This window comes from Sminthopsis crassicaudata, chromosome 3 (genome assembly GCF_048593235.1).
Source record: "Sminthopsis crassicaudata isolate SCR6 chromosome 3, ASM4859323v1, whole genome shotgun sequence".
In the NCBI taxonomy this organism is placed as follows: domain Eukaryota; kingdom Metazoa; phylum Chordata; class Mammalia; order Dasyuromorphia; family Dasyuridae; genus Sminthopsis; species Sminthopsis crassicaudata.
Genome location: NC_133619.1, coordinates 525648371 through 525792549, shown reverse-complemented (window position 1 = coordinate 525792549; position 144179 = coordinate 525648371). Strand labels below are relative to the sequence as shown.

The window sequence follows — 144179 nt, the reverse complement described above, 5'->3', positions numbered from 1 at the left end:
AGATCGAAGTGATTAAAGCAGTTGGACCAAAGCAAGCTATAAAATATCCATTAGTTCAAGGATGCAATGATTATCACAGTTTTATCCATGAGCTCAGAAGCAACCAAGTTCTTCAAAAGAAGAACTTATAGAATCATGCTTTTATAGAGCCCTAGAAGTGTCCTTAGAAATTATCCAGTCCAACAATCTCACTTTACAGACAAAAAAAATTGAGGCACAGAAAGGGAAGTAATTTACTCAAGATCCTTGGTAAAGAAATGTGAAAGCCAAGACTCAAACCCAGGTCTTTTGATTCAGCACTCTGTCTACTTCACTACAGGTGCTGAGATGTCTAACAAATCCTGCAAAATATATGTATGCATGTATGCATATGCACATGTGTATTACATATGTATGTACATATATGCACATATGTATATATGGAAACATAATGCAACAGAGATAGAAATAGAGAATAAGAAAGAAAGAGAGCTTTATTTATATAGTGGAATTCTTTCTTGGGAACATCATAGAGAAATAGAAAAATTGTACTACTTAATACCAATGTAACTTTGGGGGGAAAATTTAACTTCTCTGAGTCTCAGTTTCCGTATTTATGAAATTATGGAATTAAAGCCCATTCTAACTCAAATTATATGGCCTTGTTATCCCATGGGCTTCTTCTTTTCAAAAGAACATAAAATCATTCCAATACTTTTTATCATGCAGTCACAAACTACTGCTATTCTCTTAACCTATGATTGAATATATGATTATGGAGAGGGATTAGGGCCACCTAAGGTTTGTGGCTTCAGGCCACATGGCTTCCAGAAAGGACAGAGCCCAGATGGCAGCTTAGGACAATAGAGGAATAAGATAAGCTTCAGTTACCAGGCAGAAGCAGCTGCTATATTTGCTAAATGAATTTGCTCCAGAACACAGCCTGGTCAAGTACTAGGCTTCCTTTTCAAGGTCAGAGTCTAAAGATACTAATATTATAATCTTTCAGCAATATAAGGAACCAGGGCAAATGAGGAGACCCTAATATGTTATGGTATTGCAGGCAATTTTGTCATGTAAAAATAATGAAAGAGAAAAATGTGCAGCTGGATTGGGAGAAAGAAAAGAGTAAAGAGAAATATAAATGGGAAGAAGAGTAGTATCATTTGAGGGCCACCTTAAAAAGTAACAATTTAGGATTGTGGTTGGAGTTTTTGTCATTACAAAAAGAAATAGAAAATGTGTGTTTCTTTGCTTTTTAAATTAAGAATGAGGAAAATCATGGGGTAGATTTAGAGTGTAAAAGCTCTATCAATATGCAATTACAGCAAGCAAAGTTCCTATTCTTTTTTCTACCCTGGTTTTTCCCAACAAGACTAAAAAATAAAATAAAATAAATAAAATTTTAAAAATTCTGCCCTCTCCAGCCTCAGCTTATTTTGAGTTTTAGTATTCCTTACACTGTTTTTGCGATATGTTGTGAGACAAATGTGATAGGAAAAAAAAACAGTAGATTTTATTAAAATAAACATTTTAATAATAAAAAGAATATCCTTTTAGAATTCATGCCCCAATTTTTTGGATAAAAAGTGTGATCCCTAAACAAAAAGAGAGGGATTCAGTAAGTAAATAGTTTTGAAAACAAACCTAAAATCTAAAATAGGATGCTGTAGCCAGGAAGATAGGCGTGAAAGTCCTAAGAAGCCAGAGTGCATGGAACTCCAGCCCAAGGAAGGTTTGGACTTAAAATTGTCACTGTGCTCTACAGCAAAGTTTCTTAAACTAAGGATTGTGATCTCCATATGGGATCACATAACTTAATGTGGGGGGGGTCACAAATGTAAGTACAGTAAAAGGTATCAAATTTTCTGCCAAGATTTAATTCTTTACGTAAAAAATAAACAAATATATCCATCTCATTAGCATGCAATTTTGTTTTTGTCTTTAAAAAAGGATAAAATGTATAGACCAAAATCAGGAAATGTTTGATTTATCTACCTACATACCTGGAATCACATAAAAATTTCTCAGTCAAAAAGGATTGCAAGTAGAAAGAGTTTAAGAATCCATGCTCTATAGGAACCAAAGTAAGCTATGAAGCTACTTCCTATACCCTATCAAAGACAGGATGTAAAATTGAAGGGGTGGATTAGGTCTCTCATACTTGGGGAGTAGGAATGTAAGTTTGAATATTTTTGATTATATATTTGAGTAAATATTCCCTGATATAAGTTTGAAAAAAAAGAAATAAGCTAAGAACTTCTAAGGTGTATTTAAGGAAGGAGTACATTCCAGGTATGGAGGACAACTCCAGGCAAAGGTGTGGAAATTGAAGATGGAATGGCATGTATGAACAAAAGCAAAGAGTCCATTTTGATTGGATCACAGAGTACACGAACAAGAGCACCATGTAAAAAAACTGAAAATATAGGTTGAAGTCAGAAAACTGAAAAGTTTTAAATGCCAAACATAGGAGTTTGGGTTAGAGCATGGACAGACCTGCAATTTAGAAATTTTTCTTTTCATACATGAAATAGAATGATATTGAATAGAGAATAATGTACAAAATTGGATCAAATCAAGTGTCAAAATTATGACTATATAGATAATTGCTATTGCAAAGAAGAATTACATGTGTAGGAAAAAACCACAATATTATCTGGCCAAAAATTATTAATTCCCCCTTCATTCAACTTTTATTCATCAATAAATCAAATAACTTAAGCAATATTAATGTTAATATAGGGTACTAATTTACTATAGATACAGCCACTAGAGGGAATCTAGCAGCAAATAATACAGGTTTGATTTGAACAATATATATCAAAATCATTATCTTTAGTTGAAATCTTAAACCAGATAAGATGAGACAAGGACCAATACATGTTTTAATCACGTTCAGCAAGATTTCTCAAAGTGATGCTATCTGGCTATATATCATGAAATAGCATGATCTTGGAAGAATGAAGGTTGCAAATAAACCAAAGGACAACATTAATATGCATGGCAAATGTATGAAGACTATAGTAACTGAACAGTAATAAGTGGACTACATATGGACATCCACCATGTATCTCTCCATTGCCATTTGAGGAATCCACAATTTTAATTCTTTAGAGGTTCTAACACTACATTCTTTGCTGCCAAATATTTTTCCCACAATAGCAGTTCTGGAACTTTTTGATCTCAGAAGTCTTTTGCACTCTTAAAAATTATTGAGGACCTCAAAAGAACTTTTGTTATGGATTATATCTATTAATAATTATCACATTAGAAATTAAAAGATCTTAATATTATAGTACTTCTCTCTTCTACAAACTCTAGTGGTTTCCTATCACTTCCAGGGCCAAATATAAATACCTATGTCTGGTATTCAAAGCTCATCATGTCCTGCCTTCCCCACCCAAAATTTTCTAGTCTTATACCTTCCTTCCTTTCATGTACCCTGTGATTCAGCAGCACTGACTTCTTTACTGTTCCTCAAACAAGACATTCCATCTTCTAAGTGAATTTCCTTCTGACTAATCTCTAAGCCTCAAACATACATCCTCCTCATCTCTTTCTCCCAGTTTTTCTGACATTCTTCAAGGAATTTTTCCCAGATCTACTTAATCATTAACACCTTTTCTCTAAAGTGACCTCCAATTTATCTTGCATATGTTGTTTGTATGTTGTCTCCTCCATTAGACCATGAGCTTCTTGAAAACACGTACTGTCTTTTGCTGTTCTTTGTATACCCAGTGCTTAGCAAGTTTAGTACTTTCAAAATGTTTTATGACTAAGTGATTGATTATGAAAATAGTTTTGACTTCATGGACAACTTTCTTGAGAAACCCAGGGATCCCTAGATCATGGTGTGAGAACTATTGTCTTAGAAGAATATTGGTATTAAAAAGATAATAGGGGTTTCTTTTTATCCTTTTTTGTTTCAGGGGCAAAAAATTAGTTTAAAAACTCACTACACAGTTTTCTGAGTACAGTATAATCTGTTTTTTTCCTATTTAATTCCGAGTCCAATTCATTGTTCATCCAACATCTGCCCAAGATTTATGTACAATTGGACCAACTTTATGGGCTGATCATCCAATTACATATGAGAAATGTTAACGTCTTGCCTCCTCATTTTATTTTTATTTTCTTTACTCATGTATGTGTGTGTATATTCTCTCTATATATAACTGCATGAATAATAGAAATTATTTATCCATTTGGCTTTTCCTGTATGCATAGTGAGACCAAACTTTCTTCAGTGATTCTAGTTGTCATTTAGAAAGCTTTGCAATTTGTGAGGGTTGATGCAATCAGAAAAATGTCACCCACCAACAGTAGTATTTGGAGGACCCATACCATGGATAAGATATCCATCTTCCTTTATAACTTAATCTTGAAAAAAATCTCAACCCCTTTTACCATAATTGGATGCTGTTCTTATCTTTGCACACCAAGCTGCATTTATGTCTAATTTATATTCAGAATTGATAACTTAATATTTAGAGATGTATTTATCTCCTTTTTAAATTTTTTTGCTTTATTCACTTCAGCTTTGACTTTTTCATAAATGGTCAATTCCCATAAAGCAGGAATATAGTTTTCTTAGTACAATCCATACTAGAGAGTCATGTTCAAAGGGTACCTTGATTCAATTCAATAAACCTTATGTACTTTCTACATGATTTTTTTGTGACAATGAACAAAATAAACACTGTAACTGACCACATTTGTACTTGTCTATTTTTTCTGTTACTGGAAGGATGCTAGATTGCTTGAGTCTGAGACTTCTGAGATGGTCAGATGCAGCATTAACTCCAGGACTGATGCAACAAGCTTTGAACGATGGCAGTGACCTTAGGAGAAGTCAAAAGGCCCAAGTTGATGACAGAACAGAGTAAAGCTTCCATACTGATAACAGTGATAAGCATAATCCCTAAGTAATCCCAGTACCTCCATCCTGGACAAGTTGGGGAAACACAGTCTCAAAAAAAAAAAAATCCACTTACATAATTGCTACCATGAAAAGGACTATGGATCTTGTGATCTTTGGAGAATGATAACCTATCCACGTGGATCAGAGATAGATCTCTCTATATATACACACTAACACACACACACACACACACACACACACACACACACACACACTTTAAGGAGATAATGACCATATTCACTTATTCACATGGAATAGAAAGATAAGTGTGGGGTTTTTTTCTGTCTCTTGCTTGGACCAAACCTAAAATGTGGATAATGATAAATAGGTTACTATTTATGTGAATTTTATTAATAGGTAAGCTGACTAACTAGGTTATGTTGAACATGTGTGTTTTTCTCAGAGCTGAGGATAATTTCATTAAATTTGCATATTTTAACTCCAATTGCATAATTCTATGAATATCTTTTGTTATGAGTTCCAAGTAATAATTCTAAGGAAAAAAACATCTAGCATCTAATACACATTACACATTACTGAACACAAATGAAGCATATAAAAATTTGTCCAAAGCTGTGTTTAGCAGGCTATTAATGAACTGTGGAGTCTTGTTTTTTTGACCTGTGTCTCAACCAATTAGCTCTAATATCAACAGAACAAAAGAAAGAATCTGAATTTGCTGTGGGTGTCAGACACTATAAATGCTGAAAGAACCATTAGTCTGCCATATATTTTTATTGGATACTATTAACATAATATAAAACCAAATCTATTTGAATAGATTAGGCACTAGTAGAGAAGACACTAGAAATAAATAGCTGGGTACAGAGCTTCATTGTTTGAAGTATACATTTATGTGTGTGTATATTTTAAGGTTTTCATGAAATTATTGTAGAGAATATTCTAGCTGAAAAGGTCTTAGAGATCATCTACTAGAGGCATCAAAGCCATGGCAGCAGCAACTAAACTACAAAAAATCCCTAATGTTAAGGGAACAGATTAAAATCTCATTGGAAAATGTTTAACAAAACAAATGCAATAAAACAGATAATGTTAACTTCTGGTTTTCTAAGTCAATATGCAGCCATTTCTATTTGATCTAGTCTAACTTCTTCATGAAGAAACTAGAAGCAGTAGATGGCAATTCACTGGTCTATGGTCTATCAGTTAACAAATGACAAAGCCAGGTTTAGAATCCAGGTTTCCTTTTTCTCACTCCCTTGAAGTGAGCCTGGAAGAATATCTAATGTTTGGAAATTCTTTCTTCACTATTATCAAGTAGGATTTCCTTTATGTTAACAAAATAGAATAAGAAGTTGTGTTAATTGAATAGCTAGGTTTTTTATGTTCTTTTGGGGGAATTGGTTTTGTTTTCAATAATAGCAGTGATAATTCTAAGTGTTGGGAAGGGTTCTTTAATCTGTTATGTATCATGGACCCCTTTTGCAGTCTGGTGAATTCATTAGATACCTTCTCAAAATAATAGTTTTAAGTAATTGAAGAAAATGCTAAATTTCAGTGAAAGATGAATGAGAATAAAGATGCTTTCCCCATTCAAGACTGAAGACCCATTGAAATCTTACACCCCTGAAAACCTACTTAACCCCTACTTAAGAGAAGTTATCAAGGGAGCTTCTAGATTCTTTTGATGAGCTTGTGGGAAGATGAGTCTTTTTTCTGGGACTTGGACTATGTCTTCCCATAAAAGGAAGAAAGGAAAACAAATATTTATCAAACCAAGCATTTTATAAATATAAACTCATTTGATTCTCACAACTTTGAAAGGTAAATGCTATTAAATTCCCTGTTTTACCATTTTGAAAAATAAGACAAATAGAAGTCAGTAAGTTACTAGTTATTTATTGTTAGTCACAATTAGTGATTATCTGAAGTCAGATTCCAAGTCAGTTCTTCCCGATTCCAGGTCCAACATGCTATCTATTATGCCACCTAGGGGTCATGAAAAGTATGGACACACCACTAGGCAACCTCCTGGAAGAAGGGTTTCTCTTATGGCAGCTGCTCACAAGACAAACTGATCCATTCTCTCTGTTGTGACACAGAATGTCTGAGGGTGAGCTACCCTTTTATATTGACCTGCAAAAGAGAGGTTACAGCATTTCTGAAAACATAATGAGTGCAATAAGGATTGAGGAGGGAGAAGGGAACATAATCCTTCCACCCAGGAAATACTAGTGATTGCCTTAGGTTTTAGGACAAATGTAAATTGTGCTACATATGCTCACACACATATCCCAAGAGAATTCCTAGATTCAGTCTTGAAAAAGCAGGGGCATGGCCTGTCAACAATATGTAAGACAGGCAGAAAAAAAGGGACTACATGGTTAAGAGATGAGAGTTCCCAAGAGTGACTGTTATGTTATGGTTCAATTGTGTCCAACTGTTCACGACCTTATTTGGAGTTTTCCTGGGCAGAGATATTTGATTGCTTTTCCATTTCCTTCTCCAGCTCATTTTATACATGAGGAAATGGAGGCAAACAGAGAGAAGTGACTTGCCCAGGGTCACATAGATAATGAGTGTCTGAGACCACATTTGAACTCAAATCGTCCTTACTCAGACTGATGCTATATTATATATCTGCTGTATTACTTAGCTTCATTAGGGGTTGTTATAGAAGCTCCTGGTTAAAGGGTTCCAGGATCTAGCCTTCCAGCTAGACTAATAACAATTCCTAGATGGCAAGATCCAGAACCTAACATCCCAAGGCAAAAGAGATATTTCTTAGGCAGTGTTAGCCTTAGGGCTTGTTTCAAGAGTAACTCCAAATTTGAAAATGAATGAGTCAGCATTTTTACAAGGACCAGCTTTCCCCTTCTCTTCTACTTTGCCTCTGAGAAATGGGACTGGCAGTGTTTGTTTCAGTTTTGTTTCATTTCTCCCTCTTAGTTTTAGAGGCCAGTATGGAATTCAAGTGTTTGAGCAACCTACTTCCGAGCCAGGATTATAGATAAAGAAAAATTATGAGAAAAAAGTACAAAGAAAAAAAAACAGAGTTTAGTAGGATGAACAAGTCTGAAGGAAGACAAAAATACTAATGTTCACAAGGCATTTATGACTGTCTCATCAGTCACTGAAAGAGCATGCTCTCCATGTCCTTATTCACTTGGCCACATCCATGGTGAGAGAAGAGGAGGTAGGTTGTGCCAGTAAGAAGACCCAAGGACAAATCTGACCTCAAATACCAGCTGTATGACCCTAGGCAAATCATGTAACCTCTACCTGCCTTGGTTTCCTCATCTATAAAATGAGGATAATAATAGCACCTTCTTCCCAGAAGTTTTGTGAGGATCAAAGGAGAAAATATTTGTAAGATGCTCTGCATACCTTAAAGTACTATATAAATTCCAGCTACTCTTCTAATCTTACCATAATCTTCTTTATGGTAGCATAAACACCAAAAGGTATAGCCCCTACCTCATTTAGCTTACCAAGCATTCAGTTATTTTAAAAGAAAAGCAATCTGGAATAACAGAAAACACATTGGTTTTGAAGTCAGAGGATCTGGACTCAAAGCTATATTATTTACTACCTGGCTGACATTAAGCAGCATCACTTGATTTTTTTGGAGAATCAGCTTCTTCTGCAAAACGACAGTGTAGAATTATGTAACCTCTAAGGTCCCTTATAACTCTAAGTCTAAGGGCTGTATTATGGACAGATAAGAGAGAAAGAAATTTGGGAGAGGTGTGAGGAAGATCAAGGTGTGATCAAGATTCAAAAGTTCATGGTAAAAACAGAAATAGTATTATTGGTGTAGCTGTGAACTAATCCAACCATTCTAAAGGGCAATTTCAAACTTCATCCAAAGGGCTATAAAAGTGTGCATATTCTTTGACCCATCAATACTTTTTTTGTGGTGGCAAAGAATTGAAAATTTAAAGGCCCCTCAATTTGAGAATGGCTGAACAATCTGTGATATATGGTTGTGATGGAACATTATTGTGCTATAAGAAATGATAAGTATGATTCTTTCAGAAAAACCTAGAAAGACTTACATGAACTGATACAAAGTGAAATCAGCAGAAGCAGGAATACATTGTACACAGTAACAGCAATATTTCATGATGATCATGAAGGATTTAGCTATTTTCAATAATACAATGATCTAAATTAGTTGTGAAGGACTCATAATGAAAAATTCTTTCCACCTTCAAAGAAAGAACTCTAAATGTAGATCAAAGCATAGTATTTTTCACTTTCTTTATTTTTCTTGGGAGGTTTTTTTGGTCTGTGTTTTCTTTCACCACATGACTCATATGGAAATATGTTTTCCATGACAGCATATGTATAACCTATATCAAATTACTTGCCTTCTCATTGGAGGGGGAGGGGAGTCAGAGAGAAAAAGGAATTTGGAACTACTAAGCTTTTTAAAAATGTTTTTTTAAAAGAGCAAAGAAAAATGTTTAAAAATTTTACATGTAATTGGCAAAAGTAAAATATTTTAAAAAGAAATTATTAAATAATATTAAATATTTAAAAATTAAATATTAAAAAAAGAGAACTAGAAATAATAAAGTTTCGTTTTATTCGGTCATCAAATAAATATATGCTAAGCATCCACTGGGTAAATGAAAAATATAGATTCTAAGAAGTATTACTGAACAGATTTGTATTTCTTTGTATCCCTCACAACAATGACCACAATATTATAAATTTAAAGAGATTAATGTTTATTTGTTGAATGAATAAAATTAAAACTTTCATAATTGGAGCTTATAATCTTGAACTTAAACAAGTTAAATTATGATTATATTTAATTCAACAAAGAAATTTCACAAGGCCATATGATTACACACTAAATATCAAATATGGGGCTTACTTTATATATGACTAGATCACCTAACATGTAAATGTCCTACATTCTTGTATTCTTCTACCAAATGGCTGAAAGTAGCCTTCTTTGGGTACATCTTTACAATTTGCCAAACAGGAACAGTCTCTTCTTTAACTCCCTGTTTTGTTTTGTTTTGTTTTTCCTTCTGCATCCAAAGGGTGAAGATAGCAATTGATAGTGCAGAAACCATAACCTCAACTTGGATGGAATGGATACCTTTCCCTTTCTCTTCTACTTAGGCTCTGAGAAATGGATCTAGCAGTGTTTGTTTCTTTTTTGTTTCAAAATTGTACTTAGTTTTAGAGGCCAGTATGATTCTCATGGAATCCAAGAATTTCAGCCATTGGCAGTCTCAGAACTGGGATTACAAAACATAGAGAATTGTGAAAGAAATGGACAGAAAAAAAGCCAGAGTTTAACAGGAAGAACAAGTCTGAAGGAAGACAAATGTAATACAAGACATCATTCCACTGTCTCATTCAAGATATCAGCCTGACAGAAATTAAATATGGATCCACACTTAACACCATATACCAAGATAAGATTAAAATGGGTCCATGATTTAGGCATAAAGAATGAGATCATGAATAGATTAGAGGAACAGAGAATAGTCTACCTCTCAGACCTGTGGAGGAGGAAGGAATTTATGACCAGAGGAGAACTAGAGATCATTATCGATCACAAAATAGAAGATTTTGATTACATCAAACTAAAAAGTTTCTGTACAAACAATACTAATGCAAACAAGATTAAAAGGGAAGTAACAAATTGGGAAAATATTTTTAAAGTTAAAGGTTCTGATAAAGGTCTCATTTCCAAAATATATAGAGAACTGACCCTAACTTATAAGAAATCAAACCATTCTCCAATTGATAAATGGTCAAAGGATATGAACAGACAATTCTCAGATGATGAAATTGAAACTATTTCCACTCATATGAAAGTGTTCCAAATCACTACTGATCAGAGAAATGCAAATTAAGACAACTCTGAGATATCACTACACACCTGTCAGATTGGCTAAGATGACAGGAACAAATAATGATGAATGTTGGAGGGGATGTGGGAAAACTGGGACACTGATGCATTGTTGTTGGAGTTGTGAAAGAATCCAGCCATTCTGGAGAGCCATTTGGAACTATGCCCAAAAAGTTATCAAACTGTGCATACCCTTTGATCCAGCAGTGCTGCTATTGGGCTTATATCCCAAAGAAATACTGAGGAGGGGAAAGGGACCTGTATGTGTTAAAATGTTTGTGGCAGCTCTTTTTATAATGGCTAGAAACTGGAAGATGAATGGATGTCCATCAATTGGAGAATGATTGGGTAAATTATGGTATATGAAGGTTATGGAATATTATTCCTCTGTAAGAAATGACCAGCAGGATGAATACAGAGAGGCTTGGAGAGACTTACATCAACTGATGCTGAGTGAAATGAATAGAACCAGAAGATCGCTGTACACTTCAATGTTGTATGAAGATGTATTCTGATGGAAGTGGATATCTTCAACATAAAGAAGACCCAACTCACTTCCAGTTGATCAATGATGGACAGAAATAACTACACCCAGAGAAGGAACACTGGGAAGTGAATGTAAATTGTTAGCACTACTGTCTATCTACCCAGGTTACTTATACCTTCGGAATCTAATACTTAACGTGCAACAAGAAAATGGGATTTACACACATATATTGTATCTGGGTTATATTGTAACACATGTAAAATGTATGGGATTGCCTGTCATCAAGGGGAGGGAGTAGAAGGAGGGAGGGGATAATTTGGAAAAATGAATACAAGGGATAATGTTATAAAAAAATTACTCATGCATATATACTGTCAAAAAAATTTATAAATAAAATTTAAAAAAAAAAGATATCAGCCTGAAAGAGCATCCAAAGGGTGAAGATAGCAGGCATGCTGCTATCTTCCCTACTCACTTGGCCATGTCCATGCAGCTGTGGAACCAGGAACTAAAATTTCTTGAACACATGTTGGTGAATAGTTCTATGTTTAAATTAGAATCTCAACATCTCAATTTGGCTAGTTAAAAATTTATATTAACTTAGTTAACATTTAGAACAGTTATTTCCGGCAGTTAGCTTTGACTAAGGAAGGGAGGCTACCTGGTATTGGGGCATCACTTATAGTCAGGTGGGAAATAATGAGATGTCTTCCCTGTCCCCTGTCCCTCCTTAAATAAAGATGTAGGAGGGCCTTTTCAATGTTCATCCTTTATTCTCTCCCTTCAGATGGAGGGAGTGGTTCAAGGGGCAGAGGGCACTGAGGATGTGTGTTTCAGAGTTGATTTGATGTTGCAGGAAGATACATGTTTCTGGATATAATTGAGAAAACCAATGGAATAATTAGATGGAAAATGATTAATAATGAATGGCACAAGTGTATGACACAATCATAAGTATATACTTTATTAATTTGCACTACTTAGTTACTTTTTTGTGGGTGCTGGGGCACAAAGAGAAAAAAGGAAATCATCCCAGTTCTCAAGAAGCTTATATTCAAAAAAGAAAGGCAGTATGTATACATATAAATAACACCATAGCAATAGCATTTATATAGCACTTCAAGGTTTGCAAAGTACTTTAAAAATATTATTCCTTTTGCCTTTACCACAACTTCAGGAAATAGTTACTATTATTACCATCTTTTTATGAATGAGAAAACAGGCAGACAAAATCTAAGTGAATTGCCCAGGATTACATATCTAGTAAATATCTGAGGCCAGATTTGGATTCAGGTCTTCCTGACTCAGGACCAATTCTCTATCCACTGTGTCTTTTATACAAGATAATTTGCAGTGGAGGCCCTGAAATTTCAGTTCAATTAAACATTTATTGAGCACTTAGCATATGTTAAACACTGTGCTATGTGTTGAGAATAAAGGGCCCTAAACAACATGGTCCATTCTCTTATGGAGCTTGCATTCTGATAGGAGATATGATATGTGTATAGCTAAGTAAGGATGGATAAATTTCAGGAGTGAGAGACTGCTAACAGCAAGGGGATGTGGAGGCCCAGAAAGGATTCCCATACAAGAGAACTTGAACTTGAGCTGAATCTTGGAAGAAGCTAAGAATTCTTAACTGGAAGAGGTAGCAGAGCCTTGTTTAAAAGCTTGGAACTAAGAGATTTGATGTTGAGTTCTAGGAACAAAGTAAATGTCATATTCTTGAATTGAAGATAATTCTTGCTTCTATATCATAAGACAGCCTAGCTAGAGAAAGATTGGCTATAGCGAGGCTGGCAATGAGACTATTAGAATAATTCATGTATGAGTTGATCCTATTAAAAATCATATCCAGACTTGGAATAGACTAATGAATAATCCAACTCTTATTCATAGGTCTCTTAGCTAGCCCATGTTTTTGAGGCACTATTGGGGGTTGGGGAGACAAAGGATATGTTGCCACAGGGGTCTACTACTCCTGGAAATTTCTTTAAAGTGTTCAGGCAGGTTGGTAATCTGCTTGTTATAGAAATATCCAGTGATGATAATGTATAATTCTGTCCAACCCATTTTAAATTTGTAGCTCCAAAAAGTGATAAAATGGGATCTTTGAGAAGCAGTTTCTGACTCCTAATAAGCATATTTGAAAATAATTGAGTAAGTAATTAACTAGTTTCAAGCAGGTGCCAACCAAACATGTTGGTTTGACTTCTGTTTTATCTAGTAAGATTTATCTGGTAAAAGTTCTGTTTTATCCAATAATTTCACTAATCATCTCATACTAGTGATTTCAGAAACAAAATATTTGTTAAGTATAGTGAAAATCTTTTGTAATGCTTATGTTGAAAAGTAACTATTGTACTATGCTTTTACTTTATGTTGTATTTTATGAGCAATGATTTGACCCCCACCATCTAAAGCTGCTTTATAATAAGCATTATTATAATTATATTTTACAATATTTAGTTCGGTTTTAGATTATTTGTTATCATCATCATTATTATTAAATTCATTGATATCTCCTCCTTAGATTCAAAGTTCATATAAAACTGTTCTGGATGGTTGTTTAAGATTGTTAATTTAGCCTTCAAATAATTGGTTTTTTGAGATCTCTTTTCTACTTCCTATTATTTTGCTGCAAGCAAGGAAGGCCAACTTGAGCAATAACTTCTTATGAGTTGGCATAGACAGAGAGACTGACAGACAGAAAGAACAAATCATGTTCAAAGTGAGAAGTGTGAAGACAGAAGTGGCAAAGTCCAGAGAGTTAGGAGTAGAGCCAGAAGAAAAAAGACCATAGCTGTCCTAAGTTCGTGTAAAAATGGAGTTTCAGTCTAGAACTCACCAACTGGAGGAGTGGGTTGGAAACATCTCCAATATGAGAAGCCTTCTGGGTCAGAAGTATCTATTGCAAACAATTAAAAATATATATTAAGTGTCTGTTGTATACCCAGAATAGTCCTAAGTGCTGTGGTGTTTACCAAAGAAGTATAAGCCATGACTTCTACCTTCTATAAACTTAGTTTGGCTCAGGGAACAAACCAAATATATAAAAAAGAACATTTAGCACAATTAAGTAACAGATTATGAAGCAGAGAATTAGGCATAATTATCTAATAAACTATGGATGGACTATAAATGTCGTGGGAGCTTAATGGAGGGAAAGGTCAACATGGTTTGGAAAAGTTAATGAAAAAAGGAAGTTATACTTAAAGTCTATATGGACAGGTCAGTTATGAACTTATAATTCAAAAATAAAAAAAGAATCTGGCACTCGATGAGTCCCACAAACACCTTGGTGAAGTATTAAGATCTTTAATATTCTAAGATAACACAGATTCATTCCATTGGCCATCTTTGTGGTGGCTGGAGGCTGAAGCACAAACTTTTGGATTCGGGGAGATTCACAAAGCCAAACAAGACAAAAGGACAGAAAGCTGGAGGTTGAAGGTTGGAGCACAAGCCCTTGGACTCACAAAAATTCACCCCATCTCACACCACCTTGGTGGTAGGCTCTCCTCCTTCGCTTCTCCACTGAAACCAAGACTCTGGAAGGCCTCCAGAAAAGTAGCGGAGCCCCAAGGAGAGAGGACTTTGAAAGACTTAATAAAGGATTTGGACTTTAACACCTGACTGTGCTTGTGATGATTACTAAATTTAAATGAAGGCTGCTCCCAGAGACCCCAAGAAAACCAAACCAAAGAGAACATTACAGTCTGTTGAACTTTCAGTCTTTTTATCTCTTCCTTTTTGGAGTAGCCATTCCAGCATATCTGCGGGTGTAATTAAGGGAATTTATTCAAACAGACTCAATTCCAAAACATCATCCTTCTATAAAATCCTGCATCCTTCCTGAAACTACTATATTTTACTGAACTCTAGTCATATGATCTTAGTATAATAAAGTTGTTCCCACCTGAATAGATGAACATTATATGTCAAGTCAACTAGAATTTATTATGTGTCTATTATGCGGCAGATTCTTTGCTAAGTATATATTGCTTTACTTTTGGCATAGAATCAAAAAAATAAGAAGATAAATACCTTATCGTTTCTTCCAAACCCAAGAAATGTTCTCTACTCTGAACCCAGGATTTCTGAGAAATGCACAGTTCAATTTTCCCATAACTATTCCTTGTAGGCAAATATAGATGACACAACATAGTTTACAACTTATATTCAACTTGCACATCCACTAAAGTATCACCCTTTAGTTGAAGACCTAGAAACTATAGATTAAAGAATTTAGCACCCCAGAGGCCTGGAACATGGATCCAGGATATGGTACAAGCTCTTTTGTTCTTTATCCTCCATTTTCCCATCAGCATAGCTAATTCATTGCCTGTAGACCAGAAGGGGTGGCCCTAACAAGGAGAAGCCAGTATCATCATGTTGCTCTGTTCTCTCTGTTTTTTCAACCTTCAGATCATATTTCCATTAGCCAAGAGGGATGTCTCATTCCTTCTGTATGAGCTCCATTCACCTTGCCAGTGTTTCTTTCTTACTGCTATGTTCTATCACTTTCTGTTGCCCAGTTTTTTGGATAACTTTCTGCCTAGAATTGAGGATATTGCAAACAGTAGAAGACATTACTCTTGAGTTTTTAATATTTATTTTAAAGTTCCTTTGTTATTTGAAATTACCTTCAATATTTCAGAATTCTTTCCTATTTCCTCTGGCCTTGCTTGAGGTTCAGATGAGGTATGGGATCAGTGATACAATGACTGGTTAGAAAAGTCAGAGGGCAAGAGGCTGGGAGTTAGTTGTGTCATGTGAGATCAAAGAGCAGGTACAAGGTCATCAATCTCCGAGATTGAGAAAGGCTAAAGAGGCTTGTCCCTTGAGTGATAATGCAATTAACAATGATGAGTCAATGGGATATGAGGAAGCAAGCAGAATTAACCAGCTAAACCAAAGGAAGAGAATGTCATACTGCACAATAAGCTGGTCAAAAGAGGGCCAGAGCGCAAGCAATGAAGTTTCACAATTTGTCATGCTTAGTGAGCAAGGAGTGCCTGCAGCCTTTATATCTTGCAGTGAGAGGTCAATGTAGAGCCCCCTGATCTCCTCGATGAGTTGCAGCTGGGGATGATTTCTTCTCACCTCTTATGGCTCCTGAATGGGAGGCAGCTGTGTCTGGACCACAGCTGACAAATACCTCCTTTCACCATATCCACCCGGCTTTCCCTTTCAAACCATGTATGCATGGTTTTAGTGTAGTCCAGAAAATGGTTATCAATTAAGATTAAAATGTTAAATCATGACACTTGTAGCTATTCTTCCCTATCGAGGGCTATTCTCATCATTTGTCAAAGTAGGTGTTTAGTGGGTAACATCTGTAATTGCTGAAGTCTATTCTCATAACTAGACCTTTGGTCTGATATAGAAAAAGATACTTTACCCTTTTCTCATTCCCTTACAATTGCTGATGTAAACCATACTTCTATACAGCTGTAGTTTATGAATTTGATAACATTAAAAGTTTGTTTCACAAATTCTTTCCATTCAGAGAAGTAAAGTGTATATAAAAGCTGAACAAGCAGTGTGATGACTGATGAATAAGTCCTTTTATTCAAGTCAGAAAGCTTTAACCAGTGTGTCCACTGTTGGCAAGAAAAAATGGACTTCTCTCTAGGGACATTGCTAACATACTTAATACATGTTGTTGGATTCTTTTTCCAGACACACTACATATGATTTCACTTGGGAATAGTGAACTAGGGTCAATCCATCAGGATCAAGATTAGTTGGCAACAGACTTTTTCAATTGTAAAGATTGAATGTGAGGAATAAAATAAAATTATTGCATCACATAGTGCAAGCTATCACATTTGGTATTCTAAAAATTGTTCTTCCTTTGGAAGAAACTTGTCATAGTGTTCGTGGCAATAGAACTTTATATATTTATGTTTTAGAAAGAAGAAACATTGTCCACTACTGAGGAATGAACCAAATTAATGAATAAAAATCACTAAGCATCACTATCAATAATGATGATGATAATACTTCTTTAATATTTTTAAATGCTTTACATAAATCATATATATAGGTATGTATAAATGTATATGTAGATATATATATGTGTGTGTGTGCATCTATCTATCTGTTTAACTATAACAAATAAATTCTAGTGTTATCCCCATTTTACAGATGCAGAAACTGAGTTTGAGAAAGGTTGTAGATTACACAGCCACTAAGAATCAGAGCTGAGGGTTTGAACTCAAAGACTTTCTGATTTCAAATCCAGTGTTCTATCTACTATGTACTATATAACTCAATTAGATCCTCTTTAGATAACTATATTAAAAGAAAGAAAATTAAATGGATAATGGGTACATTAGGGATACAATAGGTGTTCACAAATGTAGAAAAGTTTTACAATTCTGCCATTGGCTTTTTTTTTCTTGTTTAGGCAACAATTTTAATTACCCTTTACTCTTCCTTGCTTATACCCATTATCCTAACTACAATTCTTTCTTTCATTTGGATGGAAGAGTTCACAAAACAACCTTTTTAATAACAGAGTCTAGATTTGAGAAAAATTAATTACAAATTTTCTCTGCAGAAGTATACAGATATACACAGCTTCAAAGGTGCTGGACTACATCCATTGAGGGTTGAATGAGGAAACATTGTATTGGTAGCACAAGTAGGTATGTGAAGATTGACTGGAAAACCTTAAGGCAATTGGAAGATTGAAACATGTGGAGTTGATTATACCTTAATGGAGATTATAAAAATAGAAGAAACATTATTGAAGATGACAATGGCTTAACATATCTTTGTTTTGACTTTTGTAAAATTCTGTGGTGGGGTAGATTTTTGAAAAATAGAAAACTTGATCTGAATGATCTTTCTCAATCTGGAGAAACTAACCTATGTTCTATTAGGAAGTATAGATTTATACTTAAAGCAAAAAAAAATTAACATTTTTTCCTTTTTTAAAAAAATTAATTTTTTAAAAGGACTAAATTTATCCCTCAATCTTCCATTTCCATAGATTGGTCTAAAAGGTTAAACACTCTCAGTTCCTTATATATCCAAATGTAATGATATGCCCAAAATTAAATGATTTTTCAACAACTACTCTGTTTTCCCTTTTATGTCATGAACTTAGTAGCTTAATGTATAGTTATCCCTTCTACATTGAAGCTTTCCTCATCACATATCACAAGTTGGCTTAAAAAATTAAATGGGAATTTTGGGGAAGATTTCCAGAAGCTGCAGATAACATGCAAACACCAGCAGATGACACAGATCTTATAATCAAATACTCAATCTAAATGTTTCAATAAGGTATTGTAAATACCTCATTAAAAAAAGAAAAAGTCAGGCTTCCCTATTATGAAAGGAGTTGCCAAAAATTTTATGCAGATTTTCCAGATTCTGTGAGCACCACACCCCTAACTCAAATGATATGGAAAGGATAATTGTATATGTACTCACAAGTAATAGCTATGTCTGAGGTTGTGAAGGCCAAGATGAACTGGTTAATCTTTTTTTGTTTGGGGGCGGGGGGAGGTTAAGTGACTTGCCCAGGGTCACACAGCTAGGAAATGTTAAGTTTCTGAGCCTGAGTTTGAACTCAGGTCTTCCTGACTTCATGGCTAGTGCTCTATCCACTGAGCCACCTAGCTGCCTCAATTCTGCTTTTCTTACAGAACATAACACTTTCTTTGATGGGGTATCCCAGTCTTCTATGTCATACAATCAATTCCAAAGCTTTTCCAAGAGACGTTGAGACTGTCTTTGTTTCATTTCTTCTGATCACCATGTGAGAACTTGACTTGTGTGAGTTCTCTGTAAGTCCTTTGGCATTCAAACAACATAGCTAGCCCATCAGAATTACACTCTCTGAAGTAGAATTTGAATGCTTGGCAGTTTAGTTCAAGAAAGGAACTGCCTAATACCTTATGCTGCTATGTGATCTTCAGAGTCTTCCCAAAGACATTTTAAGGCAAGTGATGCAGTTTCCTGTCACGACCTGATATATTGCCCAGATTTCACAAACATACAACAATGAGGTCGGCACAATGGCTCTGTAGACCTTCAGTTTGGAAGTCAATCTACTACCTCTCCTCTCCCACACTTTCCTTCAGAGACTCCCAAAGATTGAGCCAGCTCTGGCAATGTTTGTATCAATGTGGACATCCCTGGAGAGTATACTGCCAAGGTAAGTCCTGGTTTCTTGAGTTATAATAATAAAAAGCCAGCAGAGAGTAAGTTTTCAAGTTATTGGTATTCATTTTGTACTAAATTAAGGTAAAATAGCTTCTATCTATTGATGATAGAATAGGGTGACTGCAAGAGATTTCCTACTCATGGCCATACCTGTCCCCTAAACCTAAACTATTAGCTCACTTTTTGTTTTCCTGAAATAATTGAACAATAATCATATCATTTCATATTATTGGAGAAGCAGTGAGCACATAGAAAAAGCAGTGGGTTTGAAGTAAGATTTGGTTTTCGATACCAGCCCACCACTTATGACAACAGAACTTTAAATGAATCACTAAAATTATTTACATTTCAACTGCCTTATTTGTAAAATGTGAATATTAAAATCCATCCTACAAGCCTCACAGAATTATCATATGAATCAAACTCCAAAACATAATTTCTAGTGAACCAAACAACTTAATATTGGAATTTTCTTGGCAAAGATGCTGGAGTGGTTTTATTGTATTGTCCTAATATCTTGAGGGTACAAATATAATTAGTATGCAAATTTAGTTTAGTTTTTCCAGTAGTATCTATTCACTGGTTGTCAGAAAAAAAGTTGCATATAATCCCAACAGCAAATTTGTTTGCACAAAGAATTACACTGTTCTTTGCAGTATCTTCCTTTCTTCTTTGCCACTATTATTGTATGAACCAAAGAGGATCTTATGGTCCAAAGTCCATTTTGTAGTTTTGTCCTGTCTTACTCTACATGATCCCATTTGGTATTTTCTTGGCAAAGATAATGGAATGATTTACAATTTCTTTCTCTAGATAAGGAAATTGAGGCAAACAGGGTTAAATAACTCTCCCAAGATCATATAGTTAGTATCTGAGGCCACATTTGAACTCAAGCCTGGCCATCTATTCACTGTACAACGAATACAACCTAATGGCTAAGTTTTTAATGATGAACCCCTCACTATTTAGTCCCATTAACTCCCATACATTATACATGCAATCTGTCATAGTATCTGATCTTGGTGGCTTTTCATCGGAGTGGAACATACTAGAGTTTGTGTTGTATTAGTATCCACTTTGAGAGGACAGAGTCACCTTATAAAACCCAGTCACATAGTAAACCTTTTATTCATTTCTGTGAAAATTTGTGAAACAACATATATAATGCAACTATGGGAAAACTAAAAAGAAGAAATGAACATAAATGGAGTGAAGCTAGCTGTTTTTGAACAATTTTGTATTTTAGATCCAGAAGCAGAATGTCAAGTAGTAGAAAACAATTCTGGGACACTAAGAAACAAAAGTAAGATGTAGGGAACAAATGAGCGACTATCATCAGCAATGTGTCTCAATTGGGGTAAAAAGCATTAAGTAGACTTCAAAATAAGCTCAGGATGTAAGAATGAAGAAAGTTTCTAGTATTCCTGAACCTTTGAATGACAAAGTCCAATAAGTATTTCTTCCTATTCCTTTGAGTACAATTACCATCATAGACTATGTTGGACATGGTCTAGGTACACTCAGATGTGTTAGTAAATTCTGTGAAGAAACTTCAGTACATATGAAATGGCCCTCATGGTTTTCCAAGAAACTTTAAGCATTATTTTAACCTGAATAATTTGTTATTTTAGTACTTATAAAAACTGTGATCACTTTGCTGAGATGATATGACTATATATCTATATAACATATAATTATTCATAGAACTCCTAATAATAATGAAAATTTCCAAAGATGTTACTAACTTTTGTTGTAACTAAATGTTCTTAAAGTAAACACAAAGTGTGTCAAGCCAAACAATCTTGAGACTCCCTCAGAACTGATGTCTGAAGAAGATAAGAATCCAAATGAAAAGTCTGGTTTAAATAACAAAAATAAATTTCTGTATAGTTTTCTATGAAGGTCTAGTCAAAAATAAAAATTACTCATATTTAATATGACCAAGATTTGAAATATAAAAATATCTGTTTAATTAATTTTAATTCCAAATTCTGAGATTTAATATATGATTAAAAAAACATAGCTTTTAGTCAGCAACTTGTATTAGCAAACAGCAACATAAACTAGCAAATAAACAAAATGAATTTAATCAGAGAACCTGATTTTTTAATGAATTATTTAGACTATAGAGATACAACATTACTGAATCCAAGAACCACTTTCACTGATTCACCAAACTTCTCCTTCAGTTCAATCAGAGTTAAATGTGAACCCCATATTAAACAGAGCCTTGAGGCAAACCACTGAAAAGAAGCAAACAAAAATACTTCAATGAATTAGTTCGTTGTATTAAACATATAATATGTTTATTGTATTGTACTTTCAAAAAGAAAAAGTTTATAAATTTCACAAACTCTTCCTTTGATTTAGACACAACAAATTCCAATTCTACTTAACCATAGTAAACAGAAAGAATGATGAATTTGGAATCAGAGGATTTGCTTTCAATTTTACACTTATTACTTCTATAACTTTTTCTAAATCTTGGTTTCTTTAATCTGTAAAAATGAAAGAATTAGATAGGTACTTTTAAAGTCCTTTACAGCTTTGATTACTTCATATAGTACAGGTCCATATAATCATTATAGTCCATCCAATTAACAAATATTATAAAGGAATTTTGGAGTTCTTATTGAATGCAAAGGGGCAACTATGTGGCATAATGAATAGAGCAGCAAGCCTGGTATCAAGAAGACTGATCTTCCTAAGTTCAAATCTGGTCTCAGACACTTTAGTCACTTAACCTTGTTTGCTTCAGTTTGTAAAATGAGTTGAAAAAGAAAATGGAGAACTAATTCGGGATCTTTACCCCAAAATGAGAGGAGATGGAAAGTCAGAAATAGTCTGATGTGGCATAAACGACTGAACAACAAAAACTAAATGCAGAGCAATGATTCACTCCTACAAATATATGCATAGGCCAACATTAGAATAATGAAATTGTAACTGTTTTTATTGGAGGGAAAGTATTGGCAGAGCAGGGATTAGGTTGCTGGCAGGAATATAAGACAAAGTCAATTCTTCTCACTCCTTCTAGTCTTTGGTTATTAAAGTTCCTGGAATGATGATTTCTAGAGCCCTGGATTAATTGAGAAAGGAATTTTCTAACTCAAAAGCAAATAAGGGATTGAACTCAGAGAGTAACTACTCAAATAAAATCAAAGTGTCTAAAAGATAGAATTAAATTATCTAATTATTTCTCTAACCATCTGGTAAAGAATATTTGGCTGAGATCTATATTTTTTAAAAAGATAGAGAAAAGAAAAGAAAGAAATCATGAGGCTATATGCTAAAGAATTGGCTGACCCTTCGGTAGAGAAAAGTCACCTGAAGACCAGCAGATGACAGAACAAAAGAGTTGCAACCAAATGAAAAGCAGATAATGACTTTCAGAGAGCAACCCAAGGGAAAGCAATCCAATGCTATGCTATGATCAGAAGATAACAGTGATCACAATGTTGCAGGTATGAATTGTCCTAGTTGTGCCTATTTACTGGCAACACATATTTCCTATATCTTCCTTCTCCCCCCATCTGTATTTCCTGACCATACATATTCTCTAAAGATGTGCCCACCCATTTATCCTCCCTTTCCCTCCATCCCTATGTATGGAGCAGGGAAGAGGGAGAGAAGAGGGGACAATGTTTTTCATTTATTTTCCTATCTCATTTAAACATCTGTTCCTTTAAACATCTGCATCTTTTAGTTGTTTCACAAAAGAAAAATATCAGTCAGGGATCATGCTGACTCAGAGTTCTTCAAAACTGGAGTAATTTTCAGGTGCCCTAAGTTGGTCTGCCAGTAATGTATTATTTAAAGATAAAGAAGTAGCCTACAAATTATTTAAAAAATTTTTTTACTTATACTTTTTCTTTTGTACAAACATCCTATTCTAATTCATCTTTCTTGGGCTCTTTGAAAATGGACAAGTTTGAGGGGAGAAAAGATCTGTAAAAAGCTTAGTAATTGACTAGGACAGAGGAAGTGATCAGTAGTTTAATATTTGTGCCACATGGACAAAGGTCACAGCTGAGCCAGAAGTATTTAATAAATAGGTCAGGATAAAAGAAGGCATAATCTGTAGCAATATAGACATTTATAATTAAGTTAGCTTGAAATTATAGTTGTCAGTCTAATAATCAGCTACACTAAAGTTTTTTCGAAAGAAGAGACCACCATTTGAAAAGAGCCAAACATTCTAATCTTCCAATTCTAAATTCTAAATTCTAATTATAAACCTTCCATCTTCTTTCTAAAAAAATAAGGTTGACTTTTGATTCATTTGACATTTTACATTTTTGGTGTCATACTATTCTATACACTAGCTTCATGTTTAAGAGGAGTAAAGCAAACAATGCTTTTATTTGACATCATTTTTATGACATTATTATGACATTAAATTTACTTCCTGAGGAAAAAGCCTTTTACTGATATAATAAGACTTGTTTCTTCAAGCACAATATACTTTGTTCTTAGTGATACACCTGAAATTTTAAGGGAGAAGAAAAGAGAGAATTATCAAAATAAAATTTAAATAAGAGATTAAAGAGTTCTCCTTCTCTATCAGATTTGGTTTTAAATGTTTCAAGCATTATAAAAGAATTTATGAACCTGATAATTTTTTGAAGACTTGATTAGGCTCATAAAATGAAGTTTCAAAAATATGATTTCCTTTTGTTTTCTATAGAATCAATAAAATATAAATGAATATTAATTAACAGAGGTAGAAACAGTCTATTCAAATTACTTGCTATGGTAATTGATGATTTCTACCAAAGTAGAACCTATTACAACAGTGTCCAGGGATGCTGTTGATCTGAGAGTAATGCTGTTCTTTGCAAAGAAGGGAAATCACCTTCAGGAGTTTCCTTCACTTCAGGAAAAGATAGCAAGGACAACAATTAATTGTATGGCATTTCTCAAATTAAGACAACTCTGAGATACCACTAAACACCTATCAGATTAGCTAGAATGACAGGGAAAGATAATCAGAATGTGGGAGGGGATATAGGAAAACTAGGATACTGATACATTGTTAGTGGTATTGTGAATACATCCAGTCATTCTGGAGAATGATTTGGAACTATGCTCAAAAAGTTATCAAACTGTGCATACCCTTTGATCCAGCAGTGTTACTACTGAGCTTATATTCCAAAGAGATTTTTAAAAAGAGAAAGAGACCTGTATGTGCAAAAATGTTTATGGCAGCCCTCTTTATAGTGGCCAGAAATTGGAAACTGAATGGATGCCCCTCAATTGGAGAATGGCTGAATAAATTTTGGTATATGAATGTTATGGAATATTATTGTTCTGTAAGAAATGACCAGCAGGATGATTTCAGAAAGGCCTGGAGAGACTTACATGAACTGATGCTGAATGAAATGAGCAGGACCAGGAGATCGTTATATACTTCAACAACAATACTATATGATGACCAATTCTGATGGACGAGGCCCTCTCCAAGGAGATGAACCAAATCAGTTCCAATACAGCAATGAATTGAACCAGCCACACACAGTGAAAGAACTCTGGGAGATGACTATGAACCACTACATAGAATTCCCAATCCCTCTATTTTTGTCCGCCTGCATTTTTTATTTCCTTCACAGGCTAATTGTACACTATTTCAAAGTTTGATTCTTTTTGTACAGCAAAATAACTGTTTGGACATGTATACACATATTGTATTTAACTTATACTTTAACATATTTAACATGGATTGGTCAACCTGCCATCTGGGGGAAGGGGTGGAGGAATGGAGAGGAAAAGTTGGAACAAAAGGTTTTGCAACTGTCAATGCTGAAAAATTACCCATGCATGTATCTTGTAAATAAAAAGCTATAATAAAAAAATAAAAATAAATTGTGTGGCATTTCTGAAAGGGCACAGAGGGTGCCACAGAGTAGAAATCTATACAAGGATTAGAAGCAGAAATCAATTATTATGTTGTGTTAAGAATACTTATTCTTTGAAATGAAGAGTGCTTTTTTATTAGAATTAGCTGAAAGGAGTTGATTATTTTGGTGGAACATCAAAGATATTAGAAAGAAGTGAAGAGATCTGAAGGTATTAGATTGGATTTCATTCACTTATGTAATCTCTCTGGTGTGCGGTAGGTATTAAAGGTATAGATATTAATTTGAGTTGCATAGCTTGTCACCAATACTCATATTAGCTAGCACTAGTAAGGGGAAGCAAATAATAAGGTAGGAAAATAGATACTTTTAGTACTACCTAGTTATAGGTATCAGCTGAAACTGCTTCCATTTCCTCTATTTAGAAAAAGTTATTTGGCCTGGGTTAAGAAATCTTAGCAACAATGCATCCATCAAGGACATCTTGGTAAATCAAGAGAAGAAAAGAATTGAGTTTTTTAAAACTTTTGTATAATAGACCACATCTTTTCAGCCAGTTAATTTTTTGAAAGATATAGAACATTTTAAATCTCACAGCATTTCTGTTGAATTTTATAAGAAAACTCTGAATTCAGTAGAAGAAATATGAACTATGGAGAGCTCTCCTCTGAAAAGGTATCTCCCTTAGAGATATAAAATAGTATTTGAAATTATAACAATTATGACTACAGCAATAACATTGTTCAACATTCCTACCTAGATGGGTAGCTGCCATACATATGAATTACTGCTTTAATATTTCAAGGAACTCTGATTTCACTGATGAGAATTCATCTTCCATTAATACAGTCCCAACCCTTCTATGCCTTAGTAGACACACTGTGAATTGCTATAATGGAAAAATTCATGAACAGAAAGATCGACTTAATGAGTCTTTACAAATTTTGTATTGGTCCAGGGACAACAGAAATGTGCTTCATTTCTTTCTTTCTTTTTTAAATATGTTGCATTTTAAAATCTATATACAAAGCCTTTTCTCCTTGTAGGACCAGTAAGAGATTAGACTCCTCCAGTAAAGAACTTAGAACATTTACTTTTTATAATGAGAAATAGGAGGGTTTCTGTGTACAAAGTACATATGCATATATATGTATATGTGTATTACAAGACTACGTGGTTTACCTATTTGAAGAATTAGCTAATGATTGAAGAATTAGACTTATTCAGTTTGATAATAGAAAGGAGAATCAAGAATAAGGTATTTTAGTTGCAAGGGAAAATTTTGTCTTGGTGTCAGGAAAGCTTTCTTAATAATTACAATTGTGTAAAAGTAGAAAGGGTTATCTCAAGAAACATCAGCTTCCTCCTTATTAGAGGTAGTCAAACTATAAGGACACTTGTTAGATATATTAAAGTGCAGGTTGCTTTATGATATAGATCCTTTGCAATTCTCCAAATTAATGATTCTATTATGTAGAGAGATACGCATACACACATACATACTCTCTCTGTGTCTTTCTGTTTCTCTGTTTCTCTCTCTTTGACATACACATAATACCTATGCAAATGATTTGTGACTTAAATACAAATGCACCAACTCTGCCTCAACTCAATCTCAGAAGCCATCATTCAGGTAATGACCCTTGTGTAGATGCAACCTGCCAGATGCTTCTATAAATGATAAGCCCTGGCCTCTGTAACAGCCACAGCTACTAAAGATCTGAAAAAGAAGCCTCCTCAACAAAGTCCTTGATACTATCAAATAGTTCAACATTTAAAATGTATTCATTTTTAAATTCATTTTTGTCAGGTTTTATCAGGAGAAATAACATTAAAGATGCATTGTCATCTGCTTTGTTGTTGTATACTAAAGATTACAACTTCCAAACAAAGATTCCTATATATGATATCTCCATTAGAATGTGAACTACAAGAGAGTAAACTATCTTGGTTTTTTTTTCTATCTATATTCCCAGTTTTTAGCACAGCACTTTGCATGTAGTGAGTGCTTAATAAATCATTTTAAAATTCATTCATTCATAAAGGGAGTTCCTGATTAGCTTGATGAGCTTACAAAACTGTGAATTTTTGTTAGGAACTTTAGATTGAAATCTCCTCATGGAGGGTAATAACAAAACCACTGGCAGCTTGAAGATAAAAAATAATCTCCTAACTGAGAATCAGTGATTGTGGCTGCCCCCAAGATGAATTGGTTAGTTTGGAATCACCCCTGACAACTCTTAGAGGATTGTTGTCACTGATTGAAACTGCAGCCAAATAAATTAGTTATCTTAAGCATTTATGCCAGTGTTAGGGAAAAGTCAACCCTATGTGCTGACTTATTGAAGAGAACCAACAGATCATTTTTGGCATCTTTTTCCTCTACTCTTTCTTCTGGAGAGATCCTGAAACAAATGAAAATAGGGTTATTGTGTAAATTGGTATAGGATTAAGTTAGGTTTGTAATTTACATCCAAAAGGCATAGTCTTAAAGAGGAAGGGTACAAGTTTATTACTGCTCAGAACCTTGATTGAAACAAGATATAAGAAAAGAGGAAACATAGCATAAAAGTAATGGGCAATTAACAAACATGGTGATTTCTGAAATAATATAAGAAACAAACACACAACATACAACATACATCATCACAATTCTGAGGAAACATTAACAACTGAATTCCTTGGCTGGGAGAATCCAGGTCACAATCTATTCAGAGTCTCTAGTGGGAGGCTGTTAGGCAAGGGGCACCAAGTTTCCTACCTGAATTCTCAAAGTTCCTTTCCACTAAGAGGTTTTTTTAATAGGCTTAGAACAAAGAAGGTACTATGCTAAATATTCTCATTTGATAAGTGACCCTTGAGGCAGAGCAGTACCCCTTGGGTACAGGGATGTTCTATTGCAAGAGGTCCATCAAAGAGAATATTTGTTTATTCATTTAGGAGGATTATATTTACTACAGGAACTGGCCAGGTTTCTGGGTTAACACAGGCCTGCCATAAAGGGCATTCATTAATTAAGGTGCCAGGAGAATGGCCAATCCTCCTTATGCTTCCTGAGATTTTATCAAATAACTAAAAGTGCTTTTAAAAGTTGTCAGCAAACAAATTTACACCAAGGCATACCTGAGACTTACTGGGATTTCTCACTAGATTTCCTTACAAGTTGAAAGAAAGGAGGCTCCATCTTAGGGGAAATTTTATCAGAATATTGGGGGACTTACCTTATCAACCCCAAATTCTCTTTTTATGGGAGGCCATGGGGAGATACTGAGTTGGAGAGAACCCTGAATTGGTTTCAGAACCAATTTCCTTAGTGGAACGTAGGACTCACTGGAAAAGAAGCACAATTATGTTGTCTTTATGGACTATTTTGACATCTATGATCTTTATTGATTTTCTGTAACCTATATATAAGATGTACAAGCATATTTTGAGTGCTAGAAGCTAAGAACCCTATTATCCATAATTTTGGAAGTCTAGGCACTAGCTATATATGGATATTTGCTCTAAGTATTCTCCAGGTAAGACCATAACAAAACAAAGAGAAAGTGATCAGCTGGAATAAGGCCCAGATTATACTCCATCTGTGTAAACCTAAAAACTGAATCACACAAGTTCCATAAAAGGACCAACCAATCAATAGACATTAAAATTTGTTTTACTTCTGAACTTAAACATACACACAAATTAGCATTACCATATTCAATGCAGAATAGAAAAATATTATACATGAAACTGAATTTGTGCTACATACATCTTCAGCAAGAATTTAAGTTTTTATTATGTTTCAAACATAATACCAAACACTGGAGCACAACAAAGACAAAATTTAAATGAGGAGCTTTTGTTTTAATGGAGAGAGAATATATATCTCCACAAATGTATATAAAATATATGCAAAATACATATAAAATTAATAGAAGATGACCTGAGGAGAGAAGTCACTAGTAAGTAGAAAAGGCTTCATGTTATAGAAAGCAATACTTGAGCTGAGTTTTAAAGGAAAATGTGGATTCCTAGAGAAGAAGTGATAAGGAGGTACATTGGAGGCACAAAGTACAGCCAGAACAAAAGCACAATAACAGAAGATGCAGTGTTGTATGTTTGGAATGTTGAGGAGGTCAGTATGCCAAAATGCCAGAGTACAGAGAATAATCTCAGAGTAATGAAAAAGAAAAGGTTTGTATAAGAAAACCAGAAAAATAGAAAGGAACTGGGTAGAGAAGAAATAGAAATGTCAAAGAGAATTTACATTTTATTCAGTTTCCTCAATTGTAAAATGAGGTGCAGAAGGAAATGGAAAAACACTCCAGTATCTTTTAAGAAAGCCCTAAAGGGATCACAAAGAGTTGGACTCAACTGAAAAATGACTGAATAAGACATTATATGGAGCCATTGAAGTATGTTAAGCAGATGGGAAGCATGAGCAATTTGAACTTTAGGAAAATTACTTTGGCTATTGTGTATAAGTTGGAATGGAGTGTGGAGAAGCTTAAGCAGAGAGATCAAATCATATGCTATGCAATAGTCTAGGCAATGGATGATGAGCTTGAAGTAAAGTAGTGGCTTTATGAGTAGAGGGGAGGTGATGTGAATATGTAAGACATGTAGAGATAGAAACAACAAGATTTAGCAACTGACTGACCATGTAAAATGAGTAAGAATGAGGAGTTCCAGATGTTACTAAGATTGTGAACCTAAGTAACTAGAAGGTATTATCTTCGATAGCAATAGGGAATTTCAGAAGACGGCTTGAGGGAAAAGACAAAGAATTCTGTTTGGGAAATATTTACTTTGAGATATCTACAGGACATTCAGGTGGGATTGTCCAATACAATTGATAATACAAGACTGAAGCTCAGGGAAAAACCAAGACTATAGGAATCATCTGCATAGACATCAAATTGACTCTATTGTTGCTGGATAAATCAACAAGAAATTACAGAGAGAAAAAAGATTTTATGGGCCAGAGCCTCAGAATACATGATTCATACACACTATGACATGAATGCTGAATTATCTGAGAAGATTAATCAGGAGTTATCAGAAAAGTTGGTTAAAAAAAAAAAAAAAAACAAGAGAAAAGTATAGCAAAAACCAAGAAAGTGGGAAGTAGGAAAGAGAAGGAGGTGGTAAAGAGTATCACATTTTGCAGAAAGCTCAAGGAGGATAAGGATTGAGATGAATACCTTAGTTTTGATGATTAAGAGATTGCTAGCAAATTTATACACATTTAGATAAATATCTTGAACAAGTACTACAAATTTATGATGCACTAGGCCCAGAATTGTGTAGGTCCACATTGGGATATATAGGAATTGTTAGGAATTAAGTGGACCACATTGAACCCATATTGTGACTCAATTCTGGATCTAGCTCAGTTGCCTTTGAGTGACTCAATTAAGGCCCTAATACAATTTCTGTATTGTGAAAAAAAAACTTTATTCAATTATGAGAATTGTGAGAAAATGTTATTGTATGTTTTAAACTTACCCCTATATGTCTGGGAAGCTGAACCATCTGTACCTTCTGTTTAATTCCTTAACTAGGACCAAATTATGCTTACCAAAAACATAAATTGGAAGACTGATACAAGGAATTTTCTCACAAGTATATAGGTCAATCAATTCATATGTTTTATCTAAAAACTGGCCCCATGATAGTCAGTACAGTTATTGTTTCTATTTTCCTTTGAAAATAGACACTTGTGAGAAATTAGACACTTCTTTTTCTGATATTAGGGAATAACACCTTTGCACTCTTCTCCTTCCCAATTCTCAAAATTCACTTATCTCTCTTCCAACTCAGAAACCCCTAATCTATACTCTAATTAGAAATCAGATTTACCTAATCTTGTATATTGGTTTATATACTGTTTGCTTTTAATGCATAACATTTTTTCTTTCCCTGTTCAGGGTCCAGTGTCAAATTGAGGGTTCCTGGACCTGATCTGTTGTGCAACTGGGATAATTGTTTAATAAATCAATATGCTTGGAAGCTCAAACTTTTGTTTCCTCAATCATTTCATCTTTTACCCATCACAACTAAATCAAACTTGGAAACTATAATGTTTTCAATCATTCAAAACGATTAATTTCTGAAGAAAAACTCTTTAGCACAATATTGTCTTGATGGTGATCCAACATGACTGAAAATTATGCGACCTGATAAGAATTAATATCACAAACAATTCAAAGGTCAAAAAACACAAAATAATTATAGTGGACTTTAAGGAGGCTACAGATTTTTTTTTACCAACAATGGCATTATTGAGGCTATGTATTAACAGAAAAAAGGATTTTTTTTTCATGTGTAAAACAGAGTCTACTCAGATTTAATTATTTCCCTTACAACTATAATCTGGTTCTATAAATCAGTAGCAGTTTTGTTTGTTTCTAATTTAAAAAATCATTCAGAGCAACTGTGAGTCTTTACAGAACAGGAAACAGATAAGTCTATCTACAAAGGAAAGATTCAAGTTTGCTACAAATGTTTCAAGAGATGATTGCCAACTCCCCCAACATATCTGGCCACAGAGTAAGCCTAAATGAACGACATCTTTCTTTCTTATATCAAGTACATTGTAGATATGAAGCAGAAAGTGTCTATGATACCATCTACATAAACAGTAAGTTATCTGTAAAAGTAATTTTGCCTAGATAAAAACATGGTTCCAGACTTCTCTGAGAGACAGGACATCAATAATCCTGAGCTCAAGGTTATGAACCCGTGAAATTTGTTACTTTTCTTCTTCCCATTATTGGAAGATCTATAGTGGATGGTTCTGAGTCTTCTACAATTTAATAGCCAGGATCCATACCTGATGAGTTGTTACTAATATCTGAGAACCCCTGCAGAAGTGAATTTCTAGAGAGATCTTGGTCAAAATTCTGTTGTGGGGGGGAAGAAAAAAGGGGATAACTATCTGTCTTCATCTCTGTTTCTTTCTTTCTCTGTGTGTGTCTCTCTGTCTGCCTCTCTTCACACACACATTTCCAGAATCCATGCTGCCTAAAGAATAGAGGATCCTGAACAAACTAGCCTCTGAGATTTTTGTGGAGGGAAAAAATGAGATGTGCTACTTGGACTGTACTGATTCAAAAAAGTTGGTCTGTCTTCTTTGTCATCTCTCCACTTTGTGGCTTTAATTTGTGGACTATCTCTCCTCCACAATGGTACTTGGTTTCTTATATCTCCTTCACAGTATTATTATGAACATACAATGAGGTAATATTTGTAATATGTACTTAACATAGTGCCTGGAACATAGTAAATACTTAATAGATGCTTGTTCCTTTATTCCCTCCATCTTCTGTGCCGAGGTTCTTGTGAGAAGCATACCTGACATTTCTCGGCAATGTCTATTGCTTAAAATTTTTTATCTTTTCATGTCTATTTAATAATTAAGGAATTCATTCTACTTATAGTCTTGATCTTTACCAGTCAATAAGCATTTATTAAGTGTTCATATTTTCCAAGCACTGTGCTAAGTGCTAGGGATAAAAAGAAAGAGAAAAGATAGTTTTTCTTCTTAAGAAGTTCAGTTGAATAAGAAAAGACAACATACAAATAATTATGTCCAAACAAGATATTTAAATAGTACAGATAGACACATCATCTAGGTACATACATATATATACATGCCTGTGTATGTGAAAAACAAACACATATAATAAATAAAAGATAATCAACCGAGGAAGACACTAGTATTAAAGGGAATTGGAAAAGTTTTCATATGGAAGATATTTTAGCTGAGACTTGCATGGTAACACTGTCAGAGGAAATAAGTATGCAACAAATTTTACAAAGGTAGAATCCACAGGACTTAGTAACAAATTCCATATTGGACAAGAGGAGGGGACTCAGTTAGAGATGTCTAATATTTGGAAATCCAATTCCCAATGTCTAATAAGAACATAAGACTGGGGGTCAGATTAAGGTTGGATAAATAGATTTGAGAGTCATAAGCATAGAAGTAATTTAATCCATGAAAGCTAATGAGATTACCAAATGAAATAACACAGTATGTACCAAAAGTTTTCGTGTAATTTTAAGCTTTTTAATTTCAAAATTATAAATACCAAACTTACCAAAATTCATTTCAAAGCTTAATTATTTAAATTGCTTTAAGCATATTTAGTTTTAAGAATTTTGAATAAATTTTTAAATGGTTTTTAAAAAGACAGGACAATCTTTTATTATGCACTGCATATGTGATAGTTTCTGAATTATACTTTCTCAGTCATGTGGATTAATAAAAGAGGTCATTTTGGTTGGCCATTTCTATTAGACTTTTTCATGTGAGATCATATTAAAGCTGTCATGTGTGCACCAAAACATTATACTTTGGATAATCCTAAGGGTAGTACTCCAGTTGTAATCCATTCAGTGACTGAACAACAAATGATGAAAAGTTTTACAAAGTTCCAAAATCACATAAAATGTATAGCACATGATGACTATGTTGAATTTTAATAAAGAAAATATCAATATTTTAAAATTTTAGATTATCAGCCTTTCAATTTTTCCAAATTTTTAGCATTTATTCTTCTGAAATTACACTATGACTTTTGTAACATCCTGTATAGAAGGAGAAGGCCCAGAACAGAGGCCAGAGGGACACCCACTGTTAGCAGGTATAACCTAAGACTAACAAAGCAGACTTAGAATGTTCATTCAGACAGAAGAAAAATGTTCCAAGAAGAAGAAAATGGTTAATAGTATCACAGGCTTCAAATAGGTCAAGAAGAATGAGGACTGAAATAAGGCCATTAGTTTTGATAATTAAATATCATTAGAAACTTCAGAGAGCTGTTTCAATTGAATGATGAAGTCAGAAGTTAGACTATAAAGTGTTAAGAAGAGAATAAGAGGTAAAACAAAGCTAGGGCATTAATTATAGATGACCTTCTCAAGGAGTTTAGCCATAGGAGGGAAGAGAATTATGAGACAATAGATAATGGAAATGAATTGATCTAATAGAGGACCTTGTTTAAATGATCATTGGAAGCTGAAGGAATTGTGGTAGGAGAGTATAAATCTCTCCTTCTTTATCTTAGAAAACTGTAGGTACTACTGACATGAACAGCTGACATAATCCCCATCCTCTATGGTATCATCATAACTGAATTGAAATGGTACAATTCAATTTGGCAAGAACATCTACCGGAGGTGGGGATATGGGAGAAAGAAGCCTGCAACCTAAGTCTCTGATATAGATAAAGGCAATCCCTGAATACTAAGCAGGTAGTTGAAAAAGCCTATGGGCACTGGTGGCATCCAACATGACACCAGGTGAGCGAGAGTGAGTGATGGTAGTCATGTAATGAAAATGATAAAGTATAGTCCATTTTATACACTAGTATCCCCAAGATGTTTAAAAAACTCAAGAATAAAAAGGAGAGAGAGAGAGAGAGAGAGAGAAAGAGAGAGAGAGAGAGAGAGAGAAGAGAGAGAGAGAGAGAGAGAGAAAGACAGAGAGAGAGAGAGAGAGAGAGAGAGAGAGAGAGAGAGAGAGAGAGAGAGAGAGAGAGAGAGAGAGAGAGAAGATAGATGAATGGATGGCTATTTGGAACATACTTGGAAACTGTAGAGTTAAATAAACTATTTCATAATGTAATCATCAGAGCTGTCACGGACTACGCTGCCTATGGAAATCATGGATTCCATTTCACTGAAATTCCTCAAGTAAAAGCTAAATGACCACTTTCCAAGGATGTTGTACATGAGATTTTGTTCAATTATAGGTTGAACTTCTGAAATCCTTTCTAATTCTTATAATCCTCTAATTCTTTATGAAATTATGGGAAAAGAATGGAAGTGATGATTTAGATAAGCAGCTTTTTTGTTTTGTTTATTTTTTTTGATTCATAATATTGCAAAGTAGCAATAAAATTAAATGAAGGGTGCTTATCATATTTTCATATCAGCAATAAAATTAGCGTATAGGTGGAAGGCACCATTAAAAATACAAATTCTAATGATTTAAGCCCTTATTGCTGGGTTATCAGATCTACAACTTGAAAAAAAACCATAGATGATAATGAATCTTTATAATTAATAGACCACAATATGATAACACATACCAAATTACAAAATAAATAATAATAATTATAAATAATACTTGGTAAACAAAGAAAACATAAACATGACTTTAGATAACTTATTATCAGTGTATGTCACATATAAAGTTAGCATTCACAAAGATAATTTTTAAAATACTGAGGAATTAATTAAGCTTGTGTCAATGACACTACTGTCTTATAAATTATTACTTTTTGCTGAATATATAATATAATCATAATCCAGTGAATAGAAAATAATCAAATAAATCTAATTAAACAGAAACATTAAAATGAGGTTTCTCAACTATATGCATATATACCTTACTTATCTACTATGTTGCTTAATAAATATTTGTTTGCTATTTTAGCCATGAAGCATTCTAAATCTGAATTTCCTGCTAGAATTCAATCTCTTTCAAAGCTATTTCTTCTGTCTATTAACACCACCAATACCACCATTCTTCATTTTCCCAGTCTGGGGACTCAGAAGGTAATGTGCCATTTACTGGTTAACTTACCTTGAAGATGTTTCTACATTTAAATAGAGAAAGACAAGCATTAATCTAAAGTTAAAACACAGAACTAAGTATTAGAACTTGTTGTGTTATATTTCCAGCTGAGCCACTATTTAATCCTGGTCAACTGCTTCAGTTAGCCAGCTACAGGACTGGCTTTGGTGTATTACTAAAACACAATATCACATTCAACCCTTTTGGAAGTCAACTGAATCTAGAAAAAATAAGAATATCCTTAAGTGTAACTAAGGGGGGGGAATAAAATAGTCGTGTTTTAGCCAATTACCAAATGTAAATCCTAGGCTTATAGCAATAGTTACTGAAGAGAAAACTTGAACATTTGACATACCCATTAAGTATTCCCACCCTTAAGCAAAGATTGATAAGCAAAATTGATGAGTTCTTAAATATTTTCCCACTTAGACTATTTTTCCCTACAGTTCTTTCACTCCTTTCTTGGATCTAAAAAATAGAATAGTTTAAAAATAGATGTCTTTTACAGCAGACTTAATAATTGGTTCAGACAAAAATTACAGAATTAATAGTTAGGTTGGGCAAAGGTTATGTCTAAATATGTTAAGCATAGGTCAACATCAAAAGCTAGGTAGGTAAAAGGAGGGATAAATACTTAGGATGGGCTGAGATCATATTTCATGCTAGTGACCAGGAAAAGAAACATGGTAATCAAACCAAGCAGTGGCTACATTCAAAGACCATTCATTCATTTTTTTTCATTCAATAAACATGCATTATGTGCCTACCATTTACTAAGTGCTATGCTAAATGTCAAAGAAGGTATGAAGTCTAGTTAAGACAGTCCTTTCTCCAATGGTTCTCAAAGTATAGCAGAGGAAATTATATAAATACAGATAGATTAGACATTTAGGTAGACAGACAGATATTTATTTAATATCAAAATGCTTTGATATTTATTAAGCACTTATTAAACACTTATTAAGTACTTGCCACATGTCAGACACTATAGTAAGTGCTGAGGATTCAAGGGCAGACAAACAAGGCATTCCTTGGCCACAAGGAGGTTGTTGTTTCTCTTTCCTTCTCTAAGAGGACCATGACATCAGGGGTGGTGATGCCATGAAATGCAAGTTAACAGGATTTAGGGAGGACCATAAGAAGCTTACATTCTAAAGGAAGAAGACTATATACATAAAGGAGGAATTAGGTGGGGGAAGTAGATAGGAAGTCAGGTCTGAATCTGACTCTAGGAACAGAGTCCAAGGTTCTCACACAGAGGAAGTGAAAATGAAGATGATAGTTCAAAATCATAAGACTTGGCATTGTCAAGCCATTCTCCAGTTGATAAATAGTCAAAGGATATAAACAGATAATTTTCAGATGATGAAATTAAAACTATTTCCACTCATATGAAAGAGTTTCCAAATCACTATTGATCAGAGAAATCCAAATTAAGACAATTCTGAGATACCACTACACACCTGTCAGATTGGCTAAGATGACAGAAACAAATAATGATGAATGTTGGAGGGGCTGTGGGAAAACTGGGACACTGATGCATTGTTGGTGGAGTTGTGAAAGAATCCAACCATTCTGGAGAGCAATCTGGAAGTATGCCCAAAAAGTTATCAAAATGTGCATACTCTTTGACCTAGCAGTGCTACTACTGGGCTTATATCCCAAGGAAATACTAAAGAAGGGAAAGGAACCTGTATGTGCCAAAATGTTTGTGGCAGCCCTTTTTGTAGTGGCTGGAAACTGGAAAATGAATGGATGTCCATCAATTGGAGAATGGTTGGGTAAATTATGGTATATAAATGTTATGGAATATTATTGTTCTGTAAGAAATGACCAAAAGGATGAATACAGAGAGGCTATACTATAAGATATTTAATATGTATGGGAATGCCTGCCATTTAGGGGAGGGGGTGGAGGGAAGGAGGGGAAAAATTCGGAACAGAAGGGAGTACAAGGGATAATGTTGTAAAAAAACAAATTACCTATCCATATGTACTGTCAAAAAAATGTTATAATTATAAAATTAATAAAAAAAAAAAAGACTTGGCATTGTAATGACCAAGAAGATATAGATTACATGAAAATAATCATGTGAAGCAAAACAAAGCACAATGTAAAATGTAAGAACAGTTGATTTTCTTGAAGAAGTAGCTTTTGATGTAAACTTTAAATAATGAGTAAGAATTCCACAAATGAAGACAAGGTGGAAGGGCATGCCAGGCATAGAGAACAACCCAACAAAAACACAGAATTATGAAATAGGATATTTGGAGTAGTTTGTCCTTTGCTGTTATTGTTGTTCAGTCATTTCAGTCATGTTTAACTCTTTGTGATCCCATTTTGAGTTTTCTTGCCAAAATACTGAGTAGTTTACTATTTCCTTTTCCAGCTTGTTTTATAGATAAAGAAACCAAGGGAAATGGAGCTAAGTAACTTGCCCAGAGTCATACAGATAGTAAATGTCTGAGGCCAGATTTGAATGTAGGAAAATTAGTCTTACTGACTCCAGGCTGGCCCTCTATCTACTGCAAACTAGTTACCTCTATAGTTGGCTGTAGCATAGACTATATGAAGGAAAGTGAGATTGTTAAGCAAAGGAATAATAAGATCAATCAGTCCTTTAGCAAGTTTTTATTAAGGCTTACCATGTCCCAGACACAGTGTTAAATGTTGAAGATCTAAAAAAAAAAAAAATTTTTAAAGGCCCAGCCCTTAAGAGGTATACAGTCTAATGTGCCTGAAGTGATAATGTTAGGGTTATGATCACATCTATGCATAAGAAAGATTATTTTGACAGTAGTGACAAGAACATATTGAATAGGGCTTATTCCAACAGTGATGTCAAGAAGATATTGAATGGGGCCAAAGAGTAGAGGTGGAAAGATGTATTGGGACAGCGTTCCAGTGGTTCATTCTTATATTCTCAGTTCCTAAAACAGGGCTTTGTACACAGAAAAAATTTAAGTGTTTGCCAAATCAAATAGTTAAAAACAGCTTAAATATTTTTAATGCTTTGTTCTAAAAAAGATACTCCTTTTAGAAGTTTCTGGTATGCAATGGGATTTTTATAGCTCTGAACTCTTCTACCAAAGGGTTTAAAACAGTTACTCACTGTTGTGCTAGGAATTTTCTATGCAACACAGAGCTAAAAGTTGGAGGATAAAATGTGAGATTTGAAGTCCAAACATCATTTTTCAAAATATTATATTCCTTACCCCTATCCACATTCCACTTATACTAGTCAGTCTATCAAGTGAGTGAATAAATCTAGAATTGCATATTAGAGAAATGGAAAGGGCTAGAACTGAGCAATGCACTTGGATAATGAAGCACGTGAGACTAATTGCCAATTGGACAGTTCCCTATTAATTTGTTTGAAGGTTGACCCTCCCCAGCTGTTCTGTGCTGACTTGATTGGTGGGACAAAGAGGGGGAAGTGACGTGTGTGGGAGGAGTAGAAGGAAGAAGAGGAATTGAGACAAAGATGTTGAGTCAGTCTCTCCTGGCTTTTGAGGGAGGAAGGTGTGAGTGAGATTGCTAGGCCTAATCCCCTGACCTTGACGGTAAAAGATCAAGAATAAAGATGTTTAGTGATCCTGACTCCGGCTGATTTCTGGGAAGACAGAGTTCCAGCAGAGAAAGAGTGAATATATGAGGGAACCGGTATTATCACTGCATGATCATTATTTTTTACTCTATAGTGCAAAGGGTTGAAACAATGCAGAGGGCAGGAACTCTGAAAAGGTGTACTTGAATCCTGAACAGCAGAGTACTTAAGGCTAAGTACCTACTCAATGTGAGATAATGGTTCTAGAAACATACTTAGATGAGATGGTGATGTGATGGCTCTCCTCAGGATTGGCCTGATGAATGGGTTGTGTTGAGATAATTGTAGGGAGGGATTAGAGAGCTGAGGGAGTGGGTCAGAGTTTCTCTGCCAAAGCATGGAAGACTTCAAGCTCCAGACACCAGAGTCCAGGATCCATCTTTGATGAGTCACGTGGCAGCTTGCCTGCCTCCTTCACTTCTCCTCCTAAAGACCAACGACTTTGACTGATCCTGATTCCGACTGATCCTGAGGTCCTCCAGAGAGCTAGCCCATACACTATACTATAGGTTTTTATATTGGTAAAGGGCTCTATATTTCACCATTCATGTCAAATTCACACAATCCAGTAGCTGTTGTCTCCTATTTCCCTATACATCCTGAAAATTTGAATCCCCAATAGCAAGTCTATGAACAAGATCTATTGAGGCTCCATAGCAAGCAAATAACACTATAGTCTCTATTGGGCCTGTGAAAAAATGCAAAGGAAGAGATATGGTTCTTAACCCTAAGGACTTTCTGTATATATGTATCAAGATAAATGCAAAATAAATACAAAGTAATTCCAGGGAGTATTAGCAGCTAAGTAAAGCGTCAGAAAAGTTCTCCTCTAAGATGTATACTAAGTTTTGAAGGGAGATAGCATTTCTAAGAGGTAGAAATGAGGAAGGCATGGATTCCAGGAATGAAGGATGTAACCTGCAATGACAGGAGATCAGAAATAGAATATCATATGTGAATAACTGGGGCTTAAAATAAAAAGAGGAGTAACATAATCAGCCTGAAAAAGTTGTCATGGCTTAAAGGACTTTATATGTGTGACATATTAAAACATAGAGAGACATATTTTCTGGGTAATTAATCATTTTATTAATAATGCTAGCATATTATTAATAAAAAGGTTATTGGCACTCTTGAATGCCAAAGACCTCTTATGGAACTCATTCAACCCTTGGAAGAGTGGGCATTTCTAAAGGGGGGGGGCTTAACTCTTATTGGTTAATTGGTTAATAACTCAACTCTCATTGATTAATAAGTGATGAGAAATTTATTATAATGAGAGATGGACTTATGAGGATCTGGGGGACATGACTAAAATCATTCCATCTTGGTCAAAGAGACTTATATATATCCAGATCTAGGATAATCTAGACAAAAGAGGAAATCTACTTTTAACCAGACCAGTCTAAATAAACCACAATGGGCCATAATCCATCAATTTACCTAATCTAAAATTTCTTTACTTTTTGAACAAATCTTGAGTTTTCCATCTCATTATCAGCCCTGAATTTTAAAAGCTGCATGCATAATCCACATTGGCTGATTTCTGAATAAGTAATAATAAAAGAAAAAAAAAAAAACCTTGGTCCTAATTAAGGCTTTATTCTAAAAAACATACTCCTTTTAGAAGTTTCTGGTATAAAATGGGATTTTTATAGCTCTGAACTTATCTACCAAATTATAACCAATTATTATTGGTTATTAGTATAAGAGAGAAATAATCACTTCTCTCACATGACAAATGAGTTTGTATTTAATCTTCAAAAAATTTTGAGTAATGTGACATGCTCAAGATCTATGCTTTAGGAATATTACTTTGGAAGATTTGTGGAGGATGAATTGGAGACTTTAAGCAGAGAGTCTAAATTTGAAGGCAAAGATACCAGGGGAAACATGATGAGAGCCTTGGGATAATAGTTGTGAGTGACAAGAAGGGGATGGTTTACCCAAAAATTCTATTGAGATAAAACAAACAAAACTTAGCAAGTCATTATCTATTGGACAGAGAATATTGACTAAGAGGGAAGAATAGAAGATGACCTCTAAGAAGTAAAACACATTAAGAGGCTTTTAAAAATTCTTTACACATTCATAGTTAGATATTTTTTAGCTGTCCTCTCTACTTTCTATTCTCATATGCTAGAAGCTAACAGGTGCATGTGCTTATATATCTATGCAAAGAGGGAAAAGTCCTTTTTTTTAGGTAAATAACTTATAGAACTCAGGAGCCACCTGGTGGCTTAAGCAGAACTAGCAACTCCCAAAATAAATAATGTCTGAATGAAAGACAGAAAAGGAAATGGTTTCTCAACCCCAAATTCTTTCAGTTCTCTTATTCCTTATAATTATGAATCATCAATGGTACTACAGTACTCTATGGTAAGTCATTAAATATTAGGAGAAACAAGTTTCTTCTTTCAAATTGTCCACCAGACTTAAAACAATCTTATCATGGAATTTAGTTTCACAGAGAACAATTATTGTTCTAAATCTGAGAATCAGTTCAGAGTTGGTGGCAGAAAAGAAAAAGGGATATAGAAAATATGAAGAAATCCTTTTTAAACTCTCTGTGTGGAAATTTCTACTGAGCTCTTGGTAAACAAGATACCTGAAATTTCAGAGTGAGCTGGAGAAAGGCCTGGACCCCTTCCCAAGAATCACTCAGTCTATAGTTCCCTAGAAGTCTCTATTATGTTATTCATTATGCAAAGGATGTCATGCCATCATCAAAATATCCTGTGATGACTCCAACTTAGGATTCACTTTACCAAAATTAAATTATATCATTTATTCCATTTTTCCCTTAGGCTAAGTCATGTTGAGAATGCAATTTGCCTGTTTTAAGTTTTGTTTTCCTTGCATCTCATTTCATCCCTAACCTTCCTTCATGGTTTTCTATTGATTTCTCCTATGGTAAAAGAAGCATTCACTACTTTAGGCCTCTCAAAGATGGAAATTAAGAGGAAGGGGAATAATTGTGATCTAAAGACATGTTAAGTTTATCCCCATGCAGAAACTATTCTCAGATATAGGCTTAGAAGTGTAATCTCTCTCCTGGAGGGAAATGGCTCCACTATAACAGTGGTTCTCAAAGTATAGTCCAAAGATCCCTAGGGGTCCCTAAGATTCTTTCTGGTGGTCCATGAAGTCAAAACTATTTTCATACTAATTCTAAAACATTTTAATTTCTAATATGTTATCAATAGAGATATTGCATATAAACAAAAGATTTTGTCCAGGGGGATAGGGTGGGGATAGGTAGGAGGGCCCTTTAAGACTGACCTTCTGGGACCAAACGGTTTTGAATACAGTTGACCTACAAGATACATCAGAATGACCTCAGGTCAACTTTAAATATCAGAATATATATAGCACATTTGACATCATGCTAGGCAATGTAGAAGATACAAAAAAATATATATGTATGATATTCCAAAAGTTGAGTGCAATTTTAAGCTACTAAAGCTTAGTAAGGTTAATCATTTAAGCTTCAACAGTTTAAAACTATACTAAAAATTTGAGGATACCTTGTATAATAAAGCATATTATCTCCCTAGGCATGTTTCCCTGCATAAAAAAATGGGAGCTTGTCAACATAATTTCAAAATTCCCTGCCAACTGTGATATGATTCTAAATAATTTACAACATATATGTAGAGCAAAAACATAAAAGACCAAATCACAACATAAAACAGTAAATGAGTTTTGGCAAATGAATAGCAAAGGTAATAAATTCTATATGTTAATGATAGGGAAGATCACTTTGAACTGGAATACTCAAAGAAGGATTGACAGATGTCAGATTTAAGAAAGAGGAGAAGAAAAGAAGAAGGGGGGAGGAGGAAGAAAACAAGAATTTATGTTCTTTCTCTGTATCAGGAGCTATCTGCTTTTCAAAAATTCTCTCATTTGATACAACTCTGAAAGGTAGGTGCTGTTATTCCCATTTTACAGTCAAGGAAACTGATGAAGACAAAATTAAGTGATTTGCTCAGAATCACATAATGTCTTGAATCTAAATTTGATTTCAGGTCTTCCTGACCTCAAACCCAGTATACTATTCATCATACATTTAACTACCTTTGAAAAGTGACTACATCATTTTTAAGGTCCCTTCCCATTCTAAATCATACATTTCATGTCTTTATCCTTGTTTCTCCATTTTACTCTAGTTATAGAGGTCAGAAGCAAACAACTATCCAGTCACCTATCCAGTCATCAGCTATATCTGATCACTTTTACTCCCTCAGCAACTGTCTATTCTTCTAAGGAAATGGAGATAAACTCAGAAAACTTACTGACATTTATATCCTTAAGCTTCAGGCCCAAAGGCCTCAATATTGTCTGAACGTTCTCAGATTTGGGAGCAGAGTTCCATATGCATAACTCTTGTTGAAAAGTCTCTCTCACTTTTACATGAACTGAAAAGCACTCATAACACTTTTACAGAGAAAATAACAAGACATGTCCCTGAAGATATATCTTTAATAACGATGCCATGATTCAATTTTTTAAAACAAAACTTTTTTAAATCCACAAAAGTTCAGAAGGGAGCATGAATAGGACAATTTTGAAAATATGCAAAATTTATTATATTCTTTCCCCAAAAGTCAAGCCATGTGAGATGGATTCATGGTTTCACATGAAATCTTTTGTGTTATGTTCAGAGAAAAAAAAAACAAAAAACTTTTTAGCAAAATTTATTCCTGCGCCACAAAGAAACTACCAGGGGCCTATCTCATCAAACCTCTATCACCATAGCACTTGGTCACCCGTTTTTCTAAAGTAATCAATAAACCATTAAGTAGTTATTAAGTGCCTGTGTGTGAGATTATAGAATTTATATAGGGCTTTACAAGTACTATTTCTTTAGATCCTCACAAACCACCCTGGATGGTAGGGGCTGCATTTTACAGATAAGAAAACTGAGGCAGACAAGAGGTTGACTTGCAAAGCGTACTTTAATACTGGAGGTAAAACAATTTTATCCGTAACCCTGTGTGACGTGCAGTACTATTTGCCCCCATTTTCAGATAAGTTAACTACTTCGGAAAAATTGTTGACTTAGGGCGGAAATAAAACTGGAAGTGGCTTGGAAAAATCTCATTTAAACCTCTCATTTCACAGACAAGGAATTAAGAGACCAAGAGTGGGATTCTTAATTCAGCTCTAACCACAGTCCTTTTCTTTCACTGCAAGTTCATATTACCGCACCCCACAAATTGCTATGGGCCACATATAATCCTATCTCCTGGGGGGGCGTGGTTGGGAGAGGGCGGAGGGGGAGGAGGTCCATTTAGACCCCGGCGTCTCAACGAGCCAATGCCCCCTAGTGGTTGGGAGCCCAGCTCGGTGGTTAGTCCCTGCTGGGACAGCTGACCCACTTTTAGAAATGCGGCTCGTATTTAAACTAGCAAAGCTGAGGGAACCTCCCTATCCCGGGCTTTTGACTTCATCGACCGCTGCATTGATTAACCTACTGCGTCCTGCTCCAGGACACCTATGGACCAAGCGGCCCATTGAGCCGCGGCCGAGGAGGCGGACAGAGCTGCATTCAAGTGCCGCCGTTCCTGCTCCCCGCGGGCTGGGCCCCAGCAGCTCCCCAAGAAAGCGAGAGGGACGCCGCTTCCCGAGCCAGGCCCAAATTCGAAGGCCCGGACCACTAAGGCCCGCAGCGGATAGTAGCCGAAAGCGAAGCCGAGTTCTACGGACTGTGACCCACAGATTGCCAGGACTTCCGTCAACACGCGCCGGAAGAATTCCGAAAGGAGCTTCCGGTTGTGCCCTCCCAGTCAGCCCGCCTTCCGGCGATAGGTGGATGCGCGATTACGTCATGGTCATTTGACCCTGCCCCCAATCCAATTTAAGAGCAAATCCCCCGCCTCCTTCTAGTCCTGTGTCCCCAAATTGTTCCCCTCCAATTTGTCTTGTCTAAAATAGGAATGTGATTGTGTGGGCAGCGCCCCCAGCTAAGATTCCCCTGGGAGCTAAAAGGAGGGCGAGATTGAGCAGAGATTGTTAAAGTGTAGCATTAGGAAGAAAGGTTCCAGGTCATTAATTTCTTCCAATCTTCTGATGATATGCAAATCATAAAGCACTATGCACATGTAAATTATTAATGATAACAGCGGCGCTGCAGAAATTGAGCTAGAGTTGGAATCTGCGGCGCTGGAATGGAATGCTGGCTTCGTCATTTACTGTTTGTGCAACCTTGTAACAAGCCGTTTAAATTCTTTGCACTTCAGTTTCCTCCTCAGCTACTGGCGCAGGGCATAGAATGCCATTCAAATATGACTTCAGATACTAAGTAGCTTTGTGACCCTGGGCAAGCATTCAACCCTTTTACCTCAATTTCCTAATCTACAAAATGCGCTGGATTAGGAAATAGCAAACCAGTCCAGTATCTTTGCCCAGAAATGAGAGCCCTGAAGAGTCCTTCCCTACTGAAACAACAACTCAACTACAAAATTATTCATCGGTGAAATGACGTGGTTGGAAAAGTTCTCCTGCAAGATCCCTGACAATGATAACGCTATGATCCTGATTTATATGGGCACAGTAATAATGACAGAGGTTCGGCTACCTCTTTCAAGAGAACTAGAATGAGTTAAGAAATCCAGGGGAAATGTTGGAGCAGTAAGAAATGACAGGAAAATCCTTGATTTGGAAAAGAAAAATTCAATGAAAATATACTTCCTGGTCTGTAGTCCAAATTAAGCCATCCAGAGATATCCCTTCCATTTCTAACTTCTTTTTGTACTGACCTCTCCTATTAAGCCTTGCTGGCTGGTATTTGTATCTCCAGAATATAGCATAGTAATTAAAAGATAGATGAGCATTTAATAAATACTCTACTTACATGCTTCCAGAACAGTCATAATTTCTTTTTTATTCTCTTTTCCCTTTCTGCTTCTAAAGAGAAAAAAGCAAATCCTAGAGATCTAAACAGCTATACAAAGACAAGCAGGGTCCTTGCCTGAACAAGTAGGCACATGGTTAAATACCTAACCTTCTAAGAAAAAAAAGATCAAAAGTTAAATAAAAGGAGATTGTGCACATACCAAAGGGTTTAAAGCAATGAAATTCAGAACCTGGAGATTCACCTTGAGTATTTTACTTAGTTCTGGGAACTAGAAGATGGTTGAGATGGAACAGAGACTAGTAAGAGTTGATGATTAAGGGGGGAAAAAAAAAAGGTACTAGGTCATTCATTTCTTCTAGTCTTCCAGAATCTCAGAGTTCTAAATCCTTACAGCCATCTAGTTTAACCAGTATCTCAAGAAGAATTTCTTCTATGTTTTCAACTAATGGTCCTCCAAGTCATTTCTGGAAGACTTCAATAGAAAGATTTCCCATTCTCTTTCACATAGTTCTTTAATGGCTAAGAAAGGTTTTCTTTACATCAACTCTATATTTGTTTCTTTTAGGCTTCCATCGATTGTTCCAAGCCTGCTCCTGTGGACCAAGCAAAATAGGTCTAATTCTTTTTCCATGTGGCAACCTCCAAATATTGGAAGACAGTCATTTTGTTCCTCCTAAATTTTCCCTCCTCCAAACTAAATAAATCCTGTTCTTTTAGCTTATCTTTGAATGATAAGAATTCAAGGTCCTTTAACATTCTCCTGGCCTTCCTCTACACATAAGCCAAATCACTGATAAAAATATTAAAGAACACTCTAGAACATTTAACTAGTCAGCTCCTTTCACTTTGTTAAAATCTAGCAAAAAATATATCTATGGCATTTCTCTTACCCACCAGGTTAGTAATGCGGGTGAGGAGGATGAGAACAGAAGTGATATGCTTTGAGCATGACCCCTTTTTGATGAAATCACCTTGGTTCTTTGTTATCACTTATTCCTTTTCTGATGTCTTAATATTACATTTTAGAATTTTTTCTGGAATTGAAATCAAATCCACTAACCTATAGTGTTTAGATTCTATCTTCTTCCCTTAAAAAAAAAAAATTGAGAAATCATTTTCCCTTCTCTAATCTTCTGGTGCTTCTCTTGTACTCCTTGATCAATGGAAGATCAATTATAATGACTCAATTATATTTGCCAATTCTTTCAGTGCCCCAGAATATAATTCATCTGGGCCTGATGAATTACAACTAGATACTTTCTTAAAACATAGGATGCCTTCTAGACTTTTTAGAGTTGACTTTTCCTCTAACAAATTCAGAAATGAAGTGGTCACTTCTTTTTAAGAGGAAACTCTCTTTTTTATTATTATTATTATTTGTTTTATAATAATTCCTGGTTTGTTAATGCTTTATTGTTTTAATAAAAAGTAATATTATCTGGAAATAACATAATTAATTACAATTCTATCCTATTTGGTCATTAACTTAATCATCCATACCTAATCTATACCCATAAGAAATCTTGTTTTTAGATTCTATCCTAAGTACCTATGCACAATAGTGACAGCTAAACTAAAATGTAATTTACACCAAGGATGAAATAGACCTCTGTATCCTTTTTCATTTTGCAAAACCAAACTTTGATGGTGATAGTAAATGTCATGTCACACAGATCTGAAGGGGTTTTTTGGTACAACAAGTTATGGAATTTTGGTTTTTTTAATGACCTGTTAATGGTTTTTGTGTCTAAATGAAACCATTCTTTGCTCTGTGAAATTGTCTGACAGAGGAAAATGTGCCTCTGACTATAATCTTTACTGAGGATGCAAATTGTAGAGAAACATACCAAAAGATTTGCATTTAATCAAATCTAAAACAAGTCACATCAGAAGAATCAAGGCCTTGTCAAAATGTCTTTTCCATTGGCATCAGTCTGGAATTTGCCTTCAGTTTGAGGAGTCTTCACTGCCCACTAAAGAGTGCATGCAGATCATTCAGGAATCTTGCATTGCTGCTAAGAAGGAAAATCATCAGCATCACCCAAAATGGAAAGTGGTAAGTAAAATTAATTATTAAAAAGGAAACCTTTAAAATGTTTATACCTTTTGGTCACTATATTCATACAATGTAGAATAAAGAAAAAGAGGAAATACTGTGACTTCTGTCACCTAAAAAGAATAGCCTTTTAGACAACTTGGTAATATCATAATTTTAGTAGCATTCTATTACTATCTGTAAAAATGACTTTCTCTAAATACAATTAGGTATTTATTTAGTTTAAAACAGAAATTTACCAGAATGATTTTCTTTTGTGACATAAGATTGAACTTTTTAACATTTTTTGAGAATAGTAAAATTTAAGTGTAGGAGTTGAAAATTAACTTACTTCAAGTTTACTCTTGAGTTCTATTTAAGCCATATTTATGAGAAACTACTAGATAAGAAAATATCTTGTTTGAGATTAGAACTGGAAAAAAAATCCATTCTAGGAATTCAAAGCATATGGATGTATTCAAGTTTACTTAGAGGGAATTGAAATTCATATATTAGATTCATCTCAGAATAAAACCTAATCCAATTTAACTGAATAATTGTTCATTGATTGTTAATTGACTACTTTTCATTCTATAATAAGCACTGATAAATATGGTACTTCTAACAGAAACTGGGGTTTATGCTTTTTATACTATTGTATTCCCCAGTACAATGCTAGACTCCCAAGAGAAATTCACTTCCTATTTGTTGATTCATTCATATCCCTCATATAATTTGAAAAAAGTATTAATAATGATGACAATGATTATCACAGTAACAAAAGAACGAAAAAAAACTGTTTAATGTAGCTGGGCAACATAGCGGATAGAGCCCTGAGCATAGAATCAGGAAGACTTGAGTTCATATGTTGCCTCAGAAATTTACTAGCTATGTAACCCCAGGCAAGTCACATAAACTCTATCTGACTCAGTTTTCTCATCTGTATAAAATAGCACCCTGACGCCCAGGATTATCATAAGGCTCAAATGAGATGATATTTGTAAAGCACTTAGCTCAGTGCCTGGCATATAGTGCTTAATAAATACTAGTTCCTTTCTTTGTCTTCCCTTCCATTTAACTGTTTGTAAAATACTTTATATGTGTGTGTGTGTGTGTGTGTATATATGCATATATATGTATACATATATGTATGTATACATATATATATTTATAATTTCATTTGAGTGTTATAAAAATATCTAAGACAAATACTGTAGACATTTTTAGCCCCATTTTATATATAAGGAAGATGAGTCCCAGAGAAGCTAAGGCACTTGCCCAAGGTCATAGTTCACAAATGTCAGAGATAGATTTGAATTCACATCTTCCTGATTCCAAGTTAGCCTGAATACTCAGGGCCAGGTGTTGAACAGAAGCCCTATTCTTCTATTTGCAGCTTGAATTTAGGACTACATTCTCAGCCTGGTTCTAAAAAAACTAAGAATGGAAAACTTGTAAGAAATGTTCTAAATTACACTGAGTAAACCATCAATCAATGTTGTTCTGACTTGTATTAAACAAAAGTGGTTACACATTGAAGAGGATTAGATACAGAAAAACTTGATCTAATTATCTAATTGTATCTTTTGTTTTCTCTTGCAATTCAAAATACAAACATGTTCTTTTTTAAGGTGTTTAGAAATTAGAATTGTACTACTTACTGCTTTGAAGAAGCAACTTCATAGAGAAATTGTACACAGAGGCAATAGCAATAAAATTTAGCACAGAGATGAAAGTTGTAACATTCAAGAGGCTTTTGACAATGTCTTTTAAATAAAAAAGGAAGAAACAATTTAATTTTCACCAACTATGTGAAAAGTCTATAGCTCTTAAAATCTGAACTTGCTTTTTTTGATACTTCTTGTTTATTTTTAAATTAAATCATTAAGAATGTATGAACCTAATTTTGATTACCTATAGTATTTGATATGATTTTCAACAACAGTGTGCTAAAGAGAAAGGTTATTTCATGTATTATGGGCCATATTTTATGTGATAATAAAGATGTTTCAGAGAAGAAAACAGATTCATCATAGGTCATTTGTCAAACATATGTCGTCACAATATTATAAAGAACAAAACTCAATGTTAAGGGATCATTTTATTCTTCTTAATAAATTTGCTTGTGTTTTCTGTCCGGAAACATGTCTTTGTTTTCTCAACAGCTGATCTGAATGTAAGCATGTATCTCCAATATTTGAATAAAAACTCTTAAGCTCACCCCTGATCTATGCAGGTGTGGGTTCTTTAAATAGACATAATGCCCAAGCAAAATGTGCCCCATTCAAAAGTAAGATCTCTGCCATAATTTGAAAACTATCAAAATACATAATATTCTATCTCTCTTCATTCCCCCTCAGAAAAAGACTAAGGAGCTTTAGAAGTCAGGGGAATGTTCTGACAGGAATGCCCCATCAAAATTACAAACAACCCTTAGCTATCAAATCCTGTGGCCTTTCCTCAGTCCATATTCTCTTTGACCTCTCTGTAGCCTTTGACACTATCAATCACTCCCTCCTCTTTGTAACTCTATTCTGTCTAGGTTTTCAGCATCTCTCTCTTAGTTTTCCCCCTACCTATCTGATCAATTCTTCTCTGTATCTTTTGCTGGATCTCCTTTTAGATCACACTCTTTAACTATAGGTGTTCCTTAGAGTTCTATCCTGAGCTCTCTTCTTTTCTCTATATATACTTTTTAACTTTGTGATTTTAATAACTATCATGGATTTAATTACTATCTCTATGTTGATGACTTTCAAACCTATTTTTCCTGTCCCATCCTCTCTACTGACCTCCAATCTCCCATCTGCAATTACTTTTCAGTCATCTCAAACTATATGTGCAATAGTCATTTTTAACTCAATATGTCCAAAACAGAATACATTTTTTCTCCTAAACCCCACTCCTGCCCTATCTATAGAGAGCAGACTGTTAAGGGCAACACCATCCTCTTAGTTCCTCAGGCTCTCAATTTAGGAGTCTTACTGGATTCTTCTCTCTCTCTCATACACTCCAGCCTCCTCTCACTCATCCCATCCCATATCCAAGCCATTGGTGATTTCACCTATGCAACATCTCCCAAATAGACACTGTCTTCTCTCCTCTGACACTACTACATAGATATAAGCCCTTGGACTTCACACCTTGCTTCAATATTCTCCCCATTCCAATCCATTTTTCATTCAGCCAACAAAGTGACTTTTCTAAAGCTCAAGTCTAATCTTGTCATTACCCCCTATTCAATAAACTCCAATAGTTTTCTTTTGCCTCCTGGAGCAAATGGAAAATACTGTTTGACATTCAATGTCCCTTATGACCCTAGTCCCTTCTTACTTTTCAGTCTTCTTATACCTAACTCTCCAAGATGTTATCTTCAATTCACTAACATTGACCTCCTTGCAGTTTCATGAAGAAGACACTCCATCTCTCAGCTTTAGGTATTTTTTTCCTAGCCATTCTCCATACCTGGAATGCTTTTCTTTCTCCTCTCCAACTGCTGACCTCCCTGGCTTTCTTTAAGTCCTAATTAAAACCCCACCTTCTACAGGAACCCTTCCCTAACTCCTCTTTATTCCAATACCTTTCTTCTTTTAATTATTCCCTATTTATCCTATATAAGCTCATTTTTTATATATTTGTTTTCTTATGGTTTATCTCACTAGATCTTAAATTCCATGAGGTCAGGGACTGTCTTTTGCTTCTTTTTGTATCCCCAGGATTTAGCACAGTACCTAGCACATAATAGATGTTTAACAAATGTTAAATAATTGGTTGGTCACCCCCTAAGAACAATTTGGACTACATTTCATTGTTAAGTCACTAACTTAATTTATCTTGTATAACTATTTTAAGTATACCTAATACATTTTCTTAAAATCACTTAATACTTCATTTCTTCACTAGCTCACCACCCTATTCTTGTTTCTCATCACCTATTCTTTCCTTAGTTCTTTATAATTAGGTTTCTGTCTTCAGTATTCTACGAAGTTATTCCTTTATCTGTTTCTTATTAAAGGAATTTCTCCTCTGACTTCATTTTTCTTGAGTTTCCAGTCATTTGACACCCAAAATTCCTTTCTTACTTGGCCCCTATATCATTCTAGTCTACTCTATTTTTCTTCCATATTCTTTAGTGACACCTTTCTTCCTCTAGGTTATCTTGTTCAATGAATTCCCTCTTTGGACTTTTGTTCTTTTGCTTTCTTGGAAAACCCATCTAACCTCATAGTTTCACTTATTGCCTCAAGTAGAACATTTCCTCAAATCTCTATTTTTAGCCTTCACATCTCACTCAAGATCTAGTTCTGACGATGGGGCATTTATATTGAAAGGGATATGATATTTTCAGGAAAGAGACTTATTTCAATTAAATGAGGAAGTGGAAAAAATGTGTGAAAAAATCAAGAATTTAGTGAAATTCTTTAGAAATATAGGAATGATTTGAGGAAGGCACAATAGAATGCTTAATGAAATGGACAAATCAGATAGAAGTGACCCTGGAAGAATTGAGGTTAATTAAAGAAGGGATGAGGATACTGTATTTACATCTAAAATGAAGAGACTAGATTACAAGGATTGGAGAAGATCTTAATTATCACTGAGATATTGGGCAGGTGAAACCTAATGTAGGCTTTGGAAAGATATATAAAAGCAAGAGGATAAGGAGATATTTTCATGTGAAGTATTTTTTCATATGAAAAAAAAATCCAAGAATCAGATATAGGAAATATGGCAGTGAGAATTTGAGTAAAGGTAAAAGAAACAGAAATGAAAAGAATATTGTCACTGGAGCATACAACAGATTGCCTGGACATAAAGAGATGAATTCAGGCTACATCGGATCCATGTAGAGAGGCACACTATATGTGAGGGAGGATTTCAATTATCCAGGGATCTCCTGGAGGCCTCCCAGAGTTCTGTCAAAACAAGAACAGTTAAGATGATTGCTTGCCAAAATCTGTCTTCCTATAATAAATTCATATGTTCATAAGTTCATATGAATTCATAAATATAAAATAATAAATCTATCCTTCAAAGAGGTAGAGAAAACATGAGAGAAACTTAATTCCTAGTCACAAGTAGGAAAAATAGTAGAGTGAGAAAAGAGTCAGTAGAAAGAGAGTCAGGAAAACATGAGATCAAATCCAGACTCAGACATTTACTAACTATGTGATCCTGGGAAAACCACTTAATTTTTATTTGCCTCAGTTCTCTCTTTTGTAAAATGTGGATAATAATAGCACCTACATATTGTGAGAATAGAAGTGATTGATAAAAATATGATATATATATATATATGTATATATAGAGAGAGAGGAAAAAGAGAGGAAAGAGAGAAAGAGAGGAGGGGAGAGAGAGAGAATAGAGAGAACAGACAAAGAGGGAAGAGAGAGAGATAGAAAGACAGAGAGAGAGAAGGGAGGAGAGACAGATACAGAGAGAGAGAAAGAAAGAAAGAAAGGAGGTGGGAGAGAGAGAGAAAGAGAATAGAGAGAACAGAGAAAGAGGGAGAGAGAGAGAAACAGAAAAACAGAGATAGAGAAGAGAGAGAGAGAGAGAGAGAGAGAGAGAGAGAGAGAGAAAGAGAGCAGAGAGAGAACAGAAAAGGAGAGAAAGAGGAGAGAGAAAGAACAGAGAAAGGGAGAGAACAGAGCAAGAGAGGGGAGAGAGAAAAAGAGTATAGAGAAAACAGATAAAGAGAAGAGAGAGATTTATTTATGGATATAGATTGCTATATAAATACTGTTATAATTATTATTGTTTGACTTGGAAAAATGTAGATACATACTCACCAAATTCACATATGACAAAAATAAGAGGGATACCTACCATGATAGATTTTGAATTCAGGATCAAAAGAGATCTCAATAGGCTAGAGTTTTGGTCTTGATGATTTTCACTTTTATCCATTTTGCCCAAATTGTTTTTGTAATGGGTTCAGTTAAATTTATAGTCAAATTTTTATCATTATTTAGATAATATCATTAATAAGTGATAATATTGATAACATCTCATCTAGATAGTATCTTACAGTTTAGAAAACACTTTCTTTAGGATGGTCCCTTGAGATATGTGATATAGTTATTACTCCCATTTTACAAATAAATTAATTGTTTTTTTATTAATTTAAAGGATTATCTGTACCTCATAAAAGGATGACTGGGTATGGTCACTTTATTACCTTATTATTAGCCCCTTTACCATAATTAAATCCTGAGCTTTCAGTTAGGTCCTGTCCTTTCCATAAGGTCAGTACTATTCTTAGTTTTGTAGCCCATATCATATTAACCTAAATTTTCTATCATGAGGTAATAAAAGAACTTAAAGATATGTCCAGCTCTTAATTTCTTATTTTATAGATGAGGAACTGGGGAGGTCATGTGACCTGTCCATAGTCACTTGCCTACTAGATGCTGATGTTGGTATTTCTGATTCCCAGTTCAGTGTTCTTTGTTAAACCCAGAACCAGCATATTTTGTACCCAGAAGAAGCAGAAAAATTCCTAGGTGGAGATAGTGACAGCAAGACATAGGCATATATGGATGAAAGACAGGAATCCTAGGAAATTGGCCCTTGTGTCCACAGACTCCAGAATAACACAAGGCCATGCTGGGAAGGATATTGGTTTCAATTAATTATTCTTATTAATTAGTTTCTGTTTTTACTATTCTAATGATAGAAACTATCAATTTTTCAAACTATTCCAACAGTTTCTATTTTACAGTATACAAGTAATATCAGAACTTTCTAAATTTTAGTACTCTGGGGAAAATCCATTCACTCGTTATGACTCCATTCTTTCCCCTGTATAAGGGAGTAGGAAGTAGTATTAAGATGTATTTTGGGTGATAATAATAATAGTAAGTAAAATTTATATTGTACCTACATGCCAGATACTGTGCTAAGAACTTTATAAATATTATCTCATTTAATCCTTACAATTCTGGGAAGTAGGTGATATTATTACCCATATTTTGCAGATAAGGGAACTGAGACAGTTTATGCTTTACCCAGAGTCACATAGCTAGGAAATATCTGAGGCTGGATTTGAACTTAAGTTCTCCTGTCTCCAAATCCAGCATTCCACCTATCCCCCGAGCTATCTAGCTATACAGTTCTGTTTTTATCATTTTGTCAATGATGTATGTTAAATATAGAGTAAGAAAATACTGTGTCATTATCAGAACATTTATCAGTGCTATCATTTTTCAGAAATGGTTATTGGTTTATACTCATCTATCTATAATAGCTTACCAGGATTTCCTTGTGACTAAAAGTATACATTTATCTGCAAAATGGCCATTAGCAATTATAGATACAGTCTATGACTAGGATGAGAGTAAAGTTAGAGAGTTTGCAAAGGCCTTGAGTCCATAATAATGGTCTCATCAGCATACATTTTAACAACTTGACCTAACTACCTGAAATAGTGCCAAGGAAACATTTTTGTCACTAAACTCTTGCTGGACTACATGTTCAGAATATGTAAAATGGAATGATCATAATTAGAAAATCTAACTATTTTGGACTTCATTTTATTTATAAATCACTATATCTTAAGCCACTGGCCTTTTTTTAGAGGGAATCAGAAGACCTAGATGCAAGTCCCCGTTGCACCACTTTAGTGGCAGTGCAACTTACCCTCCCTAATCAAATGGGGATTTGAATAATAGCTAAAATTTATGTATTACTTAAAGGTTTCCAAAGTGCCTCACATATAAGATCTCATTTGATCTTCATAGCAACATTTTAACTAAGTTCTGTTATTATCCCCATTGCTCAAATGAAGAAACTTATATTGACAGATATTACTTGACTTTCCCATGATCACACAATTATTTGGTATTGGAAGTAGTATTCAAACTCAGATTTTACTTATCAAAAAACAAGTACTCTATCTCTTATGTCACAATGCTTCTTATAGTAGAAATGTTTATACTCCCAACTTCATTGAATTATGAGGAAAACACTTGATATTTTTTAATCTGTTATTTAAGGGGTCTCCACTAATTGATTGCTAAAGTTCTTTCTAGTTCTTTCTCAGTGATTCTATTGATTTTAAGACAGTTAATATTATTTCAGCTACTTTTAATTGCCAAAAATAGCCATCATAATGCAATCTACAGGCCATTGTTAAGAATCTTCTGTTGTGTATTTTTTTACTTTAATTCAATTTTTAAAAACTACTGTATGAATTGGAAAATATTAAGCCAATAAGCATTTATTATGATGTGCCAAGCATAATGAATGCCAAAGCAATAAAGACATAAAAGAAGGGGAAAACAATCCTTTAGCCCCAAAGTAGCTTACAGTCTAATGAGGGAGATAGAATGCAAATAACTGTGTATAAACAAGATACATGGACAATAAATTGGAGTTGATCTAGAAGTGAGGCACTAATATTCAAGGGAATCCGAAAATGTTTCTTGAAAAAAATCAGGATAAATTCATCAATGACAGACAGAATCAGCTACACCCAGAGAAGGAACAGTGGGAATGAGTGTAAACTCAGTTTTTGTTTCTCTTCCCAGGTTATTTTTAACCTTCTGAATCCAATTCTTCCTGTGCAACAACAACAAAAAATCTGTTCTACACACATATATTGTATCTAGGATATACTATAACATATTTAACATTTATGAGAATGCCTGCCATCTAGGGGAAGGGGGTGGAGGGAAGGAGGGGGAAATTCAGCACAGAAGGGAGTGCAAGGGATAATGTAAAAAATTAACCATGCATATGTACTGTCAAAAAAAAAAAAATGTTGAAATAAATAATTAATTAATAAAAAAGAGAAAAGAAAAGAAAAGAAAAAGAAAAAAAGCAGGATATTTGCTACTTAAAGGAAGCCCAAGAAGTTAGAAGGCAGGGCGGCTAGGTGGCGCAGTGGATAGAGCACCAGCCCTGAATTCAGGAGAACCAGAGTTCAAATCTGGTCTCAGACACAACACTTCCTAGCTTCGTGATCCTGGGCAAGCTTCAGGGAAAAAAGAAAAAAAAAAAAAAAAAAAGAAAAAAAAAGAAGAAGTTGAAAGGCAAAGAGGAGGAAAAAGAAAATTCCAGGCATGAAAGACTTCTAGGTCATAAAACCAATAAAATGCAAGATAATCCACATGACCCCTTATGCCTTTTAAAATATGAATTATGTACAAAACCTAAAATAATTTCCTTTTTTAAAAATAATAGCTTTTTTGTTTTTAAAACACATGCAAAGATAGTTTTCAACATCAACCCTTGAAAAACCTTGTGTTCCAAATTTTTTCTCTCTCCTTTTCCTATGTGTAACATGTGCAGTTGTTTTTACAATTTTGATTTTTGTTTGATTTTTAAAATTATCACTAAAGATTTTTATTTTCAAAACATGTTCATAGATAATTTTCTGTAGCGAGCTGTCATCTCCAGAAGCTGCCAGATCGCTCTCTGGGAAGAGATCTGCTATGTCTACTCAAATCTCTCAGACAGATTCTTCTTCCTGTAGTGAACCGTTGTCTCCAGGCAGTTGCTGTTAACTCTTGTCCAGAGAAGTGACTTCCCTTCCTGCAGAGAGCCCCGCCAGGCCTGATGTAATGCAGAGACTTCTCCTATCTCTGGAGTGGTGTCCTCTTTTATCCTCCCAGAGAATGGGCGTGGGATAATGCAAGGGCTTCTGAGAAGAACCACTTAAACCAATGAGCTTGCTCCTTCTAGGATTCCTAAGGTGTAAACTCCCTTTACAGGTCTGAGTCAGAGAACTGTCAAGTCAACCTGAGTTCTCACCTTGTAATTGTCCAGACAACCTGAGTTCTCACCTAGTAATCCTAACATCTTTCAACTTGTAAAACCTTGTGTTCCAAATTTTTTCCGTCACTTTCTCCCATTTTCTCCCAGAGATGTCAAGTAATGCAATACAAGTTAAACATGTGCAATTATTCTATACGTATTTCCACAATTATCATGCTGCACAAAAAAAAAAAAAAAGAAAAAAGAAAAAAATTAGATCAAAAAGAAAAAAATTAGGAAACAAAATGCAAACAAAAAATAACAAAAAGAGTAGAAATACTATGTCATGAGTCACACTGAGTCCCCATGATCCTCTCTTTGGGTGTAGATGGCTCTTTTCATCACAAGACCTTTGGAACTGGCCGGAATCATCTCATTGTTGAAAAGAGCCATATCCATCAGAATTGATCATTATATAATCTTGCTATTGCTGTATACAATGATCTCCTAATTCTACTCTCTTCACTTAGGATCAGTTCATTTAAGTCTCTCCAGGCATCTCTGAAATCATCCTACTGATCTTTTCTTAAACAACAATAATATTCCATAAAATTCATATAACATGACTTATTCAGCCACTTTCAAACTGATGGGCATTCACTCAGTTTCCAGTTCTTGTTTCTACAAAAACTGCTGCTACAAATATTTTTGCCTTTTTTTCCCCTTCCCCCCCCCCCTTTTTTAAATCTCTTTGAGATATAGGTCCTGTAGACGCTACTGAATCAAAGGGTATGTATAGTTTGTTAGCCCTTTGGTCATAGTTCCAAACTGTTCACCTGAATTATTGAATAAGTTCACAACTCCACCAACAATGTATTAGTGTCTAGTTTTCCTATATCTCCTCCAACATTTATCATTATTATCTTTTCCTGTCATCTTAGCCAATCTGAAAGGTGTGTCTTACCTCAGAATTGTCTTAATTTGCATTTCTCTGATCACTCTTGATTCGATTTAGAGCATTTTTATATGACTAGAAATGGTTCTTCGTCTGAAAATTATCTGTTCATATCCTTTGAACATTTGTCAATTGGAGAATGGCTTATATTCTTATAAATTTGAGTCAATTCTCTGTATAATTTAGAAATGAGACCTTTATTAAAACCCAGTTTTCTGCTTTCCTTCTAATTTTGTGTGCATTGGTTTTGTTTATCAAAAACTTTTTAACTTAATATACTCAAAATTATTCTTTTTGCATTTCATAATGTACTTTAGTTATTTTGTGGCCATAAATTCTTTTCTTCTTTACAGATCTGAGAGGTAGACTATCCTTTGTTCTTCTACTTTGCTTATAGTATCACTCTTTATATTTAAATCATGAACCCATTTTGACCTTCTCTTGGTATAGGGTGTTAGGTGTTGGTCAATACCTAATTTCAGCCATACTATTTTCCAATTTTTCCAGCAATTTTTTTTTCAAATAGTGAGTTCTTATTCCAGAAATTGTAGTCTTTGGGTTCATCAAACACTACATTACTATAGTTATCGACTATGGTGTGTTGTGAACTAACCTATTTCACTGATCAACTATTTCTTAGCCAATACCAAATGGTTTTGATGACTGCTGCTTGATAATGTAGTTTTAAAAAACCTAAAGCTATTTCAGCTATGTCCATCGATCTGTAACTATAACAAAGTAACAACTCAATGAACAGCAAAAAAGGATGATTCCTATTGTCAAACATGCTTACTCTCCTACAAACTGCCATAATCTGGCAAGTGGCACAAGTAAACCCATTAACTTCCAAGAGAATACTACTTACTCTTTCTGCCCCCAATTTCCCTTCTTGTTCCATGCTATGGAAAATAGGAAATGAGGAATTGTGCTCTACTGGAAAGGATAGTATGTAAGTGCATTCTTCTTCAGAGATGATTAGTGGTTATTGTCCTTTGTTCTCAAAGAGGAACAACATTACATCACTGTGTTAGAATCAAGTTACTGTGTCTGACTGTGGCTAATCAAGCCAATTATGACTGAGGCAGAACAAAAAATAAGAGAGTAGGAGAAAAAACCACAAGGCAATAATAAATTAAAAGAAAATGGACAGATAGAAGACAGAATTTCTTGTGCAAGGAAGAACGGGTCCAGAATCACTGGACTTAAAAATACGTCCCTGAAGTAAAATAATAGAAATCTTGCTTATTATGGCAAGCTTTTTAATATAATGGAATTCGATCTGTATACATCATATATCACTTATAATTTAAGTTTGAAGACAGTTTAGTTAGTGAATACTATGGAATATGGGCACAGTATACATCTTATAACATTCTACCAGGCAATAAAGTTACATTGTATATTAGTTGAAACTATTACAATTAATTTAACACCTCTTTCATAGGCCCCTCTCTTAGATAAGAACTACTCCATTAGAAAAGAACAATAATATTCTTATTTCTATAACTTTTATCAGCCAGTAATATTCTTATTTCTATAGCTTATAGTATAATAACAGAACTTACAGATCCAATTCTTGATACCTTATGACTGAAATATGAACTATGGTTAGCTATTATTCTGCTGAGAATTATCATTCTTATCTTGAGCTGTCCAAAGGGCAATTTCATTTCCCTTAATTTCATTTGATTTTAACTCAGAACTATTTTTATTAAGTCCCAGGAGACTACAGCAAGAGAGTCTATCAAGGTGTCAGAGTGAAGCATACAGTCAAGGATCTGCTAGCAGAAAAACGATCCAGGCAAACAAGTAATCCACGATTTAATGTAAGTTTCAATTTAACTTTTAAATGCAGGCTTAAATTGCTGCATGCTTTTGATGTGAGATCTCCTATTCTTTCACTTCCTACCTATCTCAATACATACATAATCATAATATTAAAATAGCTAGCCTTTATGTAACTATTTATATATGTGAAATGTTTTACAAATATCATCTCACTTCTTCTTCACAATAACTGTGCAGTAGGCATTATTGTCCCTATCTTACAGATGAGGAAAATAAGATTGAAGTTTAAGTGACTTGCCCAGCCTTACATAGCTGGTCACTGTAGCTGAATTTGAGCTCAGATCTTCCTGACTGGAGGCTCAGTGCCCTATCTGCAACAACAGCAGATCTTTGCCTAATGGTTTATACAATAAATGACACATAAACACACAGATGTTAAACCACTGGGATGATATTAATATTCATCAGCTTGAAAAACTTTTAACAAGGGAACTCCTATCAACATAACACCTATATGTGCTTTGCTAGACAAGTTCTAAATAGTTGAGTCACATAGAAGTAGAATGTCTTACCCATTCCCTGACTCCATACCCAGGCATCTATTCATCATAGTATGCTATTTCTATCACCAATATTTAATAGAAAAAGGGCTTTCTATGAATTCCTGATGAAAACTGGGACAGTGTTTGGAAATAGAAAGGTATTCACCAAGAGAAACACAAAAATATGTGTAAAGATGTGAAAGGCACTATGTGGAGATATATTGTTTAAATGTGACATTTTAAAGGAAAAACCCAGGCTAACCATATCTTTATTTCTCTCTGGATTCTACTTTTGATTGTCCAGATTTTCTCTACCATGCTGCCTCTCTTTTTGAGAAATTCATCTCACTCCTGGCCTTTTCACATTGGAAGTATATAATGATGTTTTAGCCTCCCCCTCCCACCCTCTCCCTCCCTCCCTCCCTCCCTCCCTCCCTCCCTCCCTCCCTCCCTCCCTCCCTCCCTCCCTCCCTCCCTCCCTCCCTCCCTCTCTCTCTCTCTCTCTCTCTCTCTCTCTCTCTCTCTCTCTCTCTCTCTCTCTCTCTCTCTCTCTCTCTCTCTCTCTCTCTCTCCTTGACTGGCTCTTCCTAGAACCTCCATCTTAAGAAAAGAGTTTTTTTCAGCCATATCTTTATTCATCTTTGTTCTCCAGGTTTTCTTACCATGTCCTTCAACTGGTATCTTCTCCTTCCCTCATCCCTGCCTTGCTTTTTAGGTTCCTTTCATATATGTTATCTCTCCTACCTTAGAATATAAGTTCAATAAGGTCAAGAACTATCTTTATGCTTATATTTACATTCTTAGTGCTTGGCATACTAAATGCTTATTAATACGATGACTAAAAGGGGAATAAAAACATATCTTATCAGAACACTAATATCTTTAAAGATCATAGAAAAAAAAAGTTTAAAAATAGCAGATGGTCCACAAGTCATTTTATTCAGTTTAAGTGACCTTAGGAATAGACAAGGGGAAAAAAAGAAAGAGAAATCATGTTCATGTAATTGAGGTATATAAAATGAACACTATATTCTGGAGGAAATGGTGGGAGAATAGGCATTCCATGAATTTCAATTTCATCTGAATTAAATTCACACAGAGAAATTTTGACATAGAAATATGCTAAGTTCAAAAGGGAAATATAAGGAGAAAAAGGATGAGAGGGATAAGCATGTGTTTAGAAACAAGAAAGAGAAAAAGCAAGGGAAGGAGGGAGAGGAGAAGGAGAAGGAGAGATATCCATGGAGCAACTTGGGTATATAACATACAAAAGCAAACAAATATAGTAGCACAGTCTTTGATAAACCCAAAGACCCCTGTTACTATGGAGAAGGAATTACTCTGATTTAAAATAAACTACTAGGAAAATTAGACATCTTTCTGGAAGAAATTAAAGTTAGACAAACAACTCGCCATACACCAATATAAATTCCAAATGGATTCATTTAGATATAAATGGTCATATCATAAACAAATTAGAGGAACAAGAAAGAAATTACCTTGTGCAACTATGGATAGGGGGAGTTCATGACTAAATAAATGACAATCACAAAAGATAAAATGAATAATCTTAATTACATATAATTTAAAATTTTTTGCAAATATATTTAATATAGTAAATAATAAGAAAATAAGTAACTGAAAAAAGAAACTTTGTAGCAAATTTCTCTAACAAAAGTTTCATTTCTGAGATATAAGGAACTAATTCAAATTTGTAAGATTGAGTTACTCCCCAATATATAAATGGTCAAAAGATATGAAAAGGCAAGGATGAAATTCAAGCAATCAACAGTCATAAAAAAATGCTCTGGATTTCTAGTAATTAGAGAAATGCAAGTTAAAGCAAATTGAAGTAAATTAAAGTTCTAGTTTACACTTATCAAGCTGACAATGGCAAAAGAGAAGAACAAAAAATATTGAAGAGGCCATGGGAAAACAGGTACAAGAAAATGCTACAGGTGGAGCTGTGAATGGTTCAGCCATTCTGGTATTATAATTATAAATTTGACAACTTCTTTATATACTTTGCTCCAGCCATAACACTACTAGGCCCAGATTGCAAAGATTTAAAGGGTGAAAAAGGATGATCAATAGGTACAAAGACAGAAGGTCTTTGTGGTGGCCCAAAATTGGAACGAAGGGGGAGGGCCTTCCTACTGGAGAATGGCTAAACACATTGTATTATATGTGCATATTATTTTGTCTTAAGACAAATGGCAAGTTTCAGAAGAAACTGTGATGATCTTTATGAACTGGTGCAGAGTGAAGTAAACAGAAATAGAATAATTTATGCAATAGTAACATTATAGAGAAAAATAATTTTGAAAGACTTGAGAATTGTGTTCTCAAGTTAATGATTATAAAATAATGAAGATAAAACACCTTATTTACCTTCTGAAAGAAGTGAGGAACTTAAAATTCAGAAAGAGATATGTATTTTTGGACATGACTAATGTGAGAATTTGCTCTACCTAATACGCATTATTTGTGAAGGATTTGTTTTACTTTTTAATTTTTTTAAATTTTAAATTAATTAAAATTTTATATCTTAATATATCCCTTGTATAGCTTGTTTACAACCCCCCTTAACTGATGTGCCTTACCTGAAATACTATACTCTAATAATTCATATCCCTCTTCTTTTTTAATTGTTTTAAAATATGCTTTCATCATGAAATCTTCTCTGAGGAGAAACAACTTCTCTCAGTTCAGGGATATTCAGAAAGAAGGCTTTTGATTAAATGATTTTTATGGGCTCTTCCAGTTCCAACTCTATGATTTTATGATAAATTTTTCTCAGTTATTAACACTTGTTAGTGATCACTACATTAACCATTATCATAATAGCATTAATTTGTAGTATATACAGTTTCCCCAGTCTTTTACTTTTGTTACTTTTCATGTCATTTTTGGAAATATTTTTATGTATCCATCACATTTGTATTCCAACTCCTCCATAAGTTGCAAATACCTCAAACTAGAAACAATATTTTTAAAGTATCATTGAAAAGAATTCTCCTCATAATAACTTGTATTATATAGCATATTATCATTAACAAATGATACTACATGATACTACCACATACTATAAAACAGATCTTGTAATCATTATTACCTCTATTTTACAGATGGAGAAAAGGAAATTCTGAAAGACTAAGTTATTCACCCAAAGTCATAGAACTAATGAATGTTTGAAGTAGAATTAAAATCAAAGTCTCCTAATTTCAAGTCCAGTATTCTATCTACCATATCCCAAAGGCTCTGTCACTACCATGTCACCTAAATACAATGTCGTTTAGTGTTTGTTAATTATTCACTGTCATGATGCAAATTGCTGAATACCATCTTGTCTGTCTCACAATTTTTCTTATGATATAAACCTATCCAAATAGAAAAAGCCCTGAAGATTATAGGATAGCATCTAAAGCATTTAGCTCAATGGTGTCAAATTCAAACACGAATAAGACTATTAATCAAGCATAAGGATTTTATGGGCTACATATTGACATAGAAAACCACATATTAACATTATGTTCTGTTGTGTTTTTATTCATTTTTGCTGAATATTTCCTAATTATATTTTAATTGACTTGGGACACATTTGGTAGTGTTACAGCCCAAGATCAAACAGTATGTTTGACACTTCTGATTTAGCTGATTCATTATGATTGACTTATTTAGATCTTGGCTAAATTTCTAAGCATTCTTGTGATCTTGTGCTAATTCATAGTGAGAAGATAACTTGATTCTGGATTTAGATATGATATAACATTATTACTAAAAAAAAATTGAATGTCAATAATACTAAACTCCAGATATGTTTGCTATATAAATGGAGTCATCTTACAGAAATCTGTTCTGTGATACCAGAATTCAGAATAGAAATATTAGTAGTGAATGTCAAAGCTGGAAATCCTAAACCCAGCATATGCATTCCTAAGTATTTATATATGCCATCCATTATATTCAAGTTTTATTCTGATTACATATAAGACTATTTATATGGCAAAAAGTTTGAGGAATGTGGTCTTAAAACTATATTATCTCAGTCTAGTTCCAAAATACTTATTATCTAGTCAATCAATAAGAGTTCTTGAGGGTTTACCCCATTTGGGGTTTTCTTTGCAAAGATACTAGACTGATTATCCATTTCCCTCTCTATAGATGAAGAAACTGAGGCAAAGTTAAGTGAAATTAAGTGACTTGCCCAAGATTACACAGATAGTAAGTGTTTGAGGCCAGATTTGAACTCATGAAGATGAGTCTTCCTGACTTCAAGCCTGGATCTCTATCTACTACTTCACCTAGCTTCCCCCATTTACTATGTACCAGACATTACAACAGCTGATAGCTGGCTTCACCTTTCTCTCTAACCAATATCAACCCTTTAATTAACTAGTTCAGTTCTAAACTCTTCTCTGGATTCCCTTGCTTCTATGTCCTCCATTGGAGCATTGCCATACCTCAACTTTGTATTACTCTGCTATTTGTCTCTTTCAGTTTATAATATGATGCTGAAAAGATCTAGAAAAAGTCACGTAACCCTGCTGACTTAGTCCAGTACAAATGTATGTTATCTAATTTCAATTAGCTCCCCCAATGAAGCAATACAATCCTTTTACTGCTTCCTAATTAGTGCTTTAAGCAATTTCCTATATTGGCTATTCTAAACTTTCTTTTCTCAAGTTTCCCATACTTCTCCTAGCCTCACAACTGAAGACCTTGCTTTCAGATTTACTGAGAAAATAGAGATCATGTGCTGTGATATACCTTTTCTGTTCTTTTCTATATCTATACCCCATTAATTCCACACTATCCTCAGTGTTTTCCTTTACTCAAATATCCAGTGGAGAGATGGTTCTTTTCCTTGTCAAGACCAGCCCATTTGTATTTTCCCATAATCAATCTCTGTCCCACCATTTTCTTCAGCAGACTACCTACCCTCAGAAGCACTCTCAATCTTATCTTAAATTTCTCTTTATCTATTGCTTTCTCCTTTGGGCAGCTAGATGTAGTGGATAGATACTTTCCTTAGAATTAGAAAGACCTGGGTTGAAACCCAGTTCCCAACATTTACTGGCTGAGTCACCCTGGACAAGTGTTTTAACTGATCCTTGTGTCCATTTCCTCAGATATAAATGGAGATGATAAACAGCACCCAGACACCAAGATTGTTAGGAACAGCTAATAGAATTATATTTGTAAAGCAGTTAGCATAATGCCTGATATATAGTAGGCACTTAATAAATGGTTCTTCCTTCCTTCCAATGATTATTAATCAGTGTTTCAGGATTTACAGTCATTTGTAAAATGTTTTTCAATTAATCCACATTATTTATTATTTTCAAAAATATGATTCCTGCTCTCAATGAATTTACAATCTTACTTGGGGAGAGAAGACATAAAATAAATTAGAAAAAAATAGAAGACAGTATGTAATAAAATGGTATCTTGTGTGATAATGATAGTCAAGAGGCATGGATCTCAGCATCACCATTAATTGGATGTAGCATGTACCATAGAAATTCAGAGAAAAGAGAGATTATTGTAGGGTCAAATAAAAATACTACTATACATGTAATCAAAGGAAATCCAGGCATAAGTAAATAAATCAGTGCGGAAAGAACTTCAAAGAACACATTGGCTCACAGCAGCTGCATCCACAGAAATATATTCAATGACAAAACACAGCATGACATTTGCCAAAGTATATTTGCATTTGCTGTATAAACTAGGATTTAACTTCAAGATCCTGCTTCAGGTCATCTAAAGTCTCAATTTCAATATCATGTTTTTCTTTTGCCATCTAGTAACTAAATCTAATTAATAGAATATATATCCTAATGTCTAAGAGACTAATAATATGACTAAGTGGATAGAGGGTGGACTCAGGCAAAACACATACTATTTTTTGTGATCCTGGGCAAGTTATTTAACTTCTTCATGCCCCCAGTTACCTTTTTACTCCATTAGAGAAGTGGCAGAGCAGCACTAATAGAGGAAGTTTCCCTATCAGGGATTACAGATATTAATTAACTAAGTCACAAGTCTGAACCACTGACTCTACCTTAGTCCTACTGCGTCAATTCAGTAAGTATAAGAATGAGTAAATTACAGAGGTTTGGTCATTATCTTGTCTTAGGTAATTTCAATGAAATAACTGAATAACTGCTATGTATATAATGTTTATCCCAGTGGAAGCTACTCTGATTATGCTCGATCAAAATCATAATAATATAGGAATGTACATATTTTAAGAAGAATGTCACTCATGTTTGTTAAGCATCCCCCTGAGCTAAGAAGCAGTATGGTATAGGAGATTAAGAAAGAAACTTGGAGTTCAAAGACCAGAGTTCAAATCCTGCTGGAGACACATACTCATTTTGTGTTCCTGGGCAAGTTATTTAACCTCTCCATGATCTCTAAAGTGTTATATTTCAGAGAAAGTACCAACCTGCATTAATAAAAGTTGTTTTATCATGTAGGAGATCCCTATGCACATGGAATCACAGGTCCAGTACCAGATAAGCCACTGTATGGTTACTGCCAAAGTCCATCCTGTGAGTTTCCAGCAAGCATTCCACTCTTGCTACCTTTAAATGCCATGACATAATATCTTTGCTAGATTTTGCAAACTGTAGCTAGTCTATCTCTGTGAGGCTTTCATCTTGTTTATGCTGCTGATGGCTTTTCAGGTGGACTTCCTTTTTTTTTTTTTTTTTTTTTTTTTTTTTACTGTCCATGAGCTTTTGGCTGACATTTTGAGCAGTTACAGATAGGCTCTATATACGATATCATTCACTAGAATTTCTCATTGGATTTCTTGATCATTATTTGGTTTCAAGATTTAATTTGTGCTGTCATTTGTTTTTTTCCAGCAGAGATTGGGGAGCTGGGTTTTCTTGTAGTAATTGTTACACTGGCCAAATTTCCACTGGAAATTCTAGTAGTATATGTCAATGTCTGTTTCTTTCTCTAACTCATTTTACACATGAATTCAGAGGATCAATAACTTCTTTAAATAGTTTGTTGAAGCTATTTTAAATGCATGCTCTATTCCTAATCTTATTTTTTATTCTAACTTAGAATTGATTTTGATTTTTGCCCAGTAAGTTAATGGCATGATTATATACGGAAGTTTCTTGAGAAATTACATCCCTTGGATTCCAGTTTTGTTTTGTTCTAATCAGTCCTGTCCTGAACTTCAGACTGATCAGAATGACTCACAGTGTTAGTATCTATATGGTTTTATGCTAAGAGAACCAAAGGAAACTTACAAATCTTACAAATGTACCAATTTAGGGTAAGCAGATCCTAGGGATCTTCAAATATACCAATCATAAATAAAGATAATGAGGATAACAGAGGGATTAGTGCAATTTCTTTAGTGTTAGGGGATGCACTTATAGTCATCAGTCATTCTAATTGTTTCTGTTCATATGTCTTCTGTTTCTCATGTAAGGGTCCCTTTCCAAACTGAATGAATCACCCCTTTTCTATCCCTCTGCTACTCAGAGAAAGTGACCCATGTTAAATGGTATCATTTTGTTTTGATTTTTTTTTTATTTTTTGGTAATTGTAACCAAATAAATAGCCATTTAATAGCTGGTCTACTAATGATGAATCTTAGATAAAATTTCAGAAAATAAACACCATGTTTTGCTAAGATGTTTCTCGGAGTTTTTCCAACATTGTAGAACCTTCAGGGAGGTAATGCCAAAACATACATATTACATACATATTGGCAAGATGGATTGTGGCAGCAAAATAGAGTAAAAAGAGTCCTAGGTTTGGACTTGGGAAACCAGGCAAATTCTGGTTATTCAGAATATTATTATTCAGATTAGGTTACAGAGAGATGAAAGGTATTCAACAGTGACAGGAGAGATGGGTGAAAATCAATATATGTGTGTGGGAGTGTAGAAGGCTATGTGTGTGTATGTACCATGAATAGAGATATACATATATATGTGTGTGTATGTACCATATGTACCATGTATGTATGTACTATGTATAGATATGTATATTTATGTGAGTATATGTACCTATGTATGTACTATGTATAGATATGTATATTTATGTGAGTATATGTACCATCTCTCTCTATATATGTGCATATGTATATATTTGTATACATATGTATACACATGTGTGCATGAGGTCAAATCATGCACATATATGTATATGTAAAATGAGATGTGATAATGTGATCAAACCTATTTATACTTGTCGTGTGTGTGTGTGTGTGTGTGTGTGTGTGTGTGTGTGTGTGTGTGTAGTAAGTAGTGAATTTCTTCGGGCACTGAGGTTCAATGATTGCGTGGGGTCACATAGGTAGTATTTGTCAGAGGCAGAGCGTGAACCACAGCTTTCCTGACTCCAAGGCCAGACTTCTGTCCTCTCTGTCATGATAACTCTAAAGTTTGGCATCTAAACAGAGAATGTCATATAGATGTTCTCATTTAATAATGTTCTTTTTCTGCTTGTGCTTAAGTCATTCTTTAAATTATAATAATAGTTTTTTTTCATTTTTCCATTTTTCTCTTAATTTTACATTCAAATCACCTACAAAATTACCTATTTGAAATATTGATCTCATTCAAAATAGTCAAGATTATGGTATCAGCCAGATTTCCTTGTTTGTTGTAATTTTCTAATTGCTTTGAAAAAATAAATATCATGAATGCAGAGAGATATATTACATTTCACTCACTGAACAGCAGGCAAATGAAGGTTATACATTTATTGTCTAGACATGCTGTTTGATCTTTGTTTAGAATTTACTAAACCTTAATTGTGAAACAGATGTGCTTACCTCCTTACCCTGTCCTGCTAATTGCCTTTCATTCCACCAGGGATGTTAGCTAATGGTTTGTTTAATGAGATATCCAACTGCTGCCATTCTATCACAATTTAATTTATATTTACTTCTTAATAACTAAAACATTTACATTGCAATGTTGACGTCTGTGATTTGCATTTTGATTTTTTGTAAATTAGGGAGGGGGAATAGATAACTAGAAAAAGCAAGTAATTTCTATTTTATCTGAATTCTCTGTAACTTTGGGAAGAAGAACAAAGAAAATTCTTCTACCCTCTCCAAAACAAAGAAAAGTGATTGCATTTAAATACCAAACTTAAACACATTAAAAAAGAAGAAGAAAAAGGCATTTTCATTCAGAGGACATGAAAGAATATTCTCTATGAAACCATGAATTTCTATTTCATTCCACTTCCTTTTTTAAAAAATATATATAATAAATCTATACTTCACTTTCAAAACTATCCTGCTTCTTTGTGCATCCACTTGAGTTTCCTTCTGTTCTTTTCTATGCATTTTTAAAAATGTCACAATGGCCTTTTTTTTTTCCTTCTAACTTTCTTTATCTCCACCTCTCCCATTAAAAACCTTAAGGAAGAAAGAGAGGGAAAATAAAAAACCCTTGTAACCAAACTCAAGCACAATCAATCAATAGATTGTCCAAATTCAAAAATATGCTTTCTGCATAGACAATCCATTACCTTTTTGTCATGAATTAGGTAACAATAAGTTATCTGGAGACATACCTAATGATCTTTTTATAATTTTTTTTTATTTTCTTCATAAACATTTCCAATTACATATAAAAAAAATTTAACAATCATTTTTTTTGGAAAATTTATGTTCCAAATTCTTTCCCTCCTTCCCATCCCTCCCCTCTCCTTGAGAAACCAAACAATTTGATATTTATTATGTATGAAGAAATGTAAAACATTACCATGTTAGTCATGTTGCAGTCAAAAGAAAACCAAGAAAAATAAAGCAAGTGAAAAAAGTAAACTTCAATCTGCACTCAGAATTTATGAGGTCTCTTTCTCTCTTTCTCTCTCTCTCTCTCTCTCTCTCTCTCTCTCTCTCTCTCTCTCTCTCTCTCAAGGTAGATACCATTTTTTATGATGGATTGGACTTGTCGATCTCCTGCTCACCTCTACTCAGTCCACTTTGTATGAATTCATATGTTTTTCCAGGTTTTTCTGCAACCAGCACAATAGTATTCTATCACAATCGCATGGTACTCCCCAACTGATGGATAACCCCTCCATTTCCAATCCTGTCACCCCTCCAAAAATGGTCTGTAATAAATATTTTTTGTACAAACAAATCCTTTTCCTTTTTCTTGTTCTCTTTGGGATACAGATCTAATAGCAATATTGTTGGGTCAAAGAATATACACAATTTTATAGCACTTTGGGCACCATTTCAAATCATTCTCCAGAATGGTTGGATGAGTTCACAACTCCACCAATAGTGTAGTAATGTCCCAATTTTTCCACATCCCCTCACAAATCTTTTCCTTTTTAGTCATATTAGTTAATCTGATTAGTATGAGATGGTACCTCAGGATTGTTTTAATTTGCATTTCTCTAATTAATAGTGATTTAGAACACTTTTTCACATAACTAACAATAGCTTTGATTTTTTTTTCTAGAAACTTTGTTCATATCCTTTGACCATTTAGCAATTGGGGAATGGCCCTTATTTTTATATATTTGGCTCAGTTCCCCTATATATTGTAGAATTGAGGCCTTAATTGAGAAATTTAAGTATAATTCCTCTCTCTCCCATCCCCTTTTCTTATTGTTTATTTGTTTTTCTAATCTTGGCTATATTTGTTTATGGGAAAGCATTTAATTTCATGTAATCTAAATTAGCTATTTTATTTTCTGTGATCCTTTCTATTTTCTGTTGGTTTTAAACTCTTTCCTTATTCATAAATTGGACTGGTACATTTTTTGCAGGCTCCCTTACTTTACTTATGATATTACCTTTTATTTCTACATCATGTGCCCATTTTGACCTTATCTTGGTATATACAATATGAAATATTGGTCTATGAATTTCTGCCAAACTGCTTTTCTCAGTAATATTCGTCAAATATTGAGTTCTTACCCATAGAAACTGGAATTCTTAAGTTTTCAAATACGAGATTTCTATGGCAATTTACTACTGTGTGTTGTTTCCCTAATCTATTCCATTGATCTTAGCCAAGACTAGATTGTTCTGATGATTACTGTTTTGAAATTACTACTAGGCCATCTTCTTCACATTTGTTTACATTGCTTCCCTTGATATCCTTAACCTTTATTTTTTCCAGATATACTTTGTAACTATTTTTCCTAGTTCTATAGAAAAATTTTTGGTAATTTGATTGATATAACATAATTTAATTAAGCTAATTTAGGTGGAATTGTCATTTTATTTTATTGACTCAGTATGCCCTTTAGTAATTACTATTTCTCCGGTTGCTTAGACCTATTTTTATTTGGGTGAAAAATGTTTTGTGATTCCATTCATATATTTTCTGGGTTTGTTTTGGCAGATAGACTCCTAAACATTTTATTTGGTTATTTTAAATACAATGTCTCTTTTTATCTCTTCCTGCTGGACTTTGTTGGTAATATAAAGAAATGCTAGTAACCTATATGAGTTTATTTTATATCCTGCAATTTTTGCTAAAGTTCTTAACTGTTTCAAGTAATTTTAGTTGATTCTCTAAGATTCTCAAAGTATACTGTTATATAATCTTGCAAAGAGTAATCATTTTGTTTCTTCTTTGCCTATTCCATTTCCTTCAATATCTGGTTCATGTCTTGTTATAGCTAACATTTCTAGTACAATATTGAATAATAACAGAAATACTAAATATCCTTTCTTCACCCCTGAGCTTATTGGGAAAGCTTCAAGTTTACAATGCTTACTCTTGGTTTTAGATAATTTCTAATTACTTTAAGAAAGGCTCCATTTATTCCTATGATTTCAAAATTTTTAATAGGAATAAGTGTTGTATGTTGCCAGTTATGGACATAACTATGGATATAATAGTATGTTTTTATGTTTTTGTTATTGCTTTGATCAACTATGGTGATAGTTTTCCTCATTCATTAACTTGTCTTTCAAAGTTGTTTTTCTTTAAAATGTTGCTAACTGTATATAAATTGATCTTTTGATTCTACTTATTTTGTTCTGCTTTCGTCCATACTACCCAGGATTCTTTAAAAATCATTTCTTTGATCATTCCTTGTAGCACAATAATATTTCAATATGTACATGTAGCACAATTAATCCAGGAGACAATCTAAGTCACCTACACAAATTCTGATTCTTTTCTTTTGCCTCTTTTTACTCCCTACTTCAGGATTGTGAAGTTTGTTTTATTTGTTTCTATTCCCTCTCTCCCTCTCCTCTTACCCCATCCTTGCTTTTTTTTCTATGAAATCTGATATGTTGCTTATAACTCTGTGTGTTCAACCACTTTTGTTTATTTCAGATGAATGTGAGGTTCATCTAATGCTGACCTCCTTTACCTTTTCCTCCATGTTTTTATACTGCACACATGCAATTCAGTTATAAGAAAGAGCAAGCTCTACCTCATTCCTTCTTTCTTTTTTTTTTATACTCTCTTTTCCCTCATCAAATCCTTATAACAGAAACAATCTATCCTAAGTCTTCTGTTTTAATTACATGACTTTCTTAATATCCTTTGAAGACACTGAGCTCTTATAAGAATGTTAGCTTGTCATCCTACAGTTCCTTCTAAGAGATCAAACAAATTTACTTTTCTAGGTTTCTCTTGACACTTATGTTTGTGTTCCAAAGTTCCTAATCTATTCTGGTAATTATTTTAAAATCAGAAATACTCGAAAGTCATCCATTAAATTGAAGATCCATTTTTTTTCCTGTAGGATTATACTCAGTTTTTCAAGGTAAGTTATTTGGTTTTGGTTCTAAGCCTCTGTCTATGGTTTTTAAAATATTTATATCAAAATCTCCTGTAATTTTCATTTAAAGCTTTGATATTTTATGTGATCCCTTGGTACTGCTTCTTTTAGGACACTTGTAGTCCTAAATGAAATGAGATCTGTGAGTTTTAGTTATAAAATATCTGAGGACTTTTCCTTTTGGTATTCCTTTCAAGATATATTTGGTGAATTCTTTTTTCTTTACTTTGTCCCATGGTTCTAAGAGATTTAAGTGGTTTTCCTTTACAATTTCTGACTGAGGAAATACAATGATTTTTAAATTACTTGTTTTCCATGTACATTATATCAGATATATATTTCCTTTATTTTTTAATATCATGATTTTGTCCTAATATTTTCTTCTGTCTTATGGAGTTATTGATCCCTTTCTCTAATTTAGTTTTCAAATAGACTGATATTTGGGTAAAGTTTAGCATTTTCTCTTCTAAGCTCTTTATTCTCCTTCCAATTCTTTCCTCTGGAACTTTTTATTTCATTTTTATCTGTTGCTTCTTTTCTTCTTGGTATTCATATAATTCTTGTGGGAAATACTGTTTTTTTCCTTTGAGTCAAAGTAACTTTCTCCCTACCCCACCCCCTTTTTAAGATTCCTTAAATTTGCAATAATTTTTATATTGGTTGGTGTTTTCTGTGATTTAATTATCTTTCCAGCTTTATTTTCTAAATTGGAACTTTGTACCAGGACTTCTGCATATTTGGGTAATATGGTTGACTCAGTTTGATCTTGTTCTAGATTTCCTGAATTCTTGTGCTGACCTCAACTTCCTGAAGTTAGGCCTCACCAGATTTTTAGAGTCTGGTCTAGTATTTCAAGATGAAATACTAGGGACTTTGGATCTCCTGGACTTGGGCTGTCTAGGTTTGAACACTCCTATGAAAAGCATGATCTTAACCATTTCCTAAGATTTCAAGGATCCTACCCTGGGTTTTCTGACTTTTCTTGGAATTTCTCAGAGGAAATCTTCACTCTTACTTCCTCTAAACACCAAGCCTTATAGGCTAGACATGTTTCTGACCAGTATCTGCTCACCCTCAGAAGCTACCCTGCATTGGCACATCTTTTGTTAGGTGCCCCCTTTTCTAGTTCCCACAAGTTTTTAACTGATCTCTTGTATAGATGGAAGAAGACACAGAGTTTTTCATTGGCTTTCTTAGTTATTATTGAGTCTGGTGTGAACTTCAGGTTTTATTGAAAAGATATATAGCAACTAGAAGTTTACCTCCTATTCAATCATTTTAGGGGGAAGTCTTTACAAATTGATATTGAATATTAGTGATTTGGGGATCTAGTCTTTAAAACAAATGTGAACATATCAGTATGCTAACTATAGTTACATCTCTCCATCCTTTTTGCACAATAATAGCTTGAGAGACTGTCAATTTTTTTCCTAAAATCTAGATAAACTATATTTTATACCATTCTCCTAAGCTAAGTCAACTATCAAGAAAGGAAGTAGGACTAGAGATGTTCTCGATGAAACCATGCTGACTGTAAGCACTGCTTCCTTTTCTATATGTACATTTGCCAGCCTTTAAAATAATATGTCCTGGAATTCTGAAAAAAAAAAAAATGAAGTCAAATTAACTGGACTATATTTTGAAGACGCAATTCTATTTTTTGGAACATCAATAAATGTACCCTTTTCCAATCCTATACTGCCTCTCCATTCTTCTGCAGGTTTTCAGAGATTAGTAATCATGGTTTATCAGTCACATAAAATAATCTGCTGGTACCCTGGAATGTGATTTATTTTTATCTGATTTAAACTTATCAAGGGCAGATAGATTTTTCTCATATATCTCTACTCATTTAAGGTATTTACTCTCTACTAGCCATTTTTGTTTTATATTTCCTAGTCCAAATATTCTCCTTGGCAGAAGAGGCAAGAGCTGAATAAAAGCTAAATTCCTCTACTCTTTCTCTATTATCTCTTATCATCATATCTTCTATACTATACATTGGTCCTATCCATTCTTTTACTTTCTTCTTTTCCCCAATTTAGATTTGAAAAACAATGACCCTAGCTTTGCTTGACAGCCTCAGGCAATGAACTTTACCACTTCAGGCAATATTCTTACAGGACTGTGTGATGTTATTACATTTCTCTTTTATTACTTGATATTACTCCTTGTTCTATTTGCATTTTCTTAAAATTTATATTGATTGATAAGTCCTTATGTGTCCACATTAACTCCCCCTTTATTTCCTTAACAATTATTGTATGTCTTCAGGATTTCACTCTTTAGATTCCAATCCCTCTTGTTTTCTCCTATAAAATTTTGGGTCATGGAACTGAATCATTTCTCTAAATCCTTTAAGATATAGTCTCCCATAATCTAGAGTATATGTCAAGCTATTCAAAAGTTGCTTCTTTTTTCTTTCACAAATTCTAACATTAAATGTTTACTTCTCCCCACAAGACTCCCATTATTTTCACATAGTAGTTATTTCCTCCCTCATAGTAAGAATTAAATCTAGAGTAGATGCTCTTTACATTGATTCTTTAAGGATGAAATTTTCATTTAGCCTAATTAAATTATCACCTGCTCTGCTTTTGGCAAGAAAGAACTCCAGCAAGTGTCTGAAAAATTAAAGTTCCCATCATTACTATATCATATTCTCTATGCTAGGCCCATAATCTCACTCCCCACTTTTTTGTCTAATTCCTTTTTCAATCCAGCTGATTTACACGATGAAAATCTCAATCCTATTTCTTACTCCTTTGATTTTGACCAAAATGCTCTATACTATCCTTCGCTCCTCTAGTTTCTGAGTTGTCTACAAATATATCTTTTTCATGATTCCATCTGGGGTTTTGTTGACAAAGATACAAGAATGATTTGTCATTACCTTCTCCAATATGATGAAGGTATAGCCTCCATTGCCTTGTTTTAATTTTATTACAAAAATTACACCTTAGTGATACAATCACATTTGCCTACTTTCATTAAGCTCTCTAATTCACTTTGCTACCTAAGTTTTATATATTTACTCATTGACAGTTTACACCAAAAGTTTTATTGCAGGCTCCTTCCCTTAATTTCTTTGCATCATCACTACTAATTTGCCATTTGAAAACCCTGAGATTAATGACATTCATCAAAATCATCAAGTATTATCCAGCATTTAATATGTGCAAGATTTGTGCTAAGTGCTGGGATATAATGGGGAATATTTCACAGTCCTCAAGGAATTGATTATCTAATTGCCAAAACATTTATGTAATGTAAATGCCAAAAGAGAGATGCTAACAAAGAGTTTTACATAGGATAAAAAGGAGAGATGAATATGTACTGTGACAAAAGTAGGACTTGGATGAACCAAAAGGATAATATTTATGAAGGAGGGGAATATGGAAAGAGGTACAAGAACTGTCTTATAAATCTTTGAACAGCTATCATAGGAAAGAAGCATTGGACGTGTCTTAACTTCAGAAGGAAGAATTTGGACTGAGATTAAATTAATTAATTAGTATTTATTAATTGGTTATTTTGCCCTAGACACTATGCTTGCCTTTAAGGATTTTACAAAGAAGTGGTGGCCAGAAAAAGGTATTTTGATTTGGAAAGTGACCAACATGATGATGGGAGCCATAGAAGAATCAATTAGAATACTCTTTCTTGTAGTAATGGCAATGATTATAGTTCCAGAAATACAAAGTACTTACAGAGGGGAACAGCAGAAGTATATAGGTGTCAAGGCTTATGGTGCCTAGGTGGCAAGGCTTCTGGCATGGTGAAGTAGAAAATTAAAATATTAATAGGTCCAATATGAAATAGTGAATCAGGCAGTCACCAATCAGAGAAGCAAGACCTGAAGGTAGGAGTTCCAAAGCTGAGGTGTTACTTTGAGTGCATGATTTCTGGTTTTACCAGCAAGGCTGCTGGCTAAATGATGACTGGGGAATAAAGTATGGATTGAGTCCACCTGAAATAATGGACCAGGTGAAGCACTTAGCAATCACTCAGTGTAATGAGCCTTGAAGGAGGCTGAGAAAGGAGTCCTGAAGCTGAGGGGATTAAGGCAAGATGGGTAGAGGCAAGGGAGGTGGGGGACAGACTTGAGCTTGAAAAGAGGAAAATCTTCATAACAATATAGTGTCCAAAAATAGGAGTTGTCTTTGAAGTTCCAACTCCCCTATCACTGGAGTTTTTCAAATGGAGACTTAATGACCACTTGTTCCCTCAGCTAAAACAGAACTCCCCATCCTCAAATTTTCTCATAGCAGTTTTCCTGGATGTGACAAATTCATAGGCTGTCTTGAATGAAATGACTGAAAGCTTGTCCTTGACTCTATGCTATTTTACATTTTAAATAATGACTTGGGTAAAGAAAGGAGGCATGCACATTAAAATTTCAGATGACCAAGGACAGATTTAGGATTAAAAATAATCTTAACAAGAAGTAGTTTTGCATAGAGTATTATAGCATTGCAAATGAAATCAGGAAGACCTAAATTCAAATGCAGAAGTGCCTTATGAGAAGAATTTGTTATTTCATGATTTTCTTTATTAATCAACAAATGAAATAGCAATTATCTCAAAACCAAAGGTTTTTTTCCCCTGACCACTGACTATAATGGGCCAGAACTCTATACTTGAAACCAAGATTCTTACAAGGTGCTAACTCAGTGGAATTGATAATACAATGGTTATCTAGTTTAGCATGGTGATTAATAATTCTCTAGTTCAATATGATTGAATTAATCTTACAGCAAATAATAGTTCCCTAGTAATATAATGATTGGCTTATATTCAGTATGATGAATGGTTTTAACTGTAATAGAGCATATAACTGGGACAAACTCAGTTGGAGACAGACTCAGAGAAGACAGAGAACTGGAGGCTGGAGCTCAAGGTCTCGAAGCCAAGGAGAGACATTCATTCCATCTCATACCATCATGGTCCTCCTTTGCTTCTTCACTGAAACCAAGACTCTGGGGGACAAGTATAGACTCAGGGAAGACAGAGGACAGGAGGCTAGAGCACATGCTCTCAGACTGAGACAGACTAAGACAGAGACCATTGTGGTGGTCCTCCTGCTTCCTCCACAGAAACCAAGACACATTCTGGAGGACCTCCAGAAAACTAGCTAAGCTCCAGGCAAGGAAACAAGACTTTGAAGGAGATAATAAAGAAATTGGGCTTTATCCCTGGCTATTCTGATGGTGATTGAACAAAGGCTGATCCAAAGACCTCCAGAAAACCAACCAGAACATTACATTTTGGCATCCAAACGTGGGACTAAGGATTTACACTCAGAAGTACAGATTGACACAATCCTGAGTTCAGTGAAAAAGTCTCCATGACCCAGAAATTAGGTCAAAATACAAAATAGACAAGAAGGAAATTTTGTTAAGGGCTAAACTAGTGTTTCAGCTGAAATGGGACAAAAATTTAGAAAGCAGCCTTTTCCACCCTAAAGAAAGTATGTAGAAAGCATAATTAGACTAATAAAAAACCAAAGTTTGATTGTAACTTGGGAGCAGATCATTGGACTTTTAGAAACATTACAGTACTTGTTTCCTTGGTTCTCTAAGGAAGAAGAATTAGAGCCAGACAAGTGGAAACTAATAGGAGAGCAATTAATTGAATATTACAATGATAATAGTCCTGATTCAATTCCTGGAGAAACATTCTATACATATGATTTAATACAATTGCTTTAGGGAATTACATAAATTATAGAATAAGGAAAAAGAAGAAAGAGCAGGAGGGAAAGTGTACTAATATAGCAGTTGAAGAGCATCAAGAATTAGACAAGAATGGAGTTAAGTACAATGCTGATGAAATTAAGGAATGTGGTGCTTCACATCAGGAGCCATTAGGGCATTCCCCATCCTCTGACCTACCCCTCTCAATTAACCTTTCATGGGTGGAGAGAGAAGGAGGAGGGGAAGGGACAGTGACACCATCAGCACCATCTATGCAGCAGCTTTGTCTACTCCCTATGACAAGATTACAAAATGCACTAATTAAAGCAAAAAAAGGATAGGATATATCTGATTTAAAAATAAAATCATACCCTGTTATTAAAGAGTTTGACTCTTCAGGTCAAGGAAGGAAAAGATACACTCCTTTTGATTTGGAAATAATCAAAGATTTGAAAAAGGGTTGTACTCTTTATGGGGTGACATTGTCTTATGTTAAAATGGTATCAGAGAATTTGGCTTATGAAATTTTAACCCCTAGTGATTGGAAATCTATAGCAAGGACATTTTTAGAACCTGGACAAAATTTGTTGTGGCTTTCAGAGTACAGTGAATTATGTAGAATACAAGTCCAACAAAATAGGCAAATTGGAGTTAATATTCAAATCACCTTTTACCAACTAGGTAAAGGTAAAAGTCAGTATGCAGCTGCTTTAGCACAGATTAATTACCCTTAAATACCATATGAATTGCTTCTGCTGCCATCAAAGCATGGTACACCCTCCCAAGAAAACAAGATAGAGGGGAAGCCTTCACAAAAATGGTCCAAATGAACCCTTTGCTGAAGTTTTGGGACATCTGCAGATAACTATCATATGAACTATTGGTGAAAATGCAGCAATAGCAATAATGATAAAACAACTTGCTACAGAAAATGCTAATGAGGTTTGTAAAAGAATTATACTGGGACTAAACAAGGCTGCTCCTTTAGAGGAGACCATGACGCTATGCCACAGTGGGCACAAATACCTTTTATACTCAGGCAATGATGCAGAACATGGGAAGACAGGGTCCGTTTTGGCAAGGGACTTCCAGAGAGACTCATCAATGCTTTCAATGTGATAAAGTAGAGCATCTGAAAGCTCAATGTTGGCATAGAGATAGAGTGAGAAGACAGGGTAAGAGAACAAGACCCAAAACCCTATGTCCAAAATGCAACAAGGGCTTCCACTGGGCCTCAGAATGTAGACTGATCTAGAGAAATAAAAGGCAGGGCCCAGCTCGAAGACCTCAAACAAAAAAATAGGTGGAGCATGATGGCAGCCAAGGTTACACCCAGAGAGTCTTTAGAACTTCAGTACTCTGACATGATCAATCAGCCAAAAAGTAATCCAGTGGGAAAAAGGGATTACAATTGGGGAGAATACAGGTTTTTAACCCAAGAGAGGGCAGTATCCACTATGAGCAGCTCCAGTATAATCTCTACGTGATATAGAAAGATCCAGAAAGTGGTGAATGGAAGGGACCATATAGGTTAACTGCTTGAGGGAGAGGGTTTGCTTATATCTATACAAGATAGAAGAAAGCAGATGGGTGCCAACAATCTGTATTCACCTTATCCATTGGAGAAAGACAGAAAAAGAGAAGGAAAAAAAACAAAAATCTCAAAACAAAGGAGAAGACCTAAGAAACATCTGACACTGAAAAAGCATGACTGATAATGAAACTGTTACAAAACTTCAAAACCAGCAGGAATCATTTGATTCTCTGAGACATGATAAGATTGTTGCAGGACTTCAAAATTTTCAGGAATCATTGGATTCCCTGACACATGAAGTAATGGACAATAGATTGGTTTGGGACTATTTCTAGGACTTATAGATAGGTATAATTCCTCATGTTGATTCATGTTGTTTGTTAAGTCACTACTAGTCTGTGCTATATTGCTATGTGTTTGTGTGATACCTCCTGTGTTGATGGATTTATGTATATCTGACTCAAGTGAGACCTTTCAGAAACCTGCTAATCTGGTTTGATTCACCATTTCCCTTTGGTGTTTCCATCTCCCTTCCTGAGATGTCAGGGAGGACATGATCATTTCCTTTTATGGTGTTTTCACCCCCCTTTCTGAGAAATTATGGGGGGTGTGATCACCTCCTTTTTGGGGGATTCTCATCTCCCTAAGAAGTCAGGGAGGGCATGACCACCTATGCTCTAAAACAAAAGAAAATGGGAGATGTAATGGGCCAGAACTCTGTACTTGAAACAAAGATTCTTTACAAGGTGCTAACTCAGTGGACTTGATGTTGTTGATACAATGGTTATATAGTTTAGCATGGTGATTAATCGTTCTCTAGTTCAGTATGATTGATTTAATCTTATAACAAATAATGTTATATTGATATAATATAACCTGATATAATGATTGGCTTATACTCAGTATGATGAATGTATTTAACTATAAAGCATATAAACTGGGACAAGCTCAGTTGAAGACAGACTCAGAGAAGACAAATGACTAGAGGCTGAAGCTTAAGGTCTTAAAGCCAAGAAGAGACATTCATTCCATCTCACACCATCATAGTGGCTCTCCTTCACTTCTCCACTGAAACCAAGGCTCCAGGGGACTAGGACAGACTCAGGGAAGACAGAGAACTGGAGGCTGGAGCACAAGCTCTCAAACTGAGACACTTCAAGACAGAGATTGTCATGGTGGTCCTCCTACTTCCTCCACAGAAACCAAGACACATTCTGGAGGACCTCCAGAAAGCTAGTTGAGCCCCAGGAAAGGAGACAAGACTTTGAAGGAGATAATAAAGAATTTGGACTTTATCCAAGGCTATTCTCATGGTGATTATTCTGCTGAAACGAAGGCTGATCCAAACACCTCTAGAAAACCAACCAGAGCATTACAAGTGACCATTTTGAACATTAGTGAAATAGAATGAGCCACTAAAACTAATGGCTATATTTAGGGAAGAAACTATATGTTTATTCTGGGAAGTCATAGATTAAAAGAAAAATTATCAATATTTTATATTTATCCATCTGAGACTCCTTTGTTTTTACAAGTAAATGTGGCAACATCTGACAAGAAAATGAGAACCTAGAGAATAGATTTCAGATTGAAATTGGCCACTGAATTATCATGCTACTTGTTTATTTACCTACGTTTCCTATTTAAAAAAAAAAGGAATGAGCAAATGCCCAGGTAGATGATATTAGCATTAATATATGTCTCCTTTTCTTACTATCCTGGTGACACATACTATATATGAATGTGTATGAGCAAATACATGCTTGTACTCATAGTCACATACTCTGGGTCTTCTGGTTTCCCTTTGAAAGATTTTTGTCATATGCTGAGAGTGCTTGAGATTCAGTAATATACAAATCAAATATCTACATCTTTTAGGGCTATTGCTCCCCAAAAACTGATATTTTCCCTAAGAGACACCAGAATCCAAAGTAACATACAATTTCAGAGTCCAAACACCATTACAATGCCCTTATTCACAATTTGGCAGAAAGTTAAGTTTAGACCAATATCTTAGGCCATTTTCCAAGAAACATTTAAAATGAATAGATGACCTAATCATAAAGGGAGCTATCATAAATAAATGAAAAGACTGTGGATCATATTGCTTATCAAATACATAGATAATTTATGCATAAACAAGATAGAGAAAATGTAGAATATAAAAATAATAATTTCAATAAGATTAAATTTAAAAGAGTTTGCACAAATAAAATAAATATAACAAAGAGAAAGGAAGCAAAAAAGTGGGGGAAAATGTTATAGATAATTTTTCAATAAAAGATTCATATCTCAAATATATAGAGAACTGAGTGAAATTTATAAGAATATGAGCCATTCACCAATTGATAAATGGTCAAAGGATATAAATAGGCAATTTTCAGAAGAAGAAATCAAAGCTGCATATGGCCAAAAATACTTTAAATCATTACTGATTAGAGAAATGTAAATCAAAAACTACTATGAAATACCATCTCACCCCTGTCAGACTGGCTAAAATGAGAAAAAGGGAAAAGACAAATGATGGAACAGTTGTAGAAAAATTGGAACATTGCTACATTGTTAGTGGAATTGTAAACTAGTTCAATCATTTTGGATTTATGCCCAAAGTGATATAAAATTTTGATCCAGCAATACCACTTATTAGGTATGTTTCCTAAGGTTATTAGAAGAAAAAAGAAAAGAACCTATGTGTTCTAAAATATTTATGACATCTTTATGTTGGCAAAGAAAATTGAGGACATGGCCATCATTTGGAGAATAGCTATACAATTGTGGCATATGACTGTGATGGAATACTCTGCTATAAGAAATGACAAACAGGTTGATTTTCAAAAAACATGGAAAGACCTACATGAAATAATGCAGAATGAAATCAGCAGAACATTGAGAAAATCGTATTCAGTAACAGCAGCATTGTTCAAAGACTATCCATGATTAAGCTGGTCAGAGTAATATGAATATTTAAGCCTATAAAGGACTTGTGAAGAAAAATGCAATCCACTTCTAGAAAAAGAACTGTCTACTACAAGGTGAGTACATGTACTCCATTCTCCTCTTCTCCTTGCTCTCCTTCTGAAATCACCCTGCTCATCATTTCTTATGGAATATTTCAAAAGGAACTTTAACCAGAAAACTGAGAGAAAATAAATGAAAGAAAACAAAACAAAAAAATGTTAAAGGCTAGAAAATAATAAATTTGCAAAGTAAAACTTTCTTTGTTTTTTTTTACATTGATCATAACTTTAACTTTTATCTAAAGATCGACTTGTTCTTTTCCTTACCTTAACAGTAAATAGGTACTAAACAAAGATATGTAAACTTAAGAGTATAGTATAAGACTGGGTTGGAGCTGTTCCTAGGTTTTATATGATCCTTAATTCAAAACATTGTTCATAACAGATAATCATTTAATAATTGACAAAGGAATAGGCAAGTGAATACATAAATGAATCACTCCATTTTTCTGCATTCTTGATCCCTTCCAGAATTTGCTTCTAAGTTCTATCAGTGGAATTATGGAATAAAGGCTAGAAAATAATAAATTTTTGAATAAATAATTGAAGACAAATATAAAATCAGACCTGCCCTCATTTTATTGGATGACTTCTGATATCTCATCTATTTTAGAAACTACATAGTTCTTTTTACCTGAGCATATTCACCAGTCAGGAAGCAACTGTTTTTACCCTTTCATAAAGCTTAACTCTTTTACATTTTTTTCTAAGCTAGTATCCTAGTATAAGACATTGTCCCTTTTGTGTTATGTGTTACCAGATTGAGTGTTGAAAGAGTCCAAAAAAAAAGAATATTTGTATTAGGAAAACTGATAAAATAAATTTGAGGAAAACAGTATTTCAGATCAAATGTTAGGAAAGAGAATGCCTTTTCTGAGGATCAGAAAGAGAAAATACCTCTCAGATGAATGTATTGGACCTATTTGAAGGCAGAGCAATAGCTGAAGGAATGATAACTGCATCAGCTCATTTTCATGTGACCATTTTTAGAATTTTGATGTTTATGAAAGAAATTATAAATCAAAGAACTGTTAAAGTATGGGAAGACTATATAAGGTCTATTAGGCTCATACCTAATATAGAGAAATTCTAAAGAGACAACTTTGAGGATAAGAAGAGTAGAAACGTTTAATTTAGAGTTGCTTATTCCTAATAAAAACTTTTCCTCCTGAGGTTATCTAATCTACTCACTTCCATAGGTTATTTATGACAGCATACTATTCATGTGCCTCTTTGAGAGTTTTCCTTAAAAAAAAAAAAAAAAAAAAAACTATTACACTTTTACCATACCAAGATACCTTAAGCATGCAGCAAAAACAATAAACATAATTCTTATGAAGGGAAGAGGTATGCCTCACAAAAAAAAAAAAAATGGTATGAGACTAATTAAATGATCATTGAACATGATCCAGATTTGTAAGCTAGATGGTACAATGTATATCCAATTGTTAGTGATCCATATTAATGGAAAAAGGCTTCCTTGATTATAAAAAATTCCTCATTTCAGTATTAACGTACATTTCTAACTGCTAAACTTAGAAATAGGTGTGTTTAACCTCCTGCTCCTGGATATGCTTGATATGATCTCTCCTTCCTTGTCATATCACCAACAAAAAGCCAATATGCTGGTAATTAAAACAGTCAGGGGACTAGGGACAGAGAAGTAAGAAAGATAATCCACTTCTATGGAAAACAGGACTTGAATTGGATTTGAAGCCAACATTAAGAAAGACTAGTTTGGGTGGATTTCTCTGGACTACCAAAATTCAAATTATTGTACCACATTGGGAAACTCCCTATACCAATGTAGGATCAGGATCAGTAAAAAATTAAAACTTATAGTGAATTTCAGCTAGCTATTTGATTTACTTCCCCAAGTTTCAATCTCTTGTAGTAGTGGTGTTTCTAATAAGTACACTGTCATAAGTCGATCGCTCCTTGCGTTAACCTCATGATTCAGTTTTGCCAATTGACTCATTCATTCTTCAAATTATTCAGAATGCCATTTATAATTTATTACGTTCAACTCAACAACAAATTCAATTCAATACCTGGTGATTACGTTCTGTATTTACATCTGTATTTTTATTTTATTTTCCCAATAGAATTTAAATTCTCTGGAGTCAAGAATTATAATTTATTCATATCATAACTATAACTTTTTTGTATCCCTAACCTAGTTTAATTGTTATCATTAGTGAATGGAAGTACCAATGAATAATAACTTGCCCTAAGAAGTCATTGGTCTGGAAAATCCATAAACTAGACAATTATCCCTTGAAAAATCAAAAATTAGCAAGAATAACTAGTATGTAAAATTAAAGTATAGCTGAGATTGTAATAATTGTCAACTTTGCTGTTACTGTAATCATCTTCAAAACTAAAAATATATAGAGTATAAACATTATAATTAAATAGAAAGAAAAGATAGATTTTTTTGGTGATCTATATACTATAAAGGAACAAAAAAAAAAGAAAAGAAAAGAAAATTAATATTATAGGATCCTAGATTAGCACCAATTCTAGTCCATCCACTTATTTTTCAGATGAGAAAATTGAAGCTCAGAAATCTCAAATTACTTTCCCAAGATCACTTGCATTTTTGTTTCCTGGAGGAAACAACATAGTAGTTTTTTGTTTTATTTTTTTTAATCTGGCATAAGAAGATTCGATACATCCTTTCCATATCTTCTTATTCATAAATGTGTATCCATTCTATTACTTTTATAACTTTTATTTCAGTGAACAGGGAAATGAGTAAGTTTAAGTAAGATTCTACTACAGTGTGAACTTTTCGGGACTTTCCCAATAGAGTTCAGCTGTAACAGGTCTAACTGAATTGAAAAAAAAAAAAATCTTCAACTATGGTCTCAATCACAGATTTTCATAGGATAAGCAGCCTAAGTTTGGAGAGGTTCATCACTATAACATTGTTCACCAGGAATTTAGTGTATTTGGCCATAGGAACTCATGAAATAATATAATAAAACATGCATGGATTCTGATTTATATGAGTGGTAGTAATACTGATGAAATCACAGACCTTTTGAAGTATTTCCATGACATTTACATACTTGCGGAAGAACTCAGTCACCAAGTTATCCAACTGGTATCTCCTCTGCTTTGTTAATAATTTAATTTTTTAATGTTTATTTTAAAAGTTATCCGTTAACATCTTTGTACTTACATAAAGTGATTTTTTTAAATCTCCTACAAAAACTGCCATTTCCTTTTAATGACTTGGGTTACCATCCCACCAGCATGAGATACTTGTCTTTGATCTCAAAGAGCTGCCTCTTTTCTGTAGTTTTCAATAGATTGTATGATAAAGAGAATCAATGTCTAACCATGAGCCTCACCAAGTACTTTGGCTCATGGTCAGAATATGTCACTTTGCATATCACATCATTAACATAGCCAATTTTCCTCCTTTACAAGATTGAGAAAGGGAATGAAAAGATAAAGTGAAACTCCATTCTGAATAAGCAATGCCCTGTAAACTCTAATGCACATGGTACCGACCACAACCTTCCCATTCATTTTGATGAATGTTTTATTTTTTGATTCTTTCATTGCATATTTGTCCAGAATGGCCCATTGTTTGAAGTTAGGAAGCCTGCTCTGTCCCACTGTTCAGAAAATAGAACCACATTTTCCCTTCTTCTATGTTCCCCACCCAACCACCTGCTCCTTCACAACCACAGAAATACAAAAAAGCCAAACTTTCACAAGCAGCTTATTTTCTCAGCTGTTCTCCTAATCATTTCAATTTTTAAATGTCATGAAATTAAAACTGTTTTCTGGAGTTGAATTCTTTCACACGTCTCACAAAAATAATCAGGTTTTTTTTTTTTTTTTTTTTTTTAAGTGAAACAGTCAGAACAAGACATCTGATCCAATTGAAGGACTGAAATAGCTTAGTTCCAAGTAAAGTATGGGACTGATTAGCAGACCATCATAGTACTTGTGGTTATTCTAAATTACATTAGTACAACCAATGTTCCAAAGTAAAATGTGTTTTATTTTGCTCTTTTGGTCTCATAAATAATACTAAGATACCCTAAACATAATATCTCCAGCCCAAGATGACTATTCATTTTTCACAGTAAAACTTTAAGAAGTCATCTAAAATTTAGCATTCTGTAAACTCATCATCTTAATGAAGAGCAAGATACTGCAAAATTATCTTCTTAAAAAAAGTGAAAAATTAGAGCAGAGGAAAATTAATGTTGTAGATTTCATTCATACAGTTGTTAATATTTATTAAATACGAATGTGTACAAGGCACTATGCTAATCATTGTGAAGGAACTATGAAGATTATACTACATTAGGGGAGGTAAAATACATACAAATAATTGCAATATAAGAAATAATGTGAAAAAATATAGTACTGGAGGGTCAGAGAATACATTTTATAAAAGAAATGACATTTTAAAAAAATTCTTATTGTTATTGTTTTTTGATATTGTCTACATTTTTCAATATATACTGTCCTACTTCCTTTATCCAGAGCCATCCCCTGCAATAAAGAATAAAAAGGAAAATTTGAAAAGCAATACAGTTGTGTGACCTTGGGCAAATCACTGAACCCTGTTTGCCTCAGTTTTCTCATATTTAAATGAGAAGGAAATGCAAACCACTCCAGTATCTTTCCCAAGAAAACCTTAAATGGGTTTGACAAAGAGTCAAACATGACTGAAAAGTGACTCAACAACAACAATAAACTTAACCAAACAACAGCAAAATTAATCTTTACATTGGCTGTTTATACCACATTCCACATCCATAGTCCCCCACCTCTGCAAAGAAGAGAAGCACATTCATTTTCTCCTCTATTGAGGGGAGAGGGGGCAAACTTAATCCTTAAAATTGTACAACATTCATTTTCTTTTGTTGTTTTTCTTCCTATTAATATTGTTGTAATCATTGTACATATTGTTTTCATGGTTCTAATTGCTTGATTTTGCTTCAGATCATGTAGATCTTTCCATGCTCACTGTATTCTTCATATTCAATTTTTATAGCACAGTAATTCTCCACTATGTTCACATATCATAATTTGTCTAGGCATTCCCCAATTGATGGGCATCTACTAAATCTCCAGTTATGTGATAGTATAAAAAATGTCATATGAATATTTTAATTTATAATAGATCTTTCTGGTTTTGAGCTACTTGGAATCAAATGGTATGAGACCTCAGGGTAAGTAGGTACTTTCCATAATTTCAAGTTCCTATCCAAAAAGATTGGGCCAATGCAAAGCTCCACCAATAGTGTATTAGTGTGGCTATCTTCACATAACCAGGAAGAGACAATTTTGAAAGGGAACTCATGGGCAACAGTGCCACATTCATCATACAGATTAAGCCAAATGAGAAAGAAAATGGTGATGAAAGGGTCAGAATTCAAAGGAACATTGAGTTGATGATGTATTGTGATGAAGTTTTGGAAAGAATATATGTAAAGAATTATACTTAAATTCAAAAATAATTATATATTTAAACAGATCCTATACACATTAAGGTTTTCAAATTATATATTTAAACAGATCCTATACACATTAAGGTTTTCAAGGTTAAACCGTCTCAAATGAAACGTCATGTCAGCATTATACCATCATGGAAACTTATTTCTAATTCTTGTTGCAAGATCAAAAAAACTTCCTATGCCTCAGTTTTCTGTCTAGAATGAGAATAAAGCCTATCTCAAATAGTAATGCTTACAGTAAGGTGTATAAAGCTACTTAACAGCTTTTTATTATAATGAAAAATGATATCTTATGAGACTTCAAGGTAAATATATGGTGGTCTTTATTAAGTCACTGCTTTAGCTAAATTTCTCCCAAACACAGTTTGAATTTCCCTATCCAGAATGGGCTGTCACCATTATCTCCAGTTGAAATACCTTCCTCATTACTCTCTAACTGTTCAAATGCCCTCATTGATTCAAGACTCAGTAGGAATTTCACTTTTCCCACAAAGCCTTCCTTGTCCACACTAACTCAAAATGATCTTTCCTTTCTTTGAACTTAAGTAGTGTTTGTTTCTACTACTCATTTGGCATTTATCATAATCAGTCTTTTGTGATCTTTTTACAAGTGTATCATATCTCCTCAACTAGACTGTTGATTCCTGGAGGACAGAGACTGTTTTATTAACTTTTGTATTACCCACAATGTCTTGTACATGATAGGTACTCAGCATATGTTTGTTTTGTAGTTGAGGGAGCAAACTTTATCTTGCCATATTACATCTTCTTATTCTTGTATAATTTTTTATTCATTTTAGCCAAAAAAATGCTTCAAAAATGTCTATTGATATGTAATAAAAACACCTTTGTTATCATTATCAAAATAGGTATACAGCATGGAATCACCCAAAATGTTATGATCCTGATGTTTGTCTTACACAAAATCTAGAAAGAGAAACATTCTTTGTTATTAGTGTTGAACATTAATTGCTCATCTTTACAGAAAACACCTCTAGCTCCAGGACTGTATAGTTCTTCCCACTGAAAAAACAAAATAGATGAAAAAAGCATATTGTCCAGATTGTGACATATAGCTGGATGGTTATCTAATTGAATTGGTTTATCAATATGTAAATCAAGCTTATTGTTGTAAAGATAATTCCCTCTTTAGCAATAAATAGAGGACATTTCAGGTGAGGAGAATGGTAAGAGCCAAAGTACAGAGGCAGTAAAGCACAAATTATGTTGGGGGAGAGGAGGTGGAGAAGGAACAGGTGGTGTAGGTAGATAAAGAGTGAAGCTCAAAATTAAGGGTAAGATCACTCTGATTTGCATCTGGAAAGTTGTACAATGTTTTAATACTTCACAGATACCCATGAAAATGCTTAAATATGCAGAACTCATTGTAATAAATCTTAATAGGGATATGATACCATTTTTAACACCAGTATACACACAATGATGTTATATGGCTATAGCATTAGAGATCATTGAACCTATGTCCTTGAAAGAATTTAAATTACAATTAACCCAGAGAATGATAGAAAGACGTAGAGTAGACCCAAGGAAGCATCCACATGTTAGGCATTGTATATCAGAAGTGATATAAAACACTTTTAAAAAGAACATGTAGAACAAGAAAAGGAGACAAAACAATCTTGTAACAACAATTAGTTATAAAAGATAGTTTATAAGCTCTAGCTTATAAAAGCTCTAGCTATTCTTTGATAATCCCAAATATTAAGAGAACAAGAGGAAAGCCTCTAGCTAATATAAAATAAATCAATAAAAGATAACTTCAGGAGATAGAGAACATTAAGGCTACAAATAGAAGGAGCAAGAAAGGTTTCATGGATTTTTTAGCATCTAACTTGAGCCTTGAAAGAAGGAAAATAAGATTTTTAAGAGGCAGGTTGAAGTGGGGAAGGGGAATGCAGACATGCATGTCAGGTATGAAGGAATAACTTGTGCAAATGACTCCTGAACAATGGCAGAAGAGAATGTCAAGTTCAAGTTCAATAAATAGCTACCGGTGTACCTTATAGGGCATATTGAGTGCACAGAGAGGAATTAAATGAAATTAGGCTAGAAACTTAGCTCAAAGTCAGATCATAACTGAAGAATTTAATTTTATTCTGAGCATTGAAAGTTATCAAGCAGAGGAATGATATGTAAATTAAACCATTTTATTAAAAAAAAAGGATTGGCTAATGATTGGGACACTAAAACAAATCAGTATGCTTGAATGTAACTATTGGCTTTACCAGGAAACTGAGTTACCTTAAGCACCTACCTCCCCACTATGGAGTTCCTGTATACAAGTATCAAAAGACAAAACTGTTGCTCATATTATAAGCTAACATGAGTCTTTTACTTTACATATGTTTGTGTGTACACATTTATTTGTGTACATGTATGGAAATATGTAAGGATCCTTGACAGGAAAACTAAGAATCAGAATTGTATTTTAATCCTTGCTGTGCCCTAGATAGTTGTGTGATCTTGAGTAAATCCCTACTCTGTCCATACTCTGGTTCTCTTTTCTGTAAAAAAAATGTTATCTTAAAAAACTCTTAAGTCCTTCCATCTCTTTCAGTTTGTAATTTAACATGTGGTATATTCAAATCTGTGCTTTTTCATAGATAATACCAAAGTCCCTTTCCCTATCACAGGTATGTTGAGAATGTGAAAAAAAAAAAAGCATGTATAATTTTTTAAGTCTGTAAAGAGCTTTAACTGCCTTGGCAATTGACATTAAATTGATATAAATGACTACTGTTGTTATTGGATCAACAAAAATGACAGCATCTATAAATTTTAGAAAGAAAATCTTTTTAAGCCATATAATCAATGTAACTCAGAGTACTAGAAGAATAATCCTACTCTTGAACAAGGTTGAAAAGTACTTAGGAAGCCTGATACATTTCAATATAATGCACTCATCTAAGTTGGCACCCACAAAAATAATATTACAGGGCCATAAAAACTCCTGCACAAATGTGAACAAGGAAAATTCCTAATCTTATCACTTTACTACCTCAGTGACCTATTAGTTCAAATTAACTCATTTTCATGGAGGGGCTTTTGGGGCAGCTGTGAAGCTGCTGGGTTAGCTACAGGAAGTTGCAGGTTGGCAAATTTCATTCAAATATAAACCTCTAAATTTGGCTACCTGGCATTGCAGGATCCTGTTGTTTGCCATATGCAAACTGAAAATTATATTCCATCTTTCTTGGTCAGAAGTGATGAGCTATTCAGCATTCATTTTGCCATCATTTCTAGAAAGAGGGTTGAGGTTGGAATTTGAAGAGATGCGCTCTGTGTGTGTGTGTGTCTGTGTGTGTGTGTAAGTGTGCATACAAGTGTGTAATATAGGAGAGGGAAAGGAGGATATATGTGTATGTGTTTGTATCTGTGTGTGTGTCTGTGTGTAAATAATAAGACAAAAATTATAGTAATGTGAATCTGAGTTTTCCCTTCCCAGGGGACTAAAAATTTGTATGTGTGTATGATGCTAGATTCTATCATTCTTAGCCTTCATTCTGAAGGCCGATTTCTTAGCCACTTCTTCCTAAAATAATCAAATAAGTTTTCAGATCTGGAATAATCTTTCTATTTGATATTCCTAGCTAATCCTAACAACAACTTATTCTTTAGACTTCTTCAATTCTGACTGACAAAGTATCCAAAGAGAGCATGACATTTTCACCAGAGAAATCACTGTTAATTTCTTTTATAATATACAAGGGAAGATAAGATCCAGTGTGTATCAATGTGTTTGGATCCTGTAGCTACTGCCTATATCCTTGTTACCTGCAAGGATACTTCTCTACTTGTTCATTAAGAATATATTTTAAATGTATGCACTCAGTTTTTTCAGTGGGTCCTCAATGATTATCTTTTTCAATCTTCATAGCTGATTTATGAAGTAGGGATGTCAGGTGTCATTATTCCTAGGTTTATAAATGATGAAATGGAAACGCAAAGACTAGAGGTTGAGTTTTCTATAAGGCACAGAGTTAATTAACGAAAAGGACAAGATAGAACATAGGACTTGTGATTCCTAGATTGTCTCCTTTCTGTTGGACCACCAGAAGTGGAGGCTTGATAAATATCCTACTATTTATTCAATTATATAGGGTTGAATTGTCATACACTAATAATTTTTCTAAAGAGTGTATTATTGAAATGGATAACATCCGGGTGAATCTAAGCCTACAGAGAATCTGAAGGAACTTGTCAAGAGCACAGATGAAACTAGACCGTCATATAAGCTAATATTCTCAGCTCTACCTTACCATATTTATAATACAAACTTTTGTTTTTTAAATCATGTTTTCCTACTCCTTTCTCTGTTCCCTTGGGACTGTTGTTCCCTTAACATTTTAGTTAAAAAACAAAACAAAAACAAACCACCAAAAAAAAACCACCAATCTTTTTGCCTTGAATTTTCAGAAATAAACTGATTCTAACATTCAATCAACCCAATTGCAGTAATACCTGATACTTTACAGAAAAAAAAAAAATAGCAGGCCCAAATTGATGGAAGTATGATTAGCATCATTTATATGACCTTAGGCAAAACACATCAGCTGGTTTGGATCTCACCTTAAAAATAAGAAGGCTGGACTAGAATACCTTCCTACTCTACCATTGCATGACTTTGTAATACTAAGGAATAGAAAGTGAAAATATTGTACTTGAAGAAAATTGAGGAAAGAGATTTATGATGTTACCCACAGCATGCAAACAATACACATAAGATATATAAAGTATAGGTCGAAGGTAATCTCTGTGGTTGAAATCACCAAAGCATTCCCTAGTCTTTTTCTTTGCAAACATTGTCAGAAGGGAGATGAAAAGAGAAACTATCTGAGCTATATTTAATTGAAAGAAATAGCAAGCAACACAGGAAGGAATGCAGTTCTACATTCAGGATTTAGGATTCTTATTGAATGGATGCCCATCAGTTGGGGAATAGCTGAATAAGTTATGGTATATGGATGTCATGTAATATTATTGCTCTATAAGAAATGATTTCAAGAAAGCCTGGGAAGACATGAACTGATGCTGAATGAAGTGAGCAGAGCCAAGAGAGCATTATATATAGTAACAGCAAGATTATGTGATGATCAACTATGATAGACTTAGCTCTTTTCAGCTATAATATAGTGATCCAAAACAATTCCAATAAATTTAAGAGGGAAAATGCCATCCACATTTAGAGGGGGAACTATGGAGACTAAATATGGACCAAAGCATAATATTTTCACCTTTTTTGTTGGTTTGCTTGCTTTTTCTTTCTCATGGTTCTCCTTTTTGTTCTGATTTTTCTTTTACCACATGACTTAATATAGAAATATACTTAAAATAATTTCATATGTATAACCTATATCAGATTGCTTACTGCACTGGGGAGGGGTGAATGTTAGGAAAAGAGGAAGAAAAAATTTTTTGAAACTCAAAATCTTACAAAAATAAATGTTGAAATCTAAAAAAACAGATTTAAGAATCTTCATTTAATGGTAAATAAAATTCATTATTCTTGAAGGCTGTATTAGTTATTAAAAGTCCTGAGGTTTCAAAAGTCTTGAACTGCTATTTATCAGTAAATGTAACTTTGAAAGAGAAAGAAGCTCTACAAGGGAGAGAGTCAAGAAGGAATTCAAGAAGGCTAAGAGAAGTAGCTAATGGATGAAAAAGAAAAGAAAGCCTAAGCAACACAGATTGTTATCTCAGGAGCTAGAACAATATTTTATTGTTGAGCTTAGTTGGCAGACAGATGGGTTGCTAACAGCTGGCTTTTGTGGAGAAGGAGTGGAAGAGAGGTGATATTAACCCAAATAATGTATATTATTAGTCTGGTACTCCAGAAGTGCCAATATAATCATTTCTTTCTGCTGTCACCACAGAAGCATAACAGATCATTGTAGAGTTACCTTTTCATTGCCACACTCATAACACTTATATACCCCTTTTATTTCCCCAGTCATAAAATGAGTAAGATAAAGGTTCAAAGGGGAGTTTAATAGAGGGAAACTCCTATGCCCACATGTTCCACTCACTATCTTTGTGATCATGGACAATACATCACTTCTTAGTTCCAGGTTTCTCATCTGTAAAATGAGAAGTTTGGACTAGGTGACATCTTGGGCCCCTTTCAGCTCTAAATCAAGGATCCTTTTATCCTATTTTCCTGTCCTTCCCATATATTTACTAAAAATAACTGCAGTAACTCTTCCTTTCATGCCCTTTCTGAAAATGTATGGAATTAAACTTAACAATCATTTATTGTGTCTACTCTGCACCAAGTATTATACTAGGTGCTAGGAATACAGAAACAAAAATAAAACAATCTCTTAATCCAAGAAGCTTACGTTCTATGTGGGGGAAAACACACAAACAGCAAAATAAGTAAATAAATGAACTTATAGAAGAAATAAATAATAGATGTGGATGAATAAATATAAATATATAAATGCACATATATGTGTGTATACATATACATATGTGTGCATATATGCATGGTTATATTTATATATATTCATATGTACTCCTTTTGTTTATATCTATATAAGTATATTTAATGTAGAAAGACAGAGAGAATAAGTAATAAATTGGGAGAAGAAAAGAGCCCTAATAACTAAGATCAGGAAATACTTAGCACGTGATGTGACATTTGACTGAAAGAAGCCAGGGATTCCAAAAAATAGAGAAACAGAGGGAGAGCTTTCCAGGCAAGAGCCAAAGGATGGGATATGGGGTGCTATATAAGAAGAATGACAAGAAGACCAGTCTGGCTGAAATATAGCATGTAAGAGATAGTCTTGTGAAATTAGTCTAGAAAGATAGTTTAGAGTAAATTGCTAAAAATTTTAAATTCAAAAGGGAATTTGCATTTAATCCTATAGGCAATAGGGAACTACTAGATTTTCTTAATCAAAAAGAGAGACAAAATAAAAGAAGGGCCTTTGTAACCTTTCATAAGACCCCTTTATACATTATCTATACAAGTGAAGCACAGATTCAGTACAAGCATTCTGAAAAGAAGGTTGAATTTGAGGAGGGAATATTAATAGCTCTTCCAGCTGGTTGTAGCAGGGGAACCTGGTAAGGAAAATAAGGAAATATGCTATTGTGGCTTTGTTTAGTACCTTCTTTCCATACTATATGTCAGGGAGATACTAAACCATTCTAGCATTGATTATTTCATACTTAGAAACGTTTTATGCTGAAACTTCCAAAATATTCACATTATAACTAAGAACTTGAAGCCAGAATATTAAATTAGAACTCAATAGCAAAGTTATCTGTTTGGGCTTCAGCTTCTTTGGAATGAATGAAATGAATAAATCAAAAAACATAGTTATTAAGCATAAAATATATATGGTACTAAGCACTGGAGTTTTGTTTTGTTTTGTTTTTTAATGGTAAATGTTCTTAGGAAGGTCACATTGTCATAAGGGAAACAACCTGAACAGGAAATCTCATCTACAAACCAAAGGGAAAGATCTTGTGGTCTTCAGTGTACAGAGACAAGATTGATAGTTCTTTAGCATCATTGTCATTAATACAACCATATATGTTTCTGCTAATGAGCCATTTGATGATGCCATGAACTTCATAGCAAAAGCTTCTTTTCTGGGTCTTAAGGAGATTTGGAGGGAAGCAGACAGAATAGAGAGGGGAGGAAAGAGAAGAACTTACAGAAGCATTTGTCACTCCTCAAGAGTTATTTCCATAAATGATAGTTGAAAAAAGGAAAGAAAGGAAGAGAATAAGACCCAGAAACAGACACCAGAGGGCATTAATATTCCCAGAGCTCCTGGACTTAATAGTCTGGTAGCTGATTGATTAACTGATCAGTCATTTGACTATTGGTCAGTAGTTGATGTTGGTGGTGGCAGGGACAGTGGGTTGTTCTCCTGGATTATTCCTGGAAGGAATCATTCCTTCTAGCTCTAAATTCTATGACTATGATTATGATAATATTCCAACTATGAATAGAATGTGAGTCTCTTGACCTTGGGTTTAAGAATGTTTCTGCTACACAGGCAGCATAGTCTAATAATAGGAAGAGCTAGACTTGGAATTAGAGATTCTTAGATTCAGATACTGCTTCTGATACTTACTATGTGAACATGGGCAAGTTTTTATGCCTCAGTCTCCACATCTGTAATAATACCAATAGTGCCTCCTTCACAGGGTTATTATGAAATTTCAATGAGATTCTGTATATAAAGACATCAGTTTTTACATATATTACCCTTCCTGGGCTTAACTTTAAAGGGCCATATTTTTTTTTTATTTCACATTCCATCTCTGTACCCTAGAACCAGGATCTCCACTCATAGTTCTTAAGATAAGAAAGTAAATAATAAATAACAAAAGATGAATTCTTCCATTTTAGCATTCCTGAAACCATTGTTAGCATTTAAGAGCTTGAGTTCTTTCTGTTTGCTACACCTGCTCTTATAATACTTGAAATCAGTACCTCAAAGTTTCTGAAAATGAAGTTTGTAAAACAATGTATACAGTCTTTTGGCTTGCACTTGAAAAGGCAGGAGAACACATACCAACTGTCTTTGTTTTGCAGAGTGGTACCAATTCCTCTCAGTCTCCATTTGTCCAGATGCCAGGTGAGTACAACAAACCATTCCCTCAATTATTTATTTTTTGGTTAAAATCAGGCAATTTGACTTTCATCTGGCATACACACTTAAAGCACTAAATAATAATATTGCTCAATGCATCTTCTCTTCAAAAACTTATGTTAAAGTATATACTCACTCATACAAGGCCTGACTATAATGATCATTATTATCTTTGTATGCTTTCTTGAAAGCATGTCACATATTTCAGTAGTAATCACAGAGAGAACATTTTTTTGGTATGTCATAGACCCCTTCAGCAAATTGAGAAAGCCTATGAACTACTTCTCAGAATAATGTTTCTAAATATTTAAAATAAAATATACAAATTTTTAGAAGTCACCAATTACCTCGAAATACAATTTTCAAATTTTTTTTAAAAAACGAATTCTCAAACCTCCCCCTCCCTCACCTAGGAATTCATCCATAGACTTGTTTGGTGTCCATGAACCAGAGGGTCAAAATCCCTGGTCTAGAGGAAGCTGGCTAAGTAGTCTGGGTTAACAATTAGGTCTTTGACAATAATGACAGGGGCAGCTAGATGGCACAATAGATACAGCATCAGCCCTGAAGTCAGGAGAACCTGAGTTCAAATCTGGCTTCAGAAACATAATACTTCCTAGCTGGGTGATCCTGGGCAAGTGACTCAATCCCAATTACCTTAACAACAAGAAAGAGAGAGAGAGAGAGAGAGAGAGAGAGAGAGAGAGAGAGAGAGAGAAGAATGACAAAGTTTCCTTTCACAAATACCTAAAGAACAGATTTAGCACATATTCCAAAGAATTTTGTAAAGGAGCTGGCATCTCATTAGTCTAAGAAGCAGTAATTAGAAAAGAAGGGAAAATAAAATCTGTCTGTCAAAATAGGATTTAAAAGACCATTCCTTATATGTGGTCAGTGAGAAGAAATTAATAAAACTTAGCCCTCCAAACTTTCTAGAATCCCTCTGAGATGAGAAAAGTTTCTATTATCCTGGAAAACATAAGCTTCTTGAGAGCTGGGACCATTTTGTCTTTGTGTCATCCTCAACTAACTATTCAATCTGATTCAAGAAACATTTTAAAGAACCCACTATATTAAAAACACCTATCTGCTCCAGGAAAATTTATAAGCCCCTTGAGGGTGAGGATGGAAGGATGGGAAAGAGATACAACATGCAAACATACAAAAGAGTAAATAAAATTCATGCACAAAGTAAAGCAAAGTAATTTCAAAAGGGAAAGAATATTAGTAATTTTGTAGGTTTACCAATTATAGGACCCTGCACATTGTAAGCACTAAATAAATACTTATTAAATGAATGAATAGTAGCTTCAATATCTTCAGTTCCAATGACAAGGTCAAGAAAAGTATTTTAATTTAAAATCCAAGTATTTCTAGTGAGAGTTCTCTATCCTGCATTCCCAAATTCCATTTACTATCCCTTTGAATCTGAGAATGGCTACTGCTGACCAATTCCTGCAATTTCTAATTTTGTCTAAAAGCTTAACATATCTTCCATTCTTTTAAGAATTAAAAATTGTCATATTCCTAAAGACAGGATTATTTTTTTAGGATCTTTCTATCCAGGAGGAAATTTGGATATGAGGGCATGGGAACATTATTTACATATTCCATTCTTAGCCTTACCCACCCTTGTAGCTCTAAATATTGTTGTGTAAAACACAGCTTTATTTATTGATTTAATTTTCAACTTGTGTAGATTTTTCCCTGGAATGGCACTCAACACAAAGGCTGTGTTAACTGGAGTCTTCAAATTTATGGTAGTATTAGAAGTTTTTAGCTATAGAGTTTAAGATGAAATAGTAGACTACCATGACATTCTTGGTTTGTTTGTTTGTTTGTTCCTGGAGAATTCTAATTTCATTTGGTTTCAAAGGTTCTGGGTTCGAATCTCAATTCTGCCACATACGACCTACAGTAGCTTGAACCTCTCAGAGCCTCAGTTTTTCTTTCCTTTTTTTTTTTTCCTGTAAAGGGAAGAGATCAGATTGTGAGCTCTCAAGTTCATTGAATCTTTAAGTCTTCCATCCTGAGAAGATTTGTGATATGTATGGCACTATACCATATGCTATAATAATATCATGATGTGAAATGAAATAATGAAGCTATTAGATATGATCCCTCACTCCATGGAACTTATACATGAATGCTAAAAATAAGGCTGATATAAATGAAATAATGAACATAACATCGAGTGCTGTAGGAATTTAGAGGAAAGGAAGATTAATTGGTGCTCTTAGTTCAAGAATTTCCTCTCTGGCCCTACTTTGCTACCTCCTTCTCTATTTGAGTAAAAAATGGAATAGAGAACTCAGAATTGTTCCTATGTCATGGAGATACAGCTTCCACATGATTCCAGAATTAATTAAGATATCTCAGTCAGCAGCACATTTATTTTTGCAATCACATGTATTTTCAGCTGATAGATCATCACATTCCTCTGCAAAATAAATATTACCTACCTTTAAGAATGTGACTTTTCCCTAAAATGGAACAACATATAGTTACAAAGCAGTGTTTAACATTTTCCTTGCCATCCCAACCATCTTGCCAACTTTCCTTCATTATATGAATATGGTCAACTTGAAATTTCTCCTCTTTGGTATTTGAAGATATCGTAGTTGTCTCCAACCTGTGTCTCCAAATTTATTTCTTAATAATCCCCTTCATACTCTGTATTCCTGCCAAATTGGCACTTACAGTTCCCTGTGCCTGATATTTCTTCTCCTTCTCTTTATTTTTAATTGGGTCAGTTATTCCCCATGGCTAAATGCTCTCCCACTTCTCCACCTCTTACAATCACTAGCTCCATTCAAGTAACCGCTTAAATACTATCTCCTATACCAAGTCTTTTATGATCTCAACAAACATTAGTGCTTCCCATCTTACCTTCCCAAAACGACTTTGTAAATATTTCCATATTTACTTATCTGTGTATATCTTTCCTTTGTAAGCTCCTAGAGGGCAGGAACTATTTACATGTTGTCTTCCCAGAGTTTAGTATGAGAACTCTAACAAATAGCAGGAATTTAATAAATGCTTGTTGAATTGAACAGAATTTCTACACCCTCCATCCCAGCCCTTTCACTCTTTAAAAAAGTCCAAGGCTTCATTCGCATTCTGGTTTCCGAGGAAGGATCACGTGTTAGCCACTAGAGGGAGACAGATAATATAAGTATAAAAAGACCAAAAGAAAAAAAAAAAAATGCCAGCCCTAGCTTTTTGCTTTTGCCTCAGTCAGATTGTTATCACCACCAACAATGAACATTTATTGGATGTCTACTCCTTGTAAAGTATTGTATTTAGTACTTCTAGACACCATCACCCCAAGTGGCCATAATGCCTTGCACAAAATAAATTATTTATTGATGTTTGTTGAATGGCTAAGTACAAAACCATGTAACCTAGGATCCAAAGCTTCTCCTAATTCAAGGACAAAGGTAACTTGAATAATGACCTCTATAGAAGGAACCATGGCAAATAAAAAACACAGAGAAAGCAATTTCATAAGTTTCATAAAGTTTAAAGATCATTTGAAAGATGTTTCTACTTTGTTTTATTTCATCCAAATTCATTTATTTCAACCATATTTATTAAGTAGATGCTTTGGACATAAGGAATACAAAGTTGATTAATTCAATGAAATAACAATTATTAAATACTCTTAGTGAGGTAAAGCACTGTTCTACATTCCCAGATATATAAATTTTTAGAAGGAAAAAAAACAAAAAACAAGATTCTTGTGCTTATCCCTCAAAGAGCTACTGAAATCAGAGTATTATAAAATCAAAACCAAGGTACAGAAAAGATACTATGAAAAATCAAGGGAAGGAGATATTGCTTTCTGATTTTATAACTTCTGATGAAGAAATATTTATTAGAATAAATTATACCTAAGCTAAAACTGAAAGCTAAATTGGAGCTAGACCTCAATTTCAACTAGTGGAGAAGACTGATGAGAACAGGATATGGAGAGTGCACTCCAGGCATCATGAATAGCATGAGTCACAGTTTCAGGAAGGTAATTTCAATTTTTCTGGGACACAAAACATATGAGGGAAAATAGTAAAAGATGAGGCTGGAAGGAAAGTTTGGAGCCAGACAGTAAGCACCAGGATGGACTGATTGGATAACACTCTAAGCTTCCCAAGCAGTCTCGGATAGATTCCTACTTTAAAGCAGAGTAACAGTTGTTTTGATCAGAGTATTTAAGAGTGATAGCTCAGGAAAATATGTTTTTTTTCCCCCAGAATACTCATTCATGGATACTTATCAGGGATGCATTCAGGTACAATAGAGCACAAAGATGATTGACCAGTTGTCTTCATTTAAACTTAATATTCTTCCTCTCCCCTTGCCCTTGTTTTGTTTTGTTTTAAAATTGGCAACAGGCTCACCTGCAACATCAGGTTACTATGGTGTTAGAAGATCTTTTTTATCTGACTCGGATTTCCACAACACTAAACAATTCTCAAATGATGGCTATCCATCAACCATGGCTAAATCTTTTTCCTGTGAGTCCTCTACAATGCAAAATTATCCACCAATCTTGGATTCCTACTTTTCTGAGCCTTACGGAGACTACCGCGCAGCAGCTCTAACTCCCAACGCGAGCTCTCTCTTTGGTGCTTCGTCCTTGCCCCCACCGCTTCTGCAACCACATTTTCCTAGTGATTCCACCCACTTCGTATTTGTGAGTATTCTGATATTCTGAGAATAAATTTACAATGGAACACATTCCTGCAAATTGCTAATCTGCATTACTAACCAAGTTGGAGAATTCACTTAGACTGCTCCCAACCTGACCGGTGAAACACTGATCAGGGAGACTTTTTGCTAGGATTGATTTGTATTCTTTCAGGCCGGTTGAATTAAGTCCTTCCCTGCCGCCACCACCCCACGCCTAAAACTGTGCAGGACACAGTTTAAATGTTTTAGTGCATCCCCTAAAGAACGGGGTTTCTAGTGTAGCACTGCCTAATACTAGTCAAGGCTGCTCACTGAAGGAAAACCCTTCTTAGAAATTGGTTTCAACCTTCCGAGGAAAAAAAAAGTTCATCCTGTAAACAGATGCAGATTCATTATTCTTGTCACTGCTTTGATACTCAATGGATTTAAGTGATTTGGTAAATCTTAATTCATTGGGAGATGCAGGGGGAGAAGTAAATAGAAAGCCTATCTTGGAGCCTGGAAGACAAAGATTTAAGTTCTAATTGCTATTTTGACGGATCAGTACTCTAGGCAACTACCTCTCTTGAACAGCCTATAAATTGCAAAGAAGGGTCTTATCTGCATTGGTAGATGGAATTATCTGGGAATTCCTTTAACCAATAAAATCACAAATCCAGTTCGGATCACTATTCTCGAATTCTTTGGAGAGAAGCACTCCCATCTTATTTTATAGATGTGAGAATTGAAGATATAATTCAAGTTTTCAAAAAAAAAAATTCAAGAAAATAGCATGAGGGTTCTGTTCTTCAAAGAATATGGAACATCAAATTTGTAAAAGTGTGAAGTAGGTCATCTATCTTCCATTCCATTCTTTCGGGATCCTTAAGCTTCCTGCCCAGTTCCATTCTTTCAATTTATTTTTGTAATTTTTTCTTCTTAACTATTGTAAACTCTGAAAAAAGTTCAGAGGTGTTAATCTCTCAATAATATTTTCATTTTAATCAAGCATTCTGGAAGACTGAAAAAACTTTAGGAACCAAGAAGTCTTTAATAGACTAATTTTGGGCAGCATTATACTTGGGGAAGGGGAGAAATGGAGGAAATGTTCCTTCCGGATCATACAAGGCTAGAATAAATGGCTACTCTTTTGGTATGAAAGTCTAGCTCTAGCCTTCAGCCATATTCAGTGTCTGGCATTGAACTGAAGATTTTGGACATGTAATAATGTCAGGGATAACATAATAAAAAAAATTTATTCTATTCCTTTATTTCTTTTTCTGGGAGGGAGGGAAGAGAACAGTGTACAGATAGTACAAATCTAAATGAGGAAATGAAATTTCATAAAAATAAGCCAAAGTTTAAAATGAGATTAAAAACCAAGGTTCCAACTAGCAGAGGAGAAAAAACTAAATGAAGTCTACTTTCTAGCCAGTAGTCATGCATAGGATATTTGGTGGGACATTCCTAGACATGAAAATGTAACTATTCTTACGAACATTCAGCAACTTTTCTTTTTCTTTTTCTTTCTTTCTTTTTTTTTTTTCAGAAAGATTCATGGGAGCAGACAGTATCGGATAGCCTTAATCAGCCAGATGTGGTGTCTTCAGACCCACTGCAGACACTACCAACTAGTACTAATTGCCTTTCATCACAGGAATCTGGAAGTCCCTCTCAACATAGAAGCTCTAGTTGGGGGACTGCTCTCCCTGGAGCTCAATCTTACTCACTGCATGCTCTAGAGGACCTGCATTATACACCAGGTTACCCTGCTCCTTCCTCCTACTCTTTCACACCTTTTATGACAGTGACCAATGACTTAACCCCCAAGGTGATTCAGCTCTCTTCAGATGAGTCCCTGGATACGACATCTCTTCATGAGAATCCATCCTGGACAAAAGACGATGGGAATGGGGTATGGGGATCCTATGAATGTCGAAGAGCTTACTGAAAAAAAAAATGACTTGTAATAGTATGTTTTCAAATGCTGATATTTTCACTCAGTAAATAGATCTGTTAGTTCATTCAAAGAATAATTTTCAAGGGATGTAATAATTGTTTTAACTTTTTTAAGGGCATCAAAAAGGCATCTAACATATTCACAATGCAGTAATACACATCTTTAATGTCATGCCCTGGAGCATCGACAGGCCGAGTAGTCAACTATCTCTTGGTATTTCTATGATTCTATTTTCCAAGAAAGACCATTGAATTCTGCTGTAGAATTAGTAGCAAAATTTTACTACATATTCTCAGAAACTTAAAACTGAAGTGCAGAACTATTTCTTGACCCCAGTACTTTCTTTAATTAATATCAAAACCAATATAGATCAAACAACATAACTGATTTTCATGTGTAATCTATATATTATTTAGGAGATCCATGTCATTTAATATAAAATAGTTTTCTTTGAAGTTAACTTCAGGAAGATGGAGGTTCAAATCCTGCCTTTGACACTAATTTGGTATAAACAAGTCACTTAACTGCTTTAAGCCTCATGCAACTCTAAAATTTACATACTAAATTATAGACCAGTTGATTATGCCCAAGTGAAGGGAAATCTCACATCTAAGATATCTGTTAAATTGATAAAGAAGAAGAAGATTAAGAGGAAGAAGATGATGATTATGATATAGGAGCTAACATAGGATAACCCATTTCAAGCAAACCTCCCTTCATATAATATTGCTTTAAAGGGGCAAGTTTTAAAATGATTTTTCTATTCTAGGTGAATTTTTTTTTAAATCCTGGAAATAAAGGAGACATTATTTACAAGTACAGCCAGATGGGGAGACTACAACTTGGCAACAAATGGGACTCAGCTATGAAAACTATCCAGACTAGAAACTAGACCAGAAGGAGAGAAGATAAATGTCAAAAATTATTTTTCTTATTAACATAAATATTAATTAACCAGAGCCATTAGACCCCTGATGGGGTAAATATAGAGACCAAAAGTAACAGTGAAATAGCACAATAGCAATGTAGTCGGGAAAGAATTTTGATCAGTTACCTAAAAACCAGATATCAGATGTTGTCAACAAGATATAACAGAATGTTTATATAGGAAAACAAATTAGGACGTATCCTGGCCAAAAATAAATAAATAAATGCACGTGTAATTATTAGAAGGAATACCTTGCCTGTGGAACCATGACCAAAAGAATATAATTATCTTTAAAGATTAATAAAATAACATTTTAGGTTCACTAATAAATCTCACTTTGGTTGTTCTCAATTAGTTTTTTGTGATTTAATGATCTTTGAGCATATTCCCAGTATGATTCTTACTAAGCTTTCATGGCCAACCAGATCATTAAATGTGCCTGCCACACAAAATCCTGGTTATCTATGTTTCAGCCCCTCTCATTCTGGTAGCCAGTTGTAGGTATGTTAAAATAAGGATTCCTGTCCTGTATGAATTGGACTAGATGGAGCGTGAGGTCTCAAATTCTATAATTCCTTTTCCTTCTTCCAACTCAATTTTTGCCCTCTCTTTCCATTATTTTCTTCATCTCAGTATCACCTCTGTATCTTTTTCACCTCAATTCCCTCAGCTTAGACTCTGCTTTCATCTTGACCTCTACTAATAGAATCTACTTAAAACAAGGGTTCTTATTTCTTGCTATGGTTTTGTTTGGGGGGTGGGGGTTGGGGGAGTTTCTTTGTATCTGCAGTACCTGATACAATTCCATAATAAATAATTATAATATTATAATAATAAATAATAAGATTGATTAAATTCATTAGCATTAGAAGTGAATGAAAATGAATTTTCCCTAAAATCTTTTCAATTTTGAGTTGCCAATTGATGAAATCTCCAATGAAAGGGACAGTAGTGTATGGACAAAAGACTTCTCTTAACTCTCAACACTCAGTTTAATTAATTTCCTTCCCTCTCCTTCCCCTTCCCCCTGCCATCCCTTGAGGGTAATAAAGGAAGAAGAAAAGAGGAAAAAAAAAAAAAAAAAAAGAAAGAAAGAAAAAAAAAAAGGAAAGGAAAAATAAAAGTACTATTTAGTTCCTGGAGAGAGGAGTTGGTTACTCCTCTATTCCTCCCTCCCCCAAACATCTCTTCCTACTTAATAATAAAGGTATTAAGTTTTTGTTCAACCAAAGGAGAGAGCAACTAATGCCAGCTACTTAAGAATAGTATTAAGAACCCAACTCTCCTTCCTCTGAATATCTTCTGAATATCTATTCCTTGAGGTAATTTACCCATGCTGAAAAAAGAGAAAGGAAATGGCCCCTCTGCCACAGTCTAGCTCAGTGGTCCTCAAACTTTTTAAATAGGGACCAGTTCACTGTCCCTCAAGACTGTGGGAGGGCCGGACTATAGTAAAAACAAAACCTCACACTCTGTCTCCGCCCCTCAGCCCATTTGCCATAACTGGTGGGCCGCATAAACATCCTCAGATAGCCCCACCTGGCCCGAGGGCCGTAGTTTGAGAACCCCTTCCTCTAGCTGATGAGCAATTTCTTGCTGCACTCAATTTTTCTCCTCCCTGCAGCTAACCCTAGAAATTGGTTTGGCTGTATAAAAGTAATTGCAACCATTTACTTAAGCTATTTACTATGTAATCATGCAGCAGTGTCATGATTACGCATATCATTAATTATTCACATTGTTATAAATTGGATTTAAGGTAAGTGCACAGAATTTAGAACAGAGGAAGAGTGGTCACTAAACACTTAAGATCTACCCAAATATATCAGTCAATCAGCAAGTATTTAGTTTAGCAGCTACTATGTAACAGAGTCTCAGATGTCCACTTTCTCTTGCTTCTCATTTAAATTCTATTACTCAGTTAAAATTGTTTCCAAAGAGAGACCTGGGAATCCGAAAGAGATAATATTTGTAAAGTACTTAACACAATGCCTGACACATCAATGCTATTTCCCTTTCTTACCTCCCCTCTCCTAAAGAGGATCACAGCCCTCTCTGGTTCTATATGTAATAATAATTTAAATAATATATAATAATAATTTTTAAAAATGCAGGATAACAAAAAAGATCAAATTCCACCAATTCCTTTGAAAACCATTGTGAGGTTTGTTTCTAATATCACCACAACTCTACTATTCTACTTTGTTCCCCACTTCCTTCTCTAAACCCAATCTCAGAACCATGATGTTCTTACAATTTAAACTATAGTTATAGAAATAGCATAACTAGAAAAATTCTACCTCTAACTCCTGCTTCCCCAATCCTCCTTTGATTACTTAGTGATTGGAATAGGTGCCACGGAGAGGATAAGACCTGGACTTGTTGAGAGTGAATGCTGAATGGGACAGGATGATTCAAGACAAGCAAGTATAGATGGACTTTGATTTGGATCCAAAATACCATTAAAGTATCTTTCTTACCTTTCAAACATCCCTATTAATATCAAGAGCTCTCTTGTCCTTCCTAAACCCAAGTTTTCCTAGTCACATATCTAATCCATAGCTAAATCTCAACCATTTTCTCCTCATATTCTTCATATCTTCTCCCTTTTCTTTAATTAGCACAGCACCATTTCAGTTTAGACTAATTTTTTTCTCCTTACCTGAACTATTGCAATAGCCTTTAATTGGTCAGATCTTTTCCTTCAACAATTTATCCTCCACAGTTGCCAAACGGTTTTTCTATAATATAAATACAAATATGTCGTTCCTCTACTACTCAATAAATTCTAGTAATTCCTTATCTTGGAGCAAATATTTCATCTTTACATCACCCTTTTAAAATTTCCTATTTTGTGCATTTTAAAATGGATATGATTATTAGCACCATAATACAAATATTTACACATGTATGTGTGTGTATATGTGTGTGTGTGTGTCATAAATAAGTTTGTTTTTTTTTTTTTTAAATTATACAGTCAAAAAAAAGTTTGGAGATCATTAGTGTATTTCATGCTAGAGATGGCTTGGTCCCCTTGATGCAAAGTATCAGCCAAAGGAAAATGGATCTTTTCCTTCCCTCACTTTCTCTCTTTCCTACTTTCCCTCCCACCCCCAATGACCACTACTACCACCTCTCTTCTCCCATCCTTTGCCTCATACTTTCCTGTAGAGGAGGAGTTCTAATTAATTGTTTCTGAATAAAGGGCCTAGCCCTTCTCTTCCATTGAAGCACCAGATAAGATTCTGGCTAACGGTAGGATTAAGAGTAAACAGAGATAGTTATGTTAAAGTACTAAAATAAGCAAATTAAATCATGATGCCAAGTTGAAATCAAGATTTGTCCATGCAAAAGATATAATATGGATAATCCTCCCATAGATCATAGGAGTGACTTTACAATACATCTTTGTACATGTTTGTATTTCTCCACAATGTTACACAATCTTAAAAGAATGAGAAAAGAAAACCACACCTTTACTTCATATGTTTAATAAATAACCTTTAATAGATTATTTTGACTTGCCATTATCTGAATAATACAGTATGAATACACTATTGTAATAAGGAGGAAAGGCTAAGAAATTTCAGTAAGAAAATGTATGCCTAAAACTTGTTATTTATGATCCATGCTCCATAATATATAACTGAATATTATTTAATAATCTGTATAATCCATGAAAATACATTTCAAAAGATCTTTTTTGTAATGGAAGAAGCCCAGCTACCCATTAAAAAAGGTAAACCCTAAAATGATGTATGAGCTGTAACTGTAAAGTAATGAGCATATTCAACAAGAGATACACTAAAGTCACCCTCATTATTGTAACAGTTTGCATAGAATATGCTTGAAATTCATATTTTACTCATTATCAATGTTTATGGCAATGTTAATATCAACCAGAGTTGACCAGCTATTATTGAATCACAAAGAAAGAAACACAAAATGTGCCTCTTTTACTTACCTGTCCACACAAATGCCAAAAAGGAGCAATAGTTTCTTTAAGGCCAGATTAAAAGCTTTCTGATTTTTCTTGAGATTTAACATTAGTCAAATTTAAAGCTAATGTTTGGATAAAATAGCAAATGATGATATTAACTAGAATTTAGGATTTGTTGACAACACATGCAAAATATACTTATTACATTTCTACTTGAAAGGTCCAAAGATGCCAAATTAATACAAGTATGTAATAATACAGAAAGTTGCTTCATATGATCAACTATTTGCTATACCTATAACTTACTACTAAAAGTTTTATAAGAAACAATTTTCCAATTTCAGCATTATAGCTGAATGATCATAAAGGAAATTCATAAAAAAAACAAAATAAAGGGTATACATACACAATACACTTAAGGGTAGGACATTACAAATGCTCTAACATAAGAGCTGTAAATTTCTTTATAATAACCATTTCATCTTTGATAAAATTTAAAGATATATAATATGAAAGGCATATTATTTAAAGATATCAAATATCAAAGGTATATTACTTAAAGATAAATTACAAATATTTATTGTACATAAAAATGGTGATATTTATACATAAAGGTCAGCAGCTAGGATAGAATACCTGGCCTGGAATCATTTTCTTGAATTCAAATTGAATCTCAGACACTGATTGTGTGATGCTGGGCAAATCATTTAATTCTGTTTGTCTCAGTTTCTCATCTGTAAAATGATCTGGCAAAGAAAATGACAAACCACTGCAGAATCTTTACCAAGAAAACCTCAAATAGGGTCACAAAGAGTTGGACATGACTGAAATGACTAAACAACAAAAATACATAAGGCCAAGATTTGGAGAGAAAAGACCTGGATCTGTGATTTTATTGGTAAAATGACTGTCAGGAAGCCCAAACAATGTGCCCTTATCACTTGTGATGTGCCCTGATATTTACAGTATTAGGGTGTTTGTTGCCTGGAGCATTGAGAGGTGAAAAACGGGCTTAGAGTTACCCATAGGAATGTTTCAAAGACCTGAATACAGTTCCTCCCAACTTAATCAATTAATAAACATTTATTAAGTGCTTACTGTGTACCAGACACTATGCTAAGCTAAATATCTTTAGGAAATGACATTTTAATAATCAGAAAAATAAATAAAACATAACTCTCTAAAACGAATGTCTTAAGTAGTATAAGCCACTATTATTAAACACAAATAGATTTAGATAAGAAAAATTGAGTGTTTGCAAGCAGTGCATACCTTGGTCAAAATAATATCTTATCAAACATTTCATAATGTTTGATATAAAAGGCTTGTGGGAAAAAATGAAAATTCTTTTGACTCCTGGGTTTGTGAGTATACATTTCATAAGAAAAATTAATCTCCAGCCCTCAGTTTCCTCCTTCCATTAATAACTTTTGTGGGCTGGGAAGAGAGCTCTGGTCCAGAAATTTTATCAGCTTGGAGAAATTCCTTGAATAAAAACTTACTTTCCCTAAGTTCATGCACATCAGCAAGTCATCAAAAATAATGCTTACTAGCATTTAAATAATTCTTTTAAATTTGCAAAGTGTTTCGCAAATGCCATCTCATTTTATCCTTACAATAACCTTGAGAGATAGATACTGTTATTATCCCATTTACACATGAAGAAACTGAGGGAATTTAAATGATTTGTCCAGTACTCTTTCTACTGCACCACCATTCTTCCCAATTTTAATGTTATCTTTATTATTTTAAGCAGAGTATAGGGCTATAAAGTTAGTATCTGATTCAGGATTTGAACAGTCTTCCTGACTCAAAGTCCAGTTTTTATCCACCTAGTTACCTGCATCCACTATATGTAGCATCTGTAACTTTAAAAACCTTTTAAAAATTGCCCAGGACAGCCCTTTTTGTAGCGGCTAGAAACTAGAAATTGAATGGATGCCCACCGATTGGAGAATGGATGAGTAAATGGTGTTATATGAATGTTATGGAATATTATTGTTCTGAAAGAAATGACCAGCAGCATGATTTCAGAAAGGCCTGGAGAGACTTACATGAACTAATGCTGAGTGAAATGAGCAGGACCAGGACATCATTGTATATTTCAACAATACTATATGATGATCAATTCTGATGGAAGTGGATATCTTCAGCAAGGAGATGAACCATAACCAGTTCAATTGTTCTATAATTAAAACAACCATCTATACCCAGTGAAAGAACTATGGGAAATGAGTGTGGACCACAACATAGCATTTCCACTCCTTCTGTTTTTGTCCGCTTGCATTTTTGTTTTCCTTCTCAGGTTATTTTTACCTTATTTCTAAGTCCGATTTTTCTGGTGTAGCAAGACAACTGTATGGATATGTATACATATATTGTGTTTAACATATACTTTAACATATTTAACATGTATTGGTCTACTTGCCATTTAGGGGAGGGGTAGGAGGAAGGAGAGGAAAAGTTGAAACAGCAAGTTTTGCAAGAGTCAATGCTGAAAAATTACCCATGCACATGTCTTGTAAATAAAAAGTAATAATAACAATAATAATAATAATAATAATAAATTGCCCAAGAGCATCAAGACATTAAATGAATCCCCATGATCTCATGATCACATAACCAGTAAAAGTCAGAGAATATATTAGAACCTTATGTGGATGAACCAAATGTCACATTCTGGATCAGGGGTTCATAATCTGGTATCTATGACCTTTAAAAATATATGCATTTTTAAAATTTCAGCATAATTAGTAGAACTACAATTCCTTATAATCCTGTGTGTTTTATTTTATTCATTTAAAAATATTATCCTGAGAAGGGATTTAAAAGTTTCACCAGACTCACAAAAGGATCCATGAAATAAAATAATTAAGAATCTTTAGTCTAGAGTGTTGAGGGATAATTGTTTTTAATATGTTCAGAATTTTATTACTTTTTTGGAAGTTTGTGATCTATCAAGCTAATATTTTAAAACATTTATAATTTATATTTAATTTATAAATTTCACAAATTTATATTTTAAAATTTGCATTAATATAATATAATTAACTTAATACAAACTTGAAAGGATCAAATCATGACCTACTTTTAAAAACTATTATATTTGAAGTCTGAGTATCCATCTGTTTCCCATAGCAAATGTTTTTCTGCTACAAAGGGTCATTTCGTTAGTACATAATAATTGGACATTCATGCACAAGATTAAGTATCACAAGTTTTGGAAGACTGATGAGTTTGAAATTTTTGAAAAGAAATTCAAAATACCCTGTGATATTCCACTCCTCAGGTGACTGTGAATTCCACAAGGGGGCGACTAATATAATTTGAAGTCTTGAAGTTAGTCATACATAGGATGGTTGATAAGCTCATCTACAAATAGACTATTCAAGGCATGGTAACATAATGAAATAGTTGAAGTGTCACACTAACAGGGGAGTTAATCTTTGTTGCTTCAGAACTCGGTATAACATCTGAAAGTTACAGGGAAATATTTCAACAAAAGATTTAAAATACATTTTGGGTTGGTCAACTCCTGAGAAAGTTAAACTTTTGGAATTGAAGATATGAAAACTGGCATTCAAATCTCACCTCTGACAAAATTAACTATGGAAGCACAGCAAGGTCCTTTAGTTGTCTAGGTTTCAGGTTTTTTTAACTGTAGGAAAGAAGATAATAAGAAGATTCATAGTATCAACCCTTGAGGGTTGTTGGGAGATTCAAATGAGATAATGTAATTGAACTTCAAATCTTCTAGGTCAAAGACTTAGTACTGTAGGGGAATCTCAGGTGTAATCCCACCTTTTCATCTTACAGGAAACTGAGACCCAGAGATATCCTTGGCTTGCCTGAGGTCACACAAGTAGTAAGTAGCAGAGACTTCATTCAAAGCCAAGACCAAAGTCAGTACTCTTTCTACTGTTCCACCATCCTTCCCAATTTTAATGTTGTCTTTATTATTTTAAAGCCCAGATAACTGTCCATCACAGATGTTACAGAAGGGACTCTTGCATTGAAAATGATTGGACTACGACAAATGTACAAGGCAAAGTTAGAGCAATTGCAAACATATTAGTACCTACAAACAATATTTAATAGATTAAGGTTTAATTCCAGTAAAGAGCACTGCATCTTCTAATGTGTAAGTCTTAACAAGGACTGAACAGAATTTATGCTGTGAAAAATGTATGATCATATTCAGTTCACTAAAAGCAAAGAAAGGTATAAATATTCCATTAAAATGTATTTTAACCTTGTACTGTTGATTATGTCCATGTAAAAATTAACTTGTCTTTTTTTATGTCATTTTTAATTGCATTCATTATAAATAGTATATTTGTAAATATGCTACCACTGGATCTTTTGAAAGATTTCTAGTGCTGAATCTGAAGCTAACTAAAGTGAACTTTGCAATATCATTGATGTCACATGAAAGTGACTGTGAAACTGAGAAAACTAATTTTCAATATCATTTAACCCTTTGAAGATAAATATATAGAAGGAAAAAATACACCAATTAATTTTTCCTACATTGCATGACAGTAACTACTTCAAATAAAGACTTGCTTAAATTTTACATATTTACTAGCTATAAAAATAGAAAACCTTTTAACAACAACAACAAAAAAAGTGGTTGGACTGAATGAATGAGCTTCACACTCCAAAGTTCTCTTATTTTGTGTTTCCAAAGAAAGCTGAAGAATTAAAATGTATCTCTCTTCGTGAAGATTTTTTTTTTTTAATTCTTGATGACCTTGGAGCTGAGAGGTCCACTTTAACAGGGACTCTTTGTGGACACTAGAGGTGGTAATATACTCACAGATGAGTAAATTCCTCTGAGTTATTTAGAATAATAACACTACCAATCAGAGCATAATCAGCAGCCTGTGCACACTTCTGCCAATTCTCTTGCAATCCACATTGATTAACAGCTTTATCTCTCTCCATTTCAACATATGTTGTAGTTTTTTTTTTTTAATCTCCCCACGCCTTCACAGATTTTATGACTAACAGATAAGAAATGAAGAAAACGCTTCCACAATAATATGACTGGAACACAGGATTCAAGGATTACCTTTCAATCTAGAGCTGGAAGAAACTTTAGAAATCAGCTAGCCCAAAGGAAACTGAGGCCCTATAGAGGTTAACTGACTTATCTAAAGTCACATCAGTAGTGAATAGCAAAACAGAATTTGAACCCAAATACTCTGACTGTAGAATTCTGTCCCTATTCCCAGAGCAATACACTGGATGCTTCAAATTTTTTGTGAATTTATTTATTTTTAATTTATGGAATAAAACAAGCATTTCCATAACATAGTATAATAAAAAAAATATATTTCACATGAAAATGCAAATCTATTATGTGTATCTTTTTCTTCATTTTAAATATATAAGTTTTATGTAAATTTATTTTTCCCCCATTCTCTCTTTCCTCCTACTCTCCCAGAGATTGTATCATCTTTTTTGAAAAGTATTTATCCATTGGCAGCATTAATCCAGGGATTGTTCCTCCTAGTTACCACAGACATTTGGGCTTCTTCTCCAGCAAAAATAAATAAATAATTTCCTTCCTCTGCACCAACACCTGTTTCACACCTAAAGGCTTATCACTCTAGTAACATTGGGAGTGACTGTGTAACCATTTACAGACACAATTGCAGCAACCAAATTCCCAGCCATCCCAGAGGGGGGAAAAAAAAAAAAAAAAAAAACCTGTCCTAATCTTGGTCTCAGCCTGGATATCCTGTTCTCTGAATCTAAGGCAGGTAAACTAACTGGTCAGGAGACCTTTATACCACAAAGGTCACAGGAACAGGAAACCACTTGGTTATTTTTATTACAGTTATCACAGACTCAGGCAAGGCACAGTGACCAGTAGTTGGCTGAATGGATTCCAAGAAAAAACCTAGTGATTTCTCTTCAATATAACTTCCATGGAATATAAACCAGGTGTGCTTGTTTTATTTTCTTTAAAAGAAATAACATAGACACAGCAATTTTATTCTTGAGGCTCAGAGCCCACATCAAAATGGAGTAATAGGTTTGCTGATCCTCCTGCTTCAATCACAAAGCAGTCAGTCTCAAGGCAGTGTTCCATGTCCAGAGCAGAGGAAAATTAGATGCTAACAGAAAAAGAGGTAAAAGCAGAAAGTGAGAACATGAAAAGATGAGGAACAGGAATAAGTGGAAGGGAAAAAACTTTTTAAATGAGAAAAGAGGGAGAAAGAGAAAGGCAAGAAATGGGGGGTTGGCACCTAAGAATATTGTGTCTTGACAAGAGGTAATTTAGTACAGTGGAAAACTGCAGGTCTTGCCATCAGAAAACCTGGGTTCAGATTCTGGCCCAGCCATTTGCTATGCGTAACCAAATCATTTTTCTAGTTGATGGGGCCCAAGATTTATCAACTGTAAAATGAAAGGGTTAGAGTTGTGGATTTGTAAGGTCCATTCCATTTCTATATCTATGATCTTAGAAGGACTTTAAGGATGATCTTGTCCAACTTCCCCACTTGACAAATGAAGAAACCAAGAGGGAAAACAAATAACAAGAAGGTGAAAGAAGAGAAGGAGTTTTTCTTGTTAAGACCATGCTGGTGTTCAGAAAATAGTCCCAAGTCATGATTTGTATTGATGGGATAAACCTGACCAGAACTTTGCCACCTGGAATCTCAGTGCATGCTCTTGCAAATAAGAAATCTGGTACTAAGTGTTCATCATTGGGAAAGCCTAAGATAAGAAAAAGTGGGATTTTCTGGCACCTTTAAGAATATGGATGAGATCTTGGGGTTCAGCTGTGTTAGGAGAAAGGAAGGTTCTTGTTATACAAAGTCCCTACCATTAAACAACCTTGTGGGACCCTTCATCCTCCTCTTACCTTATCTCTGCTATCTCTGTTCCTGAACCTAGAACATAAGTCCAAGTGTGGGTGAATTTCAAACTCAGGCTCAAGAGTATGTGTCATTTTAGTGGCCTGTGACTATTACTGCCTCTCAAGTCTTCCTGTGTGATTGGATCAACTCAATATAATCTCTCAGTGGAGAAGGCAAGCAGCTGTCAGCCAGCAGCATACATGGCCCTGAGAAAGCTGTCTCTTGCTCAGGCCTATCTCTCACTGAAAAAAATGAGGACAGAAATACACATTTTTGACACTTTTTTTTCCCAGATGAAATAAACAGGAATCCAAGCTTGTCTAATGTTTCTTGGTATACAGGACATCTGAAGTTGGGAGGGCAAAGCTCACAAAAGGGTTTTGGAAAGAGAGAGAACATTTTATAATCAAGAAACAACCAATCTCAGAAAATCACAAGAGGGCGAGGCCAGACTGCATCCCCAGCTCTATAGGGAGGAGCAAAGGGTCTTAATGGGCAGGCAATCTGTGCTGAAACTATGGCATTTGAGGCCCAGGCTGAGAGTGGGGGTGGAAAGGGGAGGGAAGCCCGCACGTGGGCCAGGAGGAGCAGGAAGGAGACGAAGCCCAGAGATGTGGCCTGGGCCTGAGCCTGAGGCCTCTGAGAGTGACCCATTATGATTCTCAGGCCTATTCCACTCATTAGCAGCCATGTTTGTTGCCCCCAATCTTGTGATTTGCCCTTTAACTGAGATAGTGGGTGTAGGAATGCCCTGGAACAGTCAACTTGGTCCAATATGGTCTTAAGGGCAAGATTAGAACATTTGGGGCCCAGGCCCTGCCTCTCAGACAGAAATACAGAGTATCTTTGGGGACATCTGCTCTATTTGTGGGAAGGTGGGCAAAACAGTCAAAATGAAGTAAAAGCAGAGTCCAAGACCCTCAAGAATGTCACCCTCTGTTTCTCCGGACCCTCCATGGAGTTTCTATGTGCAGGATTTCTGCAGAAGATAGTCCATTTTGTTAAGCCTTTGAATATTCAAATTGAAAGTATCGCGCAATCATTGATTGTCAAATCATGGGTTTCTAGAGGTTTTAAATACTTGGCATAAGGGGGGGGAAACTCAAACCTATACCCGAAGGTATAAAACATTAATTCGGTTTGTCTTCAGCTCCAGGGGGGCCAGTGCAGCCAGAGGGTTTGTGAAACTTTAAAAATGTTGCATCTTCTTCTCTCCCAGCACAGGAGCCTGCCTCGAAGCTGAGTTTCCTGCAGCTGCAGCATCCAGCCACAGTCCCAGCTGCTTCCACAGGATGTCGGGTAACCTGGGGCCGCTGCTCCGGGGGACAAGGTCGAGGGGGACCGGGGTGCTGGGACCCCGCCATATTTCACTGGTTTTGCCTGGGCAGAATAGAAAGGGAGAATAAGTAGTCAGTGTATGTCAGGGAGTGCTGGGGAGTAAGATGATCACGCCTCGTGCCGGGGCCATTCTTCCCCAGCGCACACTCTCGGGGGCCGGCTCACTGTGATAGGGGGCGGAAGGGGCTCGAGACCTCTGCGCTCCCACCAAACTCCTGCCCCCGAGATTCTCTCAGTTTGTTCCCCGAGAATTTTCTGGCTCCAGACCTGCTTGCCCAGAACCTGCGGCCGGGGGGAGCTAGAGACTCGCAGCACAGAGCAGCGCAGCCCGAGCAAGCTGAGTTAGGCTGAGCGGTGTGTCGGGACTCCCCCCGAGTGATCCCCCCTCGCCTCTCCACGAAGTGCTAGCTAATCCGTGGGGTGCCCGCCTGAGCGAAGGAGAGCAGCGCGGCTCCGGGAAGGGAAGGGAAAGGAAGGGAAAGAAAAGAAAGGGAGACAAGCGCAGAACCAGAGAGTGGGTAGCTATCAACAACGCCGGAGTCGTCATCCATTCCTACCGCCGGCGGGCCCCCATTCCCCCTTGTTAGGGAAGCACCCTGGTGCCGGTCGTGGGCCGAACCTGGGGGTCCGCGTTGTCCAGCTGTGGTCCCCGCAGTGACCAGGCGAGGCGCTGCCGGCCCGTGCGCCCCAGCCAAGTGGCCAAAGCGCAGCGCGGTCAGCGCGGGAGCCCTGAGGCCCCTAGAGCCCGGTCCTTCCCAGTGCAGAGCTGTGGGGCCCCAAGAGTTCCCAAGGGTTACTAAGGCCCCGCAGCCAGGCCACCCTTTTGTTCACCTTGCCCCTTCCAGCCCAGCCAGAGAGTCCGTCTACTCACGGTGGCTTCGGCTCCCTCTGGAACTTCCGCGGGGCCCCGACTTTTCCCATTCCGCGGAGGGCTCGGACTCGGTCCCAACTCCTGCCTTCCTCGGGTCACGGCTCCCAGAGTCTGTCCCCGCTGCTTCCAGCGCCCAATGTAGAAGCCGGCACTTGCCCGAGATCCGCGGTCCTCTTGGGCCACACTCCGGTCCACGGAGTTAGTCTTTAAGCTCCCGGGCGCGGTGGAGGTGGCGGCGGCGGAGACAAGCCTGCAAGAGGAAGGAAGGGGGAGGGAGAGAGAGCAAGAAGAGAAGGGGGAGAGAGGACTAGAAGGAGGGAGGAGGAAGAGTCGAAGAACCGGGAAGGCATAGGGGCGGCAAAAAGGAGAGCGAAAGGGAAAAAAAAAAATTAAGAAAGGAGGGACTCATCAGAGGAGGGAGGGAGCTCCCAAGGCCACCTCTGAGGGTTCCGAGTGCATGTATAGGTGTGTGTGTGTATATGTGTTTGTGTGTCCAGTTCCCTAGCTGACCTAAGGGCAGGGCAGATCTAACCCCACCTGAGTGTTGCTCTGCCCCAGGACTGGCTCACCACAAACTCCTAGGACAGAGGGGACCTGGGCTATGCCCAGCTCCCAGGGTCAGGAGTGGACTTCAGGCTATAACACAAAATAGGAGCATCACTCTAGGGTGAGGTCAAAGGTCAACTTCATGCAAAAGTGCTAGATTCTTCTCCTTTTGGTTAATAAATATTCCCTGGGAGAAAAAGAGTAAGACAGAGAAACCTAGGGTTCCAGTTCTGAAAGGCTTTTTTAGATCCCATGATGAGAGCCAATCCCCAACACTGGGGGCTGGGGAGGGATGGCTGAAGAGACCCATCTACTTCTGTTTGGTTGGATTCTACTATGGCCTACCTGATCTCATAGTGGCTCTGTTTGCAAAAACTAGTCTCCCTTTAGCTTATCTAACCTAAGGAACCCTGTGATCTTGGGGAAAATTCCCTAATTATTCAGACATTTTAGACATCTGAGAACATGTTTAGATTCTTGTTTCCTTTCTGCCCCCATGTCCAAATCTGAACCTTAATCATGGAGCGGCTTTCTTGGGCTCTGATTAATAAACTTTCCCCCAGAAAAACCGAAGGTGTATCAAGGGGTCCGGGTGAAGATCACAGTGAAGGAGCTGCTGCAGCAGAGGAGGGCTCACCAAGCGGCATCAGGGGGAACCGTAAGCACAAATCCTTCACTTTACTTTGAAAAAGATTTCAGCCCAACACTTGTACTGTGTCATGTAGCACCATCTAGGTTCTAGGGACTGAGCATCCTCAAGCCCTGAGCCCAGATGCCCTTCCTTCTGTAAGGTTATGTAGAATTCCTAGCTGCTCCTCATCCTGGGTCTTCCCCACATCCTGCTGTCTGCCATACTCACCATAAGGAGGCAATAGAAAGCAGCAGGACATGTTATCTGTTAGTGTTCCAGAGGTTGAGCCACTATTGTTGAGCTTTAGGATTTTTTTGGATTAACTAAGCAACAAACAAGTTAGTCTCTTTGAGTAAAGATGTATGTAAGATAATATATACTCATTCTCTGCCATAGGCTCTGGCCAACTAATGTTGTCAAAGAAAGTTTCTCCCAGAAACTTAACCAACTCAGATTAATAGCTGTAAAAGAGTATAGAAACCATCTAGTTTGAAAGGATCATAAATCTAGAGCTGGATAGGACCTTAATGGTCATCTAGTCCAAAATCCTCAAATTTTCACAGATGAGGAAACTAAGGTCCATTGTCCACAGAGGGGTTTAAATGTCAGAACTGAGATCCTACTCCAGGTCCTCAGACTGCAAATGCAATACAATTTTCACTGCACCATTCAATGTCCCTTTATTGTGTCATGGTACAAAAGACAAAATAGGATAAATGGAAAGAATGTAGGTATTTAAAATCAGACCACTGGATACAAATCCTATTTTGGGTCACTGTGGGATGCTGAGCATGTTAATCTCTCTGCAGTTTCCCTATCTGGAAAATGAAAGGGCTAGGCCAGATAATCTCTAAAGTTTCTTCCAGCTTTAAAATCATTAGCCTAAATCCTAAACTGTATAACTGGTCTAGAGAAAGTGAAATGATTTAGCCAAAAACACAAACTAAAAACAAAAACAATTATGCAAGAGATCTAGGATTCACATCAAGTCTCCAAACCCAGAGTTCTTTCTATTAACTACCACTTCCTTCAAGAACTATCCTTCAAAAATAGCACTTCACCAGTAAAGATTGCTCCCCTTTCCTCTTATTCTTATTACTTCTGCTGCTGCTACTAGTACTACTATTACTACAACTTCTACTACTACTACTACTGACTTTGAGGTCATTATCTCTGAACCATTAGTCATTGAGCACTCTGGACAGGAAGAAACCTCATTAGCTAAAACTAGATAGCTCAGAATATCCACAGCTCACTTGAAAATTAAATCATTTAGGACAGTGGTTTTCAAATTTTTGTTCTCAGTACCTTTATTTTGTTAAAAATTATTAAGGATCTGTCCAAAGAGTTTTTGTTTATGTGGGTTATATTTATGAATAATTATGAAAAATTATGAAAGGTTTCAGGGATCCTCAAGATTCTCTGGATCACACTTGGAGAGCCACTGATTTAGAAAATGAGGTTGGGCTTTGGTAAAACTTTTAAAGTTAGAAGAGAACTATAGTACTCAGGAGCCTCAGTGGGAAATTAGTCCTAAGAGACCATTTGGCTTTTCTAAAACCACACAGGGAAACAGTGGCTTGTGATGTGTGGAGAGGGGTGGGGAGAGTGAGGGTTGGGGTTTAGAGGGGAGGAGTTGACAGCCTGGGCTGTGGTTAGCTTAGATTAAATCCCAGTACTTCTCCGACTCATTAGCCATCCCCAGGGAAAGTTTTGTGCCTCCTCTGCTATTTTTTGTTTTGTTTTGCTTTTCTCTAAATGTCCATGGGCATCAACAGCCCCTGGCCTTCCTGTGTCTCTTTCTAATATTGGCTGATATGAATAATAATTAAAGCTGGGAGTTATCAAAAAGTGATTCTAAGAGAGCCTAGACAGCAGTTAAATAATGCTCATAAGAAGAGCATTGAGTATAAGGCTTAAGTGAGAGTGAGTGCCAGTGAAATACTTGGAGAGCTTCCAGTATATGGTGGCTCCTATGCTGTGCTGGAATATAATTATTTAATTTGATTTAAGGCAACACCTGAGGAAGCTAATGACTGTATGCAGGACCTCAGCCAACACAATAATAACACATTACCTTGGCAGAGTGCTCACAATTTTTTTGAAAGCATTTTCCCTTACAACATCCAGGTAAAGTAGGCAGGGCAGAGATTATTATCCTCATTTTGCAGATAAGGAAACTGATGTTTATAAAGTTTAAGTGATTTGCTCATGGTCACAAGAGTAATATACTGTATTCTAAGACCAGAATTCTTGCTGCTAAGCTACTTTGAGCTTTTTGATCTGTCACTTCATTTCATCTGAGTCTGTGCAAATTCTTCTGTACTAGGGAGGTATCTGGAGTATAAACCTAGTTACCACTAACATATGTCACTACCAGTTCAGAGATGGTTGTAGAAGAAAAAATTAAGTAGTCAGGAATTTGAAGGTTGATGAGTGCTGCTGACCAAAAAATTACCAAGATTTGGGAAATGAAGATTATGAGAAACCAATCCTAGCAGCAATCCTAGACTAGCATTACTAAACATTTAGGGGATATCATAGGATGATAGATTTGGAGATGGAAAGGAAATCCAAGGTCCATCTAGTCCAAATACTTCATTTCACAAGATGAAAAACTAAGGCCTAGGGAATTTAAGTAACCTGAGCAAAGTCAATGACAGATCTAGGATTTGAATGCAAATCTCTTAAATTTTAAATTCAAACTTCTTTCCAAATCCACTTGCATGGATTTAATTAATAAGATCCAGGTCTACATCAAAAACTATAACTAGGGGCAGCTAGCTGGCACCGTGGAAAGAACACCAGCCCTGAAGTCAGAAGGACTTGAGTTCAAATCTGACCTCAGACACTTAACACTTCCTAGCTGTTTGACTCTGGGCAAGTCACTTAACTCCAATTGCTAGAGGGAAAAAAAACAAACAAACAAAAAAACCATAACTATAGTTATATACATATAGTTATAAAACTATAATTATATATGTACATACATATATCTATATATACATATATATATAAAATATACATATATACATATATATGTACATATATAATTATAGTTATATAAGAAGGTTGGGAAGGGTAGAGCAGCTGGATTTTTTTTTCCTGTTGTCAGACCCATATAATGCACAAATGTACATGGGATGAGCCATAGATAATTTATTGACAAGAATCAGCTATGTGATGATGCAGTGTCTACAGCACAAGAATGAAGTGACAAAGACTAGACTTCAAATTCTACCTCAGATACTTACTAGCTATATGACTCTGAGCAAATCAACTCACCTCAGTTTCCTTATTTGTAAAATGTGAATAATAATAGCATCTTCCTCCCAGGATTGTTGTGAGGTAAAATGAGATATTTATAAAATGATTTGCAAACCTTAAAGCACACTATAAAAACTACCTAGCTAGCTATTGTTATCTAGCTTAGAGCACTTTAAAGTTTGTTTTTGTTCAATCATGTCTGACTCTTTGTGACTCCATTTGGGAGTTTCTTGGCAGAAGTACTGGAGTGATTTGTTGTGTCTCCCAGTTCATTTTTCAGATGAGGAAATTGAGGCAAATAAGGTAAAGATGAGTCTCTCTGAATTCAGGCCAAGCCCTCTATCTGATGTACTACCTTTGTCCACTTTAAAATTTATCAAGTCCCTTTCCCAAAGAAGCCCACTGACGGATATTTTTGTCAGTATTACTATCCCTATTTTTCAGATGTCCAAAATTGAAACTAGAGGAGGTAAAACATATCACATTTCCCATGTCCATCTCCTTTCCAAGTAGCTTATCTGCATGTTTATTATTAATCTTCTACTATATCTAGATAGAGATGCAAGTGCTTGTAGGTATATAGAGAATAAACACTCCTCCCCAGTTCTGCCCTGGAGGATGACATCAGTACATGTCCCTGCAGCTATGGGGCAAAAACATTTCTTCCATCTACAGTCTAGATAGAAAAAAAAAAAAATCTATCACCTGAAATGTGGAAGATGGGGGGGAAGGGAGAAAAGCATCAGAAGAACTTGTTTTGGAGTAAAGGGCAAAAATCAGACAGTACTATTTACTTGATCCATCAGGATAGGGTTCTATGGTTTTGTTAAAAACATTTTTTTTTTCCCCTGAGGGTTAAGTGACTTGACCAGGGTCACACAGCTAGGAAGTGTTAAGTGTCTGAGGCTAGATTTGAACTCAGGTCCTCCTGACGTCTGGGCTGGTGCTCTATCCACTGTATCACCTAGCTGCCCCTCTGCTCCTGTAAAAACAATTTTCATCAAATTATTTCAGAATGCCTCCTTGGAACTTGGAGCCAATTAAAATCGCATTTATCAAATACAACAATCAAATATACTCTGTGGGGAGCTAGGTGGCACTTAAACAGCTAGAGAGCATAGTGAATAGAGCACTGAGCCTAGAGTCAAGAAAGACTGAGTTTAAAACTTACTTCAAACACTAGCAGCATGGCCTTAGACATGTCACTTAAATCTGTCTGCCTCAATTTTCTCATCTGTAAAATGATCAGAAGAAAACGGGTGAACCACTCCAGTAACTTTGCCAAGAAAATTCCAAATGGGGTCATGAATTGGACATGACTGAAATAACTGAATAACAACATAAAATTTCCTGGTCTTATTTTTGCCAGCTATTTGTGTTGCATTGTATCAGGGAGCCTAAACAGAACAGAAAAAATATCTTCATTTTTACACACACACACACACACACACACACACACACACACACAGAGAAAAAGAGAGAGGAGGATTTTCCAAGTACCCTTAGTGTAAATGGAAACTTCAATTGTTGTCTATCCAAAGATGATCTTTTATCTTTATATTTTCTTTTGGTTCAATATTTGGGAGGGTTTTGTTTGTTTTATAAACAATGAGTTCCTCTTTTCACCCCAGGGCCTCAGTTTCCTTATCTGTAAAATACTGGCATTGAACTAGTTGTTCCCTAAGGTCTCTTCCAACTCTAAAATCTATGATCTTATCATCCTACAAATGACAAGTTATAGATTTCTTTGCCACAGGTGTCATTTTGGAAGAAAAAAAGAGTTGTCTTTCTTTGTCTTTTTTTTTTTTTTTTGTGAGTATACTTGTGTGGAAAAGAGAAGGTAAACTCACAATGAGAAAGATAATATCAAATTGATTACTGTAAACTGACCTCAGAGAGATAAAAATATAGAAAAAAGAGTGATCAAAGGGGCAGGAAAGGGGTTAATAAGAACTCTACAATGGAGATTTTTAAAAAACCTACTCCTTGTGAGATCTCTAGCAGCAGCCAAATATTTGCATAAAGATCTGATAAATCTTTCCAGCTTCCTGGTTCATGACATTATGACATGGATCACTTTCAAAGTTTGTACCACCTCCTGTTCTCAGCATTGGATGATTGCACAATTTTCCTAGTGGTTGAGTACTCTGGGCTGGCTACAGCCTGGAATCCCTTCCTGAAACTCTAAACTATGATGGTCCCTTTAAAATTTAAAGCTAACACCTGAAACCAGAAGAGAATTAGTACTAAATTACTAATCCAGCTAGAAAATTCTGAATTCATTTGTCCTTAAATGAATTAGAAAGAATATTCTAATGACTCCAGAATATTTTGATGGTGCCGCAGCTTTCACAGAAAGTAACAGAACCTACCAAAAGAGTTGTCATATCTCCCTCCAACTAATTAACACTTGCATACCTTCTAAGTTGCCTCCTTAGTTGAGTTTTGCCTTAAGTTCATCAAAATCAACAATTTGTGACATTTCATGGATATCTCCCCCAAAACCTAGCACAGTGATCTATGAACCATAGGTACTTAATAAATGATTTTTGAGTGCATGGATAAACAAGATAGATCAGTAGGGGAAAATGTGATTTTTTTTTTATTCTTTAAGAAATACCAGAATTAACAGGGGGTTATTTTCCTCCCAATAAAAGCTCACAACTATTCAAATAATACATTGTTTAATAAAATCCTTTAAAAGGAAGAAAATCAGTATTTCATAAGTGATCAACTTTCTGAAATAAATGAATCCTATTCATGAAACATTTTCAATTAGACACATGAAGGTGAGAGGCTCTTTTCTACATTTTCCCTAGTAACTTTCATTTCTTTAAATAAAAAAAAAAGTGATTAGCTATATTCCAAACAGAAGCATTTTAGACTAATATTAGAACTTAAGAGCAATAAAGTGAAAAGTAAATCAAATAACAATCATTGTCCTTAATTCTTTACTCTAAAGTTGGAAAGAAAAAAACAAAAAACATATGACTTACCTTATTGCAAGGGGAAAAAAACCTGTCACTTATTAATGTCTTACCTTTCCCCTTATCAAAACAATTTATTTCATTTTACTTAATGATTGTATTCTTGATTTGGCAGTTGTCCCGGAGCACCAGCGTCCAGCTTTCAGAAGCAGTTTCACCTTCTTCTGCAGGTGAGTACAAACAGCATCCCATTATCCCCAGTCTATTTCCAGAGTACACCTCACAGAGCTTCTAATGCTGAATTCGAGGTTAAGGTAGGCACTGCCATTTAACTGGAATTCAACCAATCAGAACTAGAAAAAGGCACAACGAATCCATGTGAGCAAGCAACAAGCAAACAAGTACATATTTTTGTCCCCATATGGGGACAGTTCAAGGCTTTGCGTCAAACACAGTTTGTTCTCCCCCATTTATTCCAGGTCCTTAGCAAAGAATAACTAAAATTAGCTAAGATATAGCATTGTTTTGGTATTCACAATGTTGATATCTTTTTCAGTGAACTAAGGGGAATAATGAACATCCTGAGGCTCTTAGATAATGCTTTTTCAGCTGTTCATTTAGTTTCTAGCCAACACAAGTTCCTTCTCTCTCTCTCTCTCTCTCTCTCTCTCTCTCTCTCTCTCTCTCTCTCTCTCTCTCTCTCTCTCTCTCTCTCTCTCTCTCTCTCTCTTCTTCCTCTTTCTTCTCCAGAACAGAGTTCAAACAGCTGTAATTCTTCTCAGCCCAATCTGAATAACTCTATTACATAAACACTCCTACTTATTCCACTCCACATCCAAGACTTGAAGTAGGTCATATATGCAGAAACCTCACCTCATAGTTTCCTGGATCTGAATGTCACATGAAATAATGTTGACAAATCTCAAAATAAAAAAAATAAAAAAACCTTATGTTTTTATATCCGTTTCATTGACAGCCTAATTCTTTCTTTTCATAAAATTTTAAGATTTATAATCATAATTTGATGAATTCATTTGGGAATGAAATGGCAGCAACTAAAAAAATTCTACAGTGTTATTTTGTCCTTGGCATTTTGTCAAATTAGCAATTCTCATTCTAATTACACAATTGTAGGAATGCTCTCTTTCTTGAGAAAATATTTCCATTTTCATGTTTAGTGACTTAAGATAATTAATGTCACTTTAAGTTTTTTAAGTTCACATTTGAGGAAGTATAGACATTCATTTGATATTCCATATCATGAATAGATATTAAAAAATACTAAGATAATAATTTCAATAGTCCCTCTTGTTTTATTAAAATTTTCTTTGAAACCACAGACAATTCTGTAAGTTATTTTCAAAAATCGTCCTGAGTTGTAAAGCTTTATGCACTGTCACTAAGTCTGTGAGGTTGTACAAAGGCACTATAGAGGGGAATTCAAGCTATTCCTGTAAGACACAACCAGAATGGGTGTGTCCATTCACATATCCAACCAAATCCACAATAGGATGAAGGATTTAGAGCTAAAAAGGAGTTTGAAGGTCATCTTGTCCAACTTCTTGATTTTACACAGGAGAAAATTGAGATAAGAAGTGGGTAAGGTATAAATAAGAATTTATAGAGTGCCAGGAACTGTGCTAGGTGCTTTTTATTTGTCTCATTTGATTTGCCTCATTTTTTTGAAAGAAACAAGAGGCAGAGCTAACATTCAAACCCAGATCCTTTGACTATATACAATGCTCTTTCCACTATACAATGCTGCATCTCTAGATTGACACCTTTCTGGGACCTGCACTGACAATTAAAACTGCTAAAAACACCAAAGAAACTCTTCCTCAGTCTACTATTTTTTAGTCCTAGTTGGCTTGATCTAAAAACTCTACAAACACATAGCCAAACCTGCAAATATCACTTTGAAATGTTAAATCTCTGTCTCTTCTTTACTCCTAGCCCCCTATTTCGAGCCAGAGACTATTTCTCCTGCTCCCAACTATTTTCAGCCTCGACAGTTTTCCAGTTGTGTATCCTGTGAAGAAAATCCCAGCTGCCTTGATCAGGTCTTTGAGTCCTACCTTCCAACAGAGACGCTCCTGGACCATTCACTTAGCTCCACACAAGGCGTCCCACCATGTTTCCAGGACAGCTTTCAGGCCACCCCTTTCTGCTTTAATGAGAGTCTGGTAATTTATCTCCATTCTTTCCTTCATTTGATTGATGCTGTCTGTTCAATAGTAAAGTAATAATGAGAAATCATGCTAACACTATCAACAAGGAAATCAAAGAGGAAACTAGCAAAGAACCATCTAAAAACCATTGGAGGTAGAAGCAGCCCCACACACACTGGGTTTTAGAATCTAGAATGCATAAATAATCGCTAGGTTTTCAAACCTAATCCAGCTGGTTGCATCCCAGTGTAGTTAGTATCTAAATTGAGAGGTGACATTAAAATGAGTATTTAAGGCAATCTTTTGTGTTTTTTTAAACTGTAAACCATAACATGTTGACTAAATGAAGACCAGTGTTGTGCACACTGGTTCCTAGGAAACCCAGCACAGGCTGATGAGCTCATACTTTCCTCACACTTCCTCGAAAATAAAATCTAGCATGTCTGCATTAATTATGGAATAGCCATTTTGCTTGATTTTTTATCATTAAATTCACGGATTTTGTATTTATTTACTAAATTTTTACTCTTCGTTCTAGTATTTTTAGAATTACATGATGCTAGGCAACTCTCATGGGAGTTTTTTTGTTGTATGTTTTTCTGGAAATGATGAGATTTTAGTTGGGCTTCTCTGATTTATGGGATATCTAATGTTTTAAGATTCATTATATATAACTTGATTGAAGGACTATAGAATCATAGGGTAAGAGCTGGAGAGTACCTTAGAAGTCATGTATTTCAATTTATCCTTTACAGATGAAAAAACTTGAGTTCAAGCAGGCAGTAAATATAATTGGCTTCAAAATAAGATCAGAAATTCATATCTCAGGCTTTTTGATCCTTTTTGAAACATTTTTCAGTTAAAAAAAAAGTAGCAGCAGTTTCTACTTCAAGAATTGGAACTTCAAGAACTTGAAGCTCTATATAACCTTGAAATTTTGAATTATGTGGGAAATAGCAACTGAATAGTATTGAATTTGTGTGTTCTCTCCAGGAACTGGAAAAACACGTTATCTGCTACCTTCCACTTCGGAAAGCCATTGATAACATATTACTAAAAGCCTGTTAGACTTCTGAATGTCCTTTTTTTGTAGCACTGAAGATCAAGTTTTTGGATGAGCTAGGTAGGCTGTGCTTGGCAATTTTTATTTTGCTCTGAGCATTTGCTGAGAAGGAGCTAATACTACCCTACCAGAGGGCCATCCTGTCTACCATCTAATCCCCTAGGAGTTTGAAAGATGACTGGTCAAGGAAATGGCACTCCCTATACATCAAGTGTTCTGCGACATCCAGAAAGCTATCAGCAATATATGCAATTCACTGTCTGGCATTGAGATTTTATTTTGCAGGTGAACTGAAATATGATGGGGGTTTGTGGTTAAAGAACAGTGTCATATGAAACACAGTTATAACAAAGGAAGCCAATGAAGCAAAAGTTACCTGGAAACCAATCCTTTGTCAGGAGTTGCACAAATAAATTTAGAATATGATGTAATGAAAGTAGTTAACAAGGAAAATAATTTTGGGGATGTTTATCCCTTCCCTTCCCTTCCCTGATTTTGTGTGTGTGTGTGTGTGTGTGTGTGTCTGTGTGTGTGTGTGTGTGTGTTGGTTTGTTTTCTAGGCTATATAAAGCACACTGGTTGCTTTCTTTCATACTGGCTGAATTAACAACTGTTTTGTTCCCTGGGCTCTTATATTTCTTCAGGCACCAACATCACCCTCTGAATCATCAACTCTGTCCAGTCCTCTGGAATACAGTTATTCCCTACCTCAGCAGCCATCATTGGCTCCAGTGACTTACAGCTCTTCTTCCTCCCTGGACACCAGGAACTGTGGGTATCCCCCAGAAGAGTACTCATATCATCATTTCCACTCTCATCCCCAGTATGGTTGTTGCACCTGTTCCTCTTCTTCCTCTGTCTGTTACTGCGCATCATGGGACACAGAGCACCTGGACACCATCAAAGTATCAGAGTATTTCTCCTATTCAGATACAGACTATATAGACTATTCCCATTCCCTGCCGACAGCCGTGGCCGATGATTTCTATAGAAGGGAAGCAGATTGTGACATCTGCTACAGTTAGTGGGAATAGGATTTCTTTGGAGTATTATACGTGTATATTTTGCTACTCAAGTTAGATAGCACCTCAAAATGCCATCTAGGAATGGAGATCACAGAGTTCAGTTTACACCTTCACTACAATTTTGTTTTGTTTTGTTTTTAATATCCTGACATTAACTTAGTCATTGATCATAAATCCTCTAAATCCTGCCATAGCTACACTCCTGCCTTGTACACTTACAGTTAAGATTCCTTAAAGAAAACTTTCATTTATTTGTTTTACTCTCCTGTATAACATTTTCATTTTTTTACTAATAAATAATTTTTATTATTAAATAATACGTTTGCTGCTTTCTGAATTAGTGGTTCCCAGCTCTCCTGGAGCCCTCCTATGATACCTCTTTGTGGCATAGAGTTGACTCTAGTTCCTAAAGGATATGCCCATGTTTGGTAAGATTTTATATATGAAGCCAGGGACAAATTATCCTCTTAGGATTCCACTGACCTAATTTTGGAGAGCTCAAAAGATTCACCATTGTGCAGTGATTGTGTTGGTGACCACAATTCAAGAAATTACATACCAACGTAGAAAAATGTTCAGTGATTTTTATATATCTATCCATTATTTCATCTTTAGGGGGGATTCTCCATGTGATGTTTACCCACCTAGTCAGATAGGCATCTGATCTATACCAGAATCTGGGAGAAGCCCAAGATACTATGAGGTTAATAGACTTGCTCAGGTCAGACACTTGTGATGTGTGAAAGGTAATCTTGAACCCAGATCTTCTGAGTACAAGACTGTTTCTCTCTCCACACTCAAATCCAGTTCACATTCAAGTCAAGACATATTCCAGAGATCATTGGTCCCCTTCAAAAACGAAGGGAGAAGACAACAATTTTGCTAATTCTCATAGAAGTCCTAATGGAGGGAATATCCACATCTATGAACAATATAGCTCTTTGAAGTTAGTCAAGTAATATTTTTCAGCATGAATTGAATACTAAATTAAAGCTAGAAAAGCTCAGAATTGAATTAACTTAATGCGTCCTAATGAGAAAATCAGCATAGCAGCAGATGGAGAATTAGTGTTCAGCCCTACTTTTAACTACTGATGATTCCTTACATTCAAAAAACGGCTTTTTTAATTGAGAAACTTTCTCAGTTTATGAACTCAGTGTTCTCAATGTATGAACTTACTTAAGTCTTTATAATAACCGTGGGAAGAGTAGGTAGAGTAAATCTCACCCATTTTATTGACGACTGAACTAAGGCTTAGGAAGGGTCAAAAAGATGCTCAGGAATATGGGACAAAAAAGCACTAAAATCCAGCATTTAATTCCCTTAGTTTACAATGCGTCTGTGTGAGCATACATTCATTTAGAGAAAAAAATAAAGCATCTTTAAGTGTGGAAAAATACCCTGATTTTCTGAAGTGGGTAAGAAGAAGACAAGCTCTGGTCCAACAAGATGGGAAGTCTTGGATATACTTAAGGTCTATAAAAACAGTACTCCAAAATAATCTTGTCTTCACTAATATTTAAATGTAGGTAAATTTTCATTTAAGAGTAAAAAATTATGCATTCACTTCTCAGGGATGGCCTATGTATTTGTTGTCTGATGAAGGAAACAGACCTTTTAGTGACTACTATATGCCAGAAATGATTCTAAGCACATTACAAATATAATTTCCTTTAACCCTTGCCCAAGGATATATAACTAGTGGCTGAGACTTGATTTGAAGTTCCATCTTTTTTTCTTCTTTTTTTAATAATAGCTTTTTATTTTCAAAATGCACAGAAAAATAGATTTCAATATTCACCCTTGCAAAACCTTGTGTTCCAAAATTTTCTCCCTTTCTTCCCTCCCTGCTCCCCTCCCCTAGACAGCAAGTAATCCAATATATGTTAAACACATGCAATTCTTCTATGCATATTTCCACATTCATCATGCTGCACAAGAAAAATCAGATCAAAAATGAAAAAAATAAAACAAGCACACAACAAAAAGGTGAAAATATTATGTTGTGATCCACATTCAGTTCCCACAGTTTTCTATATACAGATGACTCTCTTCATCACAAGTCTGAATCACCAGAAAAGAATCACATCCATCAGAGTTGATCATCACATAATCCTGCTCTGTACAATGTTCTCTTTATTCTACTCACTTCACTCAGCATCAATTCTTGTAACTCTCTCCATGGTTCTCTGAAATCATCCTTCTGATCATTTCTTATAGGACAATAATATTCCATAACATTCATATACTATATAATTATAGCCATTCTTCAACTGATGAGCATCCACTCAATTTCCAGTTCCTTGCCACTACAAAAAAGGACTGCTACAAACATTTTTGCACATGTGGGCCCTTTTTCCTTTTTTATAATCTCTTTGGGAGACAGACTCAGTAGAGACACTGCTACAGTTTGATAGTCCTTTGGGCATAGTTTCAAATTGCTCTCCAGAAGGGTTGGATCAGTTCACTACTCCACCAACATTGTATTAATTGAACTCTTATCTTCCTGCCTCCAAGCCCAGCACCATCCACCATACCACCTCTTCTAAAACTAACCAAGGTAAGCTTAGTTAGGCTTACCTTCAGGCTGATGAATTTTTTCCAGCCAATCAATAAGCATATATTAAGTTCTAACTATGTGCCAGGCATTGTGCTAGGAAACAGGAATACAAAGAAGGAAAAAGAACAGCCCTATCTTCAATTAGCTTACCATTTAGCTAGGGGAGACAACAAGTACATCTATGATTGATTGTTGTACATTCTTGAAGAGGACCAAAATGACTTTACTATGTTGGGATCAACATAGTGGCTGAATAGACGAATATGAACTCAGAAAGCTCTGTCATAGGTTGGGCATAAATAGTCCACACAAACATTTGTAGTGGAAATTTCTCCAAATGTGCATGTCTCACATTTCTTTTAAGCTACAGCAATTTTGCTTCTCTCTTAGAGCACAGCACTTTCTTTGATTCAGACACACCATGCTGGGTGGTCTTGAGTCAGTATCCCCCATATCATACAATCAATTCCAAAGTTCTTTAAAGAGACCTTGATAGTATCCTTGTATCACTTCTTCTAAAAGTGAAAAGTAATTTTGAATGAAATAAAGCAAGACAGCAAGAAGGACTCTGTGTAGAAGGAAGTGAAGCTTCAGTTGGATGTTAAAGCAAACTAATTATTTAAGACAAGAGAGTACATTCTTTAATCCTTGCCCAGGGACATATAGCTAGTATCTAGGGCCTGATTTGAGCTTCCATCTTCCTTTTGTTTTTTCTTTTTTTTCTTTTTTTTTAAACAACAGCTTTTTATTTTCAAAATACATGCAAAGATAGTTTTCAACATTCACTCTTGCAAAACCTTGTGTTCCAAATTTTTCTCCCTTCCTTCCCCCCACCCCTTTCCATAGATAGCAATCCAATATAGGTTAAACATGTGCAATTCTTACATATATATATACATTTCCATGTTTATCATACTGCACAAGAAAAATAAAATCAAAAAGGAAAAAAAAAACTGAGGAAAAAGCAAACAGCAACAATAAAAAAGGTGGAAATACTATGTTGTGATCTACATTCAGTCTCCACAGTCCTCTCTCTGGATATAGAGAAAGGAGTGGGAGACCACCAGTACAAGGAGATGGGAGCAGGAAATGAAGTGCTGCTTCTGAGGAACTAAGAGAAGCCAATTGGGCTGAATTGCAGTGTGATTTGAGGGGAGAAATGAGCAATAAATCTGGAAAAGAAAGTTTGAGTCAATTTGCAAAGGCTCAAAATTTTAAGCAATTTATTGCAACTCTTGAAGACCGTCTAAGTGATAAGTCCTTAAAAATATAATTTAGGGGTTCTTGAGGATCCTGAAAACTCTTTCAGAGAGTCTACAAAATCAAAAGTATTTTCTATAATAATACTAAAATGCTTTAATTTCTAATATGTTAAATATTGATAGTCATCATTCATTTAAACAAAAGTTCTTTGGAAGAGTTCTCAATCATTTGTAAGAATATAAAATGTTTTAAGACCAAAAAGTTTGAGAAATATTATTCCAAGTACTTACTATTTAGAATGACAATTCATATTGATGAAGAGGTGATCCAAACCAGGAAATTAAGTGTTAAAATGAATAGAATGGCAGCAGGTATGTAAACTACTAATGAAGCTTACAAGGTAATCCATGTGATTATTCATTTACCATTGTTCAGGTTACAATGTTAGTAGAAGGCCAAATTCAACTTCAATGAATTTAACATATCCCTCCATCAGATCATATTTCAACCTGAGATTTGCTCACCTTTATTCATAAAAACTCCTTAGAGAATTGACCCAACATGAAGGATGCCTTCTTTTGGATCTTTTGGTATTCTGTAAGAACTTGTCATTCTATCTCTTCCTATGTGACTGGTCTGCCTCCTTTTCAGAGCATTCATTTCCTAGATGATATCTTTTTACACTTTTTTTTGCATAGGAATTCTCACTTTCTAAATACAACAGCCTTGTCAGACCCAACAGACATTTCTTCATTGCTCCTTGGTCACCTGAGATTTTGATTCCATTTTTTGATTTGTTAAGTATTTAACAACAACAATACTTAACTAAGACAAATATATACAGCCTTAGGAAATGAAGCAACTCCCATGAATATGTAAAGACAATACAAGTTTGCTTAACACATGGAATCATAGAGATAGCTTTGTTCAACTATGCTCTGATTATTATTATCAATTGAAACACCAAAAAAAGGGAGAAAGATGCTCACCAAAAAAGGGATGGGGAATCATAGATCTCAATGACCATCTAGCCTAGGCCATAGTTTTTGCATTAAGAAATCCAAGGCCAGAAGAGGATAAATCACTTGTCCAAGAATGCACAAGTAGCATGTGTCTGAGGCAGGATTTAAGGTCAATGAACATCCATAGCTGTTGTAGATATATTTCCACTCCCAATATTTTTCCTTGCTTAGATTTGCCTCACTTTTTCCTTCCAGGTATGTTGCTGCATGATTGACACATCTCTATACCCAAAATAGGAAGGTCATTGACTGTTTGCCTTTGTCCCTAGGCTTTTATATTCTGGGTACTTTTTTGGTCATTAAAGTGCCATTTAAACAAACATCACTGAAACTCCTTGACTGATTCACAAGATAGGTCATCAACTTCATGGCTTGCTTTCTTAACAAATAAATCTATTTGAAGAAGTCTAGCTACCTCTTAAAGTGAGAAGTTGCTTGAGCTACCCCAGCATATACATTTCTTTAAGATCTATAGAGGCAGGAATAGCAATCTTCAAGTAATATAGATAGATAGAAGACTGAACCTGGAGTCAAGAAGTTAATATTGCTCTTGTCATTTTTAGTCATGTCTGACTCTTCATGACCCCATTTGAAATTTTCTTGACAAAGACACTTCAGCAGTTTGCCATTTCTTCTTTGGCTCATCTTACAGATGAGGAAACTGAGGCAAACAGGATGGAGTGACTTGCTCAGGCTCACCGGGCTAGGAAGTGTCTGAGGTCAGATTTGAATTCAGGAAGATGAATTTTCTTGATTCCAGGATTGGCATTCTAGCTACTGTGCCATCCAAGTGCTATTGGAGTCCAGAAAACTGAGTTCAAATTTGTCCTTAGACACATATCTGTGTGATCCTGAGCAAATCATTGAACCTTATTCTAACTCAGTATTCCCATCTATAAAATGGGGAATATTAATATTGCACTACATAAATGCTAGTTATTATTATTATTATCATTTTTTAATTTACTTATTTGCTAAGGGTTAAAAGGCAGGAGAATCCTATTCTTAAAAGGATTGACCAGACTGCTTGTCAAAGCACATAACAATGATAATATAAATGATGACAAAAGCAATAAAAACAGTTTTGTGATTTGCAACCTGCTTTACTTGTGTTATCCCATGGGGTTCTTACAACAACCCTACAAGAGAGGCACTATTATTATCCCCATTTTATAGATGAGGAAACTGAGATTTTGAGATGTTAGTTGACTAACCCAGGATCACACAGCTAATTAAATGTCTGAGCAACACTTGAGATCAGTTCTTTGTGACTCCAAATCCAACACGCCATCACTGTGTCACCTAGGTGCACATGGCAAGGGATCTAGTAGTGAAGAGTCTCAGTTTCCAGATATTGAGTAAAATCTAAAGTATTCCAAAGAAGGTTGTTATAGGAGCAACCTAATAGTGGCTGCTCAGTGTTATGGGAGTGGCTAGTGGCTGCTGGGGAGCTACTTCTGAGGGAAGGAAGGAAGGAAGGAAGGAAAGAAGGAAGGAAGGAAGGAAGGAAGGAAGGAAGGAAGGAAGGAAGGAAGGAAGGAAGGAAGGAAGGAAGGAAGGAAGGAAGGAAGGAAGGAAGGAAGGAAGGAAGGAAGGAAGGAAGGAAGGAAGGAAGGAAGGAAGGAAGGAAGGAAGGAAGGAAGGAAGGAAGGAAGGAAGGAAGGAAGGAAGGAAGGAAGGAAGGAAGGAAGGAAGGTGAAAAGAAAGAGAGGAGAAATAATAGAAAAAATGATTCCCTTCATGTGAGAGGATAATAACGCTACAAGGAGACTGAGAGGCAGGTACATTCTCTGACTTCATCCTCTTCCCTCTTGGCTCCAATTTGTTTCATTCCCAATCCACAAGCAACATCTGTGTCAGTAAAGGCTGATTTACATTCCTTCAGGGGTGTTATGATTCACAGCTGTGGGAGCTTTTGGAGAATTGACCTGCCCCTTCACATTTAGGTGTGGTCCTTAATAGAAGATAGTTTAAAAAACCTTTGGAATTTCTACATTTGCCCAGTTTTCCTCAAGCAATATAATCAGTCTGTCTTTATAATGTCATTCATTATTCAAGTGGGAAGGGGCCTTGAAAGTCATCTAGAATGATCCCCTCACTCACACAGATGAGCTTCTGAGAGACCCAAGGTCATCCTGATAATAAATGGTAGAACTGGAAGGTGATCCCAAATCCAGGGCTTTTACTATAGGGGGATGATAATATTATGAGAAAAACATTGAATTTGGAAATAAGAAATCTAAATTTGGATTCCAATGTTTCTCTTTCTAGTCATGTCACCTGGAAGCCAGTTATTCATTCTGTTCAAAGCCTCAGTTTCCTTATCTATAAAGTGTTAATATTATTTGCACTAGTTACCTCCCGGTATTACACAATAGCTCAAGATCAAATAAGATCATAGTATTAAGATAAGGAAAGAAGAACCCTACAGATCATCTAATCAAGGCTTCTCATTTCACAGATGAGGTATCTGGCATCCAGAAAGGTGAAACAATCTGCCCCAAATTGTCACACAGGTAATAGACGTCAAGATTCAAACCCAGGTCTTTAATTCCCCATCCTATGCTCAAGTAATGTGTATAAAAGTGTCTTGTAACTGTAAAAAGGAAAAAAATGCAAATTGTGCTGTAACTAAGGCAAATATTCCCAGAGGGATCTGATTGTCTGCAGGACACACCCAGAGCCAAATATTAAGATTTCTCAGTCTGTGCTAGAGGAAAGAGGCACTCACCTTTCTGGCAGGAAAGAGCACACTCTTAATTAACATGGCATCTCCTTCTCTTCCTGGATTCTTGGCAGACTCTTTAATAGACCAAGGCAAGTCTCTGCCTGCCTCATCCCTGCTGCAGAAATGGAACTTGACTTTTTGAGCCCCAGGAAAATTGCAGCTCCTTCAAACCAAACTGAAATCGACAATCAACAAAGCACCATTCACAAGCCCATGTCCCCCTACTCCAGAGCATCCTTCCAAGAAAGGGGAGCAGAGCAGTTGCTCAGCTCTGGAGGCAGCCTTTGTGAGGTAACAGACTCTGGGGAAATTTAGATTTTTTTTTTGCTTTAATTTATTTTTCTTTTATTTTTATTTTTTCCCCAGTTGCATGTAAAAACTTTTTTGGTTTTACATGTACATTCATTTTTTTTTAACATATTTCCTTATGAGTCATGTTAGGAGAGAAAAACCAGAAGAAAAGAGAAAAACCACAAGGGGAAAAAAAAAACAACAGAAGAAAAGGGGAAAAAGTGAACATAGCATGTATTGATTTACATTCAGTCTCCATAGTTCTCTATCTGGATGTAGATGATGTTTCTCATCCAAGTGTATTGGGATTGCCTTGGATTACTGAATATCTAAGAAGAATCAAGTCTGTCATAACTGATCATTACACAAGCCTGCTGTTGCTGTGTGCAATGTTTTTCTGGTACTTCTTGTTTCACTCAGTTCATGTAATTCTTTCCAGGCCTTTCTAATATCAGCCTGTTCATCATTTTATTTAAAATAACAATATTCCATTACTTTCTTATGCCAAAACTTATTCAGTCATTCCCTAATTGAGGATTTTCCTCTATTAATTTTCTGACTCTTTGCTACCTCAAAAAAAAAAAAAAAAAGCTGCTACAAACATTTTTGCACATGTGGGTCCTTTTCTCTCTTTTATGAATTCTTTAAGGGGGAGTTTAGACTTAAAGTCTGGCTTCTTTTTTCCCCAATTCCTGACTTCTTTGCATTTTTTATCATGAATTCTTTCCAAAGTCTGAGTCCATTGCTTTGGAAGAATAACAAACAATGAATGTTTCCTTCTCATTATTTGTCTTCATCTTTTTTTAAATCTGGAAGGGAAAGAGATTTGTCATGTGAAGAAAGAGGAGAGATATGTCATTAGCTACCACAGATCTCTGAAGCTCCATTAGAATAAGGCTACTACCCTGAAGTAGGATAATAGGCCACCATTAAAGGCTATTAAAGGGCATTCACTCACTGAGGCAGATGAGAGACCTGGCTCAGTTTTCCTACTTTAAAATAACAACTATCACCTAAGGGAGGGCTGCCCTAGTGGAAATAGACATACATTAACAAGAGAAGGAAAGCCTCTATCCTTGGGATCTCTTCATTAATTAACCTGGCTTTCCTTTGGTATCTATTAATAGGCTAATGGTTAGAATTCCAATATTTTAATACCCTAGCAGACCTACAAGTTTATCAATAAGAGTATCCGCATTCATACCTGTCCATTGAATGTGACTCTCTCACTCTTGTCCTCCCATCAATTTGCCATGGATAGTTTGTGGATATCAGGACAAACTCTTTATAGAAATTATGGATCTCATTTAGGAGGCTTGCCATGTTCTGAAGCTTCATAAAGTCAGCACAGTGACACCCCTAGAGAGCTCAGGAAGACCTCTTCAACTATAGTTCCTCTTTAACTTGGACTTTGTCCAACCTTTTGCAATGACATAATGAATACATTTAGTGATTACAGCCAGTCTCCATGTTTCATGTCTCACTTGATATTAGTCATCTGAGGATCATAGAAAAATCTTATCTTTGTTGTTATATCTTTGAAGAAATCTCGTAGGATTTTTCGCATACTTGTTCAACATTTCTGGTGATTTGGCAATCATTAAGATATGGGAGGGCCAATCTCCCCCTGAGGAGAGAAATGAGATCCAAATCAAAGTTCCTGAGAAGCATAAAAAAAAAAAAAAAAGCCAGGAAACCTTGGTGCTAGGATTCCTTTGTAGGACTGAAATCTCAAGGGCTGAGTTGAGCAGGAAAATGAGTTGTTAGGACAGGAGATCAATACAGGATAAAGAAGCAAAATACAAGTCATTTTAGAAGAATAATTCCTCAACCCATTTCCCCCCATACTTGTCATTTATGATTGCTGATTTTGTTCCTAACCCTTGTTCTGTGCTCATATGCTGAAATGGTCCTAGACCATCTTGCCTTCCCCTGATTCAGCCACATGACTAAACACATTAGCAAACTTTGTTAAATTTCTAGTCTGTGCAGACTGTGCTAGTTGTAAAAAGAAATAGATTTATACAGATAGAGATAGATACAAACACATATATTTATGTACACACACACACACACACACGCACACACACAAACAATAGTTCCTAACATTGATGGTTGGATGGAGCTACCAATCCAGTAGAAGGATATGACACATACTTAAGTAAATGCTATAATGCTATGCACATGGGTCATGGATTTCTGTTAGGATTACTAAGTGAGAACTGAGGTTGTCTGGATAGTTACAAGGTGAGAACTCAGGTTGACTTGATAGAGGGGGCAAGCTCATTGGCTGAGGTGGTTCTTCCCAGAAGCCCTTGCATTATCCCACGCCCATTCTCTGGGAGAATAAAAGAGAGGACAGCACTGGGCGCAGAGCAGATCGGCCTGGAGAAGGATAAGAGCTGGAGGAGATTCAGAGCCAGGATTCAAGAAGGAAGACTCTGAATTGCATCAGGCCTGACGGGGCTCTCTGCAGGAAGGGAAGTCACTTCTTTGGACAAGAGTTAACAGCAACTGCCTGGAGACAACGGTTCGTTACAGGAAGAAGAATCTGTCGGAGAGATTTGAGTAGACACAGCAGATCTCTTCCCAGAGAGTGATCCAGCAGCTTCTGGAGACGACAGCTCGCTACAATTGGCGTCCACACGTGGGGCAAGGACTTTTGCTTATCCTGACAAGAAGAGCTAGACCAAACCTTCGCAATTTGGCGCCCGAACAGGGACCGACACAGTCCTGATTCCAGTGGAAAAGCTTCTGATCTAGATCTCAGTCTCTCTGACCCAGAACCGTGAGTAAGGAGGAAACTTTGTTAAAGATTAAGTGAGTGTGCTAATAGATAAATAAGGAACTTAACTTGTTAAGGCCAAACCAGGAATCTCTTATAGTGAAATGGGGCAAACACCTTCTGTTCAAGGAAAATGTTTAGAGAGCATCATCAAGGTTATGAAAAGCCAAGGATTGATTATAATTTTAGAGGAGATTACTGAACTTTTAAGAACTGTGAAGGTCATATGTCCTTCTTTTTCTCTGGAAGAAGAATTGGATCCAGATGAGTGGAAATTAGTAGGAGAGCAATTAGGTGAACACTACAATTGTCTTTGTGACATTTTACCCTTTGGTTCCAGACCAAACTCAGTTTCCAAAGATACAATTCATACCTACAATTTAATCCAAATGGCTTTAAAAAATGTTATTCTAAAGGAAGAGATGAAGGAGCAAAATGGGGAGGTGTCAACTAAACTAGGTGAAAAGGATGAATCAGATAACAATGAAGTTAAGTACAATTCTGAGCAACAGCAACAGGAGCACCTCCCATCTCCTCCCTCAATTAACCCTTCAGGGGTGGAGCAAGAAGGAGGAGAGGAAGAGGCAGAAACACAAACAGAATCACCTGTGAAGCAGCCTAAGCCTATGACAAGATTAGAAAAAGCATTGGTTAAAGCTAAGAGAGAAGGACAGGATATAAGTGATTTTATACATGCATATCCTGTGATTGAAGAGATTGACTCTGTAGGTAAAAAAAGGAGAAGATATGCACCTTTAGATTTGAATAAAATTAAGGATTTGAAAAAAGGTTGTACCCTTTATGGGGCTACATCAGCTTATGTCAAAATGTTACTAGATGGTTTGTCTTATGAAGTCCTAACCCCAAATGATTGGAAATCCATAGCAAGGACATGTCTGGAACCTGGAGAAAATTTATTATGGCTTGCGGAATTTCATGAATTATGTAAAATTCAAGTCAGATGCAATTTGGAAATAGGAGTTAACACACAATTCACTTTTGAGCACTTAGCTGGTGAAGGTCAGTATGGAGAGAATTCGGAACAGATTAATTATACCATGACAATATATGAACAAATTGCTAAGGCTGCAATAAAAGCTTGGGGTGTCCTTCCTGGACAGAAAGATCGTGGAGAGGCTTTCACTAAAATACAGCAAGGTCCCAATGAACCTTTTGCAGATTTTGTGGGACGTTTGCAAACTGCTGTCAAAAGAACTATTGGAGAAAATTCAGCTACAGAAATAATGACCAGACATCTGGCTAAGGAAAATGCCAATGAGATTTGCAAAAGAATTATATGGGGATTAGACAAAGATGCTCCTTTAGAGGAGATCATAAGACGCTGTGCTACAGTGGGAACAAATGCTTTTTACACCCGGGCAATGATGAATGTGGAAAGACAGGGTCCCTCCTGGCAAGGGACTTCTAGAGAAAACTCGGCGATGTTTTCAATGTGGAAAAATTGGGCATCTAAGAGCTCAGTGTAGGTATGGAGATACAGTGAGAAGACAGGGTGAAAGAAGACCTAAAACCCCATGTCCAAAATGCAACAGAGGACTCCATTGGGCATCAGAGTGTAGAATAATTCAGGGAAATGGGATGAGGGGCCCAGGTCCAGGGCCCCAGGCAAAAAAGACTTGGGGCATGATGGCAGCTGATGTTACACCCAAAGAGCCTTTAGAAGGTCAGGACTCTGATTTGATCAACCAGCAGAAAAGCAATCACATGGCAGAAAGGGATTACCTGATAAGTGAGCCAAAAGGCAATCAGATTGCAAAAATGGATTACACTTGGGGAGAATACAGGCCTTTTAAACCAACAGGGCTGTGCCCAGTGCAAACAACTCCAATGTAATTGTCAGATGATGAGAAGAGATTTAGAAAGTGGTAAATAGAAGGAAATTAGATAGGTTAACTGCCTGGGAGAGAGGGTTTGCTTGTATTTCTTCAACAGGAGAAGGAATCAGATGGGTGCCAACAAGTCATATTTGCCTTGTCCATCAGAGAGAGACAGAAAAAGAGAAAGACCTCAAAATAAAGGAGAAGATCTAAGAAACATCTGACACTGAAAGAGCATGGATAATAAGAAGACTGTTAAAGAACTTAAAAACCAGCAGGAATCATTGGACTTCCTCACACAAGATGAGACTAATGGACAATGGACTTATGGACATTTATAAATTTTCAATTTATGATTACGTTATATATTTCTAGCATGTGTTACGTTACTATGTTACTATGTGCTTATGTAATTTATGTAATTATCTGTAATACTTCCCATATTGATGGATTTATGTTTCAAGGTCATTTATGTAATTATCTGTAATACTTCCCATATTGATGGATTTATGTTTCAAGGTCATGACTGTCCTATGTTCTAAATCAAAAGAAAGGGGGAGATGTTAGGATTACTAAGTGAGAACTGAGGTTGTCTGGATAGTTACAAGGTGAGAACTCAGGTTGACTTGATAGAGGGGGCAAGCTCATTGGCTGAGGTGGTTCTTCCCAGAAGCCCTTGCATTATCCCACGCCCATTCTCTGGGAGAATAAAAGAGAGGACAGCACTGGGCGCAGAGCAGATCGGCCTGGAGAAGGATAAGAGCTGGAGGAGATTCAGAGCCAGGATTCAAGAAGGAAGACTCTGAATTGCATCAGGCCTGACGGGGCTCTCTGCAGGAAGGGAAGTCACTTCTTTGGACAAGAGTTAACAGCAACTGCCTGGAGACAACGGTTCGTTACAGGAAGAAGAATCTGTCGGAGAGATTTGAGTAGACACAGCAGATCTCTTCCCAGAGAGTGATCCAGCAGCTTCTGGAGACGACAGCTCGCTACAATTGGCGTCCACACGTGGGGCAAGGACTTTTGCTTATCCTGACAAGAAGAGCTAGACCAAACCTTCGCAATTGATTTCAACCAATAGGTTTTTT

The 144179-nt window shown here is 35.3% G+C and overlaps 3 protein-coding genes across 3 annotated transcripts; 2 read left to right on the top strand and 1 right to left on the bottom strand.

Annotated features, from left to right (window-relative positions):
- The first annotated feature begins 48356 nt into the window (after positions 1 to 48356).
- On the top strand, positions 48357 to 105079 carry POU2AF2 (POU class 2 homeobox associating factor 2). The gene is made up of 5 exons (XM_074302268.1): positions 48357 to 48366; positions 60716 to 60825; positions 98403 to 98445; positions 102852 to 103153; positions 104678 to 105079. Exons 1-5 carry the CDS (start codon positions 48357 to 48359, stop codon positions 105077 to 105079), a joined length of 867 nt encoding a protein of 288 aa, XP_074158369.1.
- Positions 105080 to 115216: 10137 nt separating this feature from the next.
- On the bottom strand, positions 115217 to 119837 carry LOC141562291 (uncharacterized). Its single transcript, XM_074302263.1, has 3 exons — positions 119792 to 119837; positions 119038 to 119441; positions 115217 to 118208 (listed from the first exon to the last, which is right to left on the bottom strand). The coding sequence occupies exons 1-3, from the start codon at positions 119835 to 119837 to the stop codon at positions 117975 to 117977; spliced, it is 684 nt and encodes a 227-aa protein (XP_074158364.1). The 3' UTR covers positions 115217 to 117974.
- Positions 119838 to 119875: 38 nt separating this feature from the next.
- POU2AF3 (POU class 2 homeobox associating factor 3) lies at positions 119876 to 130900 on the top strand. Its single transcript, XM_074302262.1, has 5 exons — positions 119876 to 119906; positions 120147 to 120241; positions 126584 to 126638; positions 128362 to 128591; positions 130284 to 130900. Exons 1-5 carry the CDS (start codon positions 119876 to 119878, stop codon positions 130662 to 130664), a joined length of 792 nt encoding a protein of 263 aa, XP_074158363.1. The 3' UTR covers positions 130665 to 130900.
- Positions 130901 to 144179: the final 13279 nt, after the last annotated feature.

Coding starts and splice junctions, on each gene's coding strand:
- POU2AF3 (XM_074302262.1), top strand. CDS start 119,876: ATGGCTGAAGAGACCCATCTACTTCTGTTTG. Junction 120,242..126,583: donor AAGCGGCATCAGGGGGAACC/GTAAGCACAAAT, acceptor TTGATTTGGCAG/TTGTCCCGGAGCACCAGCGT. Junction 128,592..130,283: donor TCTGCTTTAATGAGAGTCTG/GTAATTTATCTC, acceptor ATATTTCTTCAG/GCACCAACATCACCCTCTGA.
- POU2AF2 (XM_074302268.1), top strand. Junction 60,826..98,402: donor CAAGTAATCCACGATTTAAT/GTAAGTTTCAAT, acceptor TTTGTTTTGCAG/AGTGGTACCAATTCCTCTCA. Junction 103,154..104,677: donor ATTCCACCCACTTCGTATTT/GTGAGTATTCTG, acceptor TTTTTTTTTCAG/AAAGATTCATGGGAGCAGAC.
- LOC141562291 (XM_074302263.1), bottom strand. CDS start 119,837: ATGGGATCTAAAAAAGCCTTTCAGAACTGGAACCCTAGGTTTCTCT. Junction 119,442..119,791: donor CTGGAACCCTAGGTTTCTCT/GTCTTACTCTTT, acceptor TCCTCTGATGAG/TCCCTCCTTTCTTAATTTTT. Junction 118,209..119,037: donor CAGAGGGAGCCGAAGCCACC/GTGAGTAGACGG, acceptor TATTCTGCCCAG/GCAAAACCAGTGAAATATGG.